General features: G+C 43.0%; 4 protein-coding genes across 10 annotated transcripts; 3 read left to right on the top strand and 1 right to left on the bottom strand.

The window, feature by feature from the left end:
• Positions 1 to 26,105: 26,105 nt before the first annotated feature.
• Positions 26,106 to 47,211, top strand: SPTY2D1 (SPT2 chromatin protein domain containing 1). 3 transcript variants are annotated; one of them, XM_055814029.1, is made up of 7 exons: positions 26,109 to 26,340; positions 26,708 to 26,840; positions 36,461 to 36,575; positions 38,076 to 39,635; positions 40,449 to 40,605; positions 41,270 to 41,347; positions 43,589 to 47,211. In XM_055814029.1, exons 2-7 carry the CDS (start codon positions 26,712 to 26,714, stop codon positions 43,683 to 43,685), a joined length of 2,136 nt encoding a protein of 711 aa, XP_055670004.1. In that variant the 5' UTR covers positions 26,109 to 26,340; positions 26,708 to 26,711; the 3' UTR covers positions 43,686 to 47,211. The 3 variants fall into 3 exon arrangements, 2 of the variants coding, with proteins under 2 accessions (XP_055670005.1, XP_055670004.1); XR_008748764.1 differs by lacking the exons at positions 41,270 to 41,347; positions 43,589 to 47,211 and adding an exon at positions 40,139 to 40,367 and having other exon boundaries at positions 26,106 to 26,340; positions 40,449 to 40,586; XM_055814030.1 differs by lacking the exon at positions 26,708 to 26,840 and having other exon boundaries at positions 26,107 to 26,340.
• A 5,941-nt stretch (positions 47,212 to 53,152) lies between these two features.
• Positions 53,153 to 79,943, top strand: UEVLD (UEV and lactate/malate dehyrogenase domains). Of its 4 annotated transcripts, none has more exons than XR_008748882.1 (14): positions 53,153 to 53,407; positions 54,936 to 55,020; positions 55,664 to 55,726; positions 56,481 to 56,644; positions 57,675 to 57,810; positions 59,133 to 59,257; positions 59,860 to 59,965; positions 61,740 to 61,910; positions 68,824 to 68,997; positions 69,592 to 69,676; positions 70,313 to 70,436; positions 71,803 to 71,963; positions 77,932 to 78,016; positions 79,890 to 79,943. XR_008748882.1 is itself a non-coding variant. In XM_055814763.1 (14 exons), exons 1-14 carry the CDS (start codon positions 53,526 to 53,528, stop codon positions 73,007 to 73,009), a joined length of 1,497 nt encoding a protein of 498 aa, XP_055670738.1. In that variant the 5' UTR covers positions 53,511 to 53,525; the 3' UTR covers positions 73,010 to 73,170. The 4 variants fall into 4 exon arrangements, 2 of the variants coding, with proteins under 2 accessions (XP_055670739.1, XP_055670738.1); XR_008748880.1 differs by lacking the exon at positions 53,153 to 53,407 and adding an exon at positions 53,416 to 53,567; XM_055814763.1 differs by lacking the exons at positions 53,153 to 53,407; positions 77,932 to 78,016; positions 79,890 to 79,943 and adding exons at positions 53,511 to 53,567; positions 54,616 to 54,672; positions 73,006 to 73,170.
• TSG101 (tumor susceptibility 101) lies at positions 74,020 to 96,673 on the top strand. 2 transcript variants are annotated; one of them, XM_055814765.1, is made up of 10 exons: positions 74,020 to 74,194; positions 77,932 to 78,016; positions 79,890 to 79,955; positions 80,537 to 80,700; positions 81,714 to 81,840; positions 84,602 to 84,668; positions 86,342 to 86,436; positions 93,323 to 93,525; positions 94,979 to 95,218; positions 96,344 to 96,673. In XM_055814765.1, exons 1-10 carry the CDS (start codon positions 74,153 to 74,155, stop codon positions 96,431 to 96,433), a joined length of 1,179 nt encoding a protein of 392 aa, XP_055670740.1. In that variant the 5' UTR covers positions 74,020 to 74,152; the 3' UTR covers positions 96,434 to 96,673. The 2 variants fall into 2 exon arrangements, with proteins under 2 accessions (XP_055670740.1, XP_055670741.1); XM_055814766.1 differs by having other exon boundaries at positions 74,021 to 74,194; positions 86,345 to 86,436.
• A 5,195-nt stretch (positions 96,674 to 101,868) lies between these two features.
• Positions 101,869 to 107,958, bottom strand: LOC101924734 (L-lactate dehydrogenase A chain). The gene is made up of 8 exons (XM_055814769.1): positions 107,810 to 107,958; positions 106,434 to 106,568; positions 105,536 to 105,653; positions 104,680 to 104,853; positions 104,078 to 104,251; positions 103,321 to 103,438; positions 102,768 to 102,891; positions 101,869 to 102,658 (listed from the first exon to the last, which is right to left on the bottom strand). Exons 2-8 carry the CDS (start codon positions 106,557 to 106,559, stop codon positions 102,494 to 102,496), a joined length of 999 nt encoding a protein of 332 aa, XP_055670744.1. The 5' UTR covers positions 106,560 to 106,568; positions 107,810 to 107,958; the 3' UTR covers positions 101,869 to 102,493.
• Positions 107,959 to 115,121: the final 7,163 nt, after the last annotated feature.

Here is a 115,121-nt window from a genome sequence, read left to right as displayed (position 1 = left end):
CAGCCCGTGTCGGAGCGGGGCCGTTGCGCTCCGGTGCGGCGGTAGCGGGGCTCGCTGCTCCGGCCGCTCGAGAAAAGCGCCGGCCCGTTTACCTCAAGGGCCTGCCAGCCTGTCCAGGGGTGCCGGCGGCCCGGCCTGCCGCCCGCTCGCCGGCCACCGGCCCGCCCCGCCCCGGCGGGGGCGAGGGGCCGGGCCGCGTCCTTCGCCGCGGTGCCGGCGGGCCCTGGCGGGGGTGAGGGGCAGCGCGCCCGCCCCGCCCGGCCCCCTCACACACGTGCCCCTCGAGCAGCCCCCCGCGCCCTGCCGCCCTGGCTCCCCCTCGGCTCCTCGCCACCCCCTACCTCCCCCCCTCTCCAGGGCCGTCCCGGCTCGCCGTTGCCCCCGTAACGCTTCCCGCTGCCCCCGCCCCGGGTCCCGCGGCCCCCGCCGGGCCGCTGCTGGCCCCGCCCCCCGCGGCCCCGGGCCCCCGCCAGCACCGGGCCGCACCGCCCGCCTCTCCAGAGCCGTCCTCCCGCCGAGGCCGTCCGGAGGCTGCAGAGGCGTTAGCGCTGGCACAGGGACGGGGCGAGGGACGTCTAATGTGGGGCACTAGAGAGTGGGACGCAGCAGCTTTGGCGTGTTGAAGTGACCCGGGAGCTACCTTCGCTCTGTTCTTACTTGGGATTTAATTTTTAAGGATGCAGGAAACCACTTGATCTTGCTCAAAAGTTTCACTTCATAACAAAACAAACAGGTATTTAAATAGGTGATTAAGTAATCTGCTATTTGCAGCCTGAGCAAAAGTCATGTTCAGTATTTATCGTATCAAGGGAAAATTTTCTTTTATAAAGTAAAAAAAAAAATCTTGGCAATTCTTCTGCAGCCTTTGTGCGATAGATTAGTATCGTGTTTCCGAGGACGAAATGTATACCAACAGCAAGCAGTCCCAAGATGCTACACAGGCAACCCGGTTTATATCAGCAGAGACGCGTGTGTGAATAGGGCAGCGTCTGGCCCATCACTGTGCAATGGGACTGGGGCGGTGGTCGCCGCGACCTCTTTTGGTCGCTTGCCAACCTGAGGGGGATTTCTACCCAAAAAAAAAGAAACTGCAAATCTGCACTATCAGACCAGAGAGGCATTGCAGTGAAATCTGTGACAAGTAAGCCTCAGTCAGATCAAAGCAAACTGTTCTCTGCACAACAAAGACCTGTGTGGCCACAGCCAAGGGACTGAGTGCTGTTCTTACTATTTCACTTAAAACAGTTCATAGGGCAGTAACATTTTCATTAAGCAAGGAGAGAAGGATAAGCTTTCCCTTTTTTGGTGGGAGCTAGGTGAACCAGAGAATGGGAAGAAATTTCACAGCTCTTGACAACGAAGGCTTTCCCCTGATGAAATCAAGGAGGACAATCCCTAGCAGAAGCAGCACAAGGAAACAGAGATATGCAGATGTCCAAGGATGCAGTTAATTTGATACCCTACAGGAATCTTGAGGAGGACCAATGAGCTCTCAGAACCTGGCTTCCTAATTGCTTTTGAAAATCCTTCTGGGAGCTTGGTTATGTCTTGTCATTTAAATACCTCAAAGAAAAATCTGCTCCTTGGTCCTTAGCCGAACTCTTTGTTTGCTTATCCTGGCCTTTATTTAAGTGATGAGCCAGGCTGCACACTGGGTAGGGGAATGTTTGCATTTGGGTATTGTCTCCAGTACTCCGAAGGCGGGAGATGATATCAGGATGGATGCGGCTTTGCGTTCATTCTTTTTTTTCTGATGACATACCTGTCTTCAGCGGTTACCAGCTGAAGCTTTGCCTGGTCTCGCAAGTGAGGTATGTCTCTGTGTCATCGGTACATTCAGAACATGTTAACACTTCAGGGTGGGTTTTCAATGCTGCATTATTAGCTCAAAGAAACCTATCAGAGAATTGGCCTGGAAGAGGGCATGGTAGTTATTGGAGCTGTAGTAACCTGACGTTGTTCGTTTCAGGTTTTCAAAAGTGACCAGTGGCTTTCAGTGAACGGTCTAGGTACCTTAAATACCTATTTTTCAGAAAGCATTTTCAGAAATTCTGCTCTGTTCTCTTTTACAGCAGCCCACCATAATTTGCAGTATCCAAAGTCACTGATCACCTCTTGTCTGTGAGCAACAGGGATATTCTGATTTACTCTAAAATCAGTCTGAGTCACAAATGAGTTCAGATAAAGTTTTTTACCACTGTGTTTATTTAAAGCCAATCACTGGTTCCATTTCCCAGAGGAAAAAACTGCCGGCACTGTCAGTAAGCAATATATTGATTTTAAATCAGCAAGACTGCCATTGATCTTAGTAGCTATTTATTGCACATGTTCCCAGCAGCCACTTTCTAATGGAATTTTAACAATTCAGTAGGGTCACTTGAAGGTCTCAAGGAAGCAAGGGAAAAATTAATCTCTTGCAGGAAACACCTCCCTAAGACAGTACCTTCACTCTCAGTTGTAAGACAGAGTGGTGTACTTCTTGAGTTTTGGTGAATTCTAATGGTTAATTTTCAAGAAATACATAGTTTTTATTTTATTCAACTTGTCCTGGCAATATATACACAGTTTCATCTCTGTCTTCTTATATATCCGAGCTGCTGATGGTGGGAGGCTGGGTATATACAAAGCAAATATGCCTAGCCTCTTGGCTTCTTCTAAGGCTCTGCAGCCATTCGCTGCTGTCAGCTTCAGGACAGAGGAACGCTTAGTCTGGCGCAGTACATCTACCCTTACATTAGAAACGCCACTATAAGAACTAGTCGAGATATGCCTCTCTTTCTGCTTTATTTCCTCTAGAACAAGGTGTTTTTCATTTGAGTTAAATGTTGCACCAGAAGGGACAATTTTTTGTTTGGGTACACCATTTCCAATGGTTTAACAGGAAACAACACACAAAACATTCTTCTCTGACAAAAACTACATTTGTTACCAATCTTGCTCCATTTTCTCGCATTTGAGCTCAGCTCTAAAGTGTCGCACAGGTACATGGGCAAAGATGGGTGGAGTAGGAAGTGAATAATTGTAAAGTATTTAAGAAAAATGCTAGTTTATCATAAAACTGAAAGGGATAGTGCTTGATTAGGGGCTGGAGGAGGTGGCCAATGTATGCGCTGAGTTGGGCTGGTGCCCTGCCTTTGGAGCCAGAAGAGCTTTGGCCAGCTCCATGCCACCACTGCTTTCTGTTTTGAAGTTGCTGCACATGCAGTGGTGCCTGTGAGGACCATTGTGTCCCTGTGCCCCTCAGGCAGGTGTCCTTGTCCCTATCTGGTTGGCTGGGTTTGCTGAAAATGCACAACAAATGGCACCGCAGGCCACAGAGACCCTCACTGATGTCTGTGGCCTCAGGTATGCCTGAGGGAAGATGTTAAGTGCCAGACCTACTGAAACGGTTCCTGAGATTTCTGCAGATAGCACAACCGAACTTTTCTCTACCTCTTATGCATGCATAATGCTCATAACCTAAAAGCTATAAGTGACATAAGCACTTGACAGGTACCTGTAATTGTAGCCAAGACTTGACTTGCAAGAGTTTTGTGGTTGTATTTATTTGCCTACTACAGACTGCAACATAATCCAGTGGATAACAAAGGACAGGGGCAAACAAGCACCTTGAATAAGTGGTGGCTTCCATCACTTGCAAACCTCTACTGCCTGGCATTGAGCTGAACCTGGCAGGTGTTCTGAGCCGCTCTGGCACGCTTCTTACATGTTACTGCAAGGACCAGAAGAATGATATGATTGTGTGAGGTTTCCTAGGTCCTTTTGGGAGGTCTGGATTATATGCTGGGTGGAGGTACCCTATATGACAGGTAGCAAGAGGGCAGGTGGGAGGCAGCACATTCTAGTAAATGAGAATTAAATGGGACCTGGGATTTCAGCCAGGCTCCTTTGCTGACTTGCCGGATGATCATGATTATGTTTCTTATTTTTCACACCAGTCTGCATCAGTAAACAATGATTGACAGCTGTCATCAAATCTGGCTTTTCCCTTACAGCTAAGTCCAACTGGAGCATGCTCCTTTTTTGGAAATCTATCATTTTACCTGCTATTAAGCAAAGCTGTAGTGTCATGGGGTAGTACAGCCCACAGGCAGCTGAAAGTGTGGCTGATGGGCAGGGAAGGCATCTGAAGCAGAGCCCTGCTGTGAATGCAGCAGGGGCTGGAGGCAGGCTGCTCTGGAGCTGGCTGCACTGCTGAATTTCTGGCTAATACCCGGCCAGGGCTTTCTGGACCTTCACAATGGTGCCACAGTTCCCCATCACCATGGAAACCGGTTTTTGAAAAGGCACTAGTTTAAAAAAGTGATCTGAAACCAAAACTTGTGCTTTGTCTTTGTCCCTGGCTCTGGGGTTCCCCTGGGAACACGGGAAGGCTCCTGGGAGTCTGGCCTGCCTCCCTAAAACCCAAACGCAAGTTCCCCTTCATGAGAGAGCCACAGCTGAATCAGCAGCTGATTTTTCCACAGATATAGGCAGAAACCACGAGAGCAGTTAAGTCAGCAGGAAAGACCCCCAAAATAGCTTGAGAGGAACCAAAACCAGTGGTTTTGTCCTGCCTGTCCCTCCTGCCATTACCTGGCCCACCAGGTAGGTCATAAAATTGTGTACAGCTCAGACAGGTTCATCTGAGAGTGTTAAAAGACTTCAGGAGACATTTCTTTAAATTGCTTTGTTCTCTACAGCCTTGTCAAGGCTTAGATGGGGAGCAAGCACTGCTGTGCAGTTACTGAAGGAACAGGGTAACAGTATGGGGGGGGTCCCCCTATGTATGTGCTCAGCGCTCCCAGCTGCTGGGCCTTTCACAGTCTAATTCAAACACAGCAGGGACAAGGGTAACCAAAAGGCTTTTACTTTCCATGTGTGGGCTATAAAAAGGTCCTTATTGAAAATGGCTTTGTCTTGGAGCCTGCAGGTCAGACCTAGATGTGTTCAGCCATGCCAGCTGTGAGAGAAAAATAAACAAACGGGATTTTAAGGGCTCTCACTGCAAAAATCACACAAGACACTTGCATGTGGGTGCCGGTCCCAGGCTAGACCTGGTAGCATAGCCCTCATTTTAATGGTCAGTACAGTCATTGCCCAACATTAAAGAATCATGCCTGAATCTTGACACTAACACTGTCACCTGGGAATCACAAAGCACGGACAATGTGTATTTTCAGCTCAGGAGGCATCACTGGAACATAAAAGCCCTTTGCAGAAGTTCTGTGAGGGCAGGAGCTTCTCCCCCTGCCATCCCTGCTCCCTTCCTTGATTTCATCATGGTGCCCATGTAACATTCTGTGGTGCTCTGCTGCATTAAAAAGAAAAAACTGAGGGCTGGAGAAGTTCAGGAGGGGGTAACAAGCAGGCTGAGGTGCAAAAAGGAGGGACGCAAACTTTGCACTAGAGGAAATTCTCACTTAACTACCTTTCTGGGCTGAGTTAAAGAAGCCTTACACAGGGCATACCCCACTTGCAGCCCTTGCAGACACCTAATTAGCAGGTGCCAGGGTCCAGGATGTGAGTCAGTGTAATTCATTTCCACATACAATTGGCAGAAGGAAGTGAAGACTGCCCTAGGGGAGACCCAGAAAGCCAAGTAATTACGAAGAGCTGGAAAGACAAGGCATAGTGTTTCCTTCTCTGTCTGAAATTTCAGCACCCAAACCCCACTCGCTTGCTGTGTTCTGAAACAATAAATTCATGTTTAGGACAAAAGATGGAGGAGCAGAAATGCTACAGCCCCATACAGTACTGATTCAGTAAAAACAGCAGAACTAAGCAGCTGGGCTTGCTTTTTCCAGCAGACTTAATGCTCCATTACCATGTGGCCATGCTGGATGGCCTGGACCTCTCAAGCCTTTTCACTATCCCTTCCCACTTGCTGTGTGTCCGCAGCTCTGCAAAGAACCTGCAAGAAGCCCAGGGAGAACCGCAAGTGAGTCCACGTGGGGAGGTGCTGTTGCAAGGAGGTGCCTGCTCACGTGCAGAATTATGGTGCGGACCCTGCTCTGGAGCACAGGGGTTATTCCCAGCCCAAATGCCAGAGGCTGCCCCTGGTCCAAGGCCAACACACCATCTCCAGGGCAGGTGGCAACCTGTATGACGTGGTCAGGGACTGCTGCAGAGGACAAAGTCAGTGGTGGGAAGGGCTTTCTGAGCCCCAGGTGCCCACAGGAACCCTTGGACCAAAGGCATGAGCCAACAGCTAACAGCCCATGTAAGGCAGCCTTTGCAGGCCCCTTCCACTCACATTTATTTTTTGGTCCGTTTTGCTTTCTGTCCTTTAGGATTTTCTCTTTTCCTGGGCATGCTGTCAGGCCTGGGGCACTTTGCCAGCAGTGCAGTTCAGCATTGCTGGTCATGCCACGCCTCAGCCTGGGAACTTCTGCTCCCAGTGTGGTTGCTCCAGTCTCCTCTAGCCAGAACTGCATGGGGGCATTTTTCAACAAGCTAATGCAGACATGCACCCATGCAGCCATCCGTGGTGATGCTCGTTGCTCATTCTAATTGGAAGTACATTTGGAAAAGAGAAGTGAGGCAGGATCCGTGTCTGGCCTCTTTCAGAAACTACCAGTGTGCCAACCTATCGGGAGAGTAGCTGAGGATAGCTACTAGCATTGCACTCTTACCTGGAACAGCACTTTTTTGTCTATGAATGTCCTAGATGCTGCAGTATACAGACTTGGGAGGGGCTCCTTTTTCGGCCATACTGCCCTCATACTTCACCTGTTTTAAGTTGCTAAGCTGGAAGGCTTGAACTTGGGCCAGTGTTTCTTTACCATAAATATCTGTGATAGCAGCCTCAAAGGCAATGGTTTTCCCCTTGCTACCCTTAGTGGCTTTTGTTAACATTTAGTATGTTACCAAGCCATTAGACTTCAAAGTAGCATTTGTGGTTCCCACATCTGCACAGGAAGGGCAAATGCTTCAGAGGTCATGAGTCTCCTGATGGGAAGGGAAGATGCCAGTGCCAGTCCTTTCTACCTGGCGCACCAAGGCTTTCCCACAGCTGCCAAGAGCAGAGAGTGAAGGCAAGAGGAGACTTTAGGTTAAATAGCAGTGCAGAAGCACCCAGCTGGCACAAGGAGCTGCTAGGCTGCCTCTGGACCTGCCTCATGCTCCTGGGGCAGCAGGTGGAGGAAGGACAGCAAGCTTGCATTTGCCTCTATCAAGGCTCTGTCCCAGGAATGTGGGGATGTGAAGCAATTCAATCATTACTTTTTGTTCTTGCAAGTATGGAAATATTTTAAGCTCATTTGGGACTTTTTTCAGCTCCTCCAGAGGTATACCTTAAAAATGCCCAAGCTTTAGACATTTGTCTGTGGACGAAATACATAGGAATATTAGCAATAAGATCAGCAGTAGGCAATGCTGACGTTAACTGATGCCTTTGGAAAACAGTTTCAGGCCCTGAGAAACATAAAAATCTGGTTACTGGTGGCTCTTGGGGCAGTTGTCTCTGACTGCCTTACCAGAAGATTGTTTTTTAACAAACACTTTTCATTTTAGGAAAGAATACAACAGTTGTACCTTGGTCACTGGACCATAGCCAATGTGTAATCTCCGTTGCCATTTTGCTTGTCCTGTGCCTCACCTTCTGCAACACTAAAACAGTGTTTTTATTAGAATTTTTATTTAGGTTATTGAAGATTTTTAGCTAAATAAGAAAAAATATTTTACGGAAGAAAACCTGGATGGTGCCTACAAATTCCTGTCCCTATTACTAAGCAGCTATAGAAGGCAAGTAATTTAAAAATCCCTATTTTGGCAGCCAAGAGTTTAGGGAGCATTTAGGAACCGCAGTCTAAGACAATTATTCAGAACTATCAGTGTTAGACTGCACTCCAAAGTCACTCTTATTGATCAAGTAAATAATGTGTCCTTGCAGTTATAATCTTCTGCATTTTTGCTAAGCACAGAGCTAAGCTGGCTTTCTCCTACTCTTTCATCCTTAGGGCAAGCAGAACATAATAATGCAAATAGATGATAATGAAGATCAGCATACCCTTTAGGAGAAGTCCACAGTGCTTCTCTGCACTATTATCAGTACTGTCATATCAGATAAATAGTTTAAAATTTTTCCTGTTTGGCACAGGAGAAGGTCTGTTTGTCACCAGAGTTCATGTAGCCTCTAAGGCAGGGTCAGCAAGTGGCCAAAGAACAGTGGACAATAAATCCAGTATAAATAGCTGAATCTAGATTTAGATCAAAAGGCAAATTGCAAACATTTGAGAAGCTTAAAGAAGATATTTGAAACTTATCTTTATTGCTAAAAATAGGGCTTAATTTTTTTTTAAAGTGTTTCTAGTTTTTAAACCTTCTGGATGGATAATGTTCATTTGTTTTCCTGACGTGGAAACAGACAGAAGATGACAACATGGGTTTTCTGTGAAGTAAATGTGCTGAGATCAGCTCATATGTCTGTCCAGAACTGCTGACTTCAGTACTGCTAAGTGCCTGCTTTTCATTTCATGATCTCATGTGTGTTTCGTGCTGCTGCTGTGAAAAAAATACAGCTTTTTTAGCAGTTAAGGCTAACTTTGTAATGAGATCATGATATACTTTCCAGAAGGGTTGATGCACTAACACTAATGTTTTTGTTGTGAGTAATTAATAGGAACAAGGATCTGGTTCAACCTGAGCTGGAATTTTTGTTTTCACCTCAGTCACAGATGGCTGCTTTCTAGCAGGACCATAAAAACTGGGCAGCAAAAGTCCCTTCTGCTCAAGCCTCTCCTCCAAGGCTGGATATTGCAGTGCACCTGATAATGCTGAGAAGTGGAATCGCAAAACTATCAGGAAACTTTGAGCCCTGTGAGGTGTGTATGCAATGCAGAGCCTTGTTATTAGAGAAACATGGGAAAGACCTACTATTTGCTGACTGTGGCAGAGTCCATAGCTGCTGCTATCCAAGCAAACAGCACTGGGGCTGTCAGAAACACCCAAGGGTGAGCCCTTCCTTTTGGACGAATGTTCTGCCTCCTCTTAACATTACCAGACAAGGAAATTATTAGAAAGTATTGCACTGGTACAGGTACACATATTGCTGCGCCTCAACAGAATGAGAGGTATAGCTGGGAGAGGGACAAACACTGAACTCGTGCTGACATTATCTGGATTTAAGTCTCAGTTCTGCTGCAGCTGATGAACTGCACCTGTTCATCTCTCACTGTCTGTCTCTTGCTGGTGCACGAGTGAGGCACAATGCAAATCAGAACAACGCAAACCTCTGCTGTGTTTGGCATTTCAAAGTACTGTTGTAATAAACGTAGTTCAGAGTTTTACATTCCAGTGTTGTTCTGGGAAGAGTTTTGCATCAGTATCATGAATTTGTGGAAGCCAGCTTTAATAACAGTAGAAACACACAGTAACACAGGTGTACTTCAAGTCCTTGGCCCATGCCTATTAAAGCATTTATAGTAGGTCTCATCTGCAGCCTATTCAAGTTAATGAGAGCCTGTGCATTCACCTCCATGGGCTCCAGATCAAGCCCAATAAAATGAATCACAGAAACAATTTGCAGGAAAGAAAAAGAAAGCATAGTACTGGAGGATGCAAAAAAGAATAGTGGCAACAACGCTTCATCACTCAGAATTGCTTAAAGGCTTTTTTAATTAAATGATCAAAAGTGTTGAAGTAATTATTGTGAATATGATGACAGAAAAATGAGATTTTGTATGTAAAAATTATTAGATTAGACCACTGCACACTGACTTTTGAATAACTGAATATAACTGACTTTATAGCAATAAACTGACCAAAAGAATGACCAACCTGTTAATAAAAATAAGGTTGTAAGTAAAGTCGTAAAGATGGGACAGCCTTGCTAGATAGGGTGCAGGCTACAGGCACTAATTTCACTGCTCTGGTCTAATGCAGTGGCATCAGAAGATACAGCATTTGGCAGCAGTATTAGTTAGCAATATGTTCCTTCCCAGCTCCTGGGGGTGCTCCATTTCCCCCTTGCTCCTGTCTGCCCTCATGGCAGCCTGGATCTTGGTACAGCCTTTCCATGAATCACACAGGGAAATGGAGCCCACTTTCAAACATGCACACGCACAGAGAAGCAGACATATTTTGCTGGGTTATTTTTTAACCCAAATCACTCTCCACCCACCTCGATCTGGCTCAGAGCATGGGCTTTCAAGTGCTGGAAGCAGTGCCAGGATAGCACAAGGTGAGGAGAAACGGGATGGCTGGCAGGGGCATGGGGCAGGGGCTGGTGGGCAGCCCTGAGGCACCGGCCATCCGTCAGCATTTCAAGTCAGGTTCTTCTTTGCTGTGGGTTCCACAAAGCTTTTACGTGATGTAAAGCTCACCAGAAATACCCATTCTTTGGTTTCTCTTTGTTTGTTTCTTTTAATGCGATTGGTGGTGGTGGTTTTACAGCAACCATTTGCTTAAAAAAAATTTAACCTTGTAGGAATTGATGGAGTGTTGATTACTCATTCACTGAAATTCAGGAGTTTGAATATAAAGTCTCCTCGTGCTCCCATTCCTAGCATGTCATTATTCCAATTAGGAGAGTGTTCAAGATATTTAAATAATTTCCCATTCAGCTACATGTATGAGACAACGCATTCACTCAATACAATAATGCAATTGTGCTTTTCCTCTGAGATGGCAGAAGGGGGTTGTTGGAGCCATTTTGAGAAACAGTAACTGAAAAGCAAAGGCAGGCATTGGATTGGGCATGCGGAAACATAAAATCAAATAGCAGACGTGTGAAAAAGCCCCTATACATCCACAGACAGCAGAAAGCAAAGCTAATAAAGCAACCTGTCTGAGATGAGAAACCACATCGCTCCACCAACTAGAGAAATATGTCGTTTTGGGTTGACTCTCTTCCAAACTGGCCGAGAAAACAGAGCATGGGCAGACACTGATGCTCTTCTGACTTTCACTGAGGCAAATCAGGAGCAACTATGCTCAAGCAGCTCATTTCAGCACAGATAGACTAACATAAAAATTATTTATGTGAAAAAAGGTTCAGGCCCAAAAGAATAGGTGCAAAATCTGGCAGTCAGTTCTTGCACCTTGTAATAGCCATAATGTTTTTGTGGTGCTGACCCAAAAAAACAGAGTCCCAGCGACGGTTATGCACAGCAAGGACACTGGGACATCTACTATACAGGCAAAAGTCAACAGCAGAGGAGATCTATGTTTAACCAGAGAGAACAAAAAAACATTTTTACAGTTGTTTATGTTTATATGTTCTATGAATATGGAGACAGGATTCCTTTTTGGCCAGTCTGTGGATCCAATTACTTTGTTCTTCAGTTTCATTTTTGCAACTCTAAGTTCAGAGGTGATTTAGGGTTGCAATACACAGTGACCACAGATGCTAAAAACAGACCACGATAATGTAATACAGACAACAGCGTTTAACTGCCACGTTGCCTTCTACCTCAGCTCTTTTATGTCCCTATACTTAGGGAGATTCATGTATTTGGAGGCATGTAAACCTGTTGCGGTTATGAATTACCATGTCCAGAGTAACATGGGGAAGAGACAGGAAGAAAAGAGCGTGTCCAAGAGGCATGCCAAGCTGCTGAACAGACACGTGGCTGAACACTGTTCTGTCCCATAGGGATGGGTGGCGAAATGCCTTCCCTTGGGAAAGCTGGGCTTTCAGCCTTTTCAGTGTTGCCTGGCATTGATTTCAACTGTGAACAGTTATTAAAATAGCAGCCTCTAAAATCAAGACAGAAATGAAAGAAAAGGGTGTGATGGGAATCAGAACAATGCAATTTTGATGGGGTTTTTTCTTGCAAAGTCGCAAGCCTAGAAATACATCTTACAAAACAGAGTAAAAATTCTCCCCTTTCCAATAGCAGACTGTGGCCATTTTTATCCTTACAATTTTCAAATAATCAGATATAAAACAGCTCTGAAGAAGAGCTATTAACTCAGTGATGGTGGGGGTGACTCCCCTAAGCTATGGAGCCCAGGGCTCTGTTATACATGGCTTGGCCCAGCCGGCTGGGCAGGGGGAGCTCCAGGTGGGGTGCAATGGGCACCCCAAGCAGAGGGCAGTGCATCGGTGCCCTGGGAGCAGCTCTGGGAGCAGCCCAGGACCTTTCCAGCTCAGCTGGAAGTGGCAGAGCCAATGTTCTGCCCACTGCCTGCTGCTCTTCTCTGGGTAACTGAGCTGAAGAAGTAGCCTGCATGGGGCAGGAGAGCAGCTACTAAGCCAGGGTGTTGGGCCAAGAAGAACAGGACAGCTACAAGGCAGGGGATACAGCTGGAGGAATTCAGGGAAGGCCTGAAGTCATGGGAGCAGAGGTGTTTAATCTAGCACGTGTCAAAGCAGACACAGCAGAGGCCAAAGAAGGGCCAGTTAGTGGGACCCACTGCCTCAGAAGCTACTTTCTGGTATTGCAGCTGGGAGCAGTTTCATGACTGGCAAGTGAAGGTCTGGGTGACAGTATCTCACCTAATGACATAACTTAATGCCATTCTGTTTGGCATGTTCTCTTTGTCAGACCAGGAAAAGAGGCTTTCATAGGAGAAGCATCAAGAGTTTGGGTTTGTGCAAGGTAAGGCAACATTCTTAAGCCGGAAGGGTGCCAGCCAGTATGGTGGGGATGCAGCGGACATCTCTGCTATTAATGGTCTTCTCTCAGTTTTTTCAAGCGGTGCTTACCTGAAGTTGCTTGTCCAAGTAACTTCCACAGTATAATCAACACCAGTGCAGAAGGTAGCCTGTGTTTCCTTGCTCTCTGACAGTCCCCACCTTCCTCATTGCTGGGGGATGGGCAGGAATGTCCTGGCTGATGGACCAGGGGCCAATGTGGTGACACAGTCTGACAGCCCGACAGTACGGCAGGACAAATGTTATGAGAAGGGCCATGTTCTGCAACTCAAGAAATGAGCAATGCATATCTGTCGTGATTCACCATGGCAGGCTTTAGGTTTTTTAGCTGCCTGTATTTAGGGTCTTAATTTTGTATTTAGAGCCTTTTATTTTGTGCTTATGGCACAAATTTGGCATTCATGCAATACTCCAGATGACCAGCTGAAGTCCTTTCTCAGCTCCTCTTTCCTGGCACTTACCTCTCTTTTTATCCCAGCTCAGCCCTGCCTCTGCCAGTGCTCCAGTGATCCCACAGGATCTCAGAGCAGCTGGTGACAGGTGGATGGAGATCCCTCACAGATGGGGAAAATGTAGCCTGACCCAGATGTGACATATCTGGCAGAATATCCCATTCCCCCTAGACAGCCCTTTGTTCCCATCTGTCTCCAGCAGCTGCTGCCTAAGCCATTCCTGCCATATAGCTTCCTGCATGCAGCAATATTTGCATGAGGCATTTTGCAAGACCATGTTGTGCGATGTGTTTATGCTCTGGATTAGTTCAATAGAACTGCAATATAACCTGCAAGACAGTTTCCCAGCTGGCAAATTGTGTTTAAACAGTGAAAACCAAACTAACTTTCTTATTGCTCCAGTCCTTTCACATCTGGTTGCTTAGCATTGTTCCTGTCTCACATTCGCTCTGCAGTGCTTCAGCAAGATTGCCAGACTGGCCAAAAATCAATTTAACAGAGACCAGGAGAAAAAAGCCAAAGCCAAACAAATGAGATGTAACAGTCGCTGGTAGGATACACAGACATATCAATCTGGCAACTAGTCAAACTTCTCAGAGCCATCAGTTGTGCTCATTAAATGTCAGAGTTGTGAATTTGCCCCAGGTATTATCAGCAAAGGCTTGAACGTGGCCCAGCTTGGTTGAAAGAGATTTTTCTCCCCCAAATTTCAGGTAAATAGGTGAATTAGAAAAGATGTCAACAGCAATTCCATACCCCAATTTTAGCTCCAGAACCAGATTTCTTTGCCACAAATCCAGGTTTTAAACTTTTCCTTTTATTCCAGATAAAGCTAAATCTTTTCCCTAAGTATTTACAGGTACTTCTCAGGCAAAGGCTCCCAAGTCATATGGATTTGAATTTAAATGCCAGTAAAACTGGTACCAAATTTTTATTTTATAATGTTCATCTATACGGCAATGTAAGCATTTACATAGACGCATTTGCCTCAAATCTTTTCCCATACACATCAAAAATGGTAGGGTTTCTAAGTTGGGTTTGGTGCATTTTTTTAACATGGAAGATTCAAGAAGCAGCAAACTTTCTGTAAACACTCAACTTGGAAGGAAGGATGCTGCTGTTACTGGCTTTTGTTTTCTTTAATATCACAGCAGCTCATGTATTATATGGCCACTGCCAGGAGGTGGCATGAAATTGAAGACAACTAGAGTGAGGCAGAGAAAACTGAACTCTTCTAAAGGTCAGCAAAGAAAGAGCAACAGCTCCCTTCCCTGCTAGTGCCACTGAGCAGTGTGGGAGCAGGCATGGCCAGCGCCAGAGAGCTCCTGTCAAGTTGCTCTGCTATGAACATCAGGAGGTTCTTACTGCTTTAGGTTCAAAAAGCAGAAATTAGAAGACCCAGTGGCTTGCTCTTTTGCGTAGGCTTTGGGAAAAATTTGGGACAAGAGTTTATACTGAGCAGGCATCAGGAAAGTCATCTTTTTTGCACCTGACAGGGGCCTTGACAAGGGCAGGATTCAAGCCAGATATGATTCAGGTGACTCTACAGAAATCAGTGGAGTCTCCCACTGATTAACTGGTTACCCCATGTGGCCTAGGTTGTGAAAAGCACGCTTGGCTAAAAGCTTTGCCTCACTAAGGACCTTGGGATTTGACCTTCAGTTCTGAAGGTGTGACTGTATAAATAAGCCATCACAATTTGTCTGTACTGTGCTTGTCGCAAAAGCCATTTACACAGAAAGGACCTGGAGGTAAGCAGCAGGCAGGGGCCGTTCTTGTAACACCCAGGCCTGGCAATTTCTCTGAGGGCAAGAGACCTCCCTACCTTACCATACAGGTGGAAAGCTGCCCAGCTTTGCAGCCGGAGCCCTAAGCCCTCTGCAGATCCCGCTGGAGGACAGTCTTTGCCTGGAATCTTCATTTGGAGCATTTGGAAAAACGTTCAAGAGTCAAGCATTCCCCTCTTTAAGGAGACACTGTTGCTCCTGGAGTGCAGCATTACTGTTGCATTCGGTAAATCACCATCAGGGCTCTGACTAATGCTGCCTGCTTATATCGTATTTCAAAACATGTAAACAGATCTGTGGCCTTTGCTCTCAGCAGAAGTGTTGGGTGGATTTGAACAGAGACAGGGAGAGTGGCTGGCAGGAGGGGGCCTGTGGACCAGCTAAACAATGCGCTACTGAACAACGGAATCAGGCACTGCATTTCTCTAGTGCCGAACCCAAGAAGGGTCAGTATCCTTTGCTCAGCTGCTGAAACGCCATAGCACCTTCAGCAGGAAGTGGCATTTACTGGGCAAATGCTGAGTAGCATTTGCAATGTATACAAGGCTGTTATCACAGATACTATTTACTAGAAAGGAAGGCATAAATTTTCCACCGCTAACATGCTAGCTCTCAGAAAGAGTTAAAATTTTAACTGCAACCCCAAAATCTGCAGCTAGTTGCACCTTGTTGTTGCGTCAGCTGTTTGCTTGTAGAGGAGCCCTAACCTCCTCACCTGCAGAGGAAAGTCCAAAGCTATCTGCAGAAGGTTTTATGGTTGTTTACCAAAAAGCAGAAACCCACATAGGGAAGCAGCCTGGGAATACAAGCCAAGAAAAGATGTTGTAACATGGTAGAGGCCTCCGACTCCTAAGAAGAGAGCACAAGTCTTGACTCATAACTTTGCAATGCCCCTCAACCACTTGAAACCCCAAGCACAAGATGTCTTCTTTGAGTGACATGAACTGAATCTTGCTGAATCTATGATTCAGTGCCATAGCTGCACTGCATCCTGCAGTCTCTCTGATGCTGAAGAAAATGACTTGCATATTATCTTTACTGTTAAAACCTGAATTTCCTGTGCAGGGGAAGACCTCATGTAAAAAAGCACAGAAAATGCTTTAGAGGAGGAGAATGTGCTCAGATTATGAAGCAGCTGATCTAAAGGCAGTGAGATCCTTAGGGAACACTGGGCCACAACAGTTGACATTTGAGGCAGGAAATGATGGTTTATTTAACTAACTGAACTAAAAAATGCCAGGGAATTTATACAAGGGAAGCAGAATTAGTAAGAGCAGTATTTAGCCAAAGCAGACATAAAGGCTTAAATCCTGATTGTGGGAAACACTAAGAGAGATTTGACATCTGCAAGTGGAAGTGGCCTCTGCTGTGTGATTCATCTAAAACACAGATCAGGTGAGCAAGAGATCCCCTGGAGGGTGTTCCTGCTTGCTCGTCAGCAGGGCTTCTGGCAGTGTCTGCTGCTTCTCTGCACAGTTTCCCTTCCAACCACAGACCGGCCTTGAAGTTTCTGAGATACAATAGCACACTTCTGCAACTAGGCTATTTGCTCCTAAATATGCATGGTTTTTCAAATGCCTCAGTAAAAATACTTTCAAACACATTTGCTGTTAAAAAGGATCTTTCTGATCAAATAATAGTGGTTTTTCAGAGGTCTTCTTCACTCTTCTTAGCCATATGCAGTAAACACTGGGATTTTTCACTTTCTGTGGTAGTGAATGGTATTCAGCAGTTTGACTTTGCTAGAGGATCTGGCTACAGACACCAAGCTGAGAGAAAACCTCTCAAAGTCAGACAACTTTAGTAACAGCAAAGGAAACTGAGAGAATAGCACAACATTAAAGCATTTATTATTCATTAGTTGATGCCCAGGGGAAAAAAATCTGTGACCAGTTTTTGGACTTCATAAACTGCACCTGACTTTGCCAGACCCTGGCTGGACTTGGGGCAGAGATCCTGTAGATGAAGTGCTTGATCTCCTCTATCTTTGCCCAAAAGGGACATTCCCTGTGTACCAGATTTCTCTCCTGCATGGCCCTCCCCCTCCTCTCTCCAGCCCTGCTGAGTGTTTCAGGCTGGAATCTATTGTCCCAGCTGCACCTGAGCCCATCTGACAGGAAAAATGGCAGGTAGCCATCCTTCTGCAGAGCAGTAACCTTAACCTCCTTCTTCACTCTGCTGGGAGAGCAGAGTGCAATGAACAACAGTTTGGCTGCATTGCTGAAAGCTGTGGCCTTAGGGGAACTAACTTCTTGTTGTTGTTAGGTTTGCTTCCAGCAGAATGGTTCCCAGTTGGCTTCATTGTGCAATTGTACAAATCCTGATGCCAGCATAAATAAGGAGTGATGGAAAAGCCAGCAACACAAGCAGAGCAGAGGTTTCTTCTCTCATCAGCTGTGCTGGCTTAGGCCATCCACAAATGTTTGTGGGATGCCTGCTCCAAGAAAAGATTGATGCAGCTATGTCAGCTGTAGAACCCTGTGAGATGATTATCCAGATTCTCCTGCAGTTCTGCACATATCCTAGCATGGGTTGCTCCTCCCTGTACTGCACTCTGCTCCATTTCTGTGTGCTGCATTGTTTTTAAATATTTACACAGCACTAGCTGGAGGAGAGTGCTTCCAAGAGGAAGGAGTCTGTAACGCCTAATCATCTGCTGAACAGCACCAAATCATCACAGCCTTGGACAATCAACCGACTGATTTTGTGTTATTTATGTTGCCCTGTAGCCTACATTTCAAAACCTGAAATGTATGCATTGGAAAAGCTGACAACAATTCATTCTGCTCAAGCTGTTTAATAACGCTGCACAGCCTTTGTTTGAAAAGCTTGCTTTCAAGGAAGGGAATTTAACCAACTTCCAGACTAACTTCTTCCCCAGTTATGGTGAACAAAAAGCCTTTGAAATATTCAGAATCTGGTCTAAGCTAACAAGTCAAGGAAATAAGTGTTAAGACCTGAACTCCTGCTTGACACTCTATTTGTAGTTTATCCAGTGGTAATGAGCCAGATTCTTGCCTAGTATAAATGGACATCAATCTGCTTAAGCCATGCAAGAATGTTGATTTGTGCTTGCTACAAATCTGACCTTTATTTTGGTATTTCATGGTAAGCTCCAATCCTCTTTGCACTGCTCATTTATTGAAATGGAATTAGATTTACTAAGGTATGCTCTGACAAAATGGATTGTTTTTCCCTTAAGTGTTTCTGCCAGGGATAAGATGGTGGTCTATTTCAATGTAGTAGTGTTAATAAGTTAGTTTTCCTGATGGAAAGTCAGAAATGATAGTATCATTCATTATAATGCCACATATTTTTTATTCTCAATGATACATCAAGTAAGTACAATATGCTCTACCAATTACAACCTCCTTCTAGGAAATCTGAGATAAATCTGCAGAAGGGAGCTTGAAATAAGTTCAGCTAACAAGCAATTGAATAAAAGCTTAAATATACAGAGCCAAATAATTTCCTGAGAGTGTATTGGAATGAATGTACCCTTATGTTTGTTTAATTGAAACTACATTGCTCCAAATGACCTTATGTGCTTTAAGTCCACAAACCCTGCACTGAGGCTTAGTGCACTGCACAAAGCCAGACTTACCAGGAGGTGATAATCAAGAATTTAATTTATTAGTTTAAATATAACACTCTCAATTTTTGACCATGCTAACTCATGCTAAATACAGCTTACCACTGCAAAGAGCCATGCTGAGGAAATTGCGTGTAAGATTACACTACTGTGAAGTGCTGAGTAGGGGTGCTACACTCCAAAGGCGGAGCTCATGTAGGAGGCAGCAGCCTGTTTGCTGAATTCCATTTCACCAGGTAACATCTTTCGCTGCCGTTTTCAGTCTGCACTGATTTCTGATTAGCTCCCTGGTGATGACTGAAGTAGTTTGCATTGAATTGTTTACAACCTGGCCAGCAGGTAAAGACTTCTCTAACCTGACATACACCCATAGGGATCTGACATAGAAACATTAAGCTTGGTGTGAAGGAGGTGTGAATGGCGTTGTACAAGTATGAAATCATGAAAGGACAAGAAGGGACAAAGGAATGGCATATGCAGCTTCTGAAGGCACCAGGGTCTGGAAAGCCAAGGGCTGCCTCCCGGGTGGATCTCAGATGTGTGCTGGAGGCAGTTTTTCTCCAGCCACGTCTCCTAGGTGGACCTGGGACCTGTGCTGCAGCTTTGTCTTCAGCCCCATCTCCTGGGTGGACTGCAGACCTGTGCTGCAGCCTTACTCCAAGCCTTGTCTCTGGTCCCATGCCAGGTACTCCTCAGTGTCCTCTGGACCTGATTAATTCACTTTGCCCTGTTTGGGACTGTTGATGGACCCTGTTATCAGTATCCAGGTCTGCGTGCTGTCTTTAGGGACCGCACCCCATCGGTGAAGGCCCTGCCTGCGCTGGGCCATCCTCACCTCCTGGCTTGCACTGCCGGGTCTCATCCAGGCTATGTGGTCACGTGCCTGTCCGTCCCCATACGTGTGAGAGGAGTGATAAAGCTGTGAGCCAAAGCTGGCCTGAAATCCATCTAGAACAAAATATGCTTTCCCTTCTATGTGGTTTTATGTTGAACTTTGCAACGTGAGCTGACTGTAAGTGAAAGAAACACCCGGGATAATGCTGATCTGATAGAAAGGTGCAGGGGTGTTTGTGCCCTGATAATATGCAAAAAGAAATCGTAGTGGTTCATTTTGGAGGGTAGCGGGTGCTTGATGATCTATCTGGGCATGAGATTCTTCACGGCAGGGGGAGGATAAGATGGAGAGGTGCAATAGGCAGAGGAGCAGAGTTTCAAGCAGCAGTTCATTTCAGGTTGCTTTCATCTGGTGGCTGATTGCATTGTTTTCATTTTCACGTGTGATACAGCCGCGACCTGTGCGGGCAGCGCGGGGCTCGGCACGCCACGGCACCGCAGCTGACGCAGGGGCTCCAAGGCGGGCGGCTCAGCACCGCCCCGGCACTGCCCCGCGCGCTGGGGGTCCCCGGGCCCCGCCACTGACGCACCCCCGCGTCGCGTCGCAGCCCCCCCGCCCCCGCAGCGCCGCGGCACCGGCCCTGCGCGCCGGGGATGAGCGGCCGCCGCCGCCCGTCACCAAGCCAGGCGGGCCTAGGCAGCGCGAGCGGGGACCGCGGCGGCCGCCGGCGCCTCCATTCCCCAGCTGCGGAACCGTCCTTCGCAGCGCCGCGTCCGACCCTTCCCGCCCCGCTGACGGCCCGCTCCCCGGCCGGCCCGGGCGCTCACGGGGCGTTGCTGGGGCAGCCGCCGCTCAGCCCGGGCGCTCTGGGCGCACGGCCCCGGTGAGCCGCCCCGCAGCCCGCCCCGTGCGCGCCGCTCGCCTCCTGCCAGCTGCGGTACCGGGGTCCGGGGGTGCCGTCGGTGCCCCTCCCGCGTGCACTTGCACAGTGACCTTCTTTGTCGCCACCTTTTTAGCAGCCCCAAGAAAGGAGGTTATTCTTATAAAACAATCCTTTATTTGCGTCTTATTTTCATCATTCCGGTGAATATATGGCCTGCTTAAATAGTTCAACCTATTGTCGATGCGTCCTTATACTGCACATTATAGCGGATTTTTTGTCTATTTCCCGTACACTTATCTTTTTGGACTTCTGACACATTTAAGCAACAGGCACCTTCAAGACACTCAAGCTAACCTAACTTGAATAAGCTAAACAGCTAAATCAAATATAAGTTTGGGTGGGTTTTTTTTTCTTTCTTTCTTTTCCATTCTTAATCTTCTTTCCTCTCTAAGAGAACACTTGGCAAATACAGCTATCCCGCCAGCTGGTGTTACTCAGTATCATTATCCTCGCTTTCTGGCAGATACTTTCTGTTCATGTAAGGTTTTTCCTGAAGATGTTAGCATTTTCATCAGTAGTGTCCTGATTTGACAGATGGTCCACAGCGCCCAGTTCTTCACCTTGTAACATAATTCACCCATTCGCTCAAGGGTGCAGGGAATGCTGACAGGTGGGCAGTGCTACACGGCTAACTGCTTGGTGGGGCGCAACTATGTTCATACTTAGCAGAAAGTTTCATAGCCCTTGTTTCAAGCATGATGCTGAAAACTGTCCTAAAAAAACCCCAAGACAGATACTTGAAATCACTTGTAAAGACTAGAGAAGCTTGTTTCGTGGCATCTCAAGTTTGTTTCTGTCCCCAGCATACAGCAATGTAAAAGTGATATTTTGTGATTGGCCTGGATTTGAAATATATGCATTTTAGACAACTGATAATTTCAGATCACATACAGAGGAAATAACATTCTCTGAGTTTAGTTTGTCTAGCTCACATTACTGTGTTAGGAAACAGTAACTGTTCCATGACCAGCTGAGTCATTAAACAATGAGCTCCTCGAGTTAAACGTCTCCATCTACCGGACACATTTAAGCTTCTAGAAAGGAAATTGTTATCAATGAGATTACTTTGCCTAGAATAAATCATGTCAAACAAGCTGATTCCAGCTCTGATTTTGTAACTGCTCTTGTCTATAGCAGAAAAGCCACAGATGCCAGATACATTGGTTTTAGAAAGACTTCCAGACCATCCCACACAACCATCGTTCTCTCAAGCAAGTCCAGAAAGGATGAGTGCACAAGTCCGGGTGTAAACCGGACCTACAGGGTACTTAGCAAGACTACATCATTAACTTGGCTGGACGCATCAAGCAGAATTCTGCAAGAGTATCTCCATGGCACCAATTCGATATTTTCATTAAATTATTTGGATGGCAGAACAGACAACTTGCTTACCAAACCCACGGACTGGCAGGGGCAGAAAGAGTTGAAGGATAGGGCCAGGATCTCCACAAGCCTGGCAACTTACCATGAGTGTGACTTGTGGAAACAAACTTCACAGCCCGTGGAAAGTTATAAAGCAGGTGTGCTTGGTGCAGCGCTGAGCACAAGGGCAGTCATTCCTCCTAACTTGCACACCTAGTTCAGCTCACAGTGCACATTAATACAGTTCCGTTGGTTAGATCCGCCCAAAGGCTACACCTCCTAATTATTTATTGGTTAGTTTCTTCCCCGCTTCGATTTAAAGGTACAGCTCCTTTTTAATTCACTACGCATGCTCTGCGAGCGGGGGATCCGCCTCCTTCGGGGGGGCCATTTGAGTAGGAGGTCGCGATCTCCCACTACAATTACCTTTACCCTTCTTTTTCTCATATTTCTAGTATCCTTGAGTCTTATCTCTTCAGCAGTTTGTTTTTCACAGTTAGCACGTCTTTGTCAGAAGGCTCCTTATGTACCTTCTTGAGCTCGTCTGCATCAGTGCCAACAGCCCCCTCCTTGGACAACGGGGCTCCTGCTTGCATACTGATGGTTCCCATTATCTATGTAATTCCTGCCTGCGGCAGAGTTTTAGGTTTCTTGCTATATTATTTTCCGTATCAGGCGGAAAGGGAGTGACGTGCTTTCCCTCTGTGCAGAATTACCAACATCACAAATGCAGGCTGTAGAATTGCTGGTCTGATCGCATCACTGTGTGAACAGACTTGGTGGTTAGCACGGGTCACAACACAAACGGGAGGCAGCCACGCCACTACAAAAAAGGCAAAGAGCACCGGTGGCTATATAAAAAGGAATATCGTTTGCCAGGCAAATGAAGCTATTCTTCTGATGTGCTTGGGGCTAGTAAACCTTCAGTTAGAGTATTGTATTCGGCTTTGGCCAGCACAGAGAATTAAGAGGTTTTATGAGGAAACACTGGAGGGATTGGAGTGGTTTACCCTAGGGAAAGGGGAGTTCCAGTAGGAGGGCCCTAAATACATGCACTGTATTTCTGAAGGAAAGGGCAGTAAACTCACCTGCTGAAGAGACTCAGTGGGCAACAGAGATCTGGGCTGGATGTTAGAAATGGCTTTCTCATGGTGCAGATTAAAAAAACAGCAAGAGAGATTGCCATGGGGTACAACAGCCTTGTTTTTCGATTTTTTGAAGCGCAGATTGGACAAGTGTCTGTTAGAAATTACATAAATATAATTGATCCTGCTTTTTGGGTGTGAGGAAGGAGACAATTCTCATCCCTGCTCTTCTGATTTTCCTGTTTGGAGCCAAAGGTCGTAATCTAGACATCTAAGTTAGATGTCTACATTATACATTGTCAATACCAGCTAATTATCACCCCGAGAGTCTTGCTTTCCATTTCTGTTTAATGTATCATTGGGAAAAAATCTTAGTGTTTAATAATTCAAATCAGAAGCAGCTATACAGTAGGCTGGCACCACACTATGCAAACTTGATTTGCTCAAACCTGTGTTTTCCCGGTCCTAGGCTTCTTCTGAACACACACTGCCATCTCTGTAAATGTCTAAGTGCCTGATGATTGAGACCTGTCTGTCAGACATGAGGATAATTCAGTTCACTTAATAAAGGCCATATTGGAACAGCTATTTAACTTACTGCAGAAAGTACGCTGGATGAAAAGGGGAAAGGAAAACTCACACAAATATTACTCATTCAGAAAATGCTAAAACCAAGCAGCCTTTGATTATCTGACCTCTGCAGATGGCCTGTAATTAAGCCTCTTAATTCTTTAAACACACTTCACTTAATAGGATTAGTCATATGCCTTGTCCATGGCTGGACTGAAAAACTGTTGTTGAGCACAGCTGATTAAAAATTTGCAATGAAGACACTTGCTGGTGGAATATTGTCTTATATTTTCTGAGTCTTTTCCAAACAGTTCTAGTCCCAAGTAATTTCCTAATGTGGAGATCTTTAATAAAAATAAAACTTAGTGAAGTTCTCACTTTAAAAGGTATATGCAGAAAGAAAGAAATTGATCTGAACTTTTACAGAAGCAGAAATTCTTCTGTGTTCTTGGGAGAATTGAGAGGAGTTGTTTTGGGTTTTGGTTTTAGATGTCATGCACAGAATCAGACAGATCAGAGAGTTACAAAAAAAGGAAGAAACATTTTCTCTCTTGGTCTTTTCATTTAACAGAAATACCAGTTTGGCTTAAAAGCATAAAAGTTGTTTCTTCTTTTGTTGCTGACAGACTAGCTGTACTTGGGAATCCTGGCAAGCCTAGTCTGGATCAGTTTATCACCCTGTAAGTGTATGCAAAGGTGATGAAAAGTGATCACAATTTGGGAAGCAATTTAAGACACAAGGAGGACAGAGCTGTAGCCATATGTGGCATGGAGGTCCCTGTTTATTGTTGCATATCTGCCAGAAAAAGAGACTGGACCACATCAAAGCATCACACTGACTGTATAACATATGCCACATCTGGTTTTAAGTGCCATGGGTGTTACATGGGAATCTTGATGCAGCTCAGCATTGCTTGCTACTGCCCTATAAAATGTCTGCAGCACAACTTACACAATGCTATTATTTCTCTCATTGGCCCTAACACAGATGTAAATGCCCTCTGCTGAAGGACATGTGATATTGTCATATACAGGAAAAGGTAACAACTGTGGTTAAAGCTTTCCAAAAAGCGGCATGCAACAAACAACCACAATGCCTTCCCCTGGCCTGGTCATAACTCCTCTTTCAGGTGCAGGGAGAGATTTTCTCCACTCATCTTCAGGACTGCAGTCAGCAGAATAGACTGTATTTAGCCAAGTATTCCTGCCAACTCTTAACACCCAAAGTAAGCAAACATAAAAGTCAAAGAGCAACAGTCATCACTCTGTCAATGCTGCTGTTGTTATACAGGAATGTGAGTCATACTAAAGAGCCTGTCAAGGAAGAGTGAAGTGGAGATACAAGAAATTCAGGATGCAGCAGGGAAACTCTGACTGAAGAAGCACCACAGCAGTGATGGGGTGGCAGATAAGACTACCACAAAATGCCATAACCTTCCTGATGGCACCACAGCAGGTAACAGAATGCTAAAAATGAGAGAAAACTGGTGAACCACTCACTGCCTGTGAAGAGAGTGATGAAAAAGTCTTAAAAATCAAAAATACTTAAAGCTGAACATTTAAAGAAAGTAATATTATAAACAGGGCAGAAACCCTCTGAGTTCTGAGTTGATCCAGGTCCGAGTCAGGAGCAAAAAGTCAGTGCAATGTCTTATGGTGATGAGAATTAAGAGGAAGAGAAAGAAAGATTACGTTCTTACACAACAACGGGTTAAATCAGGACTGTAGCCCAAGGGAAAGCAGTAGGAGATCAGGAGGAGCACAAGCAGATGCCACAAAGAGATACCAGAGCAAGCACTGCAGAAAAAACTTCAGGTCTCCCGTAGCTCAAGAACTACAAAAGCCCTTTGAGTTAAGTGGTGCAGCGCCTCACTCAAATAAATGGTCTTGTTCCTCCCTTCGATTAGGGCCACGCTAGGCATCTTTACACCAGGTTGCAACATGGCTTATAGCTACACCCTTTAAAGAATTCCGGATTTGGGATAAAATTAAGTGAGGGCAGCAAAGAGGCAAAGGGAGAGAGGAAACAGCAGGAACCTGGAGGAACTGTAAGTGGAGAGTGGACAAGTAATAGCAATGTTAAGAAATTATGTTAGAGAAAGACGAAACAAAGACGAGAAAACCTTCCTTTCGGTGCCCAGGTTTTTGTGAGCACCAGTGTGGAAAGCAGAGGAATTTTTGCCAGCTGGATCTCATGTAACTCTAATAGGCAAAGAGCTGACAACCAACACAATGTTAGAGCCTTCAGTCAGCTGGTGTTCTTGCACCATTTTGCGGGTTGTCAGATACTTGGGAAAATATTTGCTGGGACAGAGCATAGTTGGTTCAGGCACCACACGGGCCCGGGAGGCCCTGCGGCTGCAGCCGTGCATTGCTGGAGGCCATGGGCCGTTCCCAAGACCCGGTGAGCCAACGGAGCTCACAGCGGAGGCCGAGCGCATGCTCCCGCTTTCTCACAGGGCTGCTGGGCCGCCGCGGCGGCCAGGACCGAGCTGGCCGCGCCGGCGGCCCGGGTCCGGGGCCCTCGCCCCCCACAGCGCGGCCCTCTCGAATCCCCGCAAGCCCCGCCGCGCCGAGACAGGGCGAACTGCTGCTACAAACGACAACGCGGAGCCAAGGAAAAAGTGGCAGTTTACACCCGTTTGTGGACGCACGTCCATGTCGGGGCCGGGGCTGACGCTCGCTTCACCGGGCGCCAGAGGTTCACAGCGGCCGCACGGGGACAGCCCCAGGGATCCAGGCCGAGCGCCGGCCCCGCCAGCTGCCTGCGGCACCAGCCCGCCGCGCCCCGCGCGTCTTCCGGAGCAGGGCGCGCGCCACAGCGGAAGTGACTCGGCGGCGGTGTGACGCCAGCGCGCGGCGAGGTTATATAAAGGGCAGGCGGCGGCGGCCGGAAGTGAGCAGGGCTGAGCGGAGGCGAGAGGCGGGCTGCGCTGCGCCGGGCCGGGCCGGGGGGGCGACGGTGACGGCGGCGGGCGGCCGGCTGGCTGGCCGGCACCACCTCCTCCTTCTCCTCTGCCGGGCGCGGAGGGGAGTGGCGGGGTGGCTGCCTCATCCCCCTCCCTGGGCCAGCCATGGATTTCCACAATATCCTCGTGATGGCCTCGGAGCAGCAGGGACTGAACTCGGTGCCGGTGAGCTTGGGGGCGGCGGGGGCGTGAGGCTGGGGCGTGGTGGCCGCGGCGCGGTTATGGGGCGGCGGGGGTCGTGCTTGGATGTCCGCCCGGGGCAGCCGGCCTGCAGGTCTGGCCGACGCTGCCGGAGCCGGGCCGTGGCTGGGCCCCGCCGGCCGGAGAAGCCTGCTGCCGGGCTGGGAGGCGGGGGCGGGGCGGAGCTCCCGCTGCCCTCGGGTCTCGCCCCGTGCGGCGCCGGGCAGGGGCGGCCGGGGCTGGCGCCTCTTGGCCGCGGTAGCGCCGAGGTGCCGGGAGCGGAGCCGGTGATGCGGGAGGGGCAGCGGCCGTGGCTAAAGCCGGGTAAGTGCTTTTGTTGCCCTGGGAGCAGGAGCATGCCACGTCCCCGGCGCGGGTCGGGGACAAAGGCCGGCAAGTTTTGGATGTGTGCGGCGCTGCCCGGTGCCTTCGTATCCACCGCTGAGGAGCAGCCGGCAACAGCTGCGCGGGGATGTTGGCGAAAGGTATTCGCGTTATTGCGAATGTTATTCTGAAGCCTGTGCTTCAGCCGTTTGTATTTTCACTCAAGCTCTCGGGCTTATGTTGATTCAGTATGAAATAACCTGCTTGCTTGGCAGGATGAGGTCCGGCAGCGGGAAGGGCCCGTGGCCTTCCGGTACGTTACTCTGTACCGTGTTTCATTCCTTTGGCAGGACCCAAGCTATAAGTCGTGTGTGCTTATTTGGATAAAAACGCTTCCTCTTTGGTAGCCACCAGCTAGGGAAACGCTTTTCCTGCCTATTCTTTAACGGAGAGCGAGTTTTGTGTTCCTGTGATTAGCTTGCTTGAACCAGAGTAAACGGGAGGGGTGGGCAGTTGTTTTTAGCATGAAGTACAGCAAAAACAGAAAAAGCATGCTCTTCAGTTCTGACCCTGCTGAAATGGAGACACTGTAGAATTGAGAGTATCTCTGTTTCTCTCCATCACTGTTAACACTTTGGCAATGGTCACTAATGTTGCGATCAGTTGATAATACGGACCAGCCATACAGCAGATACATGCAAATCATCAGATTCCATCATGGTTTAAAAAAACCTTATAAAATGTGTTCTTTTATATTTAGTATGCTCTAGTTTGTCTCTGACTCTATGTAGAAACCTGGTTTGTAATGTAAATCAGAAAATATCAAATATTTAAATACTTTAAGAAATGTAAATGGCTGTTTTATCACTCTTAAGTGGTTCTACTGAATTGTCATTGGGTTGTTGTAGCTCTTATTTTAAACACTTAAATATCTTTTTATGTTCTTAGTTTTCTCATGCAGCTTTAATGTACTGTACCACTATTTTTTGTCACAGGTAGTTGTTAAATCATGATGAAACATTGATGAAATGTCACCATGTTCTCTATTACAGATGGGATGATGGAGTGAGGGAATCCTACTTGTGCAGTGGATGAGGGTTTTGTTACTCCTTTTATAGAAGGCGGCATTAGGATTTGCTTACCTGATTAACTCATGGAATGAGAGTGCAATTCAATCCATAACTGAAGGAATTTGCTGTTCTTGCAAGTTATGGCGCACCTGTTAACTGCAAAGTTTGCCTTAGTGCCTGAGCAAAAGCAGAGCTGCTCTTGGCACTGCTTGAGGTTATCTGCAGCTGTTAGGCTTCAAAAGAGGGCCTGTGGAGGTTTTCTGATCAGTGGACATCAAAGTAACTCCACTAGATTAAAGCTCGTACATACAGTAGGTTCATATGGGAAGATTGTAATTAATCCTAAATACTAAAATTACCATACAGATTAATCACAAAATTTACTAGTATGTAAAGTTAACATGTTTCCAGAAATGTTAGTTCCTGTGTTAATGAGCATATCCCCTGATTTTCCCTTTTAGAAGTTTATTTTAAACATTATGGTGCACTAAACTTGATATTACATGCCTATTGTAATGAAAAATAGTAACATGCACAAGTGGTGTGTGTATATATACACACACCTCAGAAGTAAAAATTACAGAACAACTCAATTTAAGAAATAATATGGTCTTGTATCGTAAGAGGGACCTGCATAAAACAGGTACTGCATCATGTCCCTGTAAAAATTGATCTGCTTGTTCATCTCCCTATGGAAATCCAGATTCAAAAGGAACATTGCTGAAATCAGCCTTTCGGTGCCCTATTGGTTGTGTCGGGTTTTGTTTCTAAATAAAACAGTACATATATGAACTAGTGTATAAACTGTTAATGTGTTGCTAATAATCTTTGTAGCAGTTGCTGCAAAGAGCCCCAGTTTTTCCTCACATAATGTTCCATAGGGACTTCAGTATTGTGTGTCTGTATTGTTAAGATTTCACGTTGGCAGTTCATTAGATTTCCAGTGTGATCTTGCTTTCATTAGACATAACAGTTATGAGATTTAATATCGGTATGCTCTGTTAAGCCACAAGTTTTATGTGACCTAATGGATGTAGTGAAGCACTTGTGAGATGTTTGTCTGGAAGATATTCTTAAAAGTATGAAACTGTGTTACAAGCTTTCCTTTTAAATACACTGAGCACAGCTGGAACTCATGCTTTTGTTTCACCTTGTTTCTATTATATTAATATATTAATAATTTATTAGACATTATCTCATTTCTTTTAAGGGAGGATGCATCTTTGGTGTACCGAACTGAGAAAAACTCTGATACAGAATAGCATATAACCCCAAAGAGGTGACCCAAAGCGGAAACAGCTTGTCATCCACCTCAGCACTTGCTAAATTCTCATGTTAAGTCAGACTGACACATAGTGAGTATGACTGTTACAAAATAGCTTCCAGTAAAGTTGACAGCACAGGTAGCTACCAGACATGAAGTGTTTGCAAAGTAAAACAGTAGCAAAAGTTCCAGGTTTGTTCAGAGGACCATGTGTGTTAGAGCCTGCCCGTGAAATGGTGATCTACAAACTGTAGAATACTTGCCCATAGGCAGGAGAAGCCCTGCAAGAGAAAGATGGAAAATGGCTGTGAAGTACAGCTTGCTGTCATAGAATCAGACTCCTGCATGATTGGTGTGCATGCACTTATGTGGTTAAAACTTGCCTCAAAACAGAGTCTAGAAATGCTTTGTATTGTATCAACATCCACATGAGGAGAACTGAGAGATACACAATGTGTAAAAAGTTGGCAAGGAGCAAGGAGAGCTTTTACTCTCAGCTTGACTGACCTTCGTACTTAAGTTCCAGGTGATTTCAAATGCTGACTAAAATGTGTACAACTTTCAGCTTTTCCTATTCCTGATATCTTTTTCCATAAGCAGATCAAAACAGGGACAACAATATAATTACAGAAAGGAAAGCATAGAATATATATATATATTTTGTTACTGTCTGAAGTATTTAACAGAAGAAACTTCTGCATTTTTTCAGCTAATGGTTTAGCTTGGGCATTGTGACAGCAGTTGCAAAATCTTAAGAAAAATTCTTTTGCATTTTTAGGAATCAGATGTATGACCCTGTTAAATTGGTTTTGGGAACAGTAGGAGCTGACAGTTAAAAAAACCTTATAGTAAAGCCTTTCTCTTGGTAAGGGTTGTTAGCACCTGAAGAGAATAAAATTTAAGCACGCTTGGTAACTGCCATTTACTTTGTCATAACTAGGCATTGATAACAGTAGTTGAGAGAGCATTATGTGCCCATATTCTAAGAAAGTGTAACTGTGGAGGGAGCTGCTGGTAAACCCAGCATGTTGTCTGTAGATTGGATGGTGATACTACTGTAGCAGAGGCCTTGGAATTACCAGCACAGCTCCTGGGCAGTTGATGCAAATGACCACTTAAAATTTGGAAAGCTTTCTTTTGAGGAACCGGTATTAGGGCGTTGCAAGAGGAGTGGCACAAACAGCATGTGTGTGGTTTAACTGGATGAATGAACCTTTAGTGATGTTATTGGAAAGTTATACCTCAAAGAATATTTTGGGGGAAACAGGGACTTCCCATTGGTGAAGGTGGTCTGGTTTAACCTCAGCTGGCAACTTAAGTACTGTGCAGCTGCAAAATTACCCTGTCCTGCCCCTGGTGGGATGAGGAGGAGAACTGGAAAAAATTAAAACTTGTGGGTTGAGGTAAGAACAATTCAATAATCAAAGTAAAATATAATAACAGTTGTAATGAAAAGGAGAGAGAAAAAGAGGAATAAAACCCAAGGGGCAGGGGAGCAGGGAGGAGAAGTGATGCACAACACAGTTGCTCACCCCCACTGGCCAATGCCCAGCCAGTCCCCCAGCAGCAATCGACAGCCCCCATGATGTCCTGTGGTATGGAATAGCCATTTGGCTGCTCTGCTCCCTGCCAGCTGCTTGTGTGCCTGCTCATTGGCAGGGCATGGGAAACTGAAAAGTCCTTGACTTAGAGTAAGCACTACTCGGCAACAGCTCTCATCCTATATCCAAAACACAGCACTGCAGCACCGACTAAGAAAAAACACTATCCCCAGCTGAAACCTGGACAGAAGGCTGTGTATCTCGATGAATGGTAAGGAAGAACAGGAAAAGTGTTGTAACATACAAGGGTCACAACTTGCTAGGGAAAAACAAGCAAACAAACCCACCCCACCCTGTGAGAACCTCTGCAAGTTGTCCATGCTGGATACCACAAGTGGAATTATCTTTACATTATGTGTGCAAGCCTATAGCAAAAATCATTAGCTGTACAGGTGCTCTGCTTGAGAATCAGGTTTGGCAAAATTGATCACTCCTATATTGCATTGCTGCCTGTGCAGATACTGATCATTGTTGAAGGCAATACTACTACTGTTGCTTGCCTCTGGGTCTAGTATTTGGTCTAGGCCTTTTGGGACTTCATTTGGATGCCATAAAGTTTACAATTATTTTATAAAATCTCTTCTATAGTCTAAGATTTGGCACTTAAAACAGCTGCAACTGTGTCAGGATCATATGCTATGCTTTAAAGTAAGTCTTTGATTTAAGAGCAAAGCCTTGGTTGCAGATTACACAGTTAAACTTGTGACTTGGAGATTGTGTGCTGGCCAAGGCTGGTTGCTAAACACTGGCACTCTGTATTTAAGGAATGGATGTCTTATATAAACTATGTCTGATATATATCTCTCACAAGTCAGTATGCATGCATATGTGTGAATGTATAGGCACATACAGCCTGGTGGAATGTTTTTTTTTATTTACCATATTAATACTAGTCTTTTTTATTAATCTTTTTGTTTTGAGGTATACTTTTCAGAGAAAAAAAGTCTGCTGCTTTGTCAGTCATGTAACTTTGAATGCTAGAAAGCCCACTGAAACAGTTAATTCTGGCTGTAAGTGGAAAACAAGTGAGATTTTTGCACTGAAACAGACTTTCCACCATACTATTAAAGTGCCATTAGTCAGATTCAGAAAGAGCCAGTTACTAGGTAGGGAGCTATGGCAAGAGTTGCAGATAGTAAGGTGAAAAATGAGAAACCTCAGGAGAAATGTTACCCACTGGTAGGAAGAGACTTGTTGTTTCTTGAGGGTACACAGTTGAAGAAAGGCACTTCCACAGCCTTTACTTTTTTGTTTGGGTAAAGCAGATCCCACTGTGCATCTCAGCAGTATTCCATTAGAGCTGTTACTACGTGCTGCCCAGAGATAACACTGCGCTACTTAAGTTGTAAACACTAATTTTGGGAGTAGCTTGACCTGCGGTCTCCTAAGGCTAAACATTTCTGTTTCTCTGAATTAACCAACTTGGCAATAGCTATAAAAAGCCAGAATAATGATGACATATGCCCTGGCTTGCTTTGTCTGGTTTACCTGGAATCTGCTGCATTTTCATTTGCACTGTATGTAAAACTCTTTGTCAGTGCTTGTGAAACACATGCACGGTTCAGTGCTTTTAAAAAGACTGCACTTGAGCTGGTTATTTTATGCCATTTCTACATGAAAGTGAACAGAACTTTTACCAACACAATAGTAGTGATTCACAGTACAGAAAATGGGTATTCATGTATGAATCATTTAGCTATGTTTTCAGTTGGTAGTATCAAGAAATGCTACTGACAGGAAGACTTTTAAGTTCTTGAATTTGCCACAGTTTGCCGTATCAGTGGCAGTGAGAAAAGAGCATGTCTGTCAAGCCGATTTACAGACCTGCTCCTGGATAGCACTGTTAGTCATAGTGCAGCAAAACAAAGCCTGAAAACTGCTTCCCCATCAATTTAATTCTTTCTAAAGTTTCCCAACAGGATAGATCAACCCACATTCATCCCTGCTGTTTAGCAGTTTTCAAAGGTGCTTCTTAAGCCTAATAATTCTTTCAGAGTCCTAGAATCATTCAGATTGAAAAGGACCCTAAAGACTGAATCCAACAGCGTCCTCTGTTTCGAAAATCCTGTTTTGTCTGTTTTCTAGAAATTGTGTAGAAATTGAATAATTAAATAAAGCTTTGCCATATTAGGTTACCAGTGGCAAAACATGAGATGTTTAACAACTTAAGATAATTTACATAGCTATTACGCTTAAGATGAGCATACTGCGTAGTACCTCAAATTGAAGCAAATTAGTATGTTAGAAACAACCTTTTCCTGAAAGGGTTTTCCCTGGTAACATGTGGATTACTTTCCCTCTCTGTTCTGCTTTAGATGGAGCATGCCTGATCACTTTGGGCCACATGAGTCACTGGTTACATTTGAGCAAAAATTGAGAGGGTGTGCTGCATTGTGGTTGGGGGTTTCCCGAACAGTTAGGTCTAGGAATACTTCTGGGGTAATTAAGACAAGTTGGGGAGGGAAGGCTCTCTGCTTCTCAGAAGAGGGGCCCAGCGCCAGTTACCTTCTTACCCTTTAAACAGTCCTAGCTATTGATGATCAGTTGTAATGATTTCAATTGTAAGTACCAAAAATTGTTCAGAGTTGTTGCTTTTCCAAGCGATAAGGATTTACAAAATTGGTTCTCAGATTGTGGTAGACTCTTGGACAGTGGTGAATCTTGATAAATGAGCATGACTGTAGAAGGCCTTTAATACAATAAGGTAACATGTCAGGGTTTACTACTGCAGTGTATGTGGATGGTATATCCTTGTAATTCTGTTTTGGTTATTTCAGAAATTACTGAAGGTGACTATGAATAGCTGGCATTGTAGCTGCCCATCTTGGAGCTGTTTTGGCTGCAGTTTAGAAATGAGTCTTTGACACTTGCTTCTTAGGGCACATATATACAGGACAACGTATGGGCTTGCATGTTAGTAATTAGAAGTTATCCAAGGATCTGCTCATGTGCTGCTGATTCAATGAATCAAATTAGAATGAAAGCTTCCATTGGGTGATAACGAAATCTAAAGGGAGTTATGCTGCTAGCTTGCCTGGTTATTGCTTCTAAAACATTTGGATTTGGTATCTTTATCACATATTTTAATTTAATTTTTTAAAGTTGTTTCATAAGGCTATATGATGAGAAGAATATATTTATGTGATTACTGACTTGTGTGGCACTTGTATTAGTGATACTGTTTTTCTTTGGGACCATATTCCACCACTCTTTCATTTGGTGAGGATCCTAACTTTCCATGTGGACAGTCTTGGTTTAGGTTGTCTGTTGGCTTACTACTGAAATCGGGGGTGGGGGTAAACAGACTCAAAACTCAAACCTCAGAGCTGGGTTTTTTCTAAGCGTATTCTGCTTTCCATCTGCTTCTGGGTTTAACTGCCTTCTGTTATATTTATCTTTGCAAGTCTCTTTCATTGCTTTGTTTTTCTTTTGAGTGTTTGTGGGAAGAAGCTTGAAAAAAAGTCTTTTTCTTTTCATTTCATCATTCTAAAGGCCAGTCTGATAATGGACATTTATGAAAGGCAATGCCTGAACTGGTGTAGCACACTAGCGCAAGTGTTCATTATAAATCCTAGTAAGAGAGGCACTTGGGCTCTAAAATAACATTTATTGGGTGTAACAGGAGAAGGAAAAAAGGGGATAGCATAGATAACTTTATATCTGTTCAGCTGCTGGAACCCTGAGCTGTACAGCACTGGACAGACATCTAGGCATGGCAAGCTCTGCAAATTCTGTCAGTGGTGAGGATCGCCAGCAGTGTAGTCTTCAGAGCTTTTATAGGATTTTCTATCATTTCCTCTGCCGAGCAAAAGGATGTTATATGAAAATGTGCTGCTTCACCTCAAGATATAATGAGACAAAGAATCATAAAAGTTTGGGTTGGAAGGGACCTTTAAAGATCATCTAGCCCAACCCCCTGCAACGAGCAGGGACATCTTCAGCTAGATCAGGTTGCTCAGAGCCCTGTCCAAGCTGACTTCTGATGTTCCCAGGGATGGGGCATCTACCATGTCTCAGGGAAATCTGTGCCAGTGTCTCACCACCCTCATCATAAAATATCTCTTCCTTATATCTAGCCTGAATCTTTAAAACCATCACTCACCCCTTGTCCTGTTGCAACAAGCCCTGCTAAAACCTCTGTCCTCTTCTTGCTAATAAGCCCCCTTTAAGTACTGAAAGGCTGCAATAAGGTCCCCCCAGTGCCATCTGTTCTCCTGGCAAATTACACCACATGCAAGTGGTGTAATTGGCAGGTGCCAAGCAAGGGCTGCACATTCTGTCACCATTAGTCTGCTGAGTTCATTCAACGGTCTCAAGTGGTAAGTACAGTAGAGTGCAGGCCTGCACCTATTCAGGTAAACTGGTACGCGTATCACTAGCTCCTTGTACAGTAGTCTTCTGTTTAAGATCACTGCAGCAGGAACTAAAATTAGTATCACAATTTGTATCCCTGGTTTTAGATTGGCCTCCTAATTACGCTGGTGAAGTCAGTTCCAGCTTTTGGAGTAATTCCATCTTTTTAGTGGATTGCTTTATTTTCACTGAATAAGTTAACCTGAAACTGAAACAAGTGGCCACAAAAAATCTGAAAGCCCTAATGGACCTGTAAACCAGAAGTCTGGAGCTGAACAGACTCTGGCAGCTTGGTCTGTAGTCTGCTTTTCTTTCCTGCTTGGCCAAAGACTACGGGTGAGCTGAAATTTTTTTTATTCCATTGCTGATGCAGCTGTTGCATTCCTTCTCAGTCTAGTGCATTTCACTCGTTGCTCTTGGTTTCCCTACCTTGTCTTCTGGTTTCCTGTTCATTCCTTTAGAAAACTGAGTGCAGTTTTGTTGCTGATGAGTGGAATGCACCTTGCTAAAAGAGAGAAGCAGCAATATATTTTATTGAGATAAAATAATAATTTGATAGAGCTCAATAAGTTCAATGGAATTAAGAGTTTAACAGTGGTTTGACAAGGTTCAGTCAGTTTGATGGCAAGGTTCACCTTATTAATTACTGCATGGAAAAAACATACGAAGGAAAATTGAGTTGGAATGATTCACACAGACCAGAGATGCAAAGAGTGAGGAGGACCCTCCTGTTGAGTCACAAGGTTTGCTTTCTAAACACCTTTTGGAGCCTAGGTGTGGCTGGATCCAGCCACGTCTTGGACTTGGTCAACAGTTTGCCTAATGGAATTATCTATACAATGTTTATAATAATTTTGAGTAGCTACGTGGATTAGTAATGTTTCAGAATATTAATTCAGCATGCTATCAGTCACTTATTGAGGCTCTGTCACAGGTAAGGGATCTCTCTGCCCTGGGTAAGAAAGGATCTCTTAGTCTCAGGTAAGGAATTTCTAACCTTGAGAGGTGTCCCTGCTCCAGGGACTTGGCGTGCAATCCAGTTGCCATTCGGGGACAGCTCAGATTGGGCCCATCCTGATACCGTATTTATAGGGTGAAGTAGTTGGCTGCTAGTCAGTAATATAGACAAGACAGAGCTGAAATGAAGACATCTGGCATCTTGTTCTGTGCTTTGGTTATCTTGCACTTCTGGATTTCAAAACCACCTTTCAAAATATTTTTCAAGACCTTTACTCCCTTGTATGTAAGCCACAGGCTTTCTAGCTCACAAGTTCACCCCAAGGATGTTGCTCCTTAGCCTGAACCAAAGTATGGCTAGGAGTCACGTGTATCCATTACAACTATTAGCTTCAGTGGGAATTCATTGCTTGTTTACTCTGTACCATCTCTATGCTCAAAGTCAAGTACATGACCATTACGCAGCCCTTCAATTTTAAACTCTAAATATTTTTATATTTCATAGCTTTTCTGACATATTTATTTGTTCTTTACAGAAAAGGTACAGTTTGGCTGTTGGTCCTCCTAAAAAGGTTCCAAAAGTCAAGGGTGTAGAGTCTGCAGCAGTGCAAGCATTTCTTAAACGGCAAGAAGAAGAAAAAAGAAAAAAAGGTAACAGTCCAAAATATTTCCTATGGGAAGCTTTCATTGACTTTTTGAGACTTTGTCACCTTATTCAAAGCTCTTGCAAATACAGCTACGCATCTGTTTCTGGCTCTTAAGCACATAACTGATGCTGAGGGAAAGCCAGGACTAACAAAGGACTAGGGGTGTTTGTGTGCTTTCCTAAGGAGTTAAATGTTAATCAGCTACACTAACATATACTGCTGGAGATTGAGAATTGGTTAAGGTAAAGAGGTGCTTTGTGGTTAAGGTAAAGAGATACTTCAGGAAACCATCTAGGCCTTTGGTAACTTAACTTTGAAAAGCTTTGGGGGTGGGGGGAAGGTAAGAGTTCCTGTTGTGTTATAATCTAGTGTACTAATACAGGCTGAATTTTAAATTTGTATGGCAGAGGTGTTGTGTGAGCCACAGTTTTTCCACAGTTTAATATTTCCTTTAAATAGTCTGTAGAATAAACTAAACCTGCATTGCTTCTGCTGTTAATGTTTTTTTAAAGCTAACCAAATCTGATGGACTGGGTGGCCCAGGGTATTCCTCCTTTCCTGGGCCTGTCACAAGCGTGCTTCTAATCACTGTTGCCAGAAGCAAGACTGAGCATGAATTCCACATAGGCGTGCCTACACACTCTGTGTAGCCATGGCCCATGACAATAGAATAACATAGGCAGTGGCTGGTATCTCCACAGGCACCCAAAGCATGATTAGTCCAATCCATTTTCTAAGAATTGATGCTTTTTGTGAAGTCTTCCTAGTATTTGGCTCCCACTCCCTTGGTCTCTTTTAGTGTCTGGCGTTCAGACCTCTCATCCTACTCACCAGCTAGTTCAGCCTGAATTTTATCAGTAGATCACACAGACTCAAGATAAGAGCATACTTACGCAGAAAACAGCTAAAACCAGTTAATTAAGAATATATGACAAATTGTGGAGATAGAGCCCTGTACCCTATCAGACAAATGCAGTGACCAGCAGCTTGCTTATCAGTGGCTGGCTGCTTCTTTTCTTTCCCTTACACCCCTCTACACACACTCAGCCTGTTTTCTGATTGTTATCTCCCCAATACTCTTTGACTCTGTCCCTTTCCTCTTCTTCCCTTAAACATCAGATAGTAAATTCTGTACAGTCTCAAAATTCTTCTGCTGAGTCTTAGAACTCCTTCCATTACCCAGAGATTCCTGAAGTCTTGTTACCTCCTTACACAGTAATTCTCCTTAGTTTGCATAGCATTCTGGAGAGCTGCTTCAGCTGAATCACTTTGGTGGGTTTGCAATAGCAGCATTTGACTTAGTTGCTTGCCTGTTTGTCAGAGTAGCTGATCCAGGTTGGTTAGCTTGCCCTGTTGGCAGACCTCTGATAACTTGCCAGTCTCTTTTTGAATAGCTGTTAGCCAGATATCCTTAAATTACTGTCCTAAATGGTTTATCAGTTTGGAAGAAGCTGAAATAAAAAGTAGGGCTTTTGCATAACTTTCTCCTGGTATTCTTTTACAGCACTGGAAGAAAGAAGAAAGAAGGAAGAACTCTTGGCTAAGCGTATTGAACTGAAACATGACAGAAAGGCAAGAGCTATGGCCTCACGAACAAAAGATAATTTTTATGGCTATAATGGCATTCCCGTTGAAGAGAAGTTTAAAAAAAAGAGGTCTTGTGAGAACATCACTCAGGCCCCAGAGGCTGAGTATGCAACGGAAGATGACACAGAGCAACTTGAATACAGTCAGACTGAATCTGAGCACGAGCAAGAAGAACATGAAGAGAAACCATCCAAACTTGCAGTGAAACCCAAAGCACCTCCCAAAAGTGCACCAGCACCTCTGAACTTTGCTGAGCTCTTAAGGCTTGCTGAAAAAAAACAGTATGAACCAGTGGAAATAAAAGTAGTGAAAAAGGTAGAAGAGAGACCCAGAACAGCGGAAGAATTGAGAGAGAGGGAGTATTTGGGACGGAAAAACAAGAGAGTAGACATGCATAAGAAAAGTGAGAAGGAGATTAAGAGTACAGGGTTATCGAGCTCTTCAAAAAAAGTTACTTCTCACAAAGAATCTGTAAATGCAAAACTTAACAGAAGCTCAATGGATAAACATTCTGCACTGAAAGGCAGTCTGTTGTCTACGAGTGGTACTGATAGGAAATCTAAAGCACCAGCACTGGCTGAAAAACACTTGCGGTCATCATCTTCCTCCAGAATTGATCAAATGGAAAAAGCCTCACAAAATGGTTCCTTAAAAAGCTCTACTGGTGGCAATCATAGTAAATTACCTGTCAATGGTACTGGAAAGTCTGGCTCAAGCTCTCAGGTGCCACCCTCAAAACCAGCAGCCAATGGGGCTCAGAGGATACCATCTGCTAAAGAATCCAGTCTGAAAAAGTCTGCCCATGCAAAATCAGGAAGTGCTTCAGCCCTTCAGCATGGAATCAACTCCAATGCAAAACGATCGGGCAGCAGCTTAGGAAAAGGAGGACCTGGACATCCAGGTGGTCGTTCAGGTGCAGGACCCGGGCGACCAAGCAGCAATGCTGGTGTGGGACCTGGAAGGCCAGGCAGCAGCTCAAGCCTGGGACCTGAGCGACAGGGCAGTGGCTCAGGCATGGGACCTGGAAGGCTGGCTGGCAGCTCGAGCACAGGACTGGGGCGACTAGGCAGCAGCTTGAGCACTGGACCAGGAAGGCCAGGCATCAGCACAAATGCCCGACCTGGGCGACCAGGCAGCAGCGTGGGTACAGGACCAGGAAGGCCAGGAGTCGACCCAAGCACTGGATCTGGGCGACCAGGCAGCGGCTTGGGAACAGGACCGGGAAGGCCAGGAATCTGTCCAAGCACAGGAGCTAAGCGGCCAGGCAGCAGCTTGGGGACAGGACCAGGAAGGCCGGGCATCAACCCAAGCACAGGACCTGGGCGACCAGGCAGTGGCTTGGGTACAACTGTGAAACCAAAGTGTACTGTTGTATCGGAAACTATTTCTTCTAAAAACCTAGTCACAAGACCTAGCAATGGACAAATAAATGGAATGAGATCTTTTCAAGGGCATAGACCTGCATTTCATCCACAAGGTATAAAGGTCTAGAACAAATACTTTTTTTTCATGTAGTTACTTGTTTTATATTTTTTGTATATGTCTGAGTTGAGGTTGCTGAGGGTCTTTGCCAGTTACAGATGCAATTAGGAAGGACTTGGACAAAATAATATTTGCCTTTTAAAGAGTGCATTTGACAGTAGAATGCTTTTTTTTTTCCTGCTTTGCAACTTTTTATTTTTTACCTATGTTCATATGCCTTGAAATACAGGCCTGGGGTTTGAAGTAGTATATGAAAGAAAATTAAGCAACCTGTGATGGCTGTTGATATATAGATGTAGTTAGAAGGAAAGGAATTGAAGGATTCACTTCCTGCATCACTTAATTATGCTTAGTCTTTAAAATTTCATAGTGTCTTAAATAACAGATGCTTAAAGTGATACATGGAAAAAAAAGCAAACCTGTGACTGATATTTAAGTGTCTTGGCAAATTCACAGTATCGGTAGGTGAGCAGTTCTAAAAAAATTATTTCTGAACAGGAACAAGCAGCATGGACTGTAGCAAATAAGTGCCTGGAAAATCCTGAACAACCCCGAAGCCTGACTTCTGTCTGGTAGCTTCCTCAGGAAGCCACTGGTGGTACTGACACGCAGTCTTCTAGAGCACAGCTTAGAGGAAGTCTTTCCTTTCACCGAATTTGAAAATTACTAGCTTGAGGCAGAATTTTCCACCTTTAAGCTCAGATCTGTAAAAATGGCTGTGTCCAAGGTATGGCAAGGAGAAGTACTGTTAAAGGAATGTTATACTGATGTTATTAATTAATGTGTTTTTTACTCTCCTGTCATTTAGGTCTTGGAAGACCACCTATTAATTACAAGAGACAAATAGAAGATGATGACGATGATGAGTATGACTCTGAAATGGATGACTTCATTGAAGATGAAGGGGAGCCCCAAGAAGAAATATCAAAACATATTCGGGAAATATTTGGCTATGACCGGAAAAGGTAAGAAAAATGTCAATTTTAACATACTACAGAACAAGCAATAGAACAGCAGAAACTAATATAGTTCAACAAATAAAAATGTTGTAGAAATAGGGGAAGTGCTGGTAGCCAAAAATAGTTTTGCATTGCAGAAATTAACAGGGATTAGAGCTGCTTCTGTGCAGAAGGGACCTTGAATTTTCACACTGCTTGCCACGCTTTTCTGGGGAGCAGTAAAATTTGGTGCAATACAAAACAATTGAAAAATAACACAGCTTCTATATTGTCTCACCTGTATAATTCATAGCAACTCTTTCCTATTATTGGATGTTAAAATGCTTTCTGTAGCAGCCTGCAATATTTCAGAATTCATCAGATGTAGCTGCCTGAATATAAACTGCTAAATGCAATAGTGTTAGCTGTTCTGTAAGAGGATCTACCTTGGTATGGCTAGGAACTGCTGGAAAATGAAGGCTCTTTTTTGGCTTGTTTAAATACTTTTTGCTTGTCTGATAAAACGGTGTAAGAAAGCAAGCATTTTAAAGGCTTGTAACTTGGATTCTTTCAAAACATTAACATCTGTGTATGACAAGGTAATTATTCTTTCTAAGGGATATAAATTCATGACTCAACTGTACATTATCATGAGTTTTTAGTGTGCTGAAAGCTAATATTTGATTTCCAGATACAAAGATGAAAGTGATTATGCCTTACGTTATATGGAGAGCAGCTGGAGAGAGCAACAGAAAGAAGAAGCTAGGAGGTATGCATGGGTTTAAACTGAGACAGAATGTGGGAAGATTGTTTATTGCCCAGGGCATGAGGCTATGTTAAGAGTGGATATTTGCTGCTTTTTGTAGCAGAAGTAAATAAGCCTTACCTTTTTTTTAGAAGAAAGCTTAGGTAAAAATGAAACTCAGCCAGTGGTGGGAAGAGTAAATAAATCCAGTAAATGAATTGTGTATGTTCATTCTCATATGCATCACAAACTTTGCTGGTAAAAAACCAACACCCAAACAAAACAAAACAAACAAAACCCAACAAAAAACCTGCACAAAACCCATCCAAAAAACCCATTAAAAACCAAAACCAAACAAAAAAGCCCCAAACCAAAACCAACTTATGCCCCAAAATATTTTTTTAAAAATCAAATTTCAGTTGAAATGCTAAACCCTTCTATTTGTCCCAAACCTTAGAATATTCTGCTAGTTGAGAACTGAAAGGAGATTTATTTGTTTTTATGTATATACATGTGTGTATATTTCTATGTATGTATAAAAAGTACTTTGACAAACTTCTGTAATTAATGACTTAAAATATGAAGATTATACTTCCATATGGATTTTGGCCTCTAGACCTGCACAATTCTTATGTCTCCTTATAAAACCTGATGTTCATAAACTGATTTTCTTTTTGGTTTTTAATGGCTGGTGGAACAAGCTTTGTGAGTTATAAGAGTTATTTATAGGTAATGGAAAATACTGAAATATACTGAGTTACCAAATTTTCTTTTTCTGCTGAAGTTTTTTGTAGTGTTATTCAGAAAGTGCCTTGAGTATTGGAAATGCATCTTCTTGAAGTTATAGTCAGTGCCCTTATTTTGCCTTGCTCCTAGGGAATAGCTGCAGCTCATGCAAAGCTGTAGCCTGCTAAATGGAGTTAGAGGAAACAACTAGAGTTTTACAGGGATATTGCTATTGACAAAATTCTTTCTTGAAGACCTATAGTTCTTTGCAGAGCTGAATGCCTGGCTAACTTTTAACTTCACATGCAGCATAAAGGAAAAGGAGATAAGAAACTTGAGCAACATTGAGTTTATTCTCAGTGCTAAGCTACTTTTCTTTGAGAGTTTGGTTGAAAGCATTGTACCCTTGAAATGAGGAACTTTTTTCTAGCTAGGCAAACCCACTAAAATTATAGCTGTTAAGTTCTAAGTTGAAATGAAAAATGATGCTTCAAATCAGCTTTATCACATAGATCCTTGATGTGTTTGTTTCTGTTAATTTGGATGACTGCAGCTTCCTGAATTCAGGATGACTTTGCTTCTTTAGGCATAAGATCCATTTTAGAGGCTGTACTGGAGCAGTTCCATTGAATCTTCATTGTCATACGGCTGAACCTTTTGAGTTTAGGCGCATGCTACTCTGCTTTTGGGTGCTTCATAATGATCTGTAGATGTACAGGTGTGCTTGGTAGGGCGTCCAGTGAGGCAGTAGCTGATCACAAAATAGTAACTTTGCCATACCTGTTCCTAGTAGCAAATCAGCAAGATGATCCAGGCCTTACTGAAGAAGAGATTGGTGATTGCAGATACTGTTTTAAGTATTGCTTTCAGCATACCAACTTCTAGGAAGCTGAAGAAACTATGCATGGACATAGCTAGAACATGCTGTCTTGGCAGTCTCTTCTGTGGGCCTGTTCATCAGAGCCATGGCAGCTAGATGGCCAGGGCTGGAGCCCATTGTGTTTGCAGCTCCCTGAGCAGGTGCCTGAAGCCAGGAAGTTGCAACAAACTTTTGCTTTTCTACTGTTTGACATACCCTTTCTGTCCCTTGCCAATGTACAAGGTTTAGGTGGCTCTCAGGAGCTAATAGAGTCAGTCCTGTTATGACTTGTAAGTGGCACTTCGGCAAGAATTGATGGATGTGTTTCAGCAGCTTCTTTTCAGGGAACAAAATGACCTTTCCTATTAAAATTGAGGGGAGGGGTGGGGTGGGTGGGCAAGGTTTGCGGGTTAAAGGTTAACAACTTTTTTTTAACAAGTTTTAAATAATTTTTCCCTCAAAATATTTTATTCTAATCTAATGGTAAGATCTTGATTTGTTTCTCCTTAAAGCTGTATTCTTGCTATAATTAAAAAAAACTTATGATTGTTGAACTGATCTAAATTTTTTGCTTAAGTCAGCTGTAATAATTTGAGGATTGCTTTTCTTGGGGGAGGAGTAGAAGTCAAACTTCATTTTCTTGAGTAGCAGTGTGTAAAGGATTTAATTTTATTTGGCAGCTTGAGACTCGGTGTTCAGGAGGACTTAGAAGAATTGAGACGGGAAGAAGAAGAATTAAAACGCAAGAGACAGTCTAAGAAGCTGAGGACACGTTAACTGACTCATGGTGTTGACTTTGTTCATGTTTCTGCTACCCTCTGCCTCCATACATCTCTGATTCTACTTTAGTTTCCATTTGCTTGTTAGAGGACAAAAGAATATTTAAAGGGATTAAAGTACTGAAAAACAAGGCTTTTGTTTGACCTAAATAAGATATTTATTTTTAATACTTGCCAGGGTTGGTTTTTTAATGAAGAAATTAATGCACTAATGCATATTAAGTGAATAAAATTGATAGATGTTTCCATTGATTAAACTAGTTCAAGATGCCAGCAGAAATATTGACTAGCTATGCACTGGCTCAGAACTGTGTGGGCCTATATACCAGTAAACTGATTTTGCATTCACTTGAAAGAAAGGAATAGCATTCTTGTTCCCTGATATTTCTTGAGACTTAATGAAATCGCTTTAGGTTCTGCTCTGTCTCCCAACTTGAGCCTCAAAGTATTGAAATGTCATCTTCTGTACAGAAGCAGCTTGGGTATAAATTCAGCTGTTGCCACAGATGTTCAAAGCAATAAAGTGCTGCATTATTTTCTGATTCGAGGACCCGTAAAAATAATTTGAACCTCTATTTCTAAACAGAAAAGTCATCTAATTTGGAAATTGTACAGTTACAGATACAGCCAAAAGATTATGTTGGCTTTTGGCATGTCTGGAATTCCAATGCCAGTCTAATTCAGTATGATAAATACAAACCCTGAAGACAGGAGTTTCTAGTGTTTGTATGTGACTTGTGCTTTTGGGCTCAAGCTTATGCTTGGGAATTCTTTTCCTGCCCTGTAAATCTTCACATTTGTTTAACAGCTTCTGCTGCTTTTACAAATTGTGTACAGTGCACATGTTGTTTCTTGCATTAAACATCCGATGTGTTAAATGATTTAAAATGTGAAGCAGTCATTTATCTAATTAGGTCTACTGTTTAGAAAGCACATCAGAATTAACTTTTGTTAGAATGTATTTGCAACTCTTTGATATTAACAGCTTCATGTTAACTAGCAAATACTTGTGATTTCATCAAACCAAAAATCTAAATTGTTATGTATAGCAAGAGAGTTTGTTCAGTTACTTACCTTAATGCCCATATTTGCACATTATTTCTGTCTATGCATATAAAGACTGTTTGCTTCAGTAACTGAATTTGTTTACAATCAGCACAGGGTTCACGTAAGTCTACAGGAGTGGTACTAAGAGTCTAAAGCTTGTATCTGGTGTTGCACCTACTGTAATCTCCCCAGGTTGCCCTTCAAGTCTCACCAGTATCTACTGCTGGGCTTTGCCCCAGGATTCCGTTGATAGTACCACAGGCTTCAGCTGCTGAGACTGTTATGTTTTAATGCTAGAAGTACTTGGAAAAGTACAAAAAGGGCTTTGGGTGTTGGGGGGTGGGGTGCGGGATGGGGTGAGGGGAGGAAGGGGAAGTGAAGGAATAAAAAAGAAAAATTGCCTTGTAGAAAACCACAAAGGAACCTTTCCTATGGGGGCTACTCTTAACAGCACTGTCTCTAGGAAGCAGTTCAGGTAGCAACCTGTAAGGAACAATCTTGGAAACTGCTGAATTTTAAACATCTGACTCTTAATGTAAGAAAAAACAGATTTGCCTTTTTAAGATGTTTTCTGTCGATGGTGTAGCATTTCACTGCCTCAGTAAAACACTGACATGAGTAAGCTATTGGCATAGCTTCTATAAATCAATTCAGTATTGGCTGACAGGGAGCCCAGATGAAGATCCCTCGTTGCTCCTCTGTATTTTTAACTGTCTGTATTAACCAACAAAACTGTTTCTCAATGTATGCACTTGAGACCATGCAAGATAGTGTAACCTCACTGCTTGTCTAAAAGTGTGTTGTATTCACTTTGCTTCATTGGGACCATCTAATTTTCTGTTGTAGTTCCTAGATTAGCCATTCAAGATGATGAACACCGGGACCATGATGAAGTTACTGGGGTTTTTTTACTACTTTTTAGCTGGAGAAAGGCTCTAGGTCTTATAAACCCAGATAGCTGTATCAGCTGTGAGTAACTTCCTGCCTGGTGGGGAAAAAAGGCCTCTTATGAAGCAAAAGAAATATATTAATTCAAAATTGGTTCCGTTGGGAGTTAAATCTGCATTTCAGATCAATATAGGTTAAATAAAACTTGATTATTTCACTGCTTTCTGCTTACAAGATCAGTTACATTTCTTAATCTGTAAAGCACTTTGTCATTTGTCTTTTAGATGGTGACTGGAATGTACTCTGCTAGCCTCCCTAAGACACTGTGTAACTGTTTCGTCACACAGTGATCATTGCTTGATTTTTGTCTATTTCATATGAAAAATTATTCAAGGACACACTTGCAATTTTACAGTTGAGAAGTACTTTCTCATAATTGGCATGGAATGCTAATGGTTTTCAAATTTTGTACAGATGTTTGGATTTTAGTGTGTTTGCATTTGCTGCATATTTGTAAAGCGGCTAGGAAGGAACTAAATTTTTGTTTGATTTCTGACCTTGTATCCAAAAATGTTTACTGTTTGCTGGATTAACAGTATTAATCTAATGAGACTACTTCAGTACTTGTCCAAAGTGCATCTGAATTTGACGTTAATAAAAACTGGAAGAATGTTTATATTGGTTTACGACGATCTGATGTTAAGCTAATGATTTAATTGTATTTAATGAAATTCTGGTTTAGGTTCTACATCTTTTTTTTTAATTCACTGTTTGAAAATGTGCCTTTTTTACTAAATTGTGTCAAAAAATAATGAATGTAGGAGTATAAAATGTTGGTTGGTTTCTGCTATCTCAGATTCTATATCCTTAAACTTGATAGGGTGAAATTACATACTTCTCATAAAACCCTTCCAGGTCTGGCTTTGATCACAATTCAGTAGCTACTTCTTTACTGCTAATGTTAAATCAAATGAAGGGCACTTTCTATTGATGACTACTTTTTCAAAATGTCTTGTATTTACACTTGAGCTGTATTTCACTTTGCAGCAATGTCTTTTGGAGGCCAGGGTTTTGCATATCACAGGAAGCCTTAGTGTGCAGCTCTGTGCTGTGCTTTAAAATAAATTTTTTTCAAGAATTATATGAGATCTCTATGGAAATCTGGATTTATTTTTGTGTAAAGCCCAAAATATTGTCCAGGAGAACTAATTTTCTATTTCTTTTGCATTTTGTAACATAACCTAGTAGCTGATGCATATTTCTGGAGACCAAAACATGTCATAAAGAAAATAAATATATGGAGAGACTGGTGTTTAAATTGTGATGAATGTACTATTTATTTTGGTGAGTGGGTGTGATGCAATATTAAAGTGTTAGTGTATAAATAAGGGTGATTCTAGTTGTAGCCCATTTTTTTTTCCTTTGGGGATATCATTTATGCAAAATGTCTTTTTACACAATGTGACAAACCAGGTTGAAGCCTCGTACGTAGCTTAACTGTTTTTCAGTGCTGTCTAGAAAGTGTATACTTTTGCACACACCAAGTTGCAGAGTATGTATACAATAAATTATAGGCATTAAACGTTTTACTGCTATTTCTCATTGGTTTACTTTATGGAAGGTTTTTCAGATTTCTTTTCTGCTGGTTTCTGCTGAAATGTCACATACAGCAGCACTAGGCTGAATCTTTTCCAAGAACTGTTCTCTTGTTCTCAATGCAGCTAGCAAGAATACATGAAAAACTAATGGATTCACCCAAGCAGTCAGAAAACATCTGAAAATCAACAGTTTTTCCTGTAGTTTGGGCTTGTGATGTAATAGGTGTTTGTAGGTACACATATTTTAGAATGGTAGCATACACATGTGCCAGTTGCCTTCAAGATCTTCCATTTGGAGTGTGGTGTTTCATCTTGCAGTTTCATAAGCAGCGTCTTTCTTGGATTTGTTTATTCCCATGTATGGAATCTGAACCTGCTCTTTCTCCCACAGAGCAGGTAACTGCTGTGGCATGTGGAGGTAAATACCAGTGAACTGTTCTCATAAGGTAGTGCTGTGACCCACTTCCAAAGAGATATATAGCTACAGACCAAAGTGAGCCCACCTGGCTTTCCTTTGAAACAGCAATGCTTGCATGCCCTCGTGCTTAAAAAAACCCCACTTAAGATCATATTGCAAGTTAGCATTTACTCAGTGTCCTGTGAATGCCTTGTTTGGACTTAGCAAGTATGGAATTCCCTTGAGATTTTTTTTAATGTATCTTAATAGCTGTAATCTGTCACTATCAGTCATTATTTCAAAGCAAATATAATCTGTTCAGGTGGAGGGTGGTTCTACGTTGAGTTATTATCTTAATCCAGCCAGTAAAGCTGTATTTCTTGGGAAGCAATTAAGTGGTTTTACTCAGGTTTGGGGAAAAAAAATATTACAGGTTTCCCTTGTTTGAGGGCAGTTTTTATTTGTAATTTAGTTGAAGTAATGCTTCAGCCCACAAGGCAGAACTGTAGTTTAGTCATCCCATAGATAGCCTTTTCTTATTACTGGAAATGCATACAGAAACATTTGTGTTGTTCCATGAGCCTAGGGATCCAAAAAGCCTTTGACGTATCATGCTTAACATACTTGGTGGTATGAAATTAAAGACTAGAGTTTCCTGAAGTAATGAAACCTGTTTAGTCTTAACTTCTCTGTTCACAGCTGATGAATGATTTTTGTTTTCCCAAACCATCTGGTGCTGAATTTGCTTTGGGGATTTTCTCCGTTCAGTTCTTCATGGGAGCCTTGGTTTTTATCTACATCCTTTTCCTGCATTGGCAAATTAGTAATTTTTGTTGTTGCTGGATGCAACTTCTGCCCAGTTTCTCAACATTCCTTAGCTGAGGAAAGGCAAGTATCTGATGTCCTCTCCTGGTGTGTGTGGGGGGTGGGGGGTGGGCGTGCGTGTGTGTGTGTGTGTGTGTGTGTGTGGTGATAGCCATTGACAATTCAAACAGAATCAAGAGCTCTGGATGTTTTGTCCTGGTTAAAGGAATGGCCTTGATTCAGACCTGAAAAACACTTGAGTGTAGCATCTCAGGTTATATAGCGCACTCAGAATAACTGTGACCATACTTATGCACTCACTGAGTGTAGATGGATGTTTTGGAGTGCCTTGCAGGTACTTCTCAGTGTATTTAACCGCTTTTGTGGACTTCGTGAGAGGTAACTAGCTTCCTTGAACGATACATCTAAGGCTATATGATGTTTGTTATGGGTCTGTCCTCAAAGCCCTGTCACAGTAATTCTCCTCCCTGCCAGCTCCTTCCAGCTCTTGTGCTGTGTGAATACCCTCAAGACATCCAGTGTGTCAAAAAATTTGTTCAAAGGAGTAGTGTACGTGTTCAGATTTCTATACCTGTCAATTGACCTCCTGCTCTACAACTGATAAAGGACTTTGCTTATCATTATTTTTGTGTAGGAAGGGCACTAACTGACTATGAGTCAATCCCCTTTATCTGATTTTTGATTTCTACAGAATGTAGGGAGTCTGTTTTTGAGACTGTTGTCAGATTTGACTGTAAATGATGCATAGACAGGCAGCCTGGTCATGTAAAGCGAATCTTCAGAGTTCATGCAGAGTGATGTGCTGCTGTTAACAGCCCTCTTCCCCTAGCCAAAATGAGTGAACCAGCAAACCCTTTATGAACTTGGTTTCTGTTTGCTAGCTGTGTGTGCAAAGGGAACGTGGTGATGACAGCATTTAGTATGTGATGTGGCCCAGGGCTATGGGGAGCCCTGTTTGAGCAGTGAGAGATGCTGAAACTTGCAGGAAAAAATTTAATGATTTTGTGGAAGACTGTTTGCTGCTATGTGCAGTTGGCAACGAGGCCTGATGTACCTCAAAACTACTGTTTTAAATCTAGCCTCTGTTAGATGGTGCTTTTAAACTGATATGATGTATGAAACGGTCACAGTGTACTTCACACTCACAGGTGAGTTACTGATGGTTCAGAACAAAGGTGAACACTGGGATAAATGATGCTCTTGTGGTATTTCCAGAGCTGAAGGCAGTTTGGGTTTTGTGAGGAAACTTGCTCCTGCCACCTGTGTTGCAGCTGGTCTTCATTTATTCCCCAAACTTCAGTATCTGGGACAATCACTCAAGTGTATTTCAGAAGTGCAGATTTTTCCCGTAGCATTTAGTATTTGTAAGTTCAGCTTGTCATTTCTATTCCATTACTCTTGACTTAATTTGGATGACTTATAGTATTGCATGGCTTACTCTACTGGAGACAATTCTTTTAAATGCTTCCTGAGTTGTAGTTTGAGGTTGTTGAGAACCCTTTCCCTTGGCTTTGCTGTAAGCTAGTGTACCTGGAGATACAGGATGCCCACAGGTAAGCAGAAGAATGAGACTAGTACTTAGATGGTGCCATTTTCCTCTTGTGTGGAGCTGAATAAAATTCAAAAGCCACATGTTGTCGAACCGGCTCCATGTTCCATGAGACTGTCTCTTTATTCTGCCCTCTCCCTTAACTTCTGAGAGACTGCAGCCTTTTTTTATGTAATCATCTTAATTTTTCTACCAAGTCTCAAAGAAACCATCTTAGTCAGTAGGGGGACCCATACTGCTGTTTTTGAATACATACGGTGAGCTTCTATGGGGAAAGGAGTTGTAATAAAATGAGTTGCATGCATTGCTCAATAAATGCTAGTTTGGGGAATTTCCTGTAGCTTGTTTAGTAAGAATATATGCAAAATGCTATGGCCTCATTTGGAAGAGCACAGTGTTACCTGTTGCACTGGCTTTACCAGATTATGCATGTGGAAGGTTATAGCCATGTGAAAGTTCTTCTAGAGCAGAGGCTGTATTTGGATAATATATGACCTGATCCTGAAAGCTAAGGTTCATATTTTTACCTCTAGAAATCATATAAAATTAGAGTTGACACCAAATGAAAGAGATGCTAGAACTTGGGCCAACAAACAGAATTAAAATACCTGCACCTTTTTGCAGCGGATTAAAATTTAGGGTGTCTGGTAAAGGACATCTCATTGCTGTCTTGCAACCATCCGTGGATGGTGTAAGGCAAGGTGTGTTTATCTTCAAGGCTGCGTTAAAAGAACACCCTTGTTGCTCACAGAGCTATTGGTATCTCTCCATCTGGCTGTGTTCAGACCCAGTGTTGCCCTGAGTGCTTCTGGTCTCCCTCATATTACTTTGGCTGATTGAAGCAAGCGTGTAAACCTACACAGATGAAGTAAATAACCAGCAGAAAATTTTGTCATCCTTGCTTGATGTCTGGGAGGTGCTGGGCTAGGGAAGTTGAGAGCCAGCTTCAGAAACTGAAATACAGAAGGGAAGTTTAGTAATGGAAGGTAGAGGTCAGGCAATGGAGAGGAACTACTAGAGGACTGCTACAGCGTGGTACGTGGGGTAGCGAGGCTGTCTTGTGTATGGGCACATCATTAGCTGGCTAGCCAAAGTATTTAGTTACCTAAAGATTAATTGGCATTAGAAACTGTTAACTTAATATGGCATTATTCATTGCAAATGATGTTTAGAGCAGATTGAGTAAGAGGGCACAGACAGCTCTGAATTTAAAAGAGAGTTTGAACAGTGAGCACTAAGAAATTTGGATCTGTAGTTCAGGTGCAGGCTTAGTCGAGGGTGACCTCTAAGTCTTGCACAGAAAGGGTATTACCACTCCTATTCTTGAGACAGTAGTGGTGTGTCACTACCCAAGGGTATGTCATTTCTGTTCTGGTTTCTATCATTATTTTGCTTATGCATGCACATAGAGATTTTTAAAAGTGTATCCAAACACGTAACCTACTAACAACCATAAATACCCATCAGATTTTCCAAGTTGTTTTTACTGCAAAACAGGGAGAAATTAAAAATATAAATGCTTGAGATTAAAAATTGAAAAGGAATGCTGTATTCTCAAAAATTAGTCTGTGCTAGGACCTTTGTGAAACAAAATTATTTTCAAATAGTCTCTTAAAATGGTTTAGATAAATGTTCACGCAGCTTAATCTGTGACAGCCCATCACAGGGTTCACTATGTTTCCACTCTCCAAAACAGCATGCAGAGTCTGTAGGAGGCCGGGGTGAAGGCAGCTGCCATTGCATGTGTTCCAGGTCAGAGCTCTTGCGGTCCCAGTAAAGCTTTAAGTTCTTGTTCCTTCCACCACAACACCCAGGTTGCCCAGAATACTTCCCCCTGTTTAAAAAAGGTCTCTACCACAGCCCCACCATGCCAGAAAATGCAATGTTCAAGGTTATGCTGGTGACAGTCCCAGAGACAAACTTCCTCCTCAGGGCAGGTGTTTCTCTGGGCCGGTGGGGTTAGGGACACGGCACCTGGGACACTGCCAGCCTTGCATGTACAGTGCAGAGTGGGGCTGGGGGCTTGGAGGTGATGTGCTGGGTCACTGCTGCCGTTCCACAAGTCCTTGCCCTGCAAACACTGCTGGAGATGAGCAGCTTCTGCACAAATACAGGCCTCGAGGAAGGGTAGGACCATGCAAAGTGAGACCACCAGGAAGGAGCAAAGGTGGTCCTCAAGGTATCTCCTATTCACAGGACCGGTCTGTGGTAAGTGTGATGCCCTACCCTACCTCTCATGGTTCAAGAAGTTCCCATAACCCTTTCCCTCTTGCCCTGGCATTCACAGGGCCCCAGCTGGTACCTGCTGAAGGGAAAAGCCAGTCTGGCTATTCTGACTGCTACTGCAGCCACCGGACACCGTCCTCCTAAATGCCAAGCTATGGTTTCTGCTTCTGGGTGGGCTTTCACAACCCTGGGCACGAGAGGTTGTTGCAATTGCAAATCCACCTAGATAGGATTCTCAAGTGCAAGAAAGAGCAATACATAATGGTTCTAACATCCTAGCGCAGCAAACCAGAAAGTCAGCCTCTCTTCTTTAAGCTGAGTCATCTGTTAACACCTCTGACCTGAAACTTGGTTACACTGAATGTCGACAGCTGGAAACTGAAGTATCAGCTCTACGGTACACACCAGCCTCTGACATTGAGAACATCACGCCTTAAAAAGTCATGTTTACAAATAATCAGCTGGCGATCCACTGAGAAAGCTCAAAGGGCCAGACAGTGGAGCCTCAGGGTGCGCAGGCAGCTACAGGCCCACGGGACCACGGCGGCCTGTCCCTGCCGGGGCCTCCGCGGCGGCCCAAACCCTGCTGCCGCGATCGCCCCGCCAGCCGGCCCGGCCCGCGGCCTGACTCCGCCCCCCAGGCGCGCGGCCGGTGCCGTCACCGCCCCCTCACGCCGAGCGGCAGCACCCGCGGCCGCGGCGGGGAGTGAGGCGGCGCGCGGCGCGTACCGGCGCTGCTGCAGCGGCTCTCGGCGGACGGACCCCGCGCGGTCCGCGGCCCTGCTCAAACCGAGCGCCGGGGCTGTGACGTCACTCCTACGTACACGGAGGAAGCGGGCACGGGTGGTGCCGGACCCGCTCGCTCCTTGCGGCACCGCAGCGGCAGCGCGCGCTCCGGGCCGCCGAGCGGCTCGCGCCCGCTCCGGCAGGGCTGCACGAGCGCTTCCCCAGGCCGCGCTCCTCGCAGAGGCGCGCCGCGGCGCTCGGGCTGTTCGGCTCCGGGCTGGCGGGCCCCCGGCAGGGCACGGGGACCGGCCCAGCTGAGCCCGCCGCCTCCGTCGAACCGGCCCTCGGCCGGCACCGCCCACCTGCCCGGCGGGGCGGCCCCGGGAGCGAGAGGTCGAGCAGTGCAAGGCAGTTCGTTCTGCATTTTTAGTTGCGCCACGTAACCCCGGGAAGCCGCAGGTCAGGTGCGACACCGCTCGCCCAGCGGCAGAACCGCCCGAGCCCCCGGCGCGCTACCCCGTAGCTGAGGCGGCGGGGCGGACTCCCAGCAGCCCCCACGCGGCCCCGCCTCGCCTCGCCGCCATGGCGTTCTCGGAGGAAACGCTGAGGAAGCAGCTGGGCAAGGTGCGCGGGGCCCGGCCGCGGCGGCTGCGGGCGGCACCGGCTGCTCGGACGGGGCGGCGGGAGCGGGGCGGCTCGCCGCGAGTGGCCCGGGCCGGCGGCCGTGAGAGACGCAGTGCCCGGCTGGGGAAGGCTGCCGCGTGTCGAAAAGCGGTGCGGGGGGAGGGCTGAGCGGCGACCGCCCGGCTTCCCGGCAGCGCGCGCCGGCCTTAGTCCGGCCGTCCCCGCGCGCGGAAGCCGCTGGCCGGTGTGCGGGGCCGCGCGGCGCGTTCGCACGGGGCGGTGTCGCAGCCCTGGGGCGGGTCCGTTCCCGCACGGGGGCGGTGTGCGTGGGGAGGGGGGGCGTTCGTCCCGGCCGCCGCTGGGCCAGCCGGCAGGGACGAAGCGCGCAGCAGGGGCGGCGGGGAGCCGGGCAGCTGGGTCCCCCCGGGGCACAGCCCGCTGCCCCGGAGCGCGCGCCGCGTTGTGTACGTCTGCCTCGTTCGGGCACCTTTGGGTTTTTTAATTTTCTTCTCACTGCCTGCCTTGGCAGGCCGCTGCGAGCCCCGCTCCGGCCGAAGGGCGCTCTTTTCCTGCTGTCTGCGTGTCCCGCCCCACGCGGAACGTGCCCGCGCCGCCCCCGCAGCCGCCGCTGTCCCCGCTGGGCCGAGGAGCGGTGCGGTAGCCCCGGACGCGGAGGATGCTCGTTACGGCTGTCGGGTGCGGGGGTGCAGCTCGCGTGCGGCTGGCCGGGCGCGGCCCGGTCCGTCCGTGCTGACGGTCCCGTTCCAAGTGTCAGTCCCTCTGTTAGCCTGCCAGTAGGTTTTCCGCAGGCGGGAAGGAGGGAGGCGTTATTTTGTTTGGATTTGCTCAGCTCTCAAGGACAGCTTAAACATGGAAGAAATTTCCCAGAGGGTAATTACTTACACATTAAATATGTTTGTGGAAATCAACATCTTATGAAACTCATCTGAAATGTGTGCAGGTGGATCTGAGTTTTTAGTAGTAACTCGGTAATGAGATGACTTTTTAAAGAGGTTTATATTTTTATGTTTTTGATTATTTTGTACAGAGGAGACTGGATTTTACTAAGCTTCTGCTCACAGCTGTAAAGGAGGAGAAACGCTATATAAGGAGTGATGTTTAGAGTTTGAGTGTTAACGTAGCAACAGCAGACCTGTGATACCTTTAAAGCCTTTTTTTTATAAAAATAAAAATTTTTGAGAATTTATTTCACACTGTAACTGTTTATAATACTGCAAGTAATTATTACCTTTGCTGCCTTATGTTTCTGCCTTCTCTGGGTTAGTTTACCCTATCTCTGGTAATGAAAGAAGAAACCTTTAAAGTGAAACATTTTTTTTCTGATTTTCTTTTCTCCCCCTTTCCCAGTATAAGTTCAGAGACCTGACCATAGAAGAGCTAAAGAATGTTAACAAGAGCTATCCAAACTTCACGTTCTCCATGAACACATACAGTAAGAAGTGATGCAGTTACTTTGAACTGATTTTGGGGATTCTTACTTGCGATAAATTCAGGCAGTGTGTAATAGAATCTAAATAGTGTGAACATCTTTCAGTTGTGTTCCTATCTTTATTTTGGCTTGCAGTAAGTTTCTCATGTCATGTGACTATTTTTGAAAGCTCTTCCAAGAACAGATACATACAAAAACCTAAGCCACTCATTCACTAAACTTCATCTTAACTTGTCAGTAGTTACAGAAGATGGATACTGTTTAAAATTTTTTGTATGTAATAGCATTTTTCCCATATCCTGTGATCATATTGAAAACATTTTGATGGCTTTAGCTTATCAAGTGTAACTTCTGGATTCCCTTAGCCTGACTGAAAGTTCCTATGACACCAGAATTACCCAGGACACGGGTTTGCCCAACTAACCATGTGCTTAGTTGTACCAGAGCAGTTTTCGTTAAGACTCCATTATGGAATTGTCTCAGAGGGGAGGTGGGGACCTTTGTAACATTCTAGCCTTGGTTGTTTCAGGAGCAGTGTATTTGATTTCTAAAGAATTAGTGTTGTATATTGGTAGCTGTGGATGGGATTGCCGTGCCAGATTCAAAAGGATTTATTATTTTTATAAAATCATGTTTTTAATTTCAGCCTTCAAGGATGGATCCCAGAAGGACCTCCTGAATTTTACTGGGACTGTTCCAGTGAGATATGGTAAAGTAAATGAAATAAGATTTTCTTACCAGTGATGAATCTAATTGTAAAGCGTGCTGGGTGCTGCCTCTTAACAATGTACTGTGCAGCTTCTTTAAAGGTGGCCATAAAGAATTTTGAATGAATTGGCAGAAGCCACTTCTACTGCATAAACAAGTGCCTTCATGCACACACACATGCTGAAATAAGGTGGTATTCATTAGATAAGTCAATTAAGTATTTAAAAAGATCATGTAGTTTGAGACTATGTAGGCAAGCTTTTCGCTTCTAACAGAGCTTGCATGAACTCTACAAGCTCTGTGCTTGTAAAGGCAGCGTCCAGAAATAACTAGTAGGTAATTTTTTATTTTTGACTTAAAGCCTTTGAAGTCTGAGGTAAAAAGCCCTTAATAGATGTTGAGTCCTAAAGTAGGAATGAAATGGGTAGCTGTAAGAGATTTCTTTGCCTGGAAAAGAGGATGCATTGGCTGATGGAGTACCCACCCTGGGAAACAGAACAACAAAGGTTTGTATGAAGAAATCATAGAAGACATGATCAGTAGCACTTCAAGTTGATCCAGGCAAATCTGTTTTTATTAACTAGCCTAAGTAACATAAGTACTTTCTGATGTGAATCTGGAAAATGATCTGTTGGGCTTTTTTTTTTTTTTTTCCTATGTGATTATGAAGTGTGAATCACATGCACACCTGCCTTTTTTTTAGTGCCTCTTTCCAATGCAGAACCTGGTAATGGCTTTCATTTTGTGTTGAACAGGTAATTCCTATAACATACCTATTCATCTGTGGATTCTGGATTCTCATCCCTTTGCTCCTCCTATTTGCTTCTTAAAGCCAACTGTGAACATGGGCATTTTAGTGGGAAAGCATGTTGATGCTCACGGCAGGATTTATTTGCCTTACCTGCAAAACTGGAGCCATGTAAGAGGTGGAGTGGCGGACAGGGGAGGGAAGTATTTGGGAATAATGCACGGTATTGTACAGAGATCGGTGGAGAAGAATTGGTAGGGTTCAGAGCTCTTAATTTTCTGCATTTTTTTTTTGTTAAATATGTAGTGACTATGCAAAGACAACCAGAATGTTATGTGTCTTGAAATTACAGCTTTCAGACAGTCTGAAGCAATTGTAAAGGAAGTTACAAGTGATTGTAAGGAAAATTATTTTAAGCTGAAGAAAAAAGGGGCTGACTTTCTTACAGAGCAATGTTAGCCTCATGATACTTTTTCCTTTGTTGCTATGAATAATCATAATAATGCTACTAGACCAACTGAGTATCCCTCAAGAGAGTTCAATGGAAGCTTCTGTCTTTTGGGTATGTCTGTCTCAGCAGAACTCTGAAGTGTTAGCATAAAGATTCAAAAGCCAGTGCTGCTGCTATATGATTTTATGCACTGTGTTAAGTAACTTCCCTAAATATGGCTGCCAGGCCAGTAAAAATGATTTCATGAACACTAGCTTTCTGAAACAGATGGGATATATTTTACATTATCAATACAGAAGTTCCCATGGGAACTTCTGCTGACTTCTCTGTGTGTTTTGCCCAGAGGACAACTGAATTGCTGAAACTCTGGACAGTTAATTTCATCTGAGAAGACTGAATTATCTTTCCTTTAGCTATGATTTATCCCATTTATAACATTGGATGTGGCTATACCAGAGGCTTTCCTGTGTTCATAGATGTCTTAAAAAAATAGTTGCACTGATAATTTGAATTTTATAATTCCTTTTTGTTAAATTCCTTTTTATCCATACTGCTCTTTGGAAAGTATCTTCTCAAAAAATGGTGTTTTTCTTTCCCTTAAGTGTTTATGGAAGTGTTAAGTGTGTCAATAGTTAGTTCCATTAAATTTTATATAGCTACGGTTCTTTATGAACTGTTGCAATTTACAGCTGATACCACTATATGAAATAGCTAGTCAACTGTTTTGTCTTCTGTATTGCTGTATTTCAGCCTAAGTCAACTGTCATTGGATTGATCAAGGAAATGGTTACAAAATTTGAGGAAGAGCTGCCTTTGTATTCGCTTTCATCTTCCGATGCAGCCAGGCAGGCAGAACTTCTGTCCTACATTGCAAAGGTTACTGAAGGTGTGGATATTTTCATGGATTTGTATGTTATGTTCTTATATAAGTTTTATTAATTATTACTTGATATCACAAAGATGCCTACGCAGTTTTGTTATCTGAATTTTTTGTGTTTGCATGTCCACAGCGTTTGGTATTTTCTTTGTATTTCTTTGTTCAAAAGTGCCTCTTTTTGAACAAGAGAGCTCAAATTCTCTTTGTTTGAGTAAGCAGCTAATTTGGGATGTTTGTATTTAAGCCTACTGGAAAATGCTGTAGACTTGGTACTACTCATTTTTTGGAAATTACTGCAGCAGCAAAACTCAGTGTAAAATCTTATATGAGGGAAATGTGATTTTATTATAAATGCGTTGATTTTACCCAGTCACAGTCAGTCATTCTCTCAGGTCTCATTGGCTCTCACATCCACAGTTGCAAGCCTTGAGATCCACCTGACTACAGTTGCTGGTGTGCAGTGCTGAGGATAAGGAGTGCTGGCTGTTGAGCCTGTGTCATGTCTCTTGGGAGGTTCTTGTTCAGTGGTGACAAGCTGATTTCGGACTTGTCTTTTATACCCTTTGGGAGTAGATGTTATTTGGCATTTTTGCCTCATTGCTTTATCTCACTCATTGTAAGTCTTGGGAAAAATTCCTACATTTCACAGTTCTCATGTTTTCCTTATTTTACAGCTCCGGTCCTGTTGTTTTTTTCATCCTGACACATTTTCTTCAGGTTGCTCTTTTCTTCTTTAGTGGAATCACACACTGTGATCTGTGGCAACTGTGCACACCTTTCCCTTTAAACCTTTTCTGCTCTTTCTTCTGGTAATTGTATACACATGCATTCTTGTGAGCATACACCTGTGTGGCGCGCACAATACACAATTCTACGCAGTGATGCTACAAATCTCTGCATTATACTCAGAATGAGAATAGTTGTCTTACCAGTAACACTGACTAAACAACCTCAGGTCACTGTATTTTAATTGAATTCCATCTTGCACATCTTTTCAAAATATGAAGTCTTTTAAAAAAAGTTATGACCATGGTATATAGTTACACCTGTAACAGTAGCAAAGGGAGTATTGTTTGTACGGTCTTAGTGTCTAGCTTCTTGCTATTGTTATGCTCATATTTCCAGCTTAGTATCCAGAGAGGAATATTTTTCTTGTTTTACACTTTGCAATTTGTGATGAGTCTTCTGTGGCAAGGCTTGACTGTTGTTTTGAAGAAGTTTATGCAGTCTGGTTTAAGTCTGGCACAACCGTGATCCTTTATGCAGCAGCGGTGCTTGTATCGATAGAATGTGGACCAGTGCTTATGTTTGTGGTTTTCTTTTAATTGTAGGAGTGACTGACATGAAATCAAAGAGTGAATTTGGTGGAGGCAAAAGTGAAGGATGTTTTAACAAAATTACTGTTGTTGGAGCTGGAGATCTTGGCATTGCGTGTGTGCTAGCAGTTGCAGCAAAGGTACATACTTACTATAAATGGAAACAGGCCTGATTAGTAGAGAGGCTTCCAATCTAGTTCTTAGTGTCTGATGGGTAGAAATACCTCAGCAGTTTTAACAGCTGTGTCACTTGCTTCTTCAGTTAACTTACGGACACACGGAGGAGTGTTAGTTTCTGCCCTAGTTTTCTCAGTCAGCTTTATAAATACAAAGGATTGAATATTGAGTTCACTTATTTTGAAAATCCTTGGTTAAAGGATTCTTGCCTGAGTGGTAGCCTCTTACAGTGGGATCTCCTAGTCCCCTGGAAAAGGATAGTCTGATGATCTGAACTTCATTACGGCTGTGTACTTGGGGACAACAGAAACAGCAATGTTTATAACTGCCCAGAGATTTTGTGAGGGTTTTTTTTATTTGTCTCATAATGCCTTATTTTCCCATTAAAATCACTAAGATAAATTCTTTTTCTTGTGATTTGACAGTAATTTTGGCCAGTATTTTTGTTTGGTACGCAGTACAACAAACACTGGAATTGGAGGAATACTGGTTTTTATCCCACACTCATACAAGAACAAGTTTTGGTTTGTTTTATTGTTGATGTGCATTATTTTTATTCATACAGGGTGCTGCAGACAGGGTGGTTCTTCTGGATCTTTCTGAAGGTGCAGCAAAAGGAGGCACCATGGACTTGGAGATCTTTGCTCTGCCAAATGTGGAGATCAGCAAAGGTATTAGATGTTGTTTCTGGAATGGGAGTGAGTACTGCACTGTGTGTGCTTGTGCTCATTTTAATGAGAACAGGGCACCTGGAGAGATACAGAGGCTCTGGCATATAGGCCATCTTTTTAAAAAGATGTTAATCTTTTCATAGCTTCTTGCTTTTCTTTGTCTTTTCAGGGTAAAGTTGTGAAAGGAACATTCAGAAAAGCTTGCATCGCTTTTATTTCAGGCTTTTTTCATTCTGTATATAGAGGTAGAGGTGTGTGAGTCTGTACTTCCAGGGTAAGAGGCTAAGGCTGAAATTGGGCTTGTGCAGAAATACAGAGAAGCCAAGCTAGCACTTCCGTGCCATAGCTAGAGAGAGGGTTCGGGTGGGGAAAAATATGTGTGTTAAGGAGTTGGAGATAGCTGTGAGAGCAGTGTTAAAAAGGCTGGTAAACAAAGGTAGGTTTCAAAGTGCCTCTTTACTGGATTGATGCTCATTAATCATTATCACTGCATATTCAAAGAATTAGGTTTTAACAGTGTTGTCCTCAATTAGCTGTGAATGTACACTTCAACAGAGTGAGGCCATAAGACGGCTACTGTCTTTGATCTTAGTCGCAGAGGTTGTGATGATGTGGCTTGAAAGCCCTTCCAAAGGGGAAGCTTGAACTGAATTGAGCAGCTTTGCCATTCTTCCTTGCTTCTGTGTCACGGTTTGAACATAAAACAAAAAAATATTTTGCCCTCTGCAAGGTGAAGTGGGAGGCAAACAGAGACTTGTTCTGGTCCAGAATATTATCTGCTTATTCTGCACCTGACATTGCCTGCTGTATATCCTTTGATCTTATCTTGCAGGTTTTATTGCCAGCACACGTTTTTTCCTGAACCCAGGTTGTGCAACTGTACCACAAATCTCTGTTTGTGCCTTAGTAGTTACCTACTATATATTTACATTTAGCTGTGGTATAAAAACCTTGTATATTGTTGCTTGTTATGCTACTAGTAGTGTTACAATAGTACAAAATGCTTACACGCTGTCATCAGTTATTTTAGTATGGTTATATCTAGATTTGGGGCAAGTTGGTATTAATTATATCCTACATAGTATGCTTCCAGTTTGTCAGTGCACTAGGCCTCTGCTTTGGCTTCAGCTCATCGCAGAATTGTGTGACAGTCAGATTACCTTGTTTCTGTGTCCAAGCTGATCATCTTTATGGTACTCAAATATTCAGATTTACTTGCTCAAAGGCAGCTTTGACATACTAATTTCTGCAGCAAATGTGGTTGTCTGTTTTCTTGGGCTAATAAATAAATTATCCTTAACTTAATACATACATACTTAATAAATAGACTTTTGGAACAATCTTTATGGTTGTCTACACGTCCTTGATTGAGGACAAAATTTGAGATTGAGATCAAAAAGAAGCCTTGGATAAAGGAGTAAAAGTCTTTCCTCCTCTTTAAAATTTCTGTCTTGCCAAGGAAACTTGGAAATGCTTATCTGTCAACCCCGTCTAGATGTTTTCTGGTCTTTGCTCTGTTAACCTTGGACAAATTACAGTCTGCCTTCTGTGTTTGCCAGCTATGAAATGGGAAAGTAGTTCTGTGGGAGAGCCGTCTTTTACATGTGCTGTAGAAGTGCCCCAAATTCCACATGGGGGATACAGAGGGAGACAGGAGGTAAAGAATCCCTAAGCTGGATGCTGCAATTCAGCCTTTTGGATGGCTCTTTGTTTTGCATCCAAAACTCAATAGAATGGTGTACATTTTAAAAATGTATTTTCTTTATGTTTTTAGATTTTTCTGCTTCAGCTGATTCAAAAGTTGTGGTACTTACAGTTAATTCTCTGGGTAATGCTCAGACTTACCTTGATGTAATACAAAGCAACGTGGATTTGTTCAGAGGAATTATCCCAGCAATATCGCACTACAGTCAGAACACTGTTCTCCTTGTTGCTTCTCATCCAGGTATGCTGGTACTTTGCCTAATGTTCTGTCCCTCAGCTGGCTTTCTCTTAGGCCTGTTTTAAAAATACATTGCTGCTGAATATACCCACTTAGTCATAAACTCTTGCTACTCTGAAAGATGTTTTCCTTTCCAGCTTTGAGCAGGACACTGTCTTTGAGAGTTTTTTCTTTACTGTTACCAAGACAAAAGAAAAAAGTATACTTTTGTTTTATATAAAAGGTATGTATTTCTGTATGTTTCTGTACTTATTTTCAACCTGGCTGTATCTACAAGATTAACATCCATTGGCTGTTGTCTTGTCAGTTGTGAGTTTTATGTGTACATTTCTCCTGTGCAGTGAAGATATATGCAAGTGTGCTGTGTGCCGTATGAACAGACTCACAGACTACTAATGTACATAGTAGAGGTGTCCTGGTTTCAGCTGGGATAGATTTGATTTTCCTCCTAAAAGCTGGTATAGTGCTGTGTCTTGGATTTAGGATGAGAATAATGTTGATAACACCACTGAAGTTTTAGTTATTGCTAAGTAGTGCTTAGCCCAAATCAAGGACTTCATTTTCCCATGCTCTGAGAAGATGCATAAGAAGCCGGGTAGGAACCTAACCAGGGCAGCTGACCTGAACTAGCCAGAGGGATATTCCATACCATAGAACACCATGCTCAGTATATAAACTGGGGGAACTTGGCTAGGGGGGCTGATTGCTGCGCAGAGACTGGCTGGGCATTGCTCAGGGACAGGGTAAGCAACTGTTTTCCTTGGGTTTTATTTCTCTCTTTTTTTTTTTTTGTTGTTTCCCTTTTTGTTACTGTTACTATTTTATTTTATTTCAGTTACTAAACTGTTCTTAACCCACAGGCTTTACCTTTTTCCTGATTCTTCTCCTCATCCTACTGGGGCAGGGGGAGAGGGGAGGTGAGCGAGCAGCTGTGCGGTACTTAGTGGTTGGCTAGCGTTAAACCATGACAGTCCTTTTTGGCACCCGATGTGAGTCCCAAAGCGTTGAGATAATGACAGATTTGACTGGAGTGTATTAAAACTGATCTGTTATAAGCATTCATTATATTATTTTAATAGTTGCTGGTCACAATGTTGATTTATTTGCTCTCAGAGTTTGTTGCAGTTGTTCTTAGAGTTATTAAATGCCTTATTTGCTATAATGTGTTCCCTGTTGTGGTGTTTGTCATCTCTGGGGGCTGGGCTAAGGCTATCATTTCATTCTACTTTGTAAGACTGGCTTATGATATGATAGAATTGCTGGTTGTGAAACTAATCTGGTATATGTACTCAGCATTACCATCACTCTGTACTTCAGGAGCCATCTATTGGAAACCATTAATAATTACACCTTTTACAGTTTCTCCTTGGAGAGCCAATCTGTGGAGCAGACTTCTTTCCACATCTCCCCCTTCTCCTCCAGGCTAATTATGATAGCGTTTGAGAATGCTGAAAATTTTGAATATCCTTGGGATGTTGAAACCAGCATGATTCTGTTGCTAGGAGCCATGAATATGGTTCAGGTTTTATTCAGAGTTAGGCAACTAATTGCTACTCGCACCCCAGTGACAGGCACTACAGCCATTCAGACCCTGGTGATGGGTGATGCAGCTGGACCAGAGGACCAACTCGTGCTGGCGTCAATTGCACCTATACACAAGAAGAAATGGACACAAAAGACAGCTCGTCTAGTAAAGGAGGACAAAGTAGGGACATCACAAGAAGAGGCAGAACAAGAGGTTCTCAATCCCTATTCCTGAGTGAGCTGCAGGATGTGTGAAAAGATTTCAGCTGTCATCTTGGGTGCTCTGATGCTGGATTAACAGGGCTGGTAGCCTGGAATTAAGAGGGTAGGAAAGCCAGGCAGCTGGGTTCACTTTCTAGGGAAGGAGGCACTGATGAGATGATTGGAAAAGGGACAAAGCCCTCAGCCTCCAGAGGAGACTCCTGTCAAGCATGAAAGAAAGGTGTCCCTTCAAGGAAGATGTTACATGTCACCCAGGCAAGTGGAGCACTGTGGAGAAAGGTACCCAGTACCTGAGGGAATGAGCAGTGCTAGAAATCATTTATTATGACCCAAAAAATGCACAGTCCACTATGGATCCAAAGTCCAATGCATATGACCCATGTGGTGGAAATTTGTACAGAACACACCATTGTCGGATGCCAGCTCATTGGCAGTAGTGACCCGAAGAGGCACCAGCAGTGGATGAGGGGGCTCGCAGACTCCAGCAACACAAGAAACTCTTCCTCTCTATGGACTTGCATCTCAACTGTGGAAGAACTGTCTGAAAATTGGGAAAAACTGTTCCAGGGGTTCCAGCAACAAAGAGGATAGGTCCTACTCCCCACCTGTACAGGCTAGTGTCTCAGCTGTTAACAGTAAGTGTTCTTTTGCTCAAGAGAGGATATAGAGGGTGTACATGATGGTGTACCTTGTGGTTTTACCTGTGGCACCACAGAGAGGACATGAGGAAGTGGGATGGAAAATCTGCCTCTACCCTAGAGGTGCGGGTAGATGAACTGCAGGGAAGAACGATCACAAACAAGGGTTCTTCCAGGAAGATTGCTGCTCCAGTGGGCAGTTCCCCAGGCAGAGTGGAAGGGCTGATCTTACTCCTGATCCTATAGAAAGAAGTGCTTATCTGTTTTTACAAGAAGTAAGTGGGGAATCCTGTAACCAGGCCTAGAGCAGCCCTGCCTCCAGCCAGGTGGAGGAGAGGAACAACTGGGTTTACTGGATGCTGTGGATTCAGTATGTCAGACCCACCGGAGCGTAAGGCTCTGATGGATACAGTGCACAGGGCACCCCAATGCCATCAGGCTGCGAGGGGACAGAACCCATCTGTATTTCTGGAGTGCCAGGGGGAACCCAACAGCTAGCTGTACTGGGGGATGAAGTGAGCCTAACTGGGAATGTCTGGCAAAAGCACCCCATTGTGACTGGCCTAGAGGCTCCATCCATCCATCCTTGGCGCAGATTATCTCAGGAGAGGGTATTTCAAGCACCCAAAAGGGTACCGGTGGGCTTTTGGTATGGCTGCCTTGGAGCTGGAGGAAATGAAACGGCTGTCTGCCTCACCGGGTCTCTCAGAGGACCCTTCTGTTGTGGGGTTGCTGCGGGCCGAAGAGTAACAGGTGGTGATCGCTACCATAATGGTGCACTGGTGGCAACATCACACCAACTGAGACTCCCTGAATTCCAATCCATAAGCTGATTTGTTGACTAGAGAGCCAAGAAGTGATCAGCAGGACCCTCACCCATTAATAGCCTCATATGGTCAGTGTGAAAGTCTAATGGAGAGTGGAGACTAACAGTGGACTACCGTGGCCTGAATGAAGTCGTGCCGCTGAGTGCCGCTGTGCTGGACATGCTGGAATTTCAGTACGAACTGGAGTCAAAGGCAGCCACGGGGTATGCCGCAGCTGGTGTCGCTGATGTGATTTGCTCCATCCCTTTGGCAGCAGGGTGCAGGCCGCGGCTCCTTTTCACTTGGAGGGGGCATCCAGGACACCTGGAATCAACTGCCCCAGGGGTGGGGACACAGCCCTGCCATCTGCCATGGACTGATCCAGGCTGCGCTGGAATACAGCAGAAGTAGTTTGTGAGAAAGGGGAGAAAACACTCCACATCCTTCTGAAAGCTGGTTTTGCCATAAAACAAAGTAAGGTCAAGGGACCTGCACGGGAGAATCCGGTTTTTTAGGAATAAAATGGCAAGACTGGTGCCATCAGATCCCAGTGGAAGTGGTCAACTAGATGACAGCTGTGTCTCCACCAGCCAGCAAGAAACAAACACAAGCTCTCTCGGGTGTTGTTGGGCTTTGGAGAATGCACGTTCCAAAGTACAGTCTGATTGCGAGCCCTGTCTATCGAGTGACCTGGAAGAAGAATGATTTCAAAGGGGGCCCTGAGCAGCGACAAGCCTTTGAACAAGTCAAACAGGAGATAGTTTGTGCAGTAGCCCTTGGGCCAGTCTGGGCAGGGCAAGACGTAAAGAGTGCGCCCTACACCACAGCCAGGGAGAGCGGCCCTACCTGGAGCCTCTGGTAGAAAGCACCAGGGGAGACTCGAGGTCGACCCCAAGGGTTTTGGAGCCAGGGATACGGAGGATCTGAGGCCTGCTATACTCCGGTTGAAAAGGAGATATTGGCAGCTTATGGCGGGGGTTGAGCTGTTTCGGAAGTGATGGGCACTGAAGCGCAGCTCCTCATGGCACCCCAGCTGCCGGTGCTGGGCTGGATGTGCAAAGGGAGGGTCCCCTCTACACATCATGCAGCTGATGCTACGTGAGCGGGTGGGTGACGCCGGTAACAGCGAGCTCCAATAGGAAACCCCAGTCGTCCAGGAGTGTTGGAAGCGATCATGAGCTGGCCAGAAGGCAAAGATTTCGGGATGTCACCAGAGGAGGAGGCGAACCGTGCTGAAGAGGCCCCACCATATAATGCGCTACCAGAACAGGAGAAGCCATACGCCCTGTCCACTGGTGGGCCCTGCCGTATTGTAGGGAAGCATGGTGGAAGGCAGCTGTGTGAAGTCCCACACGACAAGTCACAGAAACTGCTGAAGGCCAAAGTGAACGGAATCAGTCTGCAGAGGTGAGAGCTATCCAGATGGCTTTAGATGTTGCTGAACGAGAAAAACGGCCAATACTGTATCTCTATCCTGACTCAGGGATGGTGGCAAATGCCCTGTGGGGGTGGCTACAGCAATGGAAACAGAGTAGTTAGCAGCACAGAGGTAAACCCATCTGGGCTGCCGCATTGTGGCAAGATGCTGCTCCCCATGTGGAGAACCTGGTTGTGAAGGTGCGTCATGTAGATGCTCACGTACCCAAGAGCTGGGCCACTGAAGAACATCTAAACAACCATCAGGTGGATCAGGCTGCAAGACTGAAGTGGCTCAGGTGGATCTGGACTGGCAACATGGGGCGAGTTATTTATAGGGCGATAGGCCCGTGACACCTCAGGCCATCAAGGAAGAGATGCAATGTATAGATGGGCTTGTGACTGAGGGGTGGACTTGACCGTGGACACTATCACACAGGTTATTCGTGAATGTGAAACGTGCTGCAGTCAGGCAAGCCAAGCGGTTAAAGCCCCTCTGGTACTGGGGAAATACAAACATGGGGAGGGCTGGCAGGTTGGTTTTATCGCCCTCCCACAAACCCGCCAAGGCAAGCGCCATGTGCTTACAACGGTGGAAACAATCGCCATGGCTGGGAATATATCCTGTGCCCCATGCTACTGCCTGGAACACTGTCCTTGGAAAAACAAGTCTTACAGTGACATGGTACCCCAGGAACAACCGAGTCAGATAATGGGACTTATTTCTGAAATCAACCTCATAGACACTTGGGCCAACGACCATGGCACTGAGTGGGTGTATCGCATCCCCTATCACGCACCAGCCTCTGGGGAAGCTGAATGATATGACGGACTGTTAAAGACTACACTGAGAGCGGTGGGTGGTGGGACCTTCAAACATTGGGATGCACATTTAGCAAAAGCCACCTGGTTATTCAGCGCTAGAGGATGTGCCAGCTGGGCTGGCCCTGCCCAACATACATGCTGTGGAAGGGGATAAAGTCCCTGCAGTGCACATAAAAATACGCTGGGGAAGACAGTTTGGGTTATTCCTGCTTCAGGCAAAGGTGAACCCATCTGTGAGACTGCTTTTGCTCAAGGACCTGGGTGCACATGGTGGGTAGTGTGGGCGTGTGGGGAAGTCTGATGTGTATCTCAGGGGGATTTGACTCTGGGTGAGAATAGCCAGTGAGTTACGCTGTATGATGTTAATTGCATGTCGTTACTACTGTGGTGGCTATATGCCGTATCAAGGGTATTACAGTAAAAATCACCCAGATTAATGAAGAATGAACTTCAGTGAAACAGGACAAATGCAGCAGTGGTGGAATCAGAACTGGCTTCAGCATACAACAATCCAACACCATCTTTCCTGCCCTGGAAGATTGTTATGATGACAGATGGAGCCCAAAGTCATGGACTAAATGAACTCAACAGACTTTTACAGGGATGGCCCACAGACTATGGGAATCATATCTGTGTGTATGTATCAAAATACAGGAAAGGTGATGGTGGTTAACTGGGATGTATTGGAAGTGTGAGACCTAGACGTGATGTAAGTGGTATAGAATAGGGGGTGGATATTGTCCTGGTTTTGGCTGGGATAGAGTTAATTTTCTTTGTAGTAGCAGGTACAGTGCTGTGCTTTTGGATTTAGTACGAGAATAATGTTGACAACACAGTGATGTTTGGGTTGCTATGTGGTGCTTACTCTAAATCAAGAGCTTCCCAGTTTTCTGTGCTGTGCTAACCATGAGGTGCACAAGAAGCTGGGAGGAAGCAGAACAGGGACAATAGTGTTCATATTAAATATTGTAGCTGCGTTTTGGTGGAAAGTTTAAATCTGTTGGGTCAGTGATACTGTGAACTAAGACAAAGTAAAAACACTACTTAGAGGGGAAAGAAGTAAGGTTGAGCCTCTCTGTCTTGTAGACACACTGAAGACAGCCTTTCCCTATTTCTCAAGCACCTTTTACCCTTCCTATCATTCAGAGCTGTCGAGATGGAGAAGAGAGTGCTTGCCAAATTGAAAGAAATTAAATACTGGCTGAATTAAATTTAGAAGCACGTGAGATTTTTGGTAGAGGGAAGCATGATGACGCATTCTAAAGTTTCACTTGACTTTTCTTAAAACTTTACTTGAGCTATGAATGTTCTTCACCTGGTCCCCACCTGACTTGGTGTTTTAGGTTGAGATAAACTACTGGTAGGTTCTTACATGCTTATACCTTTTCTACAGTAAACCACTTGGTCCTGAGTGTTGTGTAGTTGTGATTCGTGGTTTGCAGTTGTATTGAATTTTGAGTTCACATACTTCTCTTTCACACACAGTTGAAGTAATGACATATGTGTCATGGAAGCTGAGCGCGTTTCCGAAAAGCAGAGTTATTGGAGTAGGTGCCAACCTAGATACTGAGAGGTTTCAGTATATACTGGCAAATCTTTTGAAAGCTCAGGTGCTGGCAAAAGATGCTTGGATTATTGGTGAACAAGGGGAAGACAAAGGTAAAGCAATACTTCATTACAACTGAGTATGTAACGACCTTGTAGTGCTTAAGTAATTCAGTTATGAAAGAATAATTGAGAAAAGTAATGAAGATAAGGTAGTCATAAGTAGGGTGGTAGATTGTATTATTTAGAACTGTTATTATGAAAATTTGCTGTGTGTCCAGGACTGTAGACCTGGAGTAGTAGCAAAAGAAATCAACATTTGTCACAGTAAAAATAAATATATATATATATATATATATGTATAAAGTACAACCTCAAGTGCTTTTTATTTAGTATAACAATATAGGTTAAAGATATTGAAGGAGGAGAGAAATGTGGTATAACATGTGGTAGATTACTGGTAATGTAAGAGTTCCTACATATTACTTCATTTTTCAGCAAGTCTCTCTGGCCAGGTGCAGAGTTTATTTCAGCAGTGCAGGGAAACTTTGAAGGTCGTCAATTATGTTAGGTGGTTGTGGGGGAAGGAAAGTTTGGGAAGCTTGAGAGTTTTTTATTATTAAAATTTTTTTCTTCTCTTTGCCTTACCTGATACCTGGTTTAGTCGCTGTTTAGATGTGCATTTAAACATTGATTGTTTCTATTTAGTACCATTGTGGACCAGTTGTAATTTAGTTGCAAATCAAATGGAAGCAGTGGCTGCTCGTAACTCAAGAGAAAAGGTGGCTAGCAGGTAACAGCATTATAATCTTAATTTTTTTTTTTCTTCATGTTTGAGCACTTGATGTTTGCAGAGTTTCTTCCCTCAGCTCTTTATGAAGAGGAAGTTTGCTCTAAAATGTTCACACATAGAGTTTATAGGTCTGGGAGTCATTCACTTTTATATATGTTTATATTCTGACTGTTTCTCTGAAATTCTTAATAATGTTGTGCCTGTGATGATATAAGGGCAAGAAAAGCTTTGCAGAATATACACTAGAATATTAGAGTTCTCAGTTTGATTGTGTGGTTAAAAAAAAAAAAAAAAAAGACAAGTCTTCTGGCACACTTTGCAGAGCTTGTGTAGAAGCAGTTTACTTCAAAGCACAGTACAAGTTTGGATCCGTTTACCTCATTTCATTAGCCACATATCAGTTACACCTCTTGACAGAAAATAGAATTGTTATTGGTGTGGGTAAAATGTACAGAAATAAATTCTTTACAGCAATTCTTAATTCCCTTCTGTTGTTTTCTGAAACAGAATGTTTTTCTAGCACAGTTTACCTGATACGATACACTTAATTTGTTTTCTGGGTTTTACATATAAACTAAAACGTGAATAATTAAACTCTAAACCTTAACATTTTTCTCCTTTTTCTGGTTTATACAGAGCTATGGAAGTTCTGAAGGGAAAAGGCCAGAGGTCTTGGTCTGTTGGGCTCTCAGTGGCTGATTTGACGGACAGTATACTGAAAGATAAAAGAAAGGTTCATTCAGTATCCACTCTGGCAAAGGTAAATGTTTTATATTATCTTTTGGTTGGCACTGGAATTATATTATTCATACTGGATATGACAATTAATTTTAGCAGCACAGACATCTCACTTAAAGCAACTGTTCTGAAGTAGCACTACTTCCATTACTTTCTTCCAATAACAGCTTTCAATTCTGGTCCAGAAATAAGCAAAAATCAATTACTGTCTTAATCTGAAACCAATATTAAAAGTGGATTATTCTCACAAAAGTACAAGAGTCCAGAGGGAAAATATGTTCAAGGTTACTGACCAGCTCCCCCAGAAGAGCTGGAGTTTGCAAATGAAGGGAAATGCGCATGTTGCAGTTTCCAAGTGCTCAGTATTTAATGTAGATTTTTTTTTTTTTCTTTTCCCCAAGGGCCAAAAGAGTTTGGTATCTTTCATGAAAGTATAAAATGCATTTTCTGCCAGTATTTTATTTGACCAGCTTTGAAACAGTAGCTTTCTTAGTCCTTGATATTTTACATTGAGGAAAAGATTATGAAGCTACATTTAACTTAAAATTGTAGACTGAACTTCATTTAGTTTATCCTAAGAGGCCTCATTAAAACATTAAGTCATTTTGTATGAGGAAAAAAGCTCATGAAGGTACATTTACTTGTCGCTTATGTTTACAGGCTTCAGAAGGGTGATTTGCATGTCCCAGTACAGGGAATTTGAGGAGGCTGCTTATTCTACCAAGTACAAACACATACCTAATTTGATCGTTATATTCTCACATAAAGTTTTTAATTGATTGTGAACTAAATGCAGATATAGAGGTGTGACAAGTCTTAAGTTTCAGAGTAACTAGAGAATGTAAAATTTCCCATACAGATCCTAAAAATAAAAAAAATTTACAGTGTAAACTTGAATTATAGTGACATGTTTAATCAAGTCCCTCACAGAATGAATGTGGGATCAATACTTGAAAAATATTCCCCAGATAGTTCTCTTTGCCTGCATTTTTTAAATTTCTTTTGTTCAGTCCTAAAAGAACTAATGATGGTGTACTATTGAGTGTCCCTGCTTGTTCTACATAAGAAACAGGTTAAACAGTGTTACGGTGCTTTGTAGTATAAACTTTGCCTGCATTATAAAGGTCTGATATATCTATATTGGGAAACTCCTCTGAGTGGCATGGCACAAGACTTTTTTTTTTTTTTACCTGTACAGTAATAGTGTACAGTTTCTATACAGTAACCCATTGCACGGGATCTAAAATAACTGGAATTTGACCTATACAAAACATGCTATATGATGGAGTATCCTTGGTTAATTAAAATAATCAAGTTATTTTGTGTAATTCCATGCTTCAGACAGAGCCAGAAGTAAGTAACTGACAGCATCCTTTGTGTGTTTTCAGGGATGTTGCAATATAAACAGTGAAGTATTCTTAAGTCTACCGTGTATTCTTGGAACCAGTGGAGTGATTGAAATGGTCAAACTAGAAGAAGATCCACTAGTGCAAGAGAAACTGCAAAGCAGTGCGGGATTAATTCATGACCTTCAGCAGCAACTGAAACTGTAAGCACCCACAAGGGAAGCCCCAGTGTCTGCTCACCAGTTGGAGATTTGCTGGGCAGAAAGGGTTGCTTGGTATATCTGGATTTCTATATAAAACAAGAAGTTGTTTTACTTTCCTTTCAAAAAGTGCTTTCTTGGTTTTGGTCTAAATTACTTAATACTGCACTACACAGTACTTTCTTATTTGAGAGATGCACTTCCAATGGCCAAAATGAGGAGGGTAATGTGCAAGAATGTTTTATGTAAATTCAGATGACTTTTGCCTCTGGCTTTTTGTTGCCACTTATAGCCTGATTCTTGGGTTATTCTTAGCTTTTTGCACCTGCTTAGGACACAGTCTAGGAGAGCATCTTACCCAGCTCTGTAGAAACTCCAGTGTGCAGAGCCTGCTAGAACTCTTCCTCCTGGTTTTTAAGTGTTACATCAGGGGCTTGTCTAGAGTGTGGTCACACTCCAGCTCTTCAGGGCACTGGGGGTTGGAGTTTTGATAGCTTGATCTTTTGTGCCTGCCGTAGGTGCTCTTACATCAGTGAACTCCTGCTTATTACTAAGGGGGGGAAAAAGTGAAAAGCATGATATTAGCCATATCCTTCAAACCTGAGTACTGGAGATTAATTTCTGTTGTATGTTTAATGATGTCTGAGACTTTCTGGTCATGACTTGTTTGCTCTTATTCATAAGGATGTTCAGAGTGCTAAAGCATCTGCAGTTCTCAGTACACACGTCTTACCCTGTGCAGTATTGAACAGGTGCCCTTCCTGAAAGGGAGGAGCAGGAGGTGGGTTTCAAATAAAGAACAAAATGTAACAGTTAAGTAATGCAGAAATATCTGCAAGTTCAGGCCTTGATCCAAAGCCAGCTGATGTCGGTAAGCTTTACTTCAGCCTGATACAGCTAGTTCAGAAGGCAACAGAACCTGCAGCCCTCCAGAGGAGGCCTAGCACGTGATGAAAAAGCAGGGTGTGGGTTTTTAGGTAAATCAGAAAGCAGCTGTTCTTAAGATGAAGGTTTTAGGGTTGTAATCTCTTGATTCATTGTACAGGTAGAAGATTATATTCATCCTGATTATACCTTGGCATCACATTGGAGACGGAGATGGGGGCTCTACTCCTGCTGTGTGCAGCTGCAGCTTAGAAATTACATTCCATGTTTATGTTTTGAGGAGTAATTGGGTAAATATTGATAAAGCTTTCTAAGCAAAAGCTGAGTCTCTGTCAGAGCAAAAGATCTGTTCCTTTGTGACTTCTGGATATATCTCACAGAGGCAGACTCACAAGGAATTCTGAGTTTATCTTAGAATTAAGATAAAAATAGAAAGAAAATTCAGCAATTTAATTTTTTTTTTTCATGGAGTGCTCACATTTCCTTCTTTGTGGTGATCAGTAATAGGGCAAAATTAGCAATGGCTGCAGGTGACCTACTTTGCTGCTGTATTAAAAAAAAAAACCAACACAATGGTTCAACTTTGGGGTTTGTTCCCCCGCCCCCCCCCCCCCCTTACAGCATATAATTACGGCTTTACATTGTTCTTCAAGGTGTTTAATCTATTGAGCATTTATTCTCCCGTGAACAGTTGAGGTGTTTTGTTTATTTGGGGTTGTTTATTAGTAATTTTAAGCATAAAAAGTTGCAACTCTTCCAGGGACTTGTTTTTTAGAGTGATGCTTCTCATCTCGGCTTGCCACCCTCGCGTTTGTGTTGTATCCCTTGAAAAGGAATCAGACGGGGTCGCAGATCGATCGGTGTGGTGGGGAGAGGCACTGCACGTTCTCCCGGAACACCATTTCCCAGAAATACCGAACAATACACGGCACTGCAAAGGATTTCTGGGACGGTCTCTGCAGTATTTTTGATACACAGCGCGCTGCTGCAGCGCGGCGGCTCCGAGGGACGCCTACGGGCAGGGGAGGGCGGCCGGGACCAAGCGGGCCCCCGGCGACGGCCCTGCCCCCCGCACCGCGCCCCGGCAGCCCCCGCCGCCCGCCTCGTCCTGCGGCACGTGACACACGCAGCTCACCTCCCGGAAGCGGTGTCACCGCCGGGCGGAAGCGGCTGTCGCTGCCGGAAGTGGGCGCGTGCGGCCGCTTCCTGTTTTTATGTAGGGGTGGGGAGCGGCGGCCTGGGCCGGGCCGGTGTGTGGCGGCGGCGGCACCGGGAGCGGCAGCTGGGCGCAGGAGGGGCCGGCCGCCATGGCAGTCTCCGAGAGCCAGCTCAAGAAAATGCTTGCCAAGGTAACGGCGCAGCCGGGGCGCGGAGAGCCCCTTCCACTCCCTACCGGCCCAGCCCGGCGGCTGCGAGCCGTCTCCGCCCTCCGCCTACCGCGGCCCGTCGGTCGGCCCGTCCTCGGCCGGGGCTGGGCGGGGGGAGCGGCGCGTGGGCCCCTGGGCGCCTGGTGTGCGCCCGGGACAGGGCGCGGGCCCCGCGTCTCCTTCGGCCTCGGCGCGGGCCCTCGGCAGGGGCCGGCTCCCCATCCCCGCTTCTCTCCGCACGGGCAGGCGCCAGCTTGCGGCTTTGTCCCGGGCCGGCAGCGGTGGGAGCGTGTCCGGCCGCCTGGAGCCTGGGAGGGGCGCGGGGGGCCGCAGCCTGACAGATGCCGTTATTTGTAGTTCTATGAAGCTTTAGTTCTGGGTTGGGATGGTGCCGGTGGCAGCTGAACAGGAACCATTTGCCGAGCTGAAGCTGCCGTGCAGCGAAGCGGATTGGAGCTGCGATGTGTGGTGTTGGGGTTGTAACAGCGTCGTTCACATTCACTGGTTAAATGAAAGTGGAATGCGAGTTCAACTTCATTGACTAAGGGTGGGGGTTTATTACCTTTGTTTAAGGAAACGAAAATCTATTGGAAGGTAAATCGTTAATCACTGAATCATCTAGAGCCATGTCTAGTTGTGCCACTTTTCAGGTGACAACTGGGCTTTGTCCAGCAGCTTGAAATGAAACCCTCTCAGGCTGAATAATTCTGGGGAGTTGTTGTTGGTGGTGTAATTTTTAAAATGACATTTAATCGTCATATTTGCAGAATTTTAAAATTAAATACAACAGGTGAGGATCTGATCAAAACTGGAAAAACCTTATTAAGGGGTCTTTCACCTGCATGGACTCATAAGCACATCTTTATCAGCTTGAAAATGAGTGCTGAATACTAACTCCATGTCAGTAAATGAGATTATATATTTGTGTACACCTGTCTTCCCTAAATTAAAATTGATGTGCTACAAGAAGAAACAGAATTTAAGGTAGACCTGTGGCGTCTTTCCCCAACACTTGCCCATTTTATACTGCCATCTGACTTTCTGTAGGTAAGTTCAAAGTGCAGTGTAATTAATTGCTGATGAAAAATGAAGTTCTATTCCACTAATTTATTTTTTTTAAATAGTTACGCTTTCTGTTCTGTAGAGGGAAGTTTAGTGATATTTACCATATTGAATAGTTCAGTGTGTGAGATAACAAAAGACTTAAGTCCTAGTTTAGGTGAACATAAGCGCTTGACTTCAGGTATTTGCCTGCTGTTTTTATGTAGGAAAGTTTCATCTCTATGATCTGTTTCCTGATACATGAAACAAGGAGGATGCATTTGCCATCTGAGAACAGAGGAGGGGAAAAAATTAAGTTTAGAAATGAAGAATTCAAATTATTCAGTTCTAGTTACCTTTGTAGAAATCACTAGAATCTTACATTTTTCAGAGAGATTCTGGTATTTCTTGGAAATGCACAGCTACTTTCTGTACGAACACAGAAAAAGATTGTCTTGTTATATTCTAGTACTCCTTAGAGTGGAAAAGAGAAATAAGCACTAAAGAGTATACGTTGTGCTTTAAGTAATAAAAAATTCTATAGAAATTGTCATTCTCATTGGGAAAAACTTCATATGTCTTTTTAATATACAAAACTTTGATCTTCTATAGTTATCTGGATCTAAGTATTGAAATTACTAGCTCACGTAGCCCTTAAATTTGCTTGTGGCAACTGCTGGTATTTTACAAGCTTTTCTCTAATTATTCATTACTCAGTGTAAAAACTGAGTATTGGAAAAACAATAGTCTTAGTTTTAAGAGACATATGAAAATATTTTTTAATTTTCAGGTGTTTGGCCTAATTTCTAAAATCACCCCAGGTAAGCAGACCTCGGTGTTATCAACCCTATCACCTACTGTGTACCAGATTCCCGGTACACCTGCTGAGTAGGCAGGTGCCGTTTTATCTATTCCTTGACTAAAGTTATGCCAAAAGTGGAGTTAAATCCTGACTCTGAACCCTTGTGCTTGTTGGGAGCTTCTGTTAGTGGAAGCCAATTCTTTTTTTAATAGTGATTATGCAGTCTTCTTGAGCCTATATCCTGCATCATAAGGCACGTTCCTCTAAAAAGACCCCCTCTTTGTCTGGTGACATGCATTCATTCATACTGTAGCAACATGTGCAGTGATGTGGATATGTACTGCCAGTCTCTGTCTGGCCTACCTGAAATTTCACAGCCTGCTGTCTCCATGTTCTAGCAATGCCTGTTAACCTATTTGTCGACTGTGCTAGGCATTAGGGAAGGAGGGAGGAATGTACTCAGTTGCTAGCAAGTTGTGTCTCCTCTGTCAAGCTCCTCCTGTGTGCTTCTGATCCTGCACCCACTTGCCAGAGGAGGCTGTGTTCTTTGCTGGAGCCTTCCTGTCCAAATAGCACCCAGGGGCTGTCCTGACCCCCTGACCCTCTGTCTGATTGACTTCTGTGCTGGTGCCAAGCATCCCTATGGGAGGGGTTGCTTGATTTCCCACAGGCTGACCTTATGGCTGTTTTGCCTTTGGTCATTTCAGGAAAGTAAGTTACAGCATCCCACAAAGCACAGGTGCTTTTTGCAGACTAAGGTAGTATTAAAGGAAATGACATGGTATGTTCATCTCTGCTCATTAAATAAGAATTATCATGCCCAGGAGTAACATCCTTGTCAGTCTCTGTAGATAACAGGAAGCAGAGTTAGTTTCTAAGCTTCACGACTCATGAGTGTTTGTCAGAGCAAAGGTGACCTTAGCTGTGGCACCACACTTTGCTCTTAGATAATGTCTGAATTAATTTTTTTCATGTTGCTAGCACCTGCATGCTTTGTGTATCAGACATTTCATTGTGCTGGGCCCTTTGGCTTCCTGCCATGGTTGAATGAAAGGATGCTGTCTGTTTATGTTCCTGAAGACATCTGAAGATTGTAACTCTAAAAAAAAAATTACAATTAATATATTATTGCCAAGAGGCTACATCGTTAGCTTTTCTTTTTAATAGTAGTTACCAGGAGGAATGGCCACAAGGTTAAAGAGCTATGCCAAGTGGTGAACCAGCTCTCTGTTGCCCAGAAGCATCTCCTTTGTTGTCTGTGGATTGTTGTTCTGAGACTTAAATTCTGTAGTAGTGTATCTGTGGTTTACAGATCTTCTGTGCTGTGAGTTTCTCCCTGCCTCCTGATAAAAGGAAGGGGGTGAAACCAGTATTATTACTGATAATATCATGCCTTGAAATGTCTGCTTTCTAGCTGATAAAATAAATGACAAATACTGTTATGCTTTGAAAAGCGCTGTGAAAGGTATCTGTGAAGTTCAGATCTTAAATAGCTGTGTGTCAGAAATGTTCAAAACATCACTGTATTTGTACAGAGATGGGAGTTGTTTTTAAGATCCACATATATCTCTCAGATACTTTTGGTAGTGGTGGAACATGAATGAAAATGCAATAGCTTTCCCCAAATCACTTGATGTATGGACCCTTTGTTTAAGATTAAAAGCATCTTAACACCCTGTTAACATCTGGTAAGTTATATAGGCAGTGTTCGGTTAAGTAATATGGAGAAATAAATAATTCTAAAGTAAGAGTGGAGAAGAATGTCCGTATAGCGATGGAAACTCTCATAAATGCAATCCATTGGATAAAACAAAAGAAAATTAAATTGTAATGAAAATTTAGTTTCTAAAGTCATTCTTTCTCTTTTGTTTTCCAGTATAAATATAGAGACCTAACTGTACAGGAGACAACCAGTGTTATTACTCAGTACAAGGACCTCAAACCTGTCATGGATTCATATGGTTAGTGTGTGCATGAGAAAATTTTTCTTATTGATTTGTTTAGATATATTGGGTAGTTTTTGTGGGGAAAAAGGAGATTAAAATTAGAAAACATAATTTCAGTTTCTCTTCTTGATCTTTGACATCAATACTTCCTTAGAAAAACAGTTATTTTCTAAAATAACCTTTCTATATTACTGAGTCTGTCTAACATGCCAAGAAGCATTGCATTTTTCACAGCTTAACTTTTAGTCAGTTGCTCAGTGATGTCATATCAGTTGTTGTTCTGAGATTGTTGGTATTTTACAAATTCGACTTTGCTGTCATGTGAAGATACTTTTAGAGTTCTGTTTAGAAAGAACTGTAAATCAATGAACAAATACTTCGTTACATGTCATTGTGGCAGTTCTTAATAGTACGAAGAAAACAGTCATCTGTATAGAGGATTGGTATGTAGGGTTTTGCAATGTAAATTAATGATGACAATCACTCTTTGTTAGCTATTTTAAAGGCTCTGAGTAAATTTGGGTGCATTGAATGAAGGTGGTGTCTGGAGTCAGCTCCAGAGGCTGAGGGCATGGTTTCACAAGATACAGTGAGCCAGCATAGCTGCTGAGGTCATCCTCCTTCTAATCAGTTTATTTTAACTGTCACCTGCGGGTTTCCTCTGTGAGCTAATTTATACTACTAGTATGTCATCAGAGATTTTATGGTCTCCTGCTTTCTAAATTCTAAATCTGGATTGAGAAGTATTAAGAAGGGACATGGGTAGCTAAAGATAAATTAGTTTTAACTTGAATAGCTGCAAGCCAGCAGCTGTCATGGAAATAAAAACTCATGCAGTGACTGGACAATCAAAAACAGTTGTAAAAGGACTGCGGTTGGAAAGCCATACACAAGTTTGCATAATGATAGTGACCAGAATTCCAGATGGATTTGAAGCTGTAGCAAGAAGCCCGTTTGTGTTACCTAATTCTAAGCTGCCTGGCTAAGGCTGAGCATAGAACCATGTACAGATAATTGATGCTATTTGAAGCCATGAAATGAGCAACAAGAAGATGGTTACATTGCTGTTGAGATAGTTTTCAAGTTTATATTAATAATGAAATATATACCCCTGATTAAGTCCCAACATGTTCTACCTGCAGTTGCAGAACACTAGCACCAAAAGAATTGTACATAATAAGTTACATTTGAAGTATGACTAGAAACTTTCAGGTAAAATTAGTTTCAGCTGAATAAACAAAATTCTGGTAATAAAGCTTTTATCTTCCTACTGTATTGGATCGAAAATATGGGAAAACTTAAATACAGCAACTCAGTAAACTGAGGTCAGGGTTCCTGTGCAGCTTGTGAACTAGGACTAAGGTTTGACAGCAAATCAAGTGCTATGCTTTTCTTCCTCTTCAGTGTATTATTGTTTGGTTAAATTACCTTCACAGATTATGTAATAAATGGCTGTGGCCCAGTAATTTTCAGTATTCTTGCTGACCTGTTTGTTTGGAGAAAGTATAAGTAATTCTAATCCTAAAATGACAGTTGCTTTTTAAATTAAATTTGAGTTCAGATTATCTTTGCAGCAATTTGTATGATTTGCAGTTTGTATGGTTCCAACATGTTTTGCGTGGTCTCTGAATTTTTATTTATAGTGAATGTAGTTTAACAATTATTAGGTATTCATTTAGCAGAAATTATTCATCAGAAGTTACCCGACTGTAGTTAATTGTTTGCTAGTCCATGCAATCCAATCTATGCAAGAGCAGAGCCTTTCAAGCTGAGTTTATAGATCTGTAACTTCTGAAGACCTATGCTGATAAATAGATGGGGTATAACCTGAACAGAGATTAACGTAGCAAATAAGTTTGTTTTGAAAATACTGTATGTTCCCTTGCAGTTTTTAATGACGGTTCATCAAGGGAGTTGATGAGCCTCAGTGGAACCATTCCTGTGCCTTACAGAGGTATGTGGTTTTTATCATCATCATCACTACCATTGTTTTCCCAAATTACATGAAAAGCTATTTAGATTTGTTCAGGTTCAACTTAACTACTGCAGCAATCACTGTTTTCTTGGAATCCTTTATTTGTCCAAAGTATAATGTTTTAAAGAAATTGTTCCCTATCTTTCCTGCAGAATAAAATTTTGATGTTGAGCATTGCTTCTTCAGTCTTGTACAGCTCTGTAACTTCTCTTATCTTTCAGTACTGCATGTTTCTCAAGCTTCTCGATTGAGTGAGGGTCGCAAACCATTTATTGCTGCAGCTAATGATAATTCAGATTAGGGTCTAGTAATGTTGCATTGTAGAACAAATGAGATAATGTATTAGTGGTAAATTATAATTGTAAATCAAATTGTTCTGAAAAATGTTGAGTTCATGGCCATAGTGTGAGCTCTTTGTGGAATGTTATTAGTAGATTTTGTCTTCTGACTCTATGTGGTTGAATTAACTGGATTTAGGAGTTTTTTTATAAATCTTGGATACAAGAGGACAGTTGAAGTGTTCGAATAAGTTCTTAAATCTTTCAAAATATCTTTTCTAGGTAACACTTATAATATCCCAATTTGCTTGTGGCTGCTGGACACCTACCCTTTCAACCCCCCAATTTGTTTTGTTAAACCCACCAGCTCTATGACAATAAAAACGGGGAAACATGTTGATGCAAATGGAAAGATATACCTCCCTTACCTGCATGAGTGGAAATATGTAAGTACAGGGAACTTGAAATTGCTCAGTTCTGAATTCCTTCAGATAGTTTTATAATTTTTAACAAATAATACAAAAAAAAAAAAAAAAGCCCAAATAGAGTGGCCCTCTTTGAGATGTTAAACCATTTTAAAAAATGAAAACGACTGCTTATTATTTGTAATGTCTTAAAGTTCAGGATTTTGCATTCTGTTGCCTGGTTAATCGCATCTTTAGTTATAGCTTGTCTAATTAAGCAGTGCAGCATAGGTGTCCTTCCCTGGCAGCACACTGATGTGAAGATCTGTGAGATGAGAATATTTATGGAATGGAAATTATAAATTCTGTTAAAACATCTCTGGGCTGAAATTAATCTCTGACTGAAATGGACTTGTATGAGCAATTGGACTTCTTTATGCAGACATTGCTGGAGCTTCAAGTATATGGATGTATTTGCTTTATCAATAAATAAAGGCATTGAGCAGTGCAGGCCTTAGAGAATTGTCACCAAAACATGGATTTTGTAAAGAAGATAAACTGTGCTGACAAGGTCAGAAGAATGGTACAAGATGCAACCTCAGCAAAAGCTATGTGCTGTATGAAATGGAAATGTCTGAAAACTTATTTATCTGTACTTTTTTCATGTAGGAGCGTGGATCTAAGTTTTTTAAGAAATATTATAATCCATCATGGCACAGTCATCTTCAGTTGTTTATTGCCCTGCAGTTGATATGGACCCATGTATTGCGCGGTTTATTCTAAGTGTAGATGCTACTGCAGGTGTGTTGTGCTATACCATTTTGAATACCAGCTGGTGGCCGGGTTTGGTATCTGTAAAGGAATCCAGAAAGGTAGTTATATTTGCCCAAACACAACGTACATGTCTCTATGTGTGTATTATCTATCATCTGTCTAAAACCCACAAATAAAAGGATGGCTTTTGAGAGATGATGTAATGGTATAATTTTGTTAATATAGTCAGTTAAACTGTCTGTTAGAAAAATCAACTATTTGTGATTTGCTTACCCTCACAGCCCCAGTCAGACTTGCTAGAACTGATTCAGGTCATGATTGTTGTGTTTGGTGAGGAACCTCCAGTCTTTTCTCGACCTACTGCTTCATCAAGCTACCCACCATACCAGGCAACAGGCCCACCAACTGGTGAGTAATCATGACTACTAATTTCTACAAACACGTTAATATTCCGAAGTGAATGTTGCTTTGCATAGTTTGTCAACAAATTATGTATTCCCTTTTAGAATGACTTTATGTATTGCTGGCTAATGAATTCACTTGTACTGTACTTGACCTTTTTGAAATATGTTGGAAGAATGCATGTCGTTTTCCAGCTTTTAGAAGGAAGGGAATAATTAAGTTTGTATTTAAAAAAAAAAAAACACACAACAAAACATGCACAAACATGCCCCCAAGCCCCTTGAAACAACCAGTAACCTGTCAGCATTCAGAGGTATTATTAGAAAGAGATTATTCAGATAACTGTATCTTAATTTTTTTTATTCTGATAATACAAGTCCATCTGTTAAGTTTCCTGCAACCATTGATTCCATAAATAAAAGCATAACTGCTTCTGTTTCCTATGTCCATGCTCCTGTTTGTTTTGGACTTTTAAATTTTTTAATAATTACTAGCTGAATATAAAAAAACTCAACAAACTGCCTTGTGGTTTTTCATTCTCCTCTGTTGATTTGGTACTCTGACTTGGTATCCATTCTTATTTTCTTGCAAAAATTCTCAAGACACTTAAAATCTTTCATTTATTTAAACTTCTGGAGCAGGCGTCCTCAAACTTTTTTAACAGGGGGCCAGCGCGGATGAAGGGGCAGGGAGTCATCCGCGGCTGCTTGGTTTCCCCCCGCAACCCCCGGCGGGGTGTGTGTGTGTTTGTAAATACCGGGGGCCAGATTGAGGACCCTGGGGGGCCATATCCGACCCATGGGCTGTAGTTTGAGGACCCCTGTTCTGGAGGCTTGGAGGCACCTTATTTTAAAGACTGGGGATAGGTGCTTGAGGTAAAAAGGGAAGTAGGAAACAGAAAATCCTAGAAATTCTGCATTGGGTGGGGAAAAAAACCCCGGTAGAGTAGACCTGCTCAAGGCAAAGACTGGGGTGGGAGGGGAGGAGGAGAAGATTAGGTGCAGATAGTTTAATGATATTATAACAGTTCCACATTCATTTAATGATAGAGTATCTGTATTTGTGGTTATATATTTTTGCTGTATTTTTAAGGCTGTGTCTGTTTTCTGTTGAAATGTGACTTCTGTCAGATCATAGGGTTCCATCTGAAAAGCTGAAGTACAAGTTAACTACAATTTCCAGTGGAAACCATTTTTTGACAAGGTCTTAAGTTCTTAACATGCGAGAGAAGGCATGGCAAACATAAATGGGATCACTAGGGGTAGTTGGATAAAAGTGTTTGGGACTTCTTAGCTTGTCAAGTGCTACCCTACCTGTAAGAGCACTAGGTGATTCTGCTGTTTGGATTTTCCAAGAACAGCAGGTGTCAGGACTAGTACAGTTTTATTAGAGACTGTGACCTGTATTGTGCTTTAAGGAAGGCCTGTCAATTGAAACAAACTTAGTTACTCTTGTAGTCATTCAGTGCTAGCATAGCTGACATAATTTTACTGGAAATGTTTCAGGATTTTCACAATGTTAATAGCTACTTAGTTTTGCTACTGTAATTGTTTTTTCCTTATTTTACAGACATTTAGGTTTTGGGGTTTTAAGTGCTAGATAAACTGTTTAAGAAAGAAATTAAGCCCTCTTTTTAAAAAATAGAATTGTTTAAAAGCATTCAAAGATGAAAATAGCTCAGGGTTTTTTTTTTTTAAATCTATTTGTAATCCTAAAATTACTAGAAATGGGGAGTAAACATGCAAAATAAATATATAGATACGTTGCTAAGGCTGTTAAAGACTTAGGCATTTATATGTGTTGATAATAATTTTTTAAAGTGTAACTTCTAAGTAGCAGAAATTACTGGATAAGAACATGGTTGGATTGTTAAACAGCTAATCAACTGTGAAGTCTAGCTACTCTGAAGGTACTTAAATGATACACTTGTTATTTAGTGAGTGGAGAACAATGGTTATGTTGGAAAGGTTATTTTCTTTCTTCAGATTGTTTATATATCTATCTAAGAAGACAGTTCTCCAAGTGTGTCATCTTTAACAACACGCCTTTCTTTTCTCTCTTTCCCTAAATACAACTACTTGTGTATTTTTAAATCAATAACCATTTTTATTCATGCAGTGGTTAGGTTAAAGTAATGATTAAGGGAAAAAAAAAAAGTGCAATGAAAGGTGCCCTAGCTAGTTCTAAGGATGTGTGATTGACTTCAATTATAGTTCTCATGCTCTTCCTCCAAATAAAACACTCCTGAAAATATTTTAACCACAGTTGATAGGTAGAGGTGCAGTCTTCAGAAATGCAAAATTTGCCTGCATTTTGTTTGCCTTTGGATACAGAAAGGAAATCCTAATTGGTCAATACATGGAAGGAAGGTCTGCTGCAGTTTAGTCCTTACGTGTTTTGAGGGGTAGCAGCTGCCTTGATCAGTTGGCACAGGGATAGCTCACAACAAATATCTGTATGTATTCCTCTTGCCAAGCTGCACCAGAGCAGCATGGGACATATCTGGGAGCGTTGTGAGATATGATGGTGTGGAAGGGGAAGTGAGGGGTTGCAGGGTATGCATTTCTGAGGGGTTTTGGCCAAGGAATGACTTCTCTTACTCTTATTGTTTTGTTATGTTATACTGTATTCGTTGTTTGATAATAATTTTGAGAAGCATCTTACTACAGCTTAATGTATATGTAATCTTTATATATACATATATATATATATATATATATAAAGCTACTGAAAAGTAAAAAATATATAACATCATTATTTTATTTAGCTTCCTATGTGCCGGGCATTCCAGGTGGAATATCTACCTTTCCAGCAGGAAGCACTCCAAACCCAAGGTTAGAACCCCTTTAAACTATCATCATTTACCTGACAGTTTTCACTAAATAGTATCTAGTCTTAGTTGTATTATCTTATGGTATATTTGTTGTATAATTGTGTTAGCAGCTCTTTTTTGAAAAGCGAGGACTGAATTCTTGTCAGTAGCCAAAAGGAAGTTTGAGAGAGGTTTAGCTTTCTTTGTGGCTTGCTTCAAATACAATATACTTGAGTGATATATGTATTTTGAAAATTATTACCTAACTCCCAGGTGCTGTCTTGCTTCATTCATATATTGGATTAGTTTTCATAAGGTTGATATGTTTACATGATACAGAAAGAAATGTATGCCTACAAGCTGTTTTGTTTATCAGGGTTGTTAGTATTGTTTGGCAAATTGGCAACTCAGGGCATTGACCAAAATGCAATTGCCGGATTAATACAAACCTTGACTCCAATATAAATGCAGACTTAATTCAGAGCACTCTTAAGAGAATTTCAAGGGCACAAAATTATTTTAAAAGCTTTTTAATAATATAAACCAAGACTTTTTCTTTAAGTATGATAAATAATAGTTTGGAATAAAGCTTTTCCAGAAAACTTGCAGTTCTTTCTTAGCAAATAGTAAGATGCTGATCGCTGCTATTATAATCTATCATGATAATCCATCATAATTAATTATTTTTATTATTAATATCCTGATGTCCTGGTTTTGTGTTCGGAGCATGTGAGGAGTTGCTATAATATAAACTTAAAACCCTGTAAGCATTAAGAACGTGGGCTAGTATGTTTTAAGAAGTGAAAAATGGGGATTTTGCTAAGTTCTTACGGCTAGTTTTTTCCTCCTAAATATGTTTATTTAAAGTGCCCTTAATGAATAATAGAAGAACTTTTTTTGAAATAGTATCGTTTATGAATGAACAGAAATGTTTTTAAAACTACTGAATTTGTAGTTATTTGGAAAGGCACGGAATATGGTTTTTTATATTTTACATATGTTCTTGGACCATTTTGTTTACTTGTAGCCATGGTTAATATTCTCCTGTATGCAGGTATTTGTCAGTCTAGTGCTGACTAATTTGAGTCCTTGTTTCAGTTGATAATAAACATATTATAGGAAAGTATTGTAGATTGTCATGGTGTATGTCATCTCGCGATTGTTTCGGTGAACAAATGAATAGTTTTGCTTTCCTTCCTCCTTCAAAGCAAGGCTGGGAATTTCTGTAGGAGTTTCATCTTGCAACCATATTTTGCACATTTTTACGTTTACATAAAGCAGTTCAGAAGTCATCTTGATAACTATTCTCATATTAAAAATCATTAAATTGAAATTGCTGTTTGTGAGTTTGTAGCTGGAATAATTTATTTTGGATACTTTTGGGGTTTTGTATGGCAAGTTAGAAATGGCATGGCAAGATTAAGAGATTAAAGAGAATTTAGAATTATCCAAATGTTTGACCAGGCAATAACTAGATAAGGTTTCAGATAAAGTGATACCTTCTTAAATCATACCAGAAATATAAATTGTGAAGGATGTTAATGTGAACAGGAAAAGAGAAAAAGTATGACTTGGCCTGCAATTAGAACATTTTATTACGTAAACAGATGTTGAACACTGTGACATAAAGATAATATACACAGATGATATTTTACACATAGTTACATAACATTAGCATATCTTTCTTTGTCGAAGCAGCTACCCAAACTATTCTTACCCGGGTGGTGTTCCATTTCCAGCAACCACTAGTGTTCAGTACTACACTTCTCAGCCTCCCGTGACTACTGTTGGTGAGTAGCTTTGAAAGAATTTCTCTGAAGTGAAGCTTCCCTCTATGACTGATACATAAAGAAAGAAAATGGAAAAAGGAACGTACTGTTATTAATCTGACCTTCCAAAGTATTGCTTTTCAATGTAAAAGTTATTCGAGGGAAGAATAAAATACGTTTTATGTCCTTTACCTTGTATTTTATTCTGTTGGGAACTTGATAGATTCATGGTTTTGTGCAATGCATTGTGTGTGTTCTATGAATGTTTTGAAGACTGTAACTACCTTAAGTTGGGTTTTTTTCTCACTCTTTAACTGTAGGTGACTTGTGATTGTCTGTGTTGTTCTGTTTGTGGTCATGGTTGCAGTGGTTTGACCCTGTCTGAACACAGTGTGCCCACTAAAGCTGCTCTGTCACTCACCTCCTCAGCTGGACAGGGGAGACAAAATAAAACAAAAAAGGCTTGTGGGCAGAGATAGGAACCAGGAGATCACTCAGCAATTACCATCAGGGGGAAAACAGGCTTGACTTGGGGAAATTAGTTTAATTTATTACCATTCAAATCAGAGTAGGATAATGAGAACTAAAAATCAGAACTTAAAAACACCTTCTCCCCACCCCTCAGTTCTTCCCAGACTCAACTTCACTCCTCATTTCTCTCCCTGCTTCCACAAAGTGGTGCAGGGGAATGGGGAACGGGGGTTACAGTCAGTTTATCACGTTATCTCTGTTGCTCCTTCCTCCTCACACTCTTTCAGTGCTCCAGTGTGGGGTCCCTCCCATGGGAGACAATTCTGCATGAGCTTCTCCAATGTGAGTCCTTCCCACAGGCTGCAGTTCTTCGTGAACTGCTCCATTGTGGGTCTCTCCCATGGGATGCAGTCCTTCAGGAACGGACTGCTCCAGCGTGGGTCCCCTGTGGGGTCACAAGCCCTGCCAGCAAATCTGCTCCAGCGTGGGCTGCCCATGGGTCACAGCCTCCTTTGGGTACCCACCTGCTCCGGTGTGGGGTCCTCCACGGGCTGCAGGTGGAGATCTGCTCCACTGTGAACCTCCATGTGCTGATGGGACAGCCTGCCTCACCGTGGTCTTCAGCATGGGCTGCTGGGGAATCTCTGCTCGGGTGCCTGGAGCACCTCCTGCCCTCCTGCCCGGACCTGGGTCTCTTCAGGGCTGTTGCTCTCACATATTCTCACTCCTCTCTCCTGCTGCAGTTGTTGCACAGATATTTTTTTTTCCCCACCTTCTTAAAGATGTTCTCTTAGAGGCGCTACCACCATTGCTGATGGGCTTGGCCTTGGCCAGCAGTGGGTCCATCTTGGAGCTGGCTGGCATTGGCTCCATCGGACATGGGGGCAGCTTCTGGCATCTTCTCACAGAAGCCACCCCTGTAGCCTACTGGCTTCCAAAACCTTGCCACACAGACCCACTGCAGTGGTTTATAAAAATGGTTTTGTCCTTACTTAATCATCTACTGGACTTGCTTTATTTAGACCTTATGTGTGTTTTTTTTATTCCAAGTCATAGCTATCTGAAGCAGAGTTTTCCAATGTGTTGGAATGAGTTTCATTTTTACTAAATTTCTTCTCCAGCCTCTAAACTGTTACTTCTTAATGGTCCCTACTTGTGACTTCCTTCTTTCTTCAGCAGCAGGATCTAGGGTATTAACATGGATCTTTTCCCAGTCTGCTGCTCCCTTGCCCTTTGCTAGCAAAATAACTAAGCTTGGTTTTCACCCAGCACCTCACTTCTAGTGTTTGTGTAACAGATTGGGAACGAGTAATAAAGGTCTTCTAGTTAAGTAGGAAGTTGGTGCAGTAACTTCACAACTGGATGATAGTCCTTTAGGAGCAGATATATGGTAAAGGATGTAGACTCTTTTGTCACCTTGTTCGAGTATCAGTTGTTTGTAGTGTCTTGCACCATAATTTAAAAGTGCGTCCATAGGTTCTTCATTTAATTTGTAAACTCCCAGTTATTTATACACGCGCTTTTCTCCATAACTCTGTGTACTTTGAAATTTTCGTTCACACACATGGGGGCAAAGCAAGTTCACAGCTTGGCAAGGGAAGATAGATGTTTCTGCTTTACTCTTAAAATATCTGAGAGTTGTTCTGTTACAGAATTTGGAAACAACAGTAAGTTGTATGTTGCATACTTGTGCCTGATCGCATCCTTTGTGTCAAAGTTTGTTCAGCCTTCTGAATTAGAAGAGTCTTCCCTGAAAGCCATCGGCTGTTTCATGGCCATCTCCACTCTGAGGTGACACGTGTCTGTCATGCCCACTGCAGGAAAGCTGCTGTCCCACTTCAGCACAGTACTCAAACAGTATACAGTTGGGAGGCTGTAGTTGGGTGTTTGAGAATTAGTGGTCTCTACTGGCTCTCTTGTAGGGAGGTGGTAAGAACCATTCTAGGGAACATTGGCTTTCTGCAGCATCTTTCTCAGATGCAAGTTTTACTTTTATGTAGTAGAGAGTTAATTTAAAATACAGATACGGTCTTATTTCACTTCTTTCCCTCATTTTCATGCCCAGTGAAGATGAACAGTGGTGGAATATCTGCCAAGTATTATAGAAGTCTTTTCAAGTCCCGAGTGAGATCATCTGGTCCCATGTTGTAAAGCCAGATTTTGTAGTGGCAGTTTAACTGATTAATTTGATGCAGCTAGGTAAAAGTTATACACCTGTTATACATGGTTTATCTTGTGCCAAATGAAATGCAAACATGTCTCTAATCATTCACTACTTACAGTACTGTTTGTTTTTTTTACAGTGCAGTAATGGTTTTTCTTTCAACTGAAAATGTTTATTTCCTCTACATGTTGTTTGGCTGGTTTATTTTGATAGTTTATTTGGGAGCATATCAGGTGCTATAACTTCAGAGTTTTGTATGCATGGTGGTGGGGTGTTTCCTATGGTGAGCATAGTTTGAATTGAATGAAAATACTAACTCAGAGTAGCTTAAGTTTTCACTAATAACTGTTTTCTCAAATAGTCAGGCTTTTTCTTTCTGTTCAATCATCTGCCATTAATTACCTAGTAACCATGCAGTTACTGGTCTGATGATTCTGTAAGGTCATTTCTGAAACCAGACTCTGCCTGGTAAAGGTTAGAGGTTTCAGTGCCCTGTGGATTTAATGGCTGCGTGCCATAAAGTTTCCCCCAAGCTGGGCTAATTATGGAAGTGACAGAAAATACAAAGGGTTCATGCTCTTTAAGAAGATACGTAAAATCTAATTGAGCTGTATTTAAACGATCCTTCATATGTTCAAAGACCACTTTCCTATTTGTTGGCATTTCTGTGTGGACTTTTATTGTCTTAGGTGTCTTGTGATTGTATTTTTTTTCCCATGTCCTACTTTACTGTTAAAGGGAGCCTTGTATAAAATCTCCCAGAGTGAGGGATATCAGACAAAAGAAAAAGTAGAACTGATAGCTGGTTCTGACGCTGTACTCAAGAATAATTCATTATGTAAAGTAAACAGTAACTGAAATCATGCTAATGCTGTTCTTGAAGTGAAATCAGGACCTTTTTGTGTTGATTTGGAACATGTATGTTTACAATTTTCTGCCTTAAACAGCAAGTCCTAAAAAGTGAATAAATTCTTTGTCCCAGATAGTTTTACTGGGTTTGTTTTACTTCTCACTGTAGAAAGTACTGTTCTTTTCTCCTTTTCGTAAGAAGCAGCAATGGTGAATTCCTGGCTTTGTGTGTATGGTGCCATTTGACAGCTTCTGTTGCTGATTCTAATAGACAGTTAACCAAATACTAAGAATTACCTTGTTGACTGGAAACAGGGCAAATTGCTTAAGCCAGAACTGTAACTCAGATAAAATGTTGGGATGTTTATATTTTCATAAGACTCTCTTTGCACCAGTTGATTAATAATTTAGTCTCTCTTTTGCATTAGTAGTTAGCTCATTTATTTAAAATTATGTATGTTTTGGTGCAGTTTGTATGTAAAGTGCTTACATTAGTAATTACCAAAATCTGATATTTTCTTAATTTTGGAAGAATTTGGTGGTTTAGTAAGCATGATGTGCATCTTCCCATAGTTCCTTTCCTGTCATCTGCATAGTTTTATTTTGCCATGTATCTGGCTTGGTGCAGGTTTTGTGGGCAGGAATAAAAGGCATAGGAAAGAGATATGAATTTATGCAGTCTTGTTCTGTTAGCAGCAGAAATCCAAAAAAATCTTCTGGATGTTTTAAAGATTCTGAGGTGTGCAGTCCTGTCAGCAACAGTTTGCATTTGTTAGTATAAAAATACCAACAGACGCTCCAAATAGTGTTGTGTTTTGTTGTGGTTTTTTTGGTTTTGTTTTGTTTTTTAGGTTATGAAGCTACCCCAACAAAAAAATAATTTTCCATTCAGATGCTTGTTTCTTAAGGCAGAGTTTAGGTTTTAAAACCTGTTCTGGATTGTTGCTGATTATCAGGAAGATACCCAACCTACCCCAAGAACACTTTAGTGCTGAAATTTCACTAGACAGCCTACCCTTTTCCTGAGTAACTGTGGTAAAATTATTGTAATCTTATTTCTAGCTAATAGTAGTTCAGTTATTGAGTACTATTAATAACTAGCATAGCAAAAATATGTTTATCGCTGTTTATCTCAGTGTAATTTAGTCTACAAATACCAGTCTTTGAACTGCAGTGTTTACATGGCAAAATTAAGTTTGACTTGTCTGCATTTGCTTCTTATGAGGGCCTGTGATTATTAAGAACAGTGAAGAAGTGGACTGGATTTCTGCTGACTTGAGACACTTCTCTTAGCGTTTGGGCAGGAAGAACAGAAGATATTCTAATGGTTTTGTCTTTAGCTACATAAGATTCACAGGAGCCTTGATGAATGCTTTTTCACTTTAATTTTTTTGAGATCTAGGGTACTGGGAAGTATGGTGTATGTAATGCCATAGCAACTTAAGGGTTTTGATAACTATGTCTCTGGATGAAAGGACACTGGTAGAATTTCTTTTTGCAAATTTTCTTTCCAGTTACAGAACTTCAAATCACTCTACACTTCATCCATAAAAGTTGGAAAGTTTAGGCCCAAAACTTGCTATAATTCTTGCTTTATTAATAGTTGTTACAATTCAGGTGAAATTTCACAGATCTAAGAGGTGTGAGGCATAAGCATGGGAAAACTGTGACACTCCAGTTTTTCTCATAAAAGAATGGTTGATAAATACAACCTGATAAATACAGATACAATTTTGCAACCAATAGCCACTTTACATTCTCTAAAGCCATCCAGGTTTCCTGGTCTGCAGATACACAGCACTTCCTGTGACAGACAGAAAGGATTTACCTTTCTAATTGAAAAGGTGTTCGTGACAGACTCTTGAGATTAGGTAATCCTATTGAAAGACTGATTTGTAAAAGCAATAGTAATAATCAGGTTTAAATGTAAAAGCCTCTAGTGCTTCAGAGGGAGAGGGGCTAATGAAATATATTAGAGGATTTATTTTCTTCTATTGTTTTCTAATATTGCTGCATTTAAATGTGTTTAATAAATTGGAATTACAAATTGTATCTAGCAATCAAAACAACCAAAAAAGGTGGTGGTTGTTGTAACTCAGTTACATAGCAACCTATGTTGCTGTTTAACTGTAACACTGATCATTTATAGAAGCTAGTTATATAATACTAGAACAATATTGGCTAGTAGCTACTAGCAGGTTAGTAGTACTAGGTTTACTAGTGCTAAAATCACTAGCCTGAGTTTCTGGGCACAGTGGACCAAGTGAAACTGGCAAATTAGTGTATCTGCAATCAAATTGTGTCATTATCTTTGTCTTACGTAAAATAGCTATGCTTACTTTGTTAGGATCAAATTGTGTAACTAATTCTACAGAATTCCTGTATGCTTGACTAACACTCTTTATTCTACTAATATTAAAGAACTATTTTATTCAGAGAGAATTTTTAAGTGTTCTTCATGGGTGCCATTACCTAATTTTATAAACTATGCTCCTCACATCCTGTTCCAATGACAATAACATCCTGCAGAAGTTTAAAAAAAAAAGTATAACACTGAACATGTACCTAAGACTGCCATCTGATTTTAAGTCTGCTAGACTATATCTAGAAACCATATGCTAATACGATTGGCAAGATTTCTCTCTTTCTGTCTTACAATCTTTTAATAAATGTTGCTTGTTAAAGTAAGATTACCTCCATAACAAATGTTCTGTATTGATGCTGATTGTTTTACTTCTCTCCTATACATGCCCTAGGATGGCTGAATGATAATAATTGTGAAACCAGTTGGAAAGACTAGTTCATATTGTAGCTTTTCAATCACTTGATACTGTCCAGTAACCTGTCACTTTAAACAGACTCTGCTATTAGATCTTCATAAATATAAAGGAAAGCAGTTAAGAGCTTTTTCATTGAAATTATTTTGGTTAGCTTAGTGGGCATCTATTTTTATTAATCTTAAAGAAAAACCCAGTGATTGGCAAGCCTCAAGATAGAGTACCTACAGAAAAATTCACTGGCTCAAGCCAACTGTTACACATAAATTGTGGTTAAATACATATATTCATTAAATCCTATAGAGTTTACCAGAAATTTATTCTTCTTTAAAGGGACTCAGACTAATAACATTCATAGACTTTTGGGGAAATGGCCAGCCCACTTTTAGATTAAAGGAAGATTGTGGATATAGGAATAGTAAAGTGAATGAATGTATGCATATTCTTAAATTTACTTGTGCGCATCTTAGTGTGGTTTATCTCACTGTGGTCCCATTGTTTCTGAAAATTATTATGGAAAACAGTTTACTGTCTTACATTGCTAAAGTACATAGAGCTGGCTAGCCACTTGTTTTTTCAAACTGGCTTTATACTGAAGCCAGTGCAGAATGGAGTTAATGATACACTTGTGAATTTTCTTGTGCAGGACCCAGCAGAGATGGAACTATCAGTGAGGATACCATTCGAGCTTCCCTTATTTCAGCAGTTAGTGATAAACTGAGGTGGCGAATGAAAGAAGAAATGGATCGTGCACAGGCTGAACTCAATGCCTTGAAACGGACAGAAGAGGACCTGAAGAAAGGACACCAGAAACTGGAAGAGATGGTAACTCGCCTGGATCAAGAAGTGGTAAGCTGGGATGAAACACTGCTCTGTATCTGACTGTTCCTAGTAGTGAACAGAAGCATGTCATTAATTCATTATTAAGCATGATAGAAAAAGCTTCCAGTGTGTTGCCTTTTGAATATATATTCTCTTTCCCAGTTGAGGAGCATGTGTTCAGACTGAAGCAAGTCAGAAATAGCAGTGACTGTAAGATGGATTGTCCTGCACATATCTTAGGAATGTCATCGTTCAGTAGTAGAGGAACAGTATTATTTTGCCCCATCCTTCCTGCAAAAGATGTCAGTGGTGTGAGATTATTTCATAATTGTGTCTCAATTTCTGGGTATTAATGTGAAACAGCTGGAAAACATTTCAGTGTCCTACGGCAGACACACTGATTTTAGTCACAGTCTCCTTGTATAACCTGCAGACTTTTCCCAGACAAGAGTCTCTCCTACTCAGTATGCTTAGAAATCCCTGCAGTTTTTCATTAAGGCCTGACATCTTCTGCTTAGTTCATCTACTCCTTGTATTACTGCTTGGGAGTAAGATTTTGGGATTGATGAGCAGTTTCTGAAACCAGCTCAGTGCTCAGGTGTGGTTTAAAAAAATAATTAGAAATTATTTACCAGGACTAGAGAACAGGGGAAACCATTATGTCACCGTATAAATCTGTGATATGCCCACTTTAAATGTAGTGTGTCGTTCTAGCCTTACCTTTGAAAGAAAGGGCATAATAGAACTGCAGATATTTGATGCAATTTGATGATCCAGCATATCTAGACAGCTTCCGTATAAAACATGACTAAGTAAGCTAGGACTTCAGTCTGGGAAAAAGACACTGGGGACAGAGTGTGGAATGTGGTAATAGTCTATATGGCTTTGAGTGATATGAAGAAAAACACAGTGGTGTACAGTCTCTTCCAGTGCATTAGCTGTGGGACATCAAAAATATCAGCAGGCAAATTCAAAAGTAACAAAAGGAGGTACACCTCATACAGATGCAGTGAAATTAGAGTTACCATTAGTGGGTAAAGCCAGCGTATTTTGTTTCCTGTCAATGCAGTTAATTGTTTGTTTGATCCATGCTCAGCAAATTTGCATAGCAACTTACTCCAAAAGACACATTTCTAAAGAATTTTTTTTTTTACTTTGCTTGCATTATCTTTAGCTATTTTAAATGGTTATTTTTCCTTATGTGGCATCTTCAAAATGCTTAAAGACTGTTAGCATGCCTTCTCTGTAGTTATAAATTAGTAATGAATTGACATTATCTAAAATAGCCTTTATTTTCTTAAAATGAAAGAATCCAATATCTATAGTTTGGTAGCTCTTTCTTTTGGAAAAATCATCGTAGAGATGAGTAGAGAAGTAAAGAATCAACTGGTGTGTCTAAAAATCTTTCATCTCGACAGTTGTATCACAAGAAGAAATTCAGTTCTCAAGACCTAAGAAATAAACATGCAATTGTTTTTAGGCTGAAGTTGACAAGAACATTGAACTTCTCAAGAAGAAGGATGATGAGCTCAGTTCTGCTTTAGAGAAAATGGAAAGTCAGTCAGAAAATAATGACATAGATGAAGTTATTATTCCTACAGCACCACTTTACAAGCAGATCCTGAACTTATATGCAGAGGAAAATGCAATTGAAGACACCATCTTCTATCTTGGGGAAGCATTGAGACGTGGAGTGATAGATCTAGATGTTTTTTTAAAGGTAGGTTTCTTGGGATGTTTTCAAGATGTGCATTTTAAATGTGTTTAAATACTTTAAAATTTTTTGTTCAGCTTGTTAACATTAGTGATTCCTGCACAGAGGAGGATGTTGCAAGAACATGAATACTTCTGTGTCAAAACATAAGTTTTAAAAGAGGAATTTCAGAATTAAGATAAATGACCAATTTTTAAAAGCATTCTAGTTAAGAATGTGTTGACATAAGCTTTCCATTGGGCTTGCATTCCCAGTTCTAGAGAAACTAAGGGTTCTTGGAGTGTTCAGGCTGCTTTTCACTTGCAGTCTGTGGATACCTCTGCTGAGGCAGCCAGTGGACTGTTAGAATCGTAGTGAAAAAACCACACCAAACCAAACCTGGACAATTTGTTCCCTTTGGTTGCTGTCCTTAATGCTGAAAGTTTTCATAACATCTGATTTAATAACATTCCTTTATTTTGAACTTTTGTGCATGATGGTGGCATTTGAAATAAAACCAGTTGTTGCTTTTGAAGGATTAAGAATACTTCTTAACATGAAGTAAAACTACACAAAATGCGTATGTCAGAGTAATTAATGTTGCCATTGGATCTGGAAAGATTAGTGTGCAGTGCAGAAGTGTTAATAGTCTGTACTGGGGCCACTGGGTAACGAGAGTTACCAGTCCTACCTTTTTCTAACAGTTGAGGATCCCCCCGAGTTACCACTTCAGCTTTGCTTTTAAATATCCAGTGTACAGTGCACTACATAGAGACATAGTATTTCCTTCTTGTGTAGCTTGCTAGTTCTGTTTCTTCACTGTTAAAAGACCTGTTCTCTGCCCCATGGGAAGGGCATCAGTCTGACTTCGCATTGAAGTACATTGCACATATTCTTATCAAATAGAAAAGTGGTAGAGTTAATAATTAAAATAACAAAAAATGCACTATAGTGATTGCATTTGGTAGCTATCTACAAGTAATCTCGAGCCAAGAGAATGTCATTTAGTATACTAATGTATTTAGTGTTTCCAAAAAAATAACATCCTATTTGGGTCATGGAATGTGTTGTGCTTTGAAAACGCGTATTGTAATATAATTAAGATTATATCAAAACTTTCCCAATAGCCACCTGTTCTTGTTCTTTTTGCAGCATGTACGTCTTCTGTCTCGCAAGCAGTTCCAGCTGAGGGCATTAATGCAGAAAGCAAGGAAGACTGCTGGACTCAGTGATCTCTACTAAACTCTCGGACTTTGACTGGGAAGTTAGATTTCCTTATGAAGCAGCCATTCTCTTGATACTTCTTTTAATCAGTAGGTGCCCAGAGTAAGTTATTACATCATTCAAGTGGAAGATATTTTGAATCGATAATATATTTTCTTTTTGGTAAAGACTAGCTTTTATTAATGCACTTTCTATCTCCTGTAGTCTTTGTGCTGGTGGACTTACGCAGAATAAAACTTGTTTTCTTCCTCTACAGAACTGTGTGTGATGCGATTTCTTTACAAACAGGGCCTGGTTTATGCAGTGTCAGCTTAACCACTTTCACTTCACTTCTGTGATTTGGAAGACAATTCAGTGTCCTGAACTGAAACTGTTTCACTGTAACTGACCTTTGTAATGATCAGTGAAAGCTGAAAACTCAGAATTTCAAGACACTGCTGTTTGACCTAGCTGTTGACATCCAAGGATTGTTCTCTTGAAGTGAGCTTGGTAACCGTTATATTGACTTTCTTGTTCTACCATCAGATCATGGTCTTAGTGGGGTATACCTTATGGTGCCTTAAGAAGTTAGCAGGGACAGTGCTTGTAGTGACAAGCCTGGTAGTTAAACACTGCACTCTCTGCAGAAAAAGAGAGTATGTTGTACGCTTGGAGTGCTGTAGAGATTCATGGTGCTGCTTTTGTCACCTCTCAGCAGCATATTGCTCTCCTTCTCTATTTGATTTTGTAGGCTACCTCAGCAAAGCTAGCTTGAAAAACCAAAGTTTCTTGGTCTCAGCGAAGTAATCAGTGTGGCTAAAAAACTGAGGGTTTGTCTTACGGCTTTTCATGTTACTATTGTGCGGCGAATGAAGAGACGGGGCGCAGCTTGATGCAAGCAAATGTCAATTTATTGTACAGAAGCACGAGTTTATATACACTTTCAGAAGCTGCGCGTTTTAAACAGATTGGTTCTTGAAGCTAAGCCTTGCATACTAGGCAGTCCCTGATTGGTGGTTAACTGCCATCAATTAACAGCAAGGTGCTGCCTTTCCTTAGCGCCATCCTTGGTGCCATCCGTCTCCCACTCCCCTGTGCTCTGTAAACACGCCCCATCATGTTAATTGTGTCTAGACAAGCTCGAGCACATTCCCCTCAGCTAACTGATTGCCACGCATGGTCCTAGTTTCCAGCCCACTCCTGCATCTCCCCCTTCCTGTTGCACAAAAAGAACCTTTGAAACCGAACGAGTAAAAACAAGGCATAAGTAATAGAACAAATAAAAAAAGCAACTAAGACATATTATCAGTGTCAACATAACCCACTGTCTTTGTTCCGTACAGTTTTACAATTTCCCCTTTTTGTTTTTGAACAGCTAGTACCAGGTTTGCCATGTTCTGCAGGGCCCTTGCAAACATGACAGCAACCAAGGTAATAGCAAACAAACAATACTGCCAATTGAGTGAATGGATGCCAAAAAGGCTGACATTTCCTCAGATTTTGTTAACATGTTGCTGCAATGGGGCGCCTAAAATGCACGCAGCACATACCATCAAAATCCTCACAGCCATGTCCCTGAACCAACAACAAAAAGCATTGGCAATTTTGACTCACATTCTGAACTGCCTACCAAACAAGGTGATTTAACTCTTTAATGCTTTCCCTGCTGTTACTCTGGATAAGAGAAGAACCGCTGCGACACGTTCCCATCATAGCCTCCTACTACATTAGCATCTACAGAAAGACAATTGTCGACATTCAAAGTGTAAACAATATCAGCTTCTTTTGGATTAACATTATACATAGGTGGAAGGGCACACCAAACAAGAACTGGTTCAGTCAAAAAGTTGGAAACATCACATGCCTTCTCTGAACATACCTCTGGGGTCATTCCCTTCATTCCCTCTCTTTTTTATGCAAAGAGAGACACTTTACCATAATAGAGAAGCCCCTATTTACATCTCTGAGCCCGGACACAAACCGCAGCTGTATGCTCCACCAGGCTCAGGGCAGAAATCGTTCATGTAGTTACACAGCTATGTATCTCTACAAGCATGCAGACACCTATTAGACACTAGATAACCATGTGACGTGCGGAATTAGACTCTATAACTCGAAAGTTATAAAGTAGGTATGTTTATTGCGCGCAGATGCACGGGGGATCGCTCCTCCACAAGCGTGCATGCCCGAAGTGACGAACCATCTCACATTTATACAATGAACAAATGAATATTCAATTAACGCCTATACATGTTCGTTACCTAAACCCCGCTTCGTATGTTAATTAGCTTATCAGTCCGTTTCCTGGAATGTGGTGGTCTTGCAGGTTCGTAGGTGATTCATGTTCTTGTGACCATCCGATCTTCTTCAGGTGATTCATGTCCTTATGACCACCCGATCTTCTTCAGGTGATTGTGACCACCCAATCTTTTCCAGCAAGGAGACTTAGCACTCCCTCCCTCTAGATAGCATTTGAATGTCTCTCATCTCTTCTCATTCTCTTTTAAATAGCCCCTTTGTTAGAGGAAGAAGGGCAGGCCTCTCCCCTTTGTTAGAGGGGCAGGCATCTCCTCAAAACTGTAGTTGTCACCGCACCCATGACTAGTCACCATACCCACATTCCTTAAGCAGACACATACAATCACAATCCATGTCCATTATCCCCATTTCACATTATTTCTCCATATCATGACAAAATACTGAACATGCCCTAGCGACTCCCAAAACCCATCACTTAAGTGTTTCCCACTTGCATTCCTGCCACCAATCCCTCAGACTCCCTTTCACCCTCCCCCAAAATACAATCAATGCATCAGGAGAGACGAGGGGGTGGGGGAAAGGTCTAGCTCCTTTTCCAGATCTATAGGACCTGGATCAAAAGGTTTCTCAGGGTCAATAAAATCATTGTCCGAGTTGTCCTGTTCCCGTGCTTGGTCCTGTGTTGTGAGGGTCGCTGCAATCAGTGACAGAAGCTTTGGGGGCAGAGGAGGTGTGGACAGAATCGCCATCGCTGACGGTGTCTTGAGAAGAGTCGCACTGTCAGTGGAATTTACAGCTTCCTCTGGTTTAGCACCGTTAGTAGAATTAGTCCACACTTGGCAAAGCGTAGTCAGAATTTGCCACCAAGATGTTAAATGCATTCCCGACACGGAGTTCCCCTCCGCGGCAGCATCATACAATTGGCTGCTGTCTGTACACACTTTCATTCTTTCAAAGTCTCTAAAGTTTCTTGGCTGCTCACCTGTCTCGATGCATACAGGCGTTATCCTCGGGGTTTACGTTGTCCGCCTGGTCCAGACAGCAAGACGATCGTTCGGCCAAGCCGTCTCCTCCGGAACGCAGCCCTCTTCCACGAGCTGTCTTTTTTTACCGACCAGTTCCGTCCTTATTCTTCCAAGGCTTCGGAACACCACCATAGGGGTCACCATTTGGGGAGACTGAGGCACGGACTCCCTGATCTGACTAGAAGACCCTTTATGAGTCCATATACGTCACATTCTGGGGACGAAGCCTGATTCCCCGTTACGGATTTCCCACAGCTCACCTCTCACCTCCGGAGGGATTTATGGCCAGCCGGCTCCTGCTTCCTTTCAGCAGATCATTCGAAGTTCTGTGGGATTCGCTGCATGTCGCTCAGATAGGCGATTCGAGAGCCCTTCACTTCAGATCCTTAAACACATCGCATCGGGGTCACCAATTTGCGGTGAATGAAGAGACGGGACGCAGCTTGATGCAAGCAGATGTCAATTTATTGTACAGAAGCACGAGGTTATATACACTTTCAGAAGCTGCGCGTTTTAAACAGATTGGTTCTTGAAGCTAAGCCTTGCATCCTAGGCAATCCCTGATTGGTGGTTAACTGCCATCAATTAACAGCAAGGTGCTGCCTTTCCTTGGCGCCATCCTTGGCGCCATCCTTCTCCCACTCCCCTGTGCTCTGTAAACACGCCCCATCATGTTAATTGTGTCTAGACAAGCTCGAGCACATTCCCCTCAGCTGTTTGCCACGCATGGTCCTAGTTTCCAGCCCGCTCCTGCACTATTGGATCTGAAGAAGCTGGAGTTCATGTTAAAAAGCTGGGTGAGACCTCGTGCAGTAAGAATTGTTAAGTCCTGTGGATCTTCTGAAAGCTTTGAAAATTACTTCATACCATCTTCCTATCATCTGCATAAAACATGACTATTCATAGTCACTGTTGCTCTGTGCTCTCATTCCAGGTGCTATCTTGGTCATGTGGATATAAGAGAAAGCAGTACAGTACAGTAGCTACAGCTTTTCCTTTGTTACTGAAATTGCTTCACAAGCACTTTCAGCTTATTCAAAAATACTATATGCAGTCCGTATTAGAAATCTACCCTGGACTTAATCAGGCACTCTGTTTCCATTCTTAAGTTACATGCTGTGTCCTAGTGTTACAAAAAGCTAAGAATAATGCCTTTCTATCTTCATTGCAATGAAGTATATTGTTTTAAATTATTAATGACAATTGAGGTGATTAATTCTTTAACTTATTATGGCCTTTGAAGAGTGTGGTGTGTTGACCTTGGCCGGATGTTGGGTGCCCACCAAGCTTCTCCATCACATACCTCCTCTGCAGAAGGGAGTGTGGGGTGTGTGTGTACGGCAGACAGGGAATAAGATTTAAAAACCCCAAACTTGCGGGTCAAGGTAAAGGCAGTTTAATGAAAGCAATAGCAACAGTTGCACTTGTGTGAAAAGCAAAGGAAAACCAAAGATGTTATTCTCTACTTCCCCTCTGGAGGCAATGGTTGGCCACTTCCTAGGAAGCATAGCTTCAGTGTGGGTAGTGGTTGCTCTGGAAGACAAATGTCATAAATAATAAATGCCCTCCCTTCTCCTTTCTCTTAGCTTTTATATCTGAGCAAATGTCATGTGGTATGCCTAGGACAGCTGACCCAAACTGACCATATCCCCTCCCAGGATCTTTGCCCAGCCTACTGGTGAGGTGGGGAGAAGGTTGGAGAGACAGTCTTGATGCTGTCTGAGCACTGCTCAGCAGCAGCTGAAGGCTGGTGTGTTATCACTGCCTTTCTAGCTACTAAGACAAAAGCACAGCACTGTTGAGGGCTGCTACGGGGCTCAGCCAGACCCAATACAAGGCATAATGTTGTTGGTTTCTATGCATGGCTATTCCAGAGGAGACGCTTTTTTGTGCTTGGCAGCAAGTTTACTTTTTATGGATGTCAAGTACTTGATGTAGAGGTTCTTCTGACATGCATTTGTGTGTACAGGTAAGGAAGATCTTCCTTTGTTGCATTGTCTCTCCACTCTCCAAACATGTTGATAAAGCTTGTTTCTTTGCATTAAGATGGGAATCAAGTTTTAAGTTCCAAGTATTTAAATACTTCCATTATTGTTTTTCATTCCTACCTGTTGTTTGATTTAGATAGGTACAAGTGGAGCTGCATTTTGGAGACAAAGCCCTACAACTTAAAACAAGGGAGACAGAAACAACAGTTCATGGTTTATTTGGTGTTGGAGCTGGTACTACAGTTGGACAGTCACTGTCTTCTGCAGAAACCTTAACATTTTTTAAACATGCTTAGGAGACAAACTTACAACTAGGCTGATATAGTACACAAAAATAAGGTTCTCTAAAAAAAAAAAAAATACACAAAAATTTTAGAGCAGTGTTAGGAAAATAGATTTGGACCTACCCATAGTGAAATACTTACATCAGGTGGCAGAGAAAGTTGACAATCCTTTAACTGCGAGATAATACTTTGGTTTGACATTGTGTAATAGTTACTTATTGTTCTGAACCAACATTAAACAAGATAAGGAAAAGGCAAAGGGTTTTCTAGGCAGTGCTGCTTTGAGTGTTGGATTTCTGTTACACTACTGCACTGTACAAGACTGACTAGGTTATCTAGCTCTGGCAAAGAACAGGCGTGTCTGAACAGGGAAAACCCTACCATAGTTTCCTAATGGTGTCTTGAAGAACATCACTTGTTCAGATTCAAGCTTTTTGTGTGTTCTAGTTAAGATACATATGTTGAAAGACTTAACCTGGAAAGTGCAACGTTAAGACAAACCACTAAACCCATTAAACTGCAGAGTGAACTGGTTGGGCAGATTTAAAACTGTAATTCCTTCTGGATTCCCCAGAGCGTATCTGCACTCTTCCTTAATTTGTCTTCTTCCTCAGGTTTAAGGATCATCTTCACTACATCAGTGATGCCACTATTGCCCAGTACACAAGGAACACTTAGAAAGACATCATCTTTTATTCCATGCAGGCCCTGAAAAGTAGGTAAGGATAGTTAGGCTAGAATTTGTGTATGTCTGTGTATTTTATAGAATATCCTGTCAGGAAAAACTCAACTGAGTTAGCAAAAAGGGGCTGCTCACCTTAACAATTGTAGAGATCGGGTGCACTCTTCTTAAATTCTTCATAATAGTTTCAGCTAGGTCTGCCACAGAAAGGCCAATAGCCCATGATGTGTACCCCTTCAGTTTGATGACCTCATAGGCACTACAAAGACAAAGTCACTCATTAAAAAACAAGTATCATCAACTGAAATATTTGAAGTTTGTAAGAAGGGCTTTTGGAGGTGCCTTACTGTGGAGACATCAGAAGCTTGACTGATTTGCTGATAGGACTGAAATGAACTCAGCAGTGAAGAATTGTATTTGCAGTTTACGCTACTGCCTGTAGTTATACTGGGAAGTTGGAAGTTAAAGCACTTCCCTAATTCAAAGTTCACTAACGGTGAAAAATTAACTCTGCCAAATCTACATTACTCTTTAAAGTATTATTTCAAGTCCTGTTATGTCTGCATCTTGATAATTAGTTTTGGGCTACTATGGTATTTATGAAACCAGATACAGACACTGCAGTTCAGAGATACTATAGCTCTTCATAATTTGTTATTGTATTGAAAAAAAAATAATCAGTATTTACCTGTCCACCACCTGCTTATGGACCTCCTTCCAGTGCTCCTTGTCTGCATCAGTTCCCAAGTCTGGATGAAGAGCCTTCAGGGAGACGCCAGCAACATTTACTCCGCTCCAGACAGGTACTGAGATTTGCACATAGATTAATTATCTCACAAGGAAACTTAAGTACTTTGCAAAGTTTTCTCAGAGAAAGAATTGATTCCAAATGAGTCCTGAGTGTCAAGAAGCAGTGCTGCTGGAAGGTAACTGCAGCAGTTCCTGCTGTCAGGAAGCAGCTCTAGTGCTGCTGGAGTACAGGTTAGAGAAAACTGCTCTTTCTCCTGTTCTCTAGACTTGCCCTCTGCACTTCAATTCCTATATGGAGTTCTTGGAGTAATTAAGAGATGCCAGTGAAGACAACTGAGTGACTATCAGTAGGTCTAGTGCAGGTCTTTGGGAGTCCTTTGCAGAGAATGTTACCCTTTTGCTTTTTCAGTTGTGAGGTGTGTGGGGGGTTTTTTTTTTTTTTTAGAGTTATGGGAACAACTTAGCCTAGAAATTTTTAGCCTCCTCAGGTTACAGTAATGACCTTTTCAAAGCAGAGTAACTCAGGTCAAATGTAGATCATCTAGGGTTACTCTGTGCAGCAAAACCTTAAAGCAGGACTTGCATTCTTGGGTGCTGCAGTGCAAAGGTTTTTGAGCAACATTTTGCTGTAGCTTTTGGAGATACTTGCAAACAAAGTTTCAGGAAAAAGTTCTGTGTAGCAGCCAGGCACTTACCACTGGAATCTCCATGCTCTCCAACAATCCATCCATGGCAGCTCAGAGGATGGATGCCCAGTCTTTCTCCCATGAGGTGGCGGAAACGGGCAGAGTCCAGATTGCAGCCACTACCAATAACACGGTGTTTAGGAAAGCCACTGATCTTCCACGCCACGTAGGTCAAAATATCCACTGTAAGTAGAACAGGGAGGATAACAAGTGCCACTCATGAGCGGTTTGATAACTAGGATGGTATCTTCTGTTCATCTGTAAGGGTTTTATTTGCATGCTAGTTATGTAGAATAGAACACCAATGCCTATCACCACACCTCTTTAGAACATAGTGACTGTTCTAAAGGTGGAATTGAGAGGCTGTTTATGCTACACATGCACTTAGGACACAGTCAGGGGTACTGCTATGCGGAAGATCACTTAAAAGGCAACTGAAGACCCATGTTGAAGGGAACTTTGTTTATTTCTCAGAGGACCAGCTTGCTGAGTGCTGATAGGGAAGATAACACTTCTTGCCTGTGCTTGGTTATACTAGTAAACTAATGCCACATTACTGAAGAAAACACTACTCTCTAAGCCAAACCCTTTTAAGGCAACACAAGACAAACCTGGGTTTGAAACAATAAGCAGCTTGCAATCAGGACTGTATTTAACAACATTAGGAATGATGAATTTGAAGATATTGACGTTGCGCTGGACCAAGTTCAGGCGGCTTTCTCCTTCTTGCTGACGGGCACCAGCAGTGACAATGACCAGCTTGGAGTGTGCAGTCACACTGTAATCTGCAGACAAAAGGTTGTGTCAGACATGACCTCTTTCTACACACAGTTCAGAAGTTCTCAGTTCCTTTTAGTATTGGTGAGGGTGCAAAAATTGTCCTGGTGGTTGTTAACTTTCTGTAGAAACAAAGACTAGGGTAAGTTTTCTTTTAAGACTGTGCCTTGTTGCCACAAGTGGCAACCTTAAGGGCATGTCAAAATCTTAACATGCCAAACATGGGCAGTGATATTCCACACGTTTCAGGCACAGGTGGGTATAGGGGTAGCTGCCAGGATAGCATCCAGTGCAGTTAACTAAAGGTATGAGATGGCTAGCATTTGCCCAGGTCAGGTTGCCACTAAACTTAAAGCTATCAGACATGTATAGCCAAGAAGTAAACAGTAATGCATTCAGGGGCTGACTGACTGTGAAATAAAAGTACTTCAGAAATTAATCTTTCTGAATGGACTGGTGAACTACTTGGGTTCTTATGACTGAACTGGAGGGTTCCTACTTGGACTGGGCTTAACAAGGTATACGAAACAATGTCAGCTGAGTAATATTTCTGTAGGAACAGAAATTAAGCAAGCTTTCCTCTTAATAATTATGATGCCAGGCTAAGCACTAGACTCATATGACCAGATTGAGATCCAAACTGGCTATCACCATTCAGAAATAATGAGCACATTAGAGCAGACTACTTGCCTTTGCCAGAGATGATTTTTGGTGTTCTAAGGAAAAGGCTCCCATGCTGGAGATCTAGCATCTCTCCTCTGAGCTTGTCCTCCACAACATCAACAAGGGCAAGTTCATCAGCCAAGTCCTACAAGAGACCAAGATTAAATAGTGAGTTTATTGCCCCTTTGAGCAAAGTATCCTATTTGTAAACTGTGAAATTACAATTATTTTAAAAGCAGTGATCTACTTAAGCAATTTTGCTTATCTGTAACACTTGTTCCCCAAAAGTACTTGGATCAGTTTCCTGGGATGTCACTTTGAATGATTTGTACTTTTCATGTTCTACATTCTGTGTGGAATAGTTGTAAAATTCAGCAGGGCAATGATAAAGAATAATTTAATAGCTGTTCATAAACAACCTATTTTCTAGTTAACACCAGGCTTGCTTTTTGTTAACCACAGCATTTTCAATATAACAATGCAATGCAGAGGACAAGTCATTCAGAGTGCTCAGGAGTGTTTTTTTCTAGTCCACACTGCAAAGAACTTTTCCACTGCACAATCTGCTTCAGACAAAATGAACCCTCAGTTCTTAATCTTTTTGTATGTTTAGGAGTGTTAGAGGACTCCCAGTTAGAAGGGAGTCTGAAAGTCCTTCAAAGGTAAATGCAGCTGTTAAGTCAAGATGATATATAAAACATGTTCTGTCAATACCAGAGTAAACTTCTTTTACAAGAACTACAGCTTTTTGTTCTCTTGTCAATAGCTTGAAGATTGCTGCTTCACTTCAGGCCCAAACAACAGAAGGTACAACCAGAAGTTCATCTCGTGTGCTAGCCCAGTCAGTCTCATAAGGGGGATTACTATTTGTCCCTTCTTTAGGCCTCAGGTAGTCACAACTGTGCTGCTTCCTCCCAAGTCTCACCTTCATCAGGATGCTGATAGCACAGGCCATTCCAACTGCACCCACACCAACCACACTGATCTTATTGTGGGCATGACTCTGCTCCTGTTTGTGGACATTGTGGATGAGCTGATCCTTGAGAGACATGGTGCACTTCTGAAAGGAAAGCAGCAGATTATTCCTTCAAGCTTTGGAGCTTTTACTGACGCCATAATGTTTGTGTCAAGCAAGACAGACTTTATTTGAGGATGTTAAGAAAATGAATATAGTTCACATGCCTAAAAAATCTGGCAGTATGTGCCTGTATGCAACAAAATGGCTGAAAAAACCTGAAGTATTGATAACAACACACTGCTTAAGCTCGCCATAGCTTTCCCTCAAATACAGCCTGAGAACCACTGAAGACATAGCTGGGTGGCACTCCAGCGTTGGTACGTTGTTCTAAATGGCTGTCAGTATTACATTTCGGTACAGGGAGCCATTTTAGTACTTCTAAGCACAGCATGGTCTAACAATCTCCATTCTACTGCCCTGGAAAACTACTACTGTGTGCCCTGAGAGCCTTTCCAGAGCTGAAGTTACGGAATGCTTCAGCAAGCCCTTCTTAAGCACGGCGCTATCCTCAAAGTCAACTCCGTGGGTTTATTTTAAAGTGAGACTGCACGGTTTCGAATTAAGATGTCCAGAGCCTGGCATTCCCATTTCTCTCCCCGCCACAGTTTCAGTCGCCAGCTGCACGGCAGCCTGGCAGCGCGGGCTCTGCCGGAGCGGCACGGCGGCGGCAGCCCTGCCCACACCCGCGCGGCGCTGCCGGCGGCGCCGTCCGGGCCCTGGCGCAGCCCCGCCCAGCCCGGGAGCCCGCGGCTGGGGCCGCCTCGCAGGCGCTGCGCGCGCAGACGTCGCTGCACAGGCGGGGGCGGGCGGGGCCCCCTGCGCTCTCGCTCCGGGGGCGCTGCAGCGGCCGCCCCCCTGCCCCGGGCGCTGGGCTCGGCGAGCGGCCCTCGCCCTGGCACCCTCGGCCGCACCCAGTCCCCAGAAGCGCCGGGGAGGGAGCGCTACCGCCCCGAGAGCTGCGGGCCGGGGCTGCTCCAGCGAGCCCCGGGCCCCCCGCAGAGCCCCGCGGTCGCGGGCTACTGCCGTCCCCGGGGGGCAGCAGCTCGAGGGAGGGGCGGGCGGCCGAGCAGGGCGGGGCGCCGCCACCCCCCCACCGGGCCGCACACCGGGGCCGTAGCCGGCCGCTCCCCGGCGAAAGGGACTCGGTCGAGCAGGCGGCGCCGAGCGAACCGCAGTCCGAGCAGCTCCACGTCGGGGGGCCGCCGCCTATCCCGCCCCGCAGCAGCCAGCCCCCCGCACCCCATCCCCCCCCACACCCGTCCCGCGGAGGCGATCGCACCTACCGAGTATCCTCAGCTACGTGCTGTGGCAGCAGGGCGGGGAGGTGCCGGCCGCCGTCTTAAGTAGGGGCCGGGCGGCTGACGTGGGGCGGGCGGGCCGCGGCAGTGGAGACGTGCCCGTTGGCACGTCGGGTCGGAGAGGAGGCGGGGGGGGGGGGGCGCGGCGCGCGCGCGTTGTACCGGCGCGGCGGGGGGTGAGGGGCGGGGGTCAGTAGTGCTTGGTCCGGTGGCGGCGGCTTTGGGACGCGCGGCCCGCAACGGGCGGCCCTATGCGGGAAGCTGAGGCGGGCGAGGAGCGGCTCAGCCCTGCCGGCGCCCCGCAGCCCCCCTGGGGGCCCTCTGGGCGGGCCCGCCTCAAGCCCGAGACGGCCTGGCCGGGCTGCGGCTCCGCGCTGCGCCGGCGGGAAGGTTCCCCTCATGGCGGTACTGCGCGGGCGGGTGCCGGCGGTGTGAGGCGTTCGGTGCCGAGGGCGAGGAGGACGCGCAGCGCGCGCGCAGCCGGCGGGCGGCGCCCTCGGGGACAAGGGCAGCGGAGCTCAGGCCGTTCTGGTCCCCGTTCGCCGGCCGCGCCGCTCGGTGCCCGCTCCGCGGAGCCGGGCCAGCCCCGCCGCCGGCCCCAGCCGCTCCGGTGTATGGCCGTAGCTCCGGGTGGAGCCTGTTGTCGACTGGCTAGAAACCTGCTTCTGATTTCCATCTAAATCTGCACATGTTCGGGGTTTTTATACAGACATTATCCTCTGGCGTTTACTTCCCCTTTCCGTCTGTGTGTGTACCCAACTGCCATCCATTTGCTGTTTTAACTACATAAGCTAAGCCTTTTCATAAGCTAAGTCTAGCAGGTTGGGGGGTGTGCTCTGGTCATTGGAATGGCCTTTCCACGGGCTCGCGGTTACCACGCTTTTCTTTTAGAGAGGCTGCTGTGTGGAGTGTCTCAGACAGCCTTCTTGGTGGCACCTGGAACAGGAACACTCATGTTTTCCTGTCCTTCCTGGATATGTGGTGACTGGAGTCGCCCTGTCTTTTCACAGTCACACCACACCATCAGCCAGCTCTATTCACCCTGTGCTTGGTTAGTAAACCTAAAGTCCTTCCCCTTTTCGCTTATATCCTGCTAGGATACTAACAAAGAGCAAACCCCTACACATTTTTATTGTTTCCTAGATGCCCGAAGTTTCAATTTTATACTGTGCTACAAGGTTGTCCTTTACCAAAACTACTTTCGGTAAACCCATGCTACCTTTTATCTCTTTCTCCATTGAATTTCATGTTTGTAGTTAAACTTTTCTTTGCAAGTTTTCCTGAAGAACTGCACAGATGTGAGAAGCACAGGCCCAAACGGCTTCCACCATGGCTCACTTCTGAAATCCTTGCTGTTCTCTGGTCCTGTGGTAATGCCTCCAAGTCAGTAAATGTACTTAAAATCCCTGCACCTGGATTTGTGGTTTACTGTGCATTGGGATTATGGGATGGAGAATGTCTGGTTCCTGTAGCTGGAGTACAGCAGACTCTGAGTTTTGCTCACCAGCTGGCTGTGTTCATTTATTATCTTGTGCCCGTTTCTCCCTTCTACCCCTCTTCTTAGGCTTTCTGGCTTTATGCCATGGATTAATGTGTTCATCCTTAATGAAAATAAGAGAAGCGTTAATTTGATCTTGTGTGAGTAGCTGTTACCTTTATTTTCCCATTCTTGCCTTACAGTGATACTTTTTTCACCACTCCCCATCCCCCACCCCCCCTTTTTTTTTTTAATTTCTTGTAGCTACGGTAGCTTTGTGATGTCTTAGTTTCCTTTTGGGTTTCTAAGTCTAGCTGATTTTTGGCAGTATCTGTCCAGGGCTTCTAGGACATGCTTGACTTCCTTTCTGAGGTGCTTATCTTGCGATGGCAGAAGTCCTTCCTTACTAATTAATGCCTTTGTCTTCCTCAACCCGTAACGACCTTTCCATCTATTTTTTTGTCTGGGATGTCTTTTCCCTCTTCTAAAGTCACTTTATATAGTTTACCTCTTAGTCACTATAGTTAGCCAATTTACAAAGGAGATTGCATGGAGGTCCTCATCTCCCCACGACCTCACTGTGCGTGCAAGTATAAAACATGGCCTTCGGCCATGCTAGAGCAGAGCAGATGGTGTGAAGATGGGTATATCTCAACACACCTAAGGCTTGCACTCATCTAACAAACTGTGCTTTACAACTGAAGGAATTTTCTGCTGCTGTTCAAGGCATGCTAGCGCCTTGTCACAGACCATCCTAGTGACAATTCCCTTTCGCTGTGATGATCTGACAGGAACAGTAGCCTAAAGCCTCATCATTTCTTTTGCAGTCCATTGGCAAAACAAAAGAAACAAAAAACACAGGTGAGAAAACATCTAAAAAATACTTGAAATGTGGAGATCTGTGTGAAATAAGCTAGAAAAATAAAACTATTTGGTTCTTATCATACAGGCTAACACTTTTATCAGAGGAAACTAAATATAATGACATATCAGTTGCAAAACTAGGTGTGCTTTGTTCCTTGCTGCTGCTTGAGTAATGAATGATGCTTGTGAGATGTGCAGAGGAGACTGGTAGCTAAGGAAGGGAAAGTGTGGGTAGGTGTTGAGTAGACAATGCTGCATGAATGCAGAATAAAAGGAAACCATATAACAATAGTTCTGTTGTTCTGTGTTATGCTGGGTTTGCTGAGCATCTTGTTTTATCAGAAGTCTCAAAAATGGATTAGGGAGTTCTGCATCCCAGGAATCTGTATTTACAGTGGCTTTATATAAATGGACTAAACCAGAGTTTGGGTTCCAGACATCTGGCAGGACAGAAAATGAACATTTGACAGGATCGAAAATGAAGAAAAAATATTTTCTGCTTATAAAAATGTTTACTTCTGAAGAGTTTAGATGTGAGATAAGAGGCTTCTAAGACAAGACTGGCTGGATAGATCAATGAGCATTTTAAAATTATGTAGCTAATGTCGAGCAAATGGTATTTTACTACTGCCACAGTGAGACAAAGGCTCCTTGGAGAAGAATGTTGGTATTACAAGGTTGCTCTTATCCTGTGGCTCAGGCAGAGTAAAATTGAACATTGTTTTTAGGGTGTAAGTTTCAATAAAATCTTCCCTTGCTTGTGGTTGTGTTCCCTGTTACTGAAAACAGAACCAAGACAAATTGTTGTTTATAACATAAAGCGTCAGGTTGTCCTTAGCTGTCTGTTGTCTGAAAGTTGTTGAATGTGGAAACATTTATATTTTTATTCTAGGAGTTACAAGTGGAGCCTTTCCACTGGCCTCAGGAGGCATTTGATCAGGCTTTGGTTGACAACAGAAAGAAACATTGCCACGTTCTTTTTAAACAATGTGCTTGTCTTTAAACTATGAAATACTGATGAAACCTTTATTCCAAAAATTAAGTCCCAAGACAGTTACACAAGGTGAGCTCAATGTGTGCATCTCGCTATTTTCAATGGAACACAAATTATTAGTAGATTTCTCTCCATTTTGCTAATATGCCACAGGTTTTACACGGTGATGCTTAACTTCTACACTTGTCATTTGCTCAGGTCCTGACTTATGACAGATTAAGTTAAATCTGATGCTGCTGCTGAGGTGAGTAATGACACCAAACCATGACCGGCACATATCTGTTGTATGAGCTACAGCTCAGCCAGGAGGTTAGCTATAACCCAAAGCCAGTGTTGATGCTGACCAACCCTGGAAAGGTCAATGCTACCTGAGATGTGAAGTATGACTTGCCCCTAAAAATTGTGTTATTCTCAGCATGATCCATCCTGCTTTTGCTGTGATGTTGTCAAGGGCTTTGCTTTCATATGATGTCAGTGTGTGAGAGAAGGACCTGGCACTAGACATAGCCACATTATGTTCCAGTCCTCTCTTTCTCTTTGATTTATACTGAGGCCTGAACAACTTCCTAAACAGCTTTAATGGCTTCATTTCTTTTTGTAAAATGGGAAGGGTCTTTCTGATGATTGTACTGTAGGGATTAGTTAATTTTGAAATGCTTCAGCTTCATAAAGCAAAATGAAGATTATGGAGGTTCTTTACCTAAACTAGACAGGCTTGGACCCCAAAATGGAACTTGGCACCTGGTAATGCTCTGCTAAATTGACGACATCAGAAAAGTTGCCAGAGCCAGAATTATTCCAATTTCAAAATACTTAACAGGGTAAGATGCAGGAATTTTGTTCATACTCTACAAAAATCCATATTTTGTGTTCTTCAAATCTGGACAGTATAGCCACATCAAACAGTTTGAACTGATCTCCTAAGAAAACTAAAAGCTAAAAGATGAGTTTTGCCTCGGCTTGCATCAGCAGGTATCTTTGCACATAACTGACTAGCCATGGTCCATACACTTCTAGGTCCCTCTCCTTGGCTGCTTCCATGCATGCATGTTATGGTAAGGACGCTGGGATTATAAAGATCCTGTGCTTTTGCTGCCTTACACCCTCTTTTTCTTTGCACTGTCATTGTGGGGAAGGGGAGGGGCTAGCTTATGCAATTCTCATGTCCAGGTATTTATAAGTGTGTGTTTCTACAACTTATTTTAAAATGCACACCAGGGGAATGTATATATAGAGACCAGTTAAATAGTGTTCAAGTTCTGAAGATCCCAGGCTTCCACAATGCCTTTTTGTCAGAGGTATGTTTTTGATTGCAAACTGTTTTCTAGCTGACATGTTTCAGTATGCAGAACTTCCAAGTTACACTGATTTTTCTTTCCCCCTTAAAAGTTTGGTTATGTTTGCAAGTACAACAGCAAGAGATTATGCATTCAGTATAAAGCTATAAAAAACTATTTCTTGCAGTGATTTTGTCAATGCAAAGCTAAAGAAAACTGTATTTCTTGCAGAAGCTTCCCCAGTCATCACTCTAGGTAGCTGGACTAAGCAGAATGTATGATTTTGTCTTGCTTCTCTAAGGAAATTAATTTACTCATGGAAACATGAGTCACTGTGCAGGATTCTCTAAGCCAAACCCATTCCCTTGATGCAAGCCTGAATACTTACTTACTTAGGAACTGCAGGAAATGGGATGCTTGGATAAATCACATGGTCAGAGAGAGATGGAAAAGCACACCCGTGGGCAGGGGCCACTGTTCAGTCTTCGCCTAACAAAGTCACAAAAATATCTCAGCCAGTTCAGCACCTTCCTTCTGTTGACTTTCAGGAGGCGTGCAATAGGTAATGCAGCCTTGCTGCTGCCCTCTGAACTGGCATGGGCAGAACTGTTACTGTTACCTAACGTGTTTTTGAGTGCCTGGCAGGTTGCAGTAGGTGGAGACTTTCTATAAATTACTCTAAGGAGCTGGAGTGATATGAGAGGAGGGGTGTGGGCTGCTGCTTTTGCCACTTGCCAATGCAAGAGGGCAGGCAGGTTCAGCAGCAAAAGGTCAGAGGCATGTCCCTGCACTCCATCTGGAGCAGAGACCCCCTTGCTCTTATTTTAATATTCATATTAATTCTGCAGCTGTCAGTTTTGGTTTTCTCCAGGATCCTTCCTCAGCACATCACATGCCAACAAGTTGGTTAGCTCAGGTTAAAGAGCTAGAGTCCTGCAAAGACGTTTTTACTGATTTAGTTGGGACACAGTACATTTAACAACAGAGTCTTGCCTCCCCTGTGGAGGGAGATAATTTTCCAGCATTTCAGACCTTACATATCCGGTTGACCCTCTGCATGTGCAAAACAGTAGCACGTTATGTATTCTCTCCCATCCAAAAATCACTGTGGCCAAACTTCTGTTTTTGTGAATCAGAATTCCAGGTTGTGTTGCTGGAAGCTCAGCATCTTGTGGTTGAGAAGTTGCTGGGCCATACCACCACTGTAGAAAGCTGAGAGTACATCTCAACATTACAGATGCACAGACTTGGTGGAGGAACTTCACGTCCTGCCTGCTCTACAGAACCACAAGAAAGATGTGAATTCATGCCTTTATCTCTTTCATCCATTTAAGAGATGAGAGCATCACAGCTGAAGCTCTGCAAAAGGAAGGTCTCACTTGGGCAGCATGAAGTTACAGAGTCAAGGAAGTCCTAGACATTGGAAATAGTTTAGTCTGTGTTTTCATGAAGGATCCACCTCAGCATGCAGGATACTTCTCTTCCAAGCTTTCACTGACGACATCAGCACTATAAAGTGTAACTTTTACAGCCTCTGAGATTTTCTGGCTTGCGACGTATGGGTTAGTTTCTGCAGCTCTTTGTGGTTCCTGGTGAATAAAAACCAAGCCAGTTCACTGCCTGGAGTGGAGTGGGAAAGCCAGAGCTCAAGAGATAATCACATTCTGGTTTTGCAGTCTCCATTTAGAGCCTGGGTGCCAACACAAGTGTGAGCTTTTGACTCGGCTTTGTTATGCAGCTGTAAGTGAAATCATCAACATACTTCAAGCAGGTACCAAGTTGAACATCTGTATTGGGAGCACAGCTTCACAGCGCAGGCATGATACATACACATACCACAGTTCTCCTCAGCAAAGAGCTCACTAAAGAGGCAGAACAAGACAGGGAAGTGAAATTGGAAGCAGAGTAAGGCAGAGTGATTGCCAAATATGATGCTTTTCTTGGTGTGCTGTGTTTTTCAAGAACATTACACAAACATTACACTGACCCTTAGCTCTATCAATTCACTTTTCTTAGTTACACTCAAATTTTAAACAGAAAATGAATGGTTGCTGCTTGCCTACGGACTGCCAATGAAGCATTTTCATGGTGCTATGCTAAGTGTGGAGTTTCTGGTTTGTGGACCCTCTGCTCCTGTATTTGGATGAAATTGCACAAATGTTAGCAAGCATTTGCAGGCAGGGCTTTGTTGTCTTACAAACTATGGTGAGTCTTGTTTAAGGAGGCAGATGCTACCACTGAGAACAAACACCTAACTTTTAGCTCCTATGGAGGGAATCGTGATACTTGCAGAATCTCTTTATTCTCCAACTTGGGCCTTGTAATTAAAGGAACAGCACACCTCTGTTCTGGGTGGTAAATGCAAAGCATGCCATTTCTCACTTGCTATCTTCAATCTTGTGTTGTCTTTCTTGTAATTGTATCCTGATTCAGTTGTACCCCTAGACCCTATATGGTTCTGGCCTTAAGAGGCAGTATCTCAGTGCAGGCACCTTTTTGAAAGATGCCAATAGGATGAAAATGTGAGGTGCTGGGAGATAGTCTTATGGATTCTGTGTGTGTGTGTGTGTGCATGTCTGCACAAGAGCTGGATTTCTGGATGCTGGGTCTCCTGGATGCTTCACCCCCAATATATTCTCCATATCCTTTTCTAGTTGTACATAATTTCTGCTTTATATGTTCTAT

This window comes from Falco peregrinus, chromosome 9 (genome assembly GCF_023634155.1).
Source record: "Falco peregrinus isolate bFalPer1 chromosome 9, bFalPer1.pri, whole genome shotgun sequence".
Lineage (NCBI taxonomy): Eukaryota > Metazoa > Chordata > Aves > Falconiformes > Falconidae > Falco > Falco peregrinus.
Note: the sequence above shows the minus strand (reverse complement) of the source record. Positions and strands in the feature narration are given on the sequence as shown.

Excerpts from the sequence above, each read along its gene's own strand:
- LOC101924734 (XM_055814769.1), bottom strand. The coding sequence starts at position 106,559 with ATGTCTCTCAAGGATCAGCTCATCCACAATGTCCACAAACAGGAGCAG. Across the intron at positions 104,252-104,679 it reads GCTTATTGTTTCAAACCCAG|TGGATATTTTGACCTACGTG; the intron begins GTTTGTCTTGTG and ends TTCTACTTACAG. Across the intron at positions 102,659-102,767 it reads CGATCTCTACAATTGTTAAG|GGCCTGCATGGAATAAAAGA; the intron begins GTGAGCAGCCCC and ends CCTACTTTTCAG.
- TSG101 (XM_055814765.1), top strand. The coding sequence starts at position 74,153 with ATGGCAGTCTCCGAGAGCCAGCTCAAGAAAATGCTTGCCAAG. Across the intron at positions 79,956-80,536 it reads CATTCCTGTGCCTTACAGAG|GTAACACTTATAATATCCCA; the intron begins GTATGTGGTTTT and ends TATCTTTTCTAG. Across the intron at positions 86,437-93,322 it reads GCCTCCCGTGACTACTGTTG|GACCCAGCAGAGATGGAACT; the intron begins GTGAGTAGCTTT and ends TTTCTTGTGCAG.
- UEVLD (XM_055814763.1), top strand. The coding sequence starts at position 53,526 with ATGGCGTTCTCGGAGGAAACGCTGAGGAAGCAGCTGGGCAAG. Across the intron at positions 55,727-56,480 it reads GACTGTTCCAGTGAGATATG|GTAATTCCTATAACATACCT; the intron begins GTAAAGTAAATG and ends TGTGTTGAACAG. Across the intron at positions 59,966-61,739 it reads AAATGTGGAGATCAGCAAAG|ATTTTTCTGCTTCAGCTGAT; the intron begins GTATTAGATGTT and ends TTATGTTTTTAG.
- SPTY2D1 (XM_055814029.1), top strand. The coding sequence starts at position 26,712 with ATGCCACGTCCCCGGCGCGGGTCGGGGACAAAGGCCGGCAAGTTTTGG. Across the intron at positions 39,636-40,448 it reads ACCTGCATTTCATCCACAAG|GTCTTGGAAGACCACCTATT; the intron begins GTATAAAGGTCT and ends CCTGTCATTTAG. Across the intron at positions 40,606-41,269 it reads TTTGGCTATGACCGGAAAAG|ATACAAAGATGAAAGTGATT; the intron begins GTAAGAAAAATG and ends TTTGATTTCCAG.